Source organism: Equus quagga, chromosome 22 (assembly GCF_021613505.1).
Source record: "Equus quagga isolate Etosha38 chromosome 22, UCLA_HA_Equagga_1.0, whole genome shotgun sequence".
In the NCBI taxonomy this organism is placed as follows: Eukaryota; Metazoa; Chordata; class Mammalia; order Perissodactyla; family Equidae; genus Equus; species Equus quagga.
In genome coordinates, this window is record NC_060288.1 from 29,999,106 (window position 1) to 30,143,284 (window position 144,179).

Below are 144,179 nucleotides of genomic sequence, written 5' to 3' on the forward strand. Positions count from 1 at the left end.
AGCGTCTGAACACATATTCTATGATTTCAATAGAAAGATTCTAAGGACATAGAAAACTTTTTGTGCTTTGTTTCTCAGCTTCTTAAATTATTTTCTTTGGGAGTCATTGCAAAAGTGTCCATCACATTGCATTATTTCCTTATTTATCAGCACAATCCTTTTAAAGTGGCCCCTAATTCAGTAAATGACACCCCCACTTAGCCTTCGCCTGGAGCCTCTGCTTACTCCTCCTTAACTCACCACCTCGAAACTCTAAGTTGTCCCACCTCTACCTTCTCTTGAATTCATCCTCCTGTCTCCATCTTCCCTGCCATCAGTTTAGCGGAGGCCACCATTCTCATTTGCCTGGATGACGGTCACAGCTGCTCTCCTTGCCCCGATCTTGCTTCCTTGCAGTGCGTCTTCCTCAGTGAGGGCAGATTTGCTTAGTAAAATGCATATTGGATCTGGTCATTTTCCTACATAAAACTTTCAGAGGCATCTCTCTGCCCAACAGCGAAGTGCTCCCTGCAGTAAATGACTTACGAGGCCCTCAGTACTGTCCCGATTACACTCCTAACACACCATTTATTCACTCTCTTGCAAGCCCTTGCTGAGCTGCCATTTCTTCTCCAGCAGGTGCGCAGCCACGTCTGCTCATTGCTCACAGCATCTTCAGCACTAAGCACAGTGAACCGTTGATGCTGAATAAATATTTATGGAAGACAATGAATGAACTTTAAAATACACTTCTCAAAGTCATATTTTAAGCGAAAAAGGTGACAAAAAAATTAGTCCTGTATAAGTCGAGCAGAGTAACTTGCACTCATCAAAATTGAATTTTGATAGGAGTTAAGACAGCAGTTTGGCGCGAGTTACGAGTTATTTGATATGAGTGCTGACCCTTGAACCAGGTGGGCTGCTTGAAAATCTTGCTTCTGCCACTTTGCTTGGAAAAGTTATATAACCTCTCTGGGCTTCAGTTTCCTCATCTGGAAAACGGGGATAATAAAATATCAACTTCACAGGGTTATTGTGAAGATTAACGGGATTGAAATATTTAAAATATTTAGAATGGTCCCTGGTATGTGGTAAGTGCTATGTAAGTGTGAATCATTATTATCACCCAAATAAGATAGTTCTTAATGTTCGAAGGTAGTTAAGCAGATCCACAAGTTTTGAAGTCCCTGTATAGTATGTGTTTATATGTCATGTTTTTACTATCTAAATGTATACTTTGTTTAATTAAGCTTGGAAGAACAAATGGAAAGAAGTAGCAGTTTTTAAGGCAGCTCTGACTCACGCATGATTTGGGGAGAATCAGAGTAGTAGCGTCACTTGTAACGTCCTCAATACTGTGGGTCAAGGGGGTAGCACGGGATCTAGAAATATAATTGTTTCCTGCCTATGTTTAAATTGACATGAAATAATAAGACAACAAGCAGGAAGCTATTAAACCCTCTTGCCCAGTGAGGTAAGTACCTAATAAAGAGTGACTGGAAAATATTTTAGGGAAAAATTTTTTTCTAAGGAAATTCAGTCTTTCAGGCAACAAACAGCCCAGAAGATAATTCCTCTTAAAGCCAAGGCAACACCTAAAACCTCTTCTCATCCCAGGAGCAGTAGACTCACAAAGATTCTGGTTCCAAAGTCAATCACAGCAAGTGTTGTGGGAAAGGGAATCAGAACATGTGTTTTAACTTTAGAAGAAAAACATTGGAAAACAAGGACCTTGTCCTAAGCTAATGCAGCAAAGGCAAAATTGAATACTGCTTTTATTTTTAGTTGAAATAAAAAACATTTACTGGAACTGATGAACTAACACTAATGATATTTTGAAGTCCCACTTGTTAAAGTTTATTATATTTTGTCATTAATATACAAATCCCCCCAAAAATGCTACTCAATGTACAAATACAGGATCATAGATCAAGTTTTGTAAGTGAATCTTGAGTTACAGAATAAACCAGGATCCATTAAAACTGTTGACTCTTTAATCATATTTAGTTCTCCAAGAGGATCTAGTATAATTTTTTTCATTTCATTTTTATCTCACCTACAAAATTTATAAGGAGACTGAAGGAGAAAAAAATATATTAAATAAGACATTGGGGAACTGTTTCTTATTTCCTTAGCATTCTTTCTTCTCAAACTCCTCAGCTCCCCAGCAGGCACCAAGTGTAGTCGATTTTTTCCTTGCTGTGCGCCTTATGCCTCTTTACTTTTATTACCATAGTAGCCACTCTAGTTTAGACCCTTATCATCGATCTCGTGACAAATTATTGCATATGCTCCTATTTTTTCCTATTTTAATCTATGCGGTACACTGCTCATAGTTTACCCTTCAGAAGACACAATTCCACTAAACTCTTTAGTAGTTTTTACAGGGTTAGATCTAGTTCCTTTAATGGTTGGATCTCACCCCAAACCTCAGTCTAACATTCAAGATCCCACATTAAGTGCCCTTTGCTATGCAATTTCTCACTGTCCTCCATCTAATCAAGTGGCTTTCCTTCCAGCCCTCTGCATACGTGCCAGTGGAAGCCCAACCCCTGGGCCTTTGCTTGAGTGGTCTCCCTTGCCTAGGACAACTACCTTACCAAGCCAGAGCTGACATTTCTTCAGGTCTCACTAGCATCCTAACTGTGGCATGAAGATTATGTGGAAAATTCAAGCTCATATCAATGCCTTCTTTTCCTGAATTTATGCAGCATTTCTGGTCATATATTATGTTAATATTAAGTAATCCTTTACATTGGTTTCTAGTTGTTTCATTAAAAGAAAATATTCTGAATATTGTGAAATATGGGTAACTCCTCCGGTATCTGAGCAGTGAAAGTGAAAAGATGATTAGTTCAAATAACTGATGAATTTTAACATGTCCTTACAGCCAATCCAGACCTTTTAGAACAAGCCATCTGGGCAAACCAAAGGAGCTTGAGAGTAAAGGAGAAACAGATTGGAAAGCAGTCCCATGTGGACCCAAATCTCTGCAGATGGCTCCCCTGGGGTAATTTTGTTTCTCAGAGATCTTCCGCTGCCATATCCTCCTTTTCCTTCCCCATTTCCAACAATCATGAATGTTCATCAAAGGTACCTTTACTCCAATAATAGTCAAAATAGTTCAGTGATAAAAATTAAGCTTTATGTTTGTTGGGGTCTGTGATCTCAAACTTAGGAATACTTGAATCATTTTTGATTATGGAAGTTTGTATATTTATCTCAGAATGGCATGGTAAGCTTTTTTATCTGAGATGGATTGATTGAAAGAATCAGACAAAGCACACGCAATAATCTCTCGAAGTTGCAAGGGAAATGGGATAGTAAGGGTGACCTCCAGATGGTAAGGAAGATAGCAGGTATTTGTGATATAACTTACCTTCCAGCTATTGCTTCAACATTAATTAAGGAGGGGAATTCTGAAATACAAAGCTACATAATAGAAGGAATTGTAGAATTACAAATGACTAGAAATATAATAATTGTAAAGTCTGAAGGATGTGATCTCCCTACCAGATATAAATGAATCAGAATACCATAAAGGAGACACAGGGCACAGTTGTCATTTGACTGAAAGGATTTTAGTGGCACAGAGAAAGGCACTATGCCACTGGAGAGGCTGATGCTTGATTTTGCTTAATAGATTGAAGAATTAAATCCAAGACTTTTGAATTGTTTTTCTTAAGACAACGTTTAATAAATACAACCAAAATAAATGCAACCAACAGTTTTCAGGCATGCATGGCAAAAGCATTCCGGGAACCTATGTGCTTTATACCAATTAAGGAAAGGTAAACTTCATTCTAAAAAGATTAAATTTAGCTCCCCATAAAGTCAATTAAATATAGCAAAATAATTTTTGAATTAAAAATCCTGGAAACCCGACTTTTAAGAAAATGTAAGATTTAGATTGAGAGGCTCAGTTAAGAGTAATGAGGAAATTTTACAGAGTATTTAAGGAAAATAGGAAGGACTAAATGGTTTATTATATTGGTCAGTTAACTGTGAGAGGACACAGAAAGGTCAAGTCAGGCTGTGCAAATTCTTCAAAACAAATGTTAAAAGTCTTAATAAAAATAAATTGAAGGATGAATAGGATGCATGGCACAGTGAGAGCTGGGATGTAACCTGAATGTCAGGTGCTTGGAAGATGAAAGGGGATACAGAGCATGCAGGTTAGAAAATCTGTAGGAAGGATACAAAAAGTGGAAAGAGGAATAGCTTTGTACTGGGAAAAGCAGAAACCACTATGGTATTGAAATCTTACTGCGTAAAGTATGTACTTTGTATTAGTCCATCTAATATTTTTAAAAATTTGTAATGGAATATATTATAGAAGTTTGACAAGGATAAATTATTCCTAGCTAGAAATATGAGTAGTGACAAGAAGAAATGCAAACTTAAAAACAGTAATTGTTTGTAATATAGGACTTTATCCTAATACTATATTGGTGAAATCTCTCCACTGGGCAAGAATAATTTAGGGAAGCATAAATGACTATAGACTTGGACCTGGGAAGTGAACAGAAATTCTTGATGGAAGTATCTGTGGTTTAAACCACAATACGATAGGAATCAACGTCCTCTTGGAAAGCGAACACTTTAAAAAAATCTACCACTGGGTTACTCAACTTTAGGAAACAAACTATGATAAAATACAGGTATTGTAAAGCAGAGTTAATAATCGCAGGGAATCTTACACTGTATATGAAAACACCCTGGAGGAAACTAAGGGAAAGGGTATGCTATGAATCAGAAAGAATGATTGTGTAATCCTTGCCTCCACCACCCTCCACTCCCATCTTTCTTCCTCCTACCTCTCTGCCTTACTTCGATTATTGCAAGAGCTTTGACGCTTTTAGACTCATCTCCTTCTTTCAACCCATCCTTCACACTAGTTCCAAAATAATTTTCCCAAGCAAAGCTTTCTTATGAGAAACAATTTGTGAAATCTATTGGATCTGTACTTTCAGAAAAATATAAAGGATGGGGAAAGGATCTAAAGGCGGGCAATTAAAGAAATTAAGAGAAAAGAGGACAACAGTGTAATAATAGACTAACTGAATTAGGACTCTGAAAAGTCAAAGCTGAGACAAGATATGACAGATGGCAATCATCTAAGAATGAGGAGAGGGAGTGAACAGATAAAGGCAGGAAGTCAGAAGAATGCCATGAAGGTGAAAGTGATGGGTGGGAGAACATTAAAGGTCTAAAAGGAAGAGTAGGGTGAATAATAAGCTCCTAGGAAATTATACTCTGTAAGATGCTAAGTATAAAAAACTAAATGACTATAAGGTGGGTTGGCTAAGTCTACAGATACAGTAGTCCCCGCCTTATCCATGGTGATACATTCCAAGACCCCCAGTGGATGCCTGCAACCGTGGATAGCACTGAACCCTATATATACTATGTTTTTTCCTCTAGGCATGTACCCATGACAAAGTTTAACTTACAGATTAGGCACAGTAAGAGATTAACAACAATAACTAATAATAAAATAGAACAATTATAACAATATACTATCATAAAAGTTACCATAGATCTTAGCAACCCCAGCATATGATTTTTTTATCCTTCCTTCTTTTTTTTTTAAAGATTTTATTTTTTCCTTTTTCTCACCAAAGCCCCCCGGTACATAGGTGTGTATTCTTCGTTGTGGGTTCTTCTAGTTGTGGCATGTGGGACGCTGCCTCAGCGTGGTCTGACAAGCAGTGCCATGTCCGCGCCCAGGATTCGAACTAACGAAACACTGGGCCGCCTGCAGCGGAGCGCGCGAACTTAACCACTCGGCCACGGGGCCAGCCCCTATCCTTCCTTCTTAAGTCAAGAACTTTCACCTTTTCACTTAAAGGAAGCACTTTAAGGCTTCTCTTTGGCATATCCAAATTGTCAACATCACTACTCTTGTGCTTTGGAGCCGTTTTAAAGTAGAATAAAGGTTACTTGAACACAAGCACTGCAATACTGTGGCAGTCGATCTGATAATGGAGACCACTACTAAGTGACCAATGGGCTCATGGCATCCACAGTGTGGATCTCCTGGACAAAGTGATGATTCATGTCTCTGGCGGGGAGGAGCGGGACAGTTCAAAATTTCCTTATGCTACTTAGAACGGCTGCAATTTAAAACTTATGAATTATTATTTCCGGAATTTTCCATTTAATATTTTTTGGTAACTGAAACTGCAGAAAGTGAAATCACAGATAAGGGAGGGCAACTGTAATAGCCTTGCCAACGACCATTAAGGGATGCTTCTGATATTAGGAATACCTTTTAATTCTTTTGAGGCTAATATCACCAAGAACAGCTATTCTTCCCTTTTTAAAGGACAATCTGTAGCTATGGTTAGAGATAGAATCACAGTCAGAATGGTTAAGAATCTCACTCTATCAGAAAAGGCAGTGTAGCTGAATTCCACCCGTGTCTCCGCCACTTATGAACTTGGTTAGTTCACAAGTTCTTTCTAAACCTGAGGTTCAATATCTGCAAAATGGGGGAAACGGTAATTCCTACCTTAAAGTATGATTGTGAAAATGAAAAAGATATCTATCTATCTATCTATCTATCTATAATCTATTTATTTATAGGATTGGCAGCATGCCTAGGACACAAGAAGTACTGAATAGTGGTTAGAAATCCATGACCCTTCCCTATAATTTTGAGATAAGAAAGAGAACCACAGAGCAGAAAAGGAAGAAGGAAGGACGGAAGGAGAGAGAGGGAGGGGGGAAAGGGATTTTTAAAATGGAATAAGCCAGGATATTTCAAATAAGAAATTTGTAGTGTAAGAAAAGTCAAGTAAACCGAATATCAAAATTGTTCAGTTGACATGAAAAGCGAATGTGAAAAATTAAGTTAGTAGACATGATTGAAATAGAAAGTAACTGGTAGGAGTGCAGACTGGTACAGCCACTATGGAAAACAGTGTGGAGATTCCTCAAAAAATTAAGAATAGAACCACCATACGATCCAGCTATTCCACTGCTGGGTATCTATCCAAAGAATATGAAAACATGAATGTGTAAAGATATATGCACCCTATATTCATTGCAGCATTATTCACAATAGCCAAGACTTGGAAGCAACCTAGGTGCCCATCAAGGGGCAAATGGATAAAGAAGATGTGGTATATGTACACAATGGAGAACTACTCAGCCATAAAAAATGATGAAATTTTGCCATTTGTGATAACACGGATGGACCTTGAGGATATTATGCTAAGTGAAATAAGTCAGAGGGAGAAAGTCAAATATTGTATGATCTGACTCATAAATAGAAGTAAAAACAACAATAAACCAACACATAGAGACAGAGATTGGATTGGTTGTTACCAGAGGGGAGGGGGGTGAAAGGGGTGATCAGGCACCTGTGTATGGAGATGGATGGTAATTAGTCTTTGGGTGGTGAACATGATGTAATCTACACAGAAATCGAATTATAATGAAATACCCCTGAAATTTATGTAATGCTATAAACCAATATTACCTCAATTAAAAAAGAAAGTAACCAAATCATCTGACAAGTTAATGAATCATTAGGTAACCATCTGCAAGGAAGAAAAGACCACAAAAGACAAAATTATGTGCAGATGTAACTTTTCTCCTAAAATATTCCCAAAGCAGTACTCAGCACTGTCACAGATACAAGTGCAATGAGCTCAAGTTTATACCACTTAGCAGTTCCAGCTCAGGGGGCCAGTAGGAAAATAGAGTGCCAGACTGCAATGAAATATAAAGGTGGCCTGTGAAGGCAGGCCCATGACTGGACTTGTTTAATATTACTTCCCTATTCCTTAAAATTTTGATGTACTGATAGTTTAAATAATTTACGTGAAATGATAATTAAAAAAAAGAAAAGCGAAAATAATGATAATAAATAAAAGAAAAGCAGATACTATTAAGTCAGTTAAACCTCAGGCCTGATCTTTTTCTATTTGTCCAAAGGCATCCAGAGAGTTAATTCTACAAATTTTCCTGAAAACTTTGACTGCCTCATGGTCAATAAGGCTGTGAAGCCGTTGCCTGTGGCAGCTCTGAAAGGCGACTGTGTAAGACCAGTAAAGCCTGGAACATTTATTTCCAGCCATGTCCTTTGCCTGCCTGAAATTCCTCTTCATGTCATCAATCTCTTGATATACTCTTAAAAAATCATTATCCTCTTCTTCTGACCTGGAGGAATTCTCTCCGTCTCTTTCAGACTCTGAGGAGCAGTCTCTCTTGGTGTTCTATCAGACAACCAGATGACAGTTCAGAACTACAATCTACATGAAGGGAGAAAAATACTTTTTTCCTCCCAATTCTCATCTTAAGTTCCATGGAGTAAAGTGTTCAAACAATATTTTGCGAATAGTTTTATCATTGGGAATAATTTCATCAACCCTGCCAGAGGGCTGGATCCCTGGATTTTTGACATCAGCTACCTTAGGGTCACTGGTCCTCTGAGACTCTTGGTCTTTTAAATTTTTTAAAAAAGAAAGGAAAGAGTGTGCTCAGATGTGAGAGGGTTAGCATAAAAAAAGACAGGTTATCTTTAAAAGTGTTTTACGTTTTTCATAGGAAAAGATGTCATAAACAGAAAACTCTGTTTTTGTAATACTTACTGTTAACCTTTGCTTATGGCCTAATTTTTATTAGGAAATTCTGTCACTTATAGAGAGCTTGTATGTAATTTATATAAGCAAGCTTAACTCTTTGTCCCCATGATGCCAGACTAGCCTATTCAGTGAAATTTAAAATTGAGCAAAGCACTAAGTATAAGAAGGAATTTAATAAATTGCAACATGATTTTCTTTGCTTATTAGAAAATACAAAAAAATTGTGAATTATTTCCCAAGAACAAGTTCAAGTAGTAGTCAAGAATCATTTTAAAAAGCAAAGCAAAGAACAGAATAAATCCTCAATAAACCAAATGGCTTCAAGATACAGTTTTGTGATGAACTAAGAAGAAAACGTTTTTAAATTTATTCACTGTTAGACGTGTTTTTAAATTGTACTAGAACTTCTCTGATTGGGTACCATATAGAGAGCAACGTGTAATCTTCTTTGTGAGTCAGATACTTTTAGTCTGAGAAAACAGCCTTTTGAGAATAATTCCCATTATGTGGGTAATTACAAGAGATTGAGTGAAATCAATACTGACTCCAAGCTAGTCCCTTGATCTGTTTTTAAAGAAACAAAACTGAGGTAAGCTTTTTATTTTGATGTTTGTCTTTTAATAAAAAGCAATGAAATACAGTAAAAAAAAAAATTACCAGTTCATTGCACAAGCTAGGCAATAGTTCATTAATGCTTTATTTTTATCACCTTCTTTATTTAAAGTCTGAAAAGCTTTGTTACAGAATGTGAGATTGGAATGATTAGAAGAGTGATAGAGGAGTGTTCTTAGCATATCAAAGGATTTAGGAAGAGTCAGAATAATGAAACAAGGAAGAAGGGGCCTAGGTTTGAAAAGAGGTTCAAATGCCATGAAGACCAGATTAAAGTTTCTCAACTTTGCTGATAGGGGAAACACCTGGGAGGCTTTTAAAACATACTGATGCCTGGGGGCCGGCCCGGTGGAGAATGGGTTAAGTTCGCACGTTCTGCTTCGGAGGCCTGGGTTCACTGGTTCGGATCCTGGGTGCAGACATGGCATCGCTTGGGAAGCCATGCTGTGGAGGCCAGGGGCCCGTCTTCCTCAGCAAAAAGAGGAGATTGGCAGCAGATGTTAGCTCAGGGCTAATCTTCCTCAAAGAATAATTTAAAAAATGCTGATGCTGGGTCCACTCTCAATGGTTCTAATTTAATCGGTCTGGCTTGGGGCCTGAGCATAGGTATTTTTTAAGAACTCTTCACATTCTTTTAATATGTCACCAGAGTTGGGAATTCCCTGTAACAGGCCAGCTCGTCAAGTGTGGTGCATGTGCCCTGGGTTCCTGGGACATTTCCACACGGTCCATGAAGCCATCACACTTGTCATAATAATACTAAGGCATCATTTGCCTTTTTCACTGTGTTGACATTCGCATTGATGGTGTAAAAGTGATGATGGGTAAAACAGCTGGCGGATTAGCCTGAATCAAGACAGCGGCACCAAACTACTAATCGTCATCCTGTTTTTCACCATCACACATTTGCAGTTAACAAAAAACACTGGTTTCTTTCAAGAATGCCCTTGATGAAACAGCAAATAATATTAATTTTATTAAATGTCAACCTTTGACTATACGTCTTTTTAATATTCCATGTGACAAAATGGGAATCACACATCCAGTGTGTGTGCTGCTTACTGAAGTATGATGTTGGCGAGGAAAAACACCCCTGTGATTGAGCTGTGAGCTACAATTAGCCAATGTTTTTGTAAAACACCATTTTTATTGGAAAGAATGACTAACAGGCAAACTATGGTTGTACAGATTTGGATATGCGGGAGACATTTTACTGAAAATGAATGAAGAAAGCCTGATACTTCAAAGGAAAACAACTCTCAGTGTGTATTAGCAATGATAAAATTTGGGCTTTCATGTGAAAACTAAATTTTGCAATACTACATCCACAGCTGTGAGACTTAACAGCTTCCCTCTGCGTATAGACTTTTCTTAGGAGATCAGTAGTCATGGCAATAAATATTATCTTTTTCATGTTGTATAATGAAATCATCAACATTTGTAAAAGCTGCATGAATGAGTTACCCAATATCTTCCAAATGACCAGTGCATGCTGTTTCAGTATTATGCAGGGGTAAGAGACACATTCAAGTACAAGACAAACCAATGGATTTCAATGAGACAGAGTAAAAGAAGATCATTGATATGGTTTCAGTTTCCACGTTTCATAGAACCTTTAAGAAATTACCACTTGTCAAGATTTAGTGTCCTTTCAAAGAAGAAAATCCAAAATTATCTGAAAAGGCAATTAAAATACCCTTTCCTTTTCCAACTACATAGCTGTGTGAGGTCAAATTTTCTTTCGGAACTTCCGTTAAAAGAACATATTGCAACACTGAGTGCAGAAGCAGAAATGAAAATCCAGCCCTCTCCCTTTAAAGCCAGGCATTCGAGAGATTTGCAAAACTGTCAAGCAATATCACTCTTCTCACTGAATTCGTTTTTGTTTTGAAAAATGGTTATTTTTCACAAAAATTTTTTGTTAACATGTAAGGCGTTTATTTTTTTAATTAATAAATAGATTTTTATAACGGCTCCACTTTAAGTCTTAATATAGTAAATATTGATGTAACATACATCAACTTGGTGGTTCTCAGTAATTTCTAAGAGTGTATAGGGGTCTTGAAACCAAAACATTTGAGAATTGCTGCACTAAACCAAAGAGGCAGGTACCAGAGCCTGGTTCGATGAATGCTGTAATGCAGCTAAGACTAAACAGAAGGAAACTGAGGGAGCTGAAACGGAATTTGATACGAAAGTCCAAGGGAAGCCGGGAAAGTTTTGAGGAACTTTGTGACATGTGACATGGTCAAGGGGAACTGACAGACCAGAGAAATGGTTCTCACGGTGGAGAAAATGTCAGTAGTCAAGGAATAAGAAAACTGAGATCTGAACTAGACATTTGATTCTGATACGTAGACCAGAAGATGCAAATATTTTGACTGCGCTAGAGGAAATTATTCTGATTTTTAAAGCAAGGAGTCAGAATTTACTCTAAGAGGTTGTATTTGGGTGACTACTACTGAAACACATGTCCATGTTATTTAAGGGGTTGAGAGGACGCTAGGCTTTGAGAAGGAGCATTAGAAATTAAATCCTGCTTTGCTCTGGTAAGGTGGTTTCTTGTCCCCCAATTCTTTGTGATAACCTAGCCAACTGTCCTATTTTTACTATGTGACACACTGTATGCGGCTCTGTGAATACAGCCATTTAATTCTGTTTATCTTCTTGGTCTTGAGTGTGTTATCAACGTACATTTCCAGGTTTGACATTGGGAAGAGTGGGAGAGAGAAACCTACCTGAATCTCTTAGGTGGAGTTTGAGGCTATAAAGGAAGGAACTTGGTGTCTAAGAGCATCAGACCACGCTCAGGAAGGACAAAGAATGAAACGTACGAGCTAAAGGTTGTAGAGAAGAAGCCCGTTTCCATCTCAGGGATATGATCTGCTTTTCAGAGTTGAGATTGTTACTTTATTCTGTGAGACTTCAGTAGGTTTGATGGAATACATTTACAAGAGCTGACTGGCATGCTGCTCTTGCTTAACCATGCTTCCTCTGAAGTGCTGCTTGAAAATCAAATTGCCACGTTACATTTGCATCATATGTTATGCCTGGAGTATCGTCCTTTGAAATAGATTGGTCAGGGTACGCTATTCACAGAAGAGCAATAACCAAGCAGCTTGATAGTGCCACTGAAGTTTTGCTCTCGTGGAGAGCATGCCAAAGTAAGTTATCACAGACTACTCTCGAAAAATAAAACCCTGTTCAGACCAAGGAGAGTATGAAAAAGACCACACACATGAAAAACCTCTCTCCTTGACTAAACACTTCTTTATTCAGCGGTAGTATTCACATTCTCCAGCTACAGCTGAAGAGTTCTCCTATGGTCTCAGAACTAAGGCAACATTTCCCTGACTAATCCTTTATAACTTTGCTAACGACCTCTTTGTGCTCATCAGATTTGTGCACAGTAGTCATGTGTACAGTAATGTGTCATCAGATGTGTACATGCTGCTGTTTGTGGCCACTAGGAAAAGGAAATGCGCTCCATTTCCTGAGGGACAGATATGAAAAGTCAGTTTTCAAGAAATTTACTAAAAGACATGATTTCTTAATATCGAGTTCATTCTGTGATCCCATTCGGGGGGAAGTAATTTCAAATCAGCCTCAGATACATGCATCCTGGAAATCATGTTGGAAATATATCAAGATCAATGAGGTCAATACTGTCTATTAAATACCTTTCTGAGAGAGGCAATGCTGAAGGCAATATCATGGACCCAGAAAGCCACTAACACTCTAACTCTATAATATGGTGTGATGTTTAATTAATTAATTTACCAGTGGTCTTGAATACCTGACTTAATAACATACAAGGTAGAATAATAAAATTATATGAAATGATCAAAATAAAGGTTTCTTTTCAAACTTACTGACTATAAGAGTTTTGCTTATCATCAATTAAGACTTCTCTGCAACACTGAAAAATACCATTTATTAACTGGCACAAAAAGAATTTCTCTGGAGGAGGCATGCTAATAAGATTTAACCTGCTCACTGCTGGTGGGTGGTTCGAAGTGGCAAAGGAAGCTTATGGAAGTTCTCTTCTAAGCGTGGAAGTCTCGCTTCTTTAGTGACCTAGCAAACAAGGTAATTAGATGAAAATGAGGGTGTGGTAGGAGGTGGTTAGAGGTTTGATGTTTGAGGAGAAAAGAGGAGATATAAAATAACATCAAGGAGAGTCGAAAGAGAATGGATTATGACTGCTAGAAGAGCCCGTGTGATGTTAGTAATTATAAATTTAAAGTGGGACCTGAAGTGTGACTGAAATTCAATCACATTTAGATTCAGAAATGCTGACACCTGATGGAGAGATGGACTTAACCAAGATTATGATTTAGCCAAGAAGGCATGATGATTATTAGGATTGACCATGAACTTAAGTCAGATCAGAAGGAAAGCAATATGTGAGCAGGTGGTGAGCGAGATCAAAGGGGAGTATGTTCAATTAATTGTAGCTCTGAGTTGATTAGAAACACTGCTGGAATTGAGAAACTAAAAGGAGTATTAGAATTTTTCTCAAAATACCATTTATCTCTAATCTTTCTTAAGATATACTGTGATAAAGAACAGAAAAATATTACGTCAATTAACCCTTCTTTTTCTTTGTTTGATTATTTATCATGATTACACAGATCTTTCCATGCCAAGTTTATAAAAATGATTGGCGTATTTTAGAAACCTAGTTTGATAGTTCTATTTTCCCCTATTTAAAATCTTTGATCCATCTGGAATTGAATGTGCTATGAGGAGGGAAGAAGAGGGTCAGTGTTTTTTCATCCAAATGGATAATTCTTCCCTTAATGCTCCCTTTTTTCCATTCAAAGATATCCTAACTGTTCTTACAAGAGAATAAAATGACGGATATATTCAGAAAAGGGGAAAAGTGGCCTGACCTTATATTATATGGTCAAAAGCATCCACAGTTAACTTAGCAAATTTTATTACTGACTACTTGTGAACAAAACTACCAAATGCAACTGAAGAAAACAATGTAAATTTGATTAAATAGAGAGACATAATCAACACCAGTTCTTAGAAAGGAACTCTCCAAATTATGTGTTAATTATTTCTAAATTAATCTAGATTGTCAATGTGATACAATCAAAATCCTAAGGGCTTTTTGGAGGAAAAAACTTAAAAAAGTAATTCTATAATTTATCTTGAAGAACTTAAATGTAATTACTTTAAGAGATTTGGATTTTTCAAGAATAAATATTTAATACACTCCCTATAAAAACAAGATTTTTTTAGAACCAGCAAATTTAATCCAAAGTATTATTGAAAAAGTAAAAATATATTGATGTTAAAATAGTTAACATTTTTTATATTAAAGCATAAATAAACATTGAGATCATAGGAATAGAACAAAAAAATCTAGAAACATTCCAAAATATATGGAAATGCATTATGTGGTAAGAGTAACATTTCAGTTAGGGACAAGATGAATAACAAATAAATGATGACCATCAAAATCATTATACCAACTGAGCTACATATGAATAAATTCCAAATTGATAAAATATTGATATAAGTAATAAAATCATAGTAGTATAAATAATCTCAAAGGTCAAGGCTTTTCTAAACAGGACACAAAAACAAAGTCCATAAAATTAAAAACTGCTGTATTTAAGTACATTAAAATTGAAAATCTCTGCATGTGCAAAAGCCTTATGTGCAATGACACAAGACACATAAAAAGTTGAAGAAACTTTTTCCAGCCCATAACAACATTATGGGCTAATTAAGCTGATATAAAAAGTGCCTTTAATTCAAAAGAAAATGACAAAAAAATACAAGTATAGAAAGTGGATATAAAAACTCACTTAAAAGAAAACACAAATTTTAAACATGAAAATATGCTGAGCATTACAGATCATAAGAGAAACACAAATTAAAATTAAACTCTTCTATGCCATTGGCAAAGATAAAAATCTTTGAAAATCTATTATTTTTGTGAGGATACAGAAAAAGTTGTCATTTTAGTTTTGCTGGTACAGGGGTAAACTGATATAACTTTTAAGGAAGGCTATATTGCAACATCTATTTAAATTAAAAATATAAATACCTTAGATCCAACAATTCTATCTAAATTTATACTACATTTATTATCACTTGTACTTCAGTACGAAGTGATTCATCGCGGCCTTCAATTATATTAGTAAGAAATGGACTATATAAATCCCTATCATGGAATGGTATATAGCTGCATAAAAATGGGGATCAGAATAATGTATATTTGCCTGTATATTGTATATATTATGCATCATATACATTGTATACAAAGATACAATGTGCCTTTACAAGGATATACACACAAAGACATACACACACATCCCAAATACACACTAATTGTCTATGGAAGGGGAAATGATTTGCTGGGAAACAGAGAGAATTCTGAATCCACACCCTTTTGTATTGTGGAATTTTGACCCACATGAATGTATTGCATATTTTTTAAAAAATTAGAAATGGAGAAGGGAGGAGGGGAAGAAATACCTTTGATGAAGATCTATGTTGAATACCTCTCTCAAGTTTTATCTGAAAATGACTTTAATTTCATTCTCATTCTTGAAAGTTAATTTTGTTAGGCCCACAATTGTTAAATTGATAGTTATTTCCTCTCAGAACTTAGAATTAATTATACTGTCTTCTGGCTTCAATTGTTACTGTTGAGGGTTAATCTTGTCATCCTGTCTTTGCAGGGAATGTATTTTCTCCAGATATTTTTCAGATCTCTTTATCTTTGGTATCATTAATTGTTCAAATAATTTGGCTATGTGTGGATTTATTTGCTTGAAATTCATTGTGCTTCTAGATCTAATGATTTATATCTTTCATTATATATTTGAAATTCTCATTGCTTTTTCTTTTTTTTGCTGAGGAAGATTTGCCCTGAACTAACATTTGTGCCAATCTTCTTCTATTTTTCAGTATGCGGGCCACCAGCACAGCATGGCTGCTAACAGAGTAGTGGAGGTCCATACCTGGGAACTGAACCTGGGTCGCCAAAACGGAGTGGGCTGAACTTAACCACTTGGCCACCTGCACTGGCCCATAATTGCCTTTTGAAACATTTCTTGTCTCTCATTCTCTCTCTTTACGTACACTACCTTATTTTGTTAATTTTAACTTTTTCATATCTAAACATTTCCAAATTGGATTGCAAATTAGTATAATGGTGTGCTATATATGGTTCATTTGGCAATATTTTTCATGTTTTGTCTACCTTAAGTATCTCAAACTTCATTTCATATTTTCTATGTACCGTGCTGCACATGTGCTTTCTGTGCTGCATTCTGAGGAATTTCTTCCATCTATCTTCCAGTTTATCATCCTCCCTTCAGCTCTACCATGCTGTTGAATTTATCCATTAAATTTTTATTTTCGTTGATTATACCTTTCATTTCTATAAATTCTGTCCCTTGATCAGCCTTTAAATCCAATTTTCCAGGTTAAAAATGTCAAAACGCTCTCAGGCTTTGGTATCTGCTTAATCCTCTGCAATCTACTCATTCCTGGTTTTGGCCAACAAAATTTTCCTGCCTTTTTGTGAACTCAGCTAGGCATTTAAAAAGATGTTCCACCATTTCTAGGTGTTTCTAGGAGGAGGCTGTTTCAACCATCTAATTTGTCAAATTGCTGGAAATGAGAAAAGAAGACTTCTATGACTGCCGGGGAGAAACTAGACGACATGTACATAAGAGACAACACATGATAACAATGAGGAAAGACAGGGACAAACTGTAAAGGAGCTGGAAGTATTCAAGGAGGAAAGAGACATAAAGATGTGGCAGCAGAGAGCAAGGAGGTCAAATCCTTGATCTTGTGTTAGGTGGGAAAGAAAAAAATGAAGGTTTTCATTTGACAGAGCTGCAAGAAACAGTGTTTGAAGTTTCATCAAAGGTCCAGCTAAGACAAAAGGTAAGTGAAATGTTTAGAGCAGAAGTTGCAGATAGAGCAGATTTTGCTGATTATAGCTGTGAGATTCCATGTGTTTTAAAGAGGGAGAAGGGGAGGGAAAGAGAGAGAGGACAGCAGAGTCAGCTTGGAGAGTGAGGCGTAGGAAAATTTCCAAGTAAGAAGGTATTTTACATATTCTCTTAGAGACAACTCCTCTACCTCAGGCACATAGCAACAACATTTTAGAAAAGGAAAAAATGCAAGGTCTCACCAAACTCAACACAAGCTCATCCTTTCCCTGGATCAGACACGACCAGCAATGCAACATGGGAGCTGGAACTGAAGCTAGTAGCAAGAGAAGGAAGACACTACTGAGATTTTTTTACCCCTTCATAGCAACAGGATGGCCCTGCCTGTAAAATGAATACTAGAAAAAACTACCACAGACTGTTGATTTTATATCCTTACATAGGGAGGCAGAGAAACACACAGCCTTGAAGCCAGAATGTGGGCTGTTTGTCTGGATGACTAGAGCTGCAATAATCCAACATCATTTGAAGAGGAGCCCTAAACCATCATGACAACATAAGGAGAACACATTTCAGACCTGCGAGTTAGTGTGGGGAGAGAACTACGTGAAAGCACTTAAGAACTGTTAGTTAGGGAGGAATTAAATGTTTGTGAATGGGAGGCGGGGATGGGTGGGAGGCCAGAGTCGGGGTAGGGAGAGGAGGAGGAGGAGGAGGAGGAGGAGAAGGGAGAGAGAAAGAGATCACGAAAACTAACTTTCAGGTTGAGCACGCAAGTCAAAATTCCCAACATAAGAGAAAAAAAGTAAACCTTGGGAAGATAACCAATAGGATAAAAAACAAAACAATCAGGAGATCAATTTACTCCAGAAAAAATGAAAATAATGAATATTTTGAAAATTGCATTAAAATAAGTATGTTTAGGACTCGGTGAACGGTAGAAACAACAAGAAGTCATGAAACATAACACACAGAAGTTAAATAACAAATGGTTAGGAAAAAAGAAACACTTAAAATTTTTGTAAAAAAACCCACAGACTTTGAAAAAAAACCTAAATATATGTGATAACCTCTAGTCTAGGTAAAATGAAGAGAGGACAAATGAATAAAATATTAATCTAAAAGGAATTCACCTCTAGTGCGGAACATAAAGATAGTCAACATATAAAGCAGCACAGTAACTCGAAAGCCGCTGAATGAAAACAATCCCAACCCAGACACATTACAGCAGAAATGTCTAATGTGACCGACAGCGACAAGATCTTTGAAGTTACCCCAAGCATTAAGAGATGATCTTTTAGGAGATAGTGGAGGCTGGGACTTCAGGAATTAACTTAGGGACCAGGAATATGTCACAAGACGATTAGTCCTGTAGGCTCTTAAAGCGGGCTTCAAACACAAATGTGTTTCCAGGCAGGTGACATAAAGGTGAGAAGTCACATGAATATAAGTTGGTAAGATGTTTGAGGACAACTGATGCTCTCTCAGTGTTTACAGACAATAGGAAACTGGCTGCCTCCATGTGAGCAAGTACCTTATCGAAGAAAGAGGCAGCCCATGTGGGAATATGGATCCATCGTTACGAGATCTGGTTTTTAAAGAGAATCCGTAAATCTGGACTTTAAGGTGACAGCTTCCAATCTAAAATGTTAGCAAATAATCTAAAATATGGAGCGGTACAAAACTGGGTGGGCCAAAAAAAAAACACTTGGCCGCAGGCTGAATTTGTACTGCTCACCTCCAAGAAACGTGCACAAGTAGTTGAAACTTTATAGTCCTGATTGTCTGGATGTGACTCTTGGGTTTCTTTGATCTCTCTTTTCTTTTGTCAATACCATGCTACTTAAGTCAATATCACAACGTAGGTAAGAGGTGGTGCAGATTGTGACCCTAACAAGACTTTTCTTTCTGCCTCGGTTTGGAAACGGGGTTGTTAAGCCTTCCCCCTGTAATCAAGAACTGTGCCTGTTAACATCACAACTCTAAGTTCCAGAACGGTCAGGGGACAGCCCCCTGCAAAATTTGTAGCCGCCCCTGACATAGGAAGGGTTAATAATCACTGGAAAAAGCTTGCCAACAAACTGTGACCCGGAGGTGAGAAGGCCGGTTAGCCAATGACGGGTAAGACCCCCTGGGGGGAGCAACCTAAGCCAGGCGGCGGCTGCCCGGGGGCACAGATGGAGAAACGATATCATATCGGGAGCAAGAGGGACCGTTGCCTAAGAGACCTTGCCTGCTCTGAGATAAAAATATAGGAGCACAGCAACAACATGATAATATCAAAACAGAGGCCAAGGGAGGGCTCCTTGAGAAATCACTAAGAATTCTTGGCATTCGCTAATTACTTCATCCAGAACACCTGTGTATGTTTAACAGATGTAAGCTATGTATATATTGAGACGCTGGTCATAATAAACTCAGAGTGGCCATCAGCCCTCTCCGCATCTATCCTGATGTGTACATTGGATTGCGACACCGACAAAATTATGTCTGGCTTTGTTGTTTTCTTTTAACTAAGGAGAATTACTAGATGAGCTATATTGTCTTTCAAAAAAAAGACAAAATAGAAATGAATTATGAAATGATCTATGCTTTCTCATGCCACAGTCCCTTTCCATTCAAGGGAGTTAATCAGAAACCACAAAGCTATTAATGTGTGGAAGTTACTTGTAATTTAATAACATCTTTTTAGAGGAAAAAGTCATATTTTAAAATGTACTTCTGAGCACTTTAATTTGCTCATTTTTGTTTCTTAGAACAATATTCCACATATACTTCATCTAATAACAAACTTAGGCATCATGAAATAATGGAGAGATGATGAAAGAATGCACTAGATCTGTCTTTCCTAAAGGACTGTGACTAACTCAGGAAGTAATTAGTTTCTGAGTTTTCCTAGCCTTTTTGTATATAGCATTATACAAAGTTGTGCTATTTGTATAACGGAATATGATTAGGATTTACTTTGATGACATTTGTGTGAAGAGGGGAAGGAGAGAAAGCTAGCCTTCTCAATTATAAGTGCTTTGGTTTTATTTAGTCTAAAGACCACTTCTTTTCTTTAAATATTTTACTTGAAATATTTCAAGTTTTCAGTTAATACAAATGTCTCAAGCATTATGCAGCTGTAATAAATCACTTAAATTGCCACGTTATGTTTTACGACTTTAGTTGCTTGAATATTTATTGTAAAGTGCCAAGTACGATGATTTCCATTTTTATAATTAATGAGAAGATCTGAAAAAATAATTCTAATTGGTAAGGCAAGAGTGATTGCAATGCATTCTCAAAATTCTGTCAAAGTCCTCAGGTGTCATTCTCTTTTGTGAACACGCTTTAATTAGAAGATTGGAGGAAGTATTAGAAGCTGAGTTGCAGACATTTTAATGGTGAGGCCACCAAGAATAAGATGCTACATGGGTCACAGGGCGCATATCCTTCTTTTCAAGGCATCCCTATCTTTTTTGGTGCATTTTTCTAAAATTTTGAAAATATTTCTCAGTCTTAGCTAGTAAAATACTTCCTTCATGAGGGCAATTAAGCCTGAATTTGGATCTCCCAGGGTAATTCCAATGACATTTAACAATTATGCTGCTCTCAAACCTGTTCTATCCACCTCTTTTCCTCTTTACTTTCCGTGTGTTATCTTCCTGGACTTTTATGTCAATTCATTCTTCATTCTTTAAAGAAGGCAGTCTACCTTCTACTTATGCTAGACAGTAACTTGGTTTTGCTCTTTTCCCTCCAAAATTTTCGCATTTTTTGTTGCTCCTGAGGCCCCAAATAGTGAAGTTATCCTTGACTTGAACTTCCTTTCCTTCCTCTGCCTTCTCGTCTGTCATCCACTCCCGAACATTTCTAATATCTGCCCTCACCAGTCTTGCCTACGTTGAGATTCTTATTTATATCTTAATCATTTTCTACATCAAATACTACCTCCACCTCATTTATAGCCTGCTTAAATCTTTAATCTGTGAGTTTTGGAAGATCTAGAATTCTGCTGCTACGCTGTGTTACCTCTGCATTTTTCAAAGCTCTATATTCCTGACCTTTTCCTATAATCTTTGATGGCTTCTTCATCCTTTTTTTTTTTTTTTTTTTGAACTCTCAGTTACTAGCTCACTTTCTTTATTCTTGATATCTTTTTAACTTTCTCATACCCTTCTCTTGAAATAGTCCCATAAAAAAAATCACAATATAATGTACCTCATTTCCATTGTGTTTCTATGGAGTTTATTTTCACAGTATCATTCAACATATAGCAGGTGCACTCCTGAGTATGTGCCAGAAAATGTATTGGGCACTGCATATAAAACGTTGTGTTGTAAACAGAGCATCTCTCATTAAATGTTTACTGAATTGATGTCTCAATGTTATCATTATGAACATAAATTACTGCTCTATGCTATAATCAGGGCTGACATTAAAACCGAATGAGATAGGAAGGCCCCTTATATTTTGAATTCTCGATCTCTGCTTTTTGTAGTTTCCTGCATTTCTCTGTGTTTTCTTGCTTTTATCAGTGTGGATACCAATAACCAACCTCTCTCCCTACCTCCTATTTCTGCTTTGCCTCCTGAGGTCTGAAATAACACACAGTTATTGTGAAAATAATACACAAAGAGGAAATAGGCTCAGAATCTGATCCTCATCTTTAAGGTGGTAGGAGTTCATCTCAAAAATAAGTTGTAGAAATTTAGTGCCTGGACTTGGGGACTTATATTTTATCTTCTCAAAAGCACATTTTGCTTACCCCACAGAGTTCTCCTTCTATGTGAGTGTTGGATACACAGTTTCAAAATACAGATGTTACTCAATCTGTGAGTGAGGTAGCTAATGGTATGCTCACATTTTATTCAGCTTCTGAAGTGCATGTAACACAGCCACTCATTTAGACGAAGAGAGTAACTTGAAGCCTTTTGAAAATGATGATGTTCTATATCAGAAAAGTTATTTTGAAATTAAAAAATATACAGAGTTAACTGTAGTTCAGTTTTTCCCTTTCAAGTAAAGTCCTTTAGGTTATGTATCAAGGGATTACATTTCCTGAAGGTTAGGGAAATAGGAAAAAAAGCCAAGATGCATTTTGTATATATTTAACTTTGTGAAATTGCATCTCTCTTTGCCTCTTGAAAACAATTAGACACAGGCCCGGAGACAAAGCATGGGGGTGGACCTGACTGTGCAAATGGAAGAGATTTCAGAAATGCTGGAGAACTAAGACTCTCGTGCTTTTAAATAATTCGACAGCAAACAAGGAATAGAAGGCCAATGCAATCATTATTCCCACACTAAAAGAATTTCAGTCACTAATACTTACATGAAATCCTTCATACTCTATTGAATCTTTTGGAAAAAAAATTGTTTTTAGACAATGCCTAGCTAGACTGTAATATTTCAGGAGGAGCCATCGGGAATCTATGATACTTGGTTTCTATGAATACCAAGAGAAATCTTTCCACTGTTCATCCAAAGGAGAAGGTTCTATAAAGTCAAATATAGTATACTGATACATAAATGAAAAGAAATAGTATATATTGGAGCATATGAGGATGCCATTTGGTTTAAAACTAATTCAGTCTGACCTCGTTTTTCCTAAAGGGGCTGACTTGGCCTGTTGAGCATGCATCGTGCATCTGTTTTAAATATTTACTATGTCCCAAAGACAGGAATGATGCCCTTAAGGATGGGGATGTAACTTCCCCAGACACGGGCATTTCTTTAAGGATAAGTTCTCTTCTCGGGAACTGAAGATTAATAACAGACCTGTTGTGCTCACCTTGTTACCACTGACCTGCTGACCACTGATTGGCTGTGCCAGCTAGGCATCTCGTGACAGTTGTAAAAGGGACATTCCTATCATGTGATGTATGCTCTTCGTTCCAAGATGGTATATAACCACTCCATACACTTCTTTGGTGCCCTTCCTTCCTTGGGGAAGGCAGGCCCCGGGCTATAGTTCTCAAACCTGGCTCATCATAAACTCACCCCAATTTTGAATTATAGAATGATTATGGATTATTTGCTTTGACATTTCGAACAAATGCAACCTACTCCGTTGTTCTGCTGGCCTCCTGAAAGAACAAATGTAGTGAGCCAAATGGCCTTAAACTGTAGTGTTGCTGAGCCGCTCTGTGTCTCTGCTCTCCTGTTGTCACGCCAGGAAAGCTGGATGGAGAGGTATTTGGAATGATCACTGACCCTGAACTCACATGTCAGGGCCTCAGTGAAAAATTCATGAAAAGCTCTCTTACTCTTTCTTAGGAGTTATATATGGGTAAGTCTCTGCTGCCTCTCCTCTGAGATAAAGGAACAGACAGTAGGCAAGGAAAAGAAATAGATGTGGTTTGTCGCCTCTACGAGCCCCAGCAGTTACTTGCCAGGCGTGGTTAGTACTGGAGAGGGCAGGAAAGTCACCCCAGGAGTTTTCGATAAAGTTGTCCTCCAAAAGAAAATCAGGAAGATTCAAAAAGTAATAGATGCAATTAGTTATCTGTAGAAACGGCATACCCTGAGGAATAGCCAAAAAAGATTATGTGGAGAAATTTAGAAACACCCTGAGGAATTTGACAATAGCAGAAGCTTGATTGTATCTGTATATTTCCAGCAACAATCTAATCAAAGTAAATGGATGAAGCTGTAACACAATCAAGCAGTAACTTAATCAGTTAGAGTGAAGAGATTAAGTTCTCTAATCACCATCAATTGTCTTGTAACCCACCTGAAGACAGAATGTGCTAACTGAAGGTGGGGGCGTCTGCAAGGAAATGGGGAGGCCCTGAAGCCAGATTGGTCCAGCTCCCTCTAGCATGGGAAGTGCGGCCTCTGCATCTATTTAGAACCTAGGGCTGTTTCCGTAGTAATTCGGATTTCAAAGGCTTTATTCACATGTAGATTTGCCTACAGGGAGAGAGCAGCTTATCATCAAAGCAGCAGTCCTTATCAGTGTCGAGGCCAAAGGCACGCATTTTTAGCATTATAATAACAGCCAAAGAGCAGTCAGCAAAAATAATAAAGTAATAGAATAATAGTAACTCAATAACCATTTATGGAATGCCTGCTGGATTCAAGCCACTGCCCTAGGAGCCGGGCATTCAGTGTTGACTAGGAGAAAACCCATGCCCGCAGGGAGCATTCATTTTAGAAAGGACGACAGACACGAAACAACTAATTATACAATAAATTATTTTGTTGCAATGGTGATTCTTTCTAGGAAGAAAATATACTGTATTTACTTGAAAAGAACAAAAGTCATAGAGGCCCCAGAACTGACCTGAAGTTTAGAGAAAGCTTTTACTAGGATCTCCTTGGTCGATTCATGTACCTCTTATAAAGGGTAAAGAGATGGAGAAAGACAAAAATTAATATAGGTGGAGGGAGTAAAATGAGGCTAATACTGTGAATAAAGTGGGTGGCAATAAGTAGCTCAAAATGATCTGTGACAAAACAATTATCCACATAGAGACTATTTAGAAAGACTATTGCTAATGTTCCTCTAAGAGTGGCACCAAGAGAGGCTTACATAGTAATCCACATTCCAAAGATGATGTACTCTTCAGAAATGGGCTACTTCCGATATTTTTACAGCAGGTAACCGCTTTGAAGATTTTCCACTCCCAGAGTTAACCATGGATCAAAATTATCTAAATTCGCTCCGGAAAGAAAATGAGAGTGCTGGAAACGCGTCATGGTCGCAGCCCCATTGCAAAGCACTGGACAATCAGCTACAGCAGAGAAGACCAATCTGGGCACACAAGACCGTGAAAAGGCATAAAGGTAGAATGATTGCAAAGTGATGCTGAAATAGAGCATTTCCTGTAATTTCCTATCCGAGGCAAAGAAGGGTTATTGAAAAGTTTTAGCTCAACCCCGCACATGCTCTAAGTGGGTCTCAAGGGCACTCAGGCAGAAGCTGCCTTTCCCAGGAACCTGTGAGGAGTGCAGCGCCACATAAAATACGCAATGCTAAAACACCGCACTGTGTAAGATTTAAGGCAGGTGCCGGCATAGGTGAGCTCCCCAGTCACAGATCCTAACAGAAAGGGAGCAGGAGCAGATGAAGCATCAAATAAGTGAACTGAAAAACTGTACCTCCTTGCAAAAATACAGATAAAATATTTCGGAAAGAAGCTCCAACGATTGTAAAGAAAACCAATTTAATGACTGTGGTCCGGATTATAAGGCGTTAAGCATTGATTTTTTAAAAATGTATTCCTTAAGCTTTTATGGAGAAGTTATTTGTTTGGGGTGTTATGCCAAATGTTGGGGGGGGGTTACCAAATACTGCCTTTGGAAGTTTACAGTTTCACACATGCAAGATTTGGTAGCAAAGCTATTCAGTAGAAAGATCAACACACAAAAACCAGAGAGGATGGAAGGAAGGGAGGGAGGGAGGAAAGGAGGAAGGAGAAAGGGAGGAAGGAGGAAAATTCGAACGTACTGTGTACAAACAAAAGGGTCAAATTCTTTCCCTAGGTCTCCAGCTTCTGAAATCATAACTGAGTGAAACGTTGTTTTCCTCTTAGTTCCCATCCCCTGTGAGTGGTTCAGTTGACATGCAAGACAGGATGTTTCACACGCTGAGATGAGTGCTGCTGGTTTTGTTTTCCTCTGAAAGTCTACTGGGGAGTTTGAATCAAGGAGTCTTCATGAGAGTGAACATGTATGAAAGTAAGAGTATCTCATTTTATTTTACTATTTTTTTTAAGATTGGCACCTGTGCTAATTGCCACTTTTTTTCCTTCTTCTTCTTCCCCCCAAAGCCCCCCAGGACATAGTTGTATATTCTAGTTGTAGGTCCTTCTGGTTGTGCTATGTGGGACACCACCTCAGCATGGCCTGATGAGCGATACCATGTCCACACCCAGGATCCAAACCAGTGAAACCCTGGGCCGTCGATGCTGAGTGCACAAACTTAGCCACTTGGCCATGGGTTGGCCCTAAGAGAATCTCATTTTAAACAATTGTGTAGTGAAGCAACCACTGACCCAAGAGACGGAAGGCAGAATGAAAGCACATTTAAAAGTGATGGAGAGGAAGCATAGCAGCCAGCAAGGGCAGGACGGACTGATTTCAAAAGACACAAGAAGAGAGAACAATGGAAGGTAATCTGCAAAGAGACTGGCATGATTAAATTATTTAATTATGAAAATAATTAGTATTAAAAATCCGTTCAAAATCAAAATATTTTAGACTTGGAAAAGAGTTTTAGAAATCTTTAAGACAACCTCCTTGTTTTATGGCTGCAGACTCAGAGGTCCAAGAGAAGTTCCGTATCTTGGCAGAGTTACACATTATTTAGTGGCAATTATTATTATGATTTAGTGGCAGGGCTGGAATTAGAAACCAGGTCAGCCGCCTCCCAGTCCATTCATTGCTCTTTTCTCAACCGCACATTCGCATTCCATTTCAAATTAATTTACCTAATATCACAACACATTTAAAAAGAAGAGAGAAGTATGGCATGCTCATTCCAGTACAGTAGATTAAAATGTTTTCTAAAACACATGCAAATACTCTGCTCCAGAACGGCGGTTCGCCAACTTGAGCATGCAGAAGGCTCACCTGGAGGCCGTGCTACAACAAAATCGGGGGCCTTAACCCTGGAGGGTCTACCAAGCCCTAAAGTGATGCTGATGTTGCCGGTCCCCATTTTTATGAGCACCTTTCCTAGCACTGCTCTAGGAAACGCAGTTATAGTAAGCTCACTCTTGGAAATTTGAGCGAGAGCAATTAATAATTTGCAGTGAATGAACAACCTGAGAATAATTACCAGTAGAAGAGCTGGTTGATTGGAGCTCCCGTTATCTTTCACAGGCAAAAGCCAATAGCCTCTTTCTATGCCAAATAGTCTTTAACAAACTCTTCTCTTTGCCTACAGCTTCCTCCTAAACTCCAGCCTTACCTCCTAGGTAGGCTTCTAGGTCTCCTTCTGGGTGCCAGGGAACTTCTTTTTCTGGATTTCTCTGTGCACCTGTGCCTCTCCACCATGGCTCTTGTCACATTGAACTGTAACTCCATTGTTGCTCTGAATGCTTATTTCTCCACAAACTTTAAGCTCCTTGGGACACACTGTTCTTCATCTATACTTTCAGCCGAGCACAGCAACAGGCATGTAAATATTTGTTGAGTGAATGCTTATGAAAATGAGGACAACTAGAGAGAAAACAAATATAAAATACGTGTAATAGAACTAATTCTCTGTGAGAGAAATTCATGCTTCTCAACCTTATGTTTATTACCCTTTATCATCTATCTATCTATCTATCTATCTATCTATCTATCTATCTATCTACCTATCTATCTATCTATCCGTTTTATCCTTGGCAAGTCTACAAATAAAATGAAAACTAGCTTCTGTCAAAAAACAATAAACGTGCTAAATGTAATTTCACGTAAAATCTTTAACGCAAGTATTCACAAAGTACCACTCAAAAGCTGAGCACTGTTGATGACAACACATGCATTTGATGCTGAAGCATCTCCTGTAGGGGTTTAGTTCCCAGAATTTTACAATGGGAAGGAAGCTTTGACAGAACTTGAGGTCCCTCGTAACCATATCCACCGTTGAAGGAGGGTGCTCACTGAATTTATTGGATAACATCCCTAAGGCAGGACCTAAGCACCTCACAGTGTACCTAATTCAGTTCTAAGAACTCTAATTTTTGGAGTTTTGTCCTTTTTATTAAACCTATGTTTCTTAATTCTGTTTTTCTGGGCCTGTATGAAATAAACATAATTGTTTTTCATATCAGTCCCTCAGATTTCTAAAGAGAGTTATCAGGTTCTGTCCAGCATATTTTCTTTAGTAAAAAAGGGGATAGAAAAAAAGGAAACTACATTTTTTAAGAAATACATATCAAGTACATTTATTAATTTAAATGCAACTATATAGTTACTGTATATATCACTCAGATATTTGAACATAATCTCGTTCAGAAGGGATATATGGGAATGTGTAAATCAAATTTGAACTAAAAATACAAACAAGTATGAAGGACACATACTCATTAAAAGATTCTTAATAATTGATTTCTGTATTGTCCTATTCAATTTCCAATTTTACAAGAGCTTTTTGGTCACTGGTAATATCCTTGTTTCCATAGTTTTCACTCATGGAACTATACTCATGTGAGCATTAGGAGTATTATCAGAAGAAAATTTAAAATGGCAATATGCCCTCAAACGTTAGAATATGTCCCAAATTTTGTTTCATGATGACATACCCACCCAGTTCAAGACATAGCTGATAAACCTCCCTTCCACTTGAAGTCTCCATGCCTGATAAAAAATGGAATACTTGAGTTTATGCAGCTGTTCATGAGCTAATTATCTGCAATCATTTCTGATTACTTAATAGGCCATGGTAGGATGTGTATTTGCTGCGACGTTGAGTTTACACTTCGACTTTAATGTGCTGATATGGTTAATTGTTGTGCTCACTGCTGCCTGCTAATAGACCATTCCTGAAAATGAGACCATATCTCAACGGAATTTGCTTGTTTATTTTAAATAAGTAATAACTACAAACTCAGATCCTACATCCAGTGCTTACCATTTTAAGAATGCACTTTTTAATACTGTATCATTTCTAATGCATTTAAATTATTCAAGTTTGGAGAAAATGAGTTATTAAACTAATGAGTCAATAACCAACTCAAATACTTAGATTTAACATTTTTCCTGCTCTGTTCAGTTTCCTAAATTGTTTTCTGCCATTGACAGCAAAATAAATTCTTTATAAATGCTGCCAAAGACGCTGAATGTAATAACATAATAATGAGAAAAATGTATGCATATTAAAAGGAGAACACGTATTTATTAATATGTAAACCAAGATGCCAACACTGGCAATTGGGAGTGACACAGAGATATTAACATGGAAGGTGGATATGGAATTGTTGTAATGAGACTGCTAATTCGCTTTGCAGTTTTGCATTTTATGGTAGCATTTAGTCCAAAAAGCTAGTATGTACTTTAAAAAATTTAGAAGACGGTTCTTTCGTTGACTATTCGTATATCTGTGTTTCCAATTGCCAAAAATGGAGGCAAAGTGTCTGGATAGATGTTTTAGGCATTTGTCTTCTTCTTTGTCTTTCTGTTCACAAGGCCTTTTTCTTTTTTCTATCATCACTTTTTCACTTTTCATCTCTTGTAAACTGCCTGTCTTTATCTGCCCTCTCTATTCTTTTACTAGAGAAGCAAGTAGGATTCAAAGAAGAACTAGGAAGTATTTCAACCCCAAACCCCTTGGCTTTCATTCTGCAGCTTCCAAGAACAATAGGGGTCTTCCCCAGGCCTTGCTCTGCCTTTCTGAGCACTGGGCTTAAAACAGATTTCAATGAATGGGACCCGTGGACTGCTTGGGGCCATCACTCTGGGTGAAACTGTGCAAGTCCAAGACCTGCTTTCCCGGAAACACTATGAGTGTTATAACCGCCAGGGACTGTGCTAAGCCCTTTAAAAGGAAATAGTACTTTATCCTCAAGACAGTGCTGTGAGATGGTACCATCATTATCACCATCCAACCGATAAAGTAACTAAGCCTTGGCATCCAGTAGCCAGAGCTGAATAAAACATCGTGTTCAAGGTCTCATGGTCCAGGTCAAGGTAAAGGGAGAGCAGGTCTTTGAACTAGCAGTCTGACTTCAGAACTCAGTCTTATTCCAGAATCTGAGTAATTAAACACTATGCACACTGTCTCCCATAACACTGGCAGAATAGATTCCTTTTCTCATTTGTTCAAAAGCTCCTTTGTTTTCATCATTGATGTAGCACAAGCCCCAGTGAGCATTGGCTTGCTTCTCTGCCCATGGGCTCCTTAAGGTGAGAGAGAAACTTATTTATTTTTATATCCTCAGACAAAGAGCTGGCCCATCTTAGGAACTCCATTTGTAGTAGCGAAATGGGATTAGTTCTTCCTTTACAGAATTTTCTTCCTGTATTTTCCTACACATGCCCTACGATGGAGCCAAACAGGACTATTTGCTATTGCCCACACATTCCCTGGGCTGATGCTCTTAGACACCTTTGCTTACACTGCACCTACTGCCTGAAATGCCCTTCTACATAAGCAGATCTTCAAAAAGGGGAAGTTCCCACTGTGGTCTCTTTCCCGAAGCTCCTCTAGCTCATGAATCAGCTATGAGCTCCCCTTCCCTGTTCCCTTCCACACTTTGCTTATAAGGCTAATATCCCTTCTCATTTTCTACCTCATTTATGTATTGGCAAGATCTTCTTTAAAATACCTATCACTGAATTTTTCACATAGTAGGTGCTGAAGAGAGAGTAATTAAAAACTAAGAAGTTATTTAAAGCCGTTGACTTGGTTTCCTGTAAAATGAAGAGGTTAAACCCGTGGGCATTGTGAAGAGTACTTACATTTTTTTTCTCTCTCTATGTTATGAATTACGGTGTAGCAGTAAGGCAGCATTCTTTTTCCACTGTGTAGCTTGATGAGCAGTGCTAGGTCTGCTCCCAGGATCCGAACCTGCGAACCCTGGGCCGGTGAAGTGGGTGGGTGAACTCAACCACTATGCCACCAGGCTGGCCTCTAAAAAACAAATTTTTTTTAATTGGAAGCTAAATAAATAAAAGCAATGGAAAACAACAGAAATTTAAAATAAATTTATAGAAATTTTAACATGACAAATTTTAGAGAAAAAATTACCATGATCTTATCATCATTTGTATTTATTTTCATTTGTATGTCAGATATTTGTAAATGTTAAAGCTATGTGACTCTGAGGACAGTCACTTTCCTTTAGTACATGGACAGGAGAATGGCTTATGCAAAGTGTGGGCTTTAGTGCTATGCGAACTTCATTCAAACCATAGCCTGTGTACACACACATTTCTTACTTAATCTACATCAAGCCAGGTTTCCTAAACCGAAAAATTAGAAACAGCAACAACAATAATAAAGCCTACTTCATAGGCGGTCAAGAGGATTAAATGAAATAATCTATGAAAAGTGACAGCAGCTGTCACAAAGTAACAGTGGCTTTTAAGATCCTCATCTTTCCCATTTTTTTACCTTCTATCTTATTCTCGGTTTTCCTATCCTCATCATGAAAACCCTTTATATTCATATGCTATTGATTTGAAATACCAGGAAATAGGCAGATAAACTCCACAAAGATGAATAGCAACAGACCACAGAGCATCTTCGAAAAGTTCAGCACAATGATGCACAGATGCAGGCTCTGAAAGTTGATAGTCCTGGTCCTCCTGCTGTGGGAATCAATGTTGTTGATGTGGGACAATAACAATAGCTGCCTCCCTCCAGCCGGTGGCATAAAGAGACACAGGCACAGAGGCTTCTGTCCATACTCACCTGCAAAAGGTGGCCTGGGAGCACCAGGCAGCCCAGGGAATCACCTTCCGTGCCTGCAAGACAGCACCAGAGGGATTGATGAGGACCCCCAGGAAGACCAGAATGAAGCAGACCAGAATGCATTGCAAGGGCTCTGAAAACCAAACTGTCATTGGGACCAAAGCCCACAGTGTAAGTCAGAACCTACACACTCAACCTAAACAGATGACAACATGAGAAGACAGAAGATTTAAATAGGACCTATAGTCTCCTAACATAATAACCACACATCCAGGATACAACCAAAACTCACCTGTCATGCCCAAAGCAGGAAAAGCACAACACGAAGGAGAAAAGACATTCAACTCACAACAATACTGAGATAAATTAGATATTTAGAATTACCGACAAGGATTTTAATGTGGTCATGTTTTCAGAATCGATTCTACATTTTCTGGAAACCAATGAAAAAAATGGCAAATCTCAGCAAAGAAACAGAAGTTATAAAAAAGAATGATGTGGAAACGACAGGGCTAAAAAACACAAGCATCGAAAAAAAAAACTGGCTGGATAGTCTCAATAGCAGAGTGACCATGAAAGAGAATAGAGTCAGTAAACCTGAAGACAGATCAATAACATTTACTCAGTTTGAACAAGAGAGAGAAAAATACACTGGGAAAGATAAACAGAACCCAGGGATTTGTGGAACAATAACAATCTATTATTTGTATCATTGGAATCTCAGGAGAGGGGGAAGAGTGTGCGACTGAGACAATATTCGAAGAAATAGTGGTAGAAAACTTCCCAAATCCGGGAATGGGTATTACACACACATACTGAACCCTCTGCAATTAGAGTTAATATGGTACCACTGCACATAAAACGTAGAAAACTTGCAATCGTATAGCTCCTTCAGCCTCTGTCCTTATGCTGTAGTTATCATGTTGTATTTCCATACATTATACGTCTCCTAAGACAATGTTATAATTTTTTGCTTGAAACAGTCCTATTTTTAAAAACTGAAGTAAAAACAATATTTTATATTTATTTATATACTTGCCATTTCAGATTTTCTGTATTGCTTTTTAAAGATTTGCATTTCCATCTAGTATCGTTTCCCTTTAGCATTTGCCTCAATGAGCATAGTTATGATAGTTAAAATCCAGTTAAAATCCATGTTTGTTAATTCCAACATCTTGGTCACCTTGGAGTCAGTCTTGGTTGTCTTTTCTCTGAACCTCAGCCATATTATTCTGATTCTCTGCATAATTCCGATGGAATCCTGAATATTGTGAATACTACCTGGTGGAGACTCTGGATGTGGTATATTCCTCTAGAGAGTGTTGTTTCTCTAGAGATGTTTTTCTCTCGGGCAACTAATTTGGTTGGATTCAAACTGCAAATTCTCTTGGGCGGCGGATTAAACCTTGGTTCAGTTCTTTCACCTTTGGCTGCTTTGTGTTCACTCTGCCCCATGCGCGTGTGTGTGGTTCAGTGTCAGTCAACGACACAGGCAGGGTTAAACACAGAACTTGGGCTCCCCCTCTTGGAACCTCTCCTGAGATTTTCCCTCTTTCCACTGGCTGTGGTTGTCCAAACTGTGTGCTGGCTCTTCAGGCCACAAAGAATGGATTTTTTCAGCCAGGCTGCCTGACACTTTGTTTTGCCCTCAAGACAAAAAAACTGTAAAAAATAGGAAATCACCTCCAGGTGGTCCCTTCTCCCAAATTTTAAATCCCTTCAGAATCTGCCTGCTTTTGTTCAGTCTCCAGTATTGTTTTTGATTTTGTCCAGAACCTACTTATCCAGTTGTCCAGGATCCAGGTTGGGTTCAGAGTTTACTCCAGAATGGAGGTGGAAACCTCCTAGAGGTTTTACTGGGAAATTATTTAAACTCAAAATTAAGTTTGGAAGAATGCCATTGTTAAACATCCATCCTTTTCAAACAAGATCCTGTTTTCTGTCCATCTGGTTTTTTGATGCGTCAGTAAAATTTTCTTCATATAAATCCTGCACATTTATTAGATAAATATCTGAACTTATCATTGAAATCTGTTGTGTTTAATTGGCCTGTATTTCCTCGTAATTTATTTGCTACTTTTTAGCGATGGGAATTTCTGGAGGCCTGATTTGCAATGGGTCTTTTCCCTACTTCTTGCTCAATTAATTTGCAGTGGCCTTCTGCAGGCACAGCTTGTGTAGTTCACATGGGGTCACTAAGATCATCAATGGTCCAGTCCAGGTCCTGGTCAGCCCGGTAGTCATTGCCCAGTTAAGATCACTGATCTGAAGTTGGTTCTAAGTCTGTCTCTTCAGTGTAGAGTTCCAGCATATCTAAGACTATGAAATAAGCTCTGTCCTTGATGGTAATTTCATATGCTGTTAACTCCCACAGCCCTGCACGGACAATTGAGTGAGAGAATGCAAAGGGGCTCAAGCCATCTTCCAAGCTGTCTTTTGTTTTTTAACAGATTGAACCAGCCCTGCATGGAATTCTCCACAAACATGCAGAAAAACTTTAAGATTGAGGTTTTCTTTTCTTTGGGGAAATAATATAGTTACCTGAACTAAATTTGGGGGGGGGAAAAAAGGGAGTTAAAATAAAACTAGAAATAAAAAAATAATAGTACATTATTATACTTTTAAAATTGCCTTCTTCTAAAAAATTAACAGATATTAGGATCAAGATTAGAAAAATTTAAATCAACTTCTTTAAAGACATGCAAACTTCTTCTGTTCTTAAATGTTACTTTTTATATTCTGAATCCCCATAGCTTTCCATGAAAATACATTTAAAGTTATACAAGTGATTGGCACATCTCTAGCATCCAACAGGAGCTTGATACTTGTTAAACAGAGTTAAAAAAACAAAATATTATTTTCCATAAAGGAGATTTCATTTAAGAAAACAAGTACCTTCAATCATACATTGAATAGCAATACCTGAGAAAATTATTCATTACAGACACAATACATTATTCTATTGTACTGCGTAATCCTCTCCTAAAAACAATCAGTTTCCCCAAAGAAGTTACAAGAGACCAAGAGCATACTAAAAATACTTTATTGTCTTTACTAAATGCATTAAATATACATTCTAAGTGGAATATACTGTCCATTCAATGAAACACATACAGCAGTCATTAAGGGAAAAAAAAAAAACAGCCATAGAATGGAAAGGTGACACAAATAAAAAGTTCTCAAATATTGGAATAACTTTACAATGTACCATAGATGTTCCACAACCTTTCTATTGAAGAAAAGGGGACAAAACATGATCCACAGTCTGAGGAGATTAAATACAGCTATTCTACAAAAGGAGAAAATATCAGCATCCTGGGAGAATTTTTATTCCTGGCCCATTTTCTGCCCACTGGAAAAAACTGCACTGTTTTTCCTTCCCGAGAGGACACACAAAAAAATTCCTTCCATTATTAGGTCCGATCTTCAGCACTGTTCTCATGATGGAGCGTTTGCCGTGGTCGCAGGATGGGAAGGACAAATCTGCCCACTGTGGGGGGAAAACGGGAAGATTGTAAGGTTTAGATGGAGGTTAGAATGACGTGCAGGCTAAACCTGGATGTGTCTGATTGGTGACATATTGTCTTCCCTGCTGTTACTATTAATCTGACATTGTAAATAGACATAAATCATTAGTTGTGGCCCTTATAAAAGGTTATATCCTGTAAGAAGCATCTCTTACAAATTCATTTGAACCACAAAGCAAATCGCCCTAATTCTGAGCTTCTCTTTGTCTAAAGGTGTATTTTCAGAGGTTTCTTCACTTTATTGAGAACAATTGAAAACTATCAAAATCTTGTGTAAAGTGCTCACGAATGTTCCTGCAATAGATCTGTTTTAGTTAAAACTATGAAGATCAAAGATTTGTCATGATTCTAACACTAAACTTCCTTAGTCTCTTAGGAAGAGAAAAAACCCAATATAGAATTACTTGGACTAATTTAGGCAGATTCCACTGTATTATTCTCATTCTTATTAATTTTGTCCTCAAGAGAGGTATAAGGCAGGCTACAACATTATTAACATTGCTAATGATATTTTCTCCATTGCATCTATAAGCTTCTTGAGGAGGAAACATGTCAGTTTAGCAGGATGGAGTCACGTAATGTGCAGAGGTGACAATCTCAACTCATTATCAGTTTCCCTGGTAAATTCCTTAAGAAGTTACCACACTGAAGACAGATGTTTTCTCTCTCAATAAGCCCAAGCACAAAATTTTTGCTCCAGCACTGAAACAGATCAATATTTTCTTTTCTCAGTTACGCATCAGATGAAGCAATTGGAAAAATATGTATCTTTAAATGTTAGAATCACACTCAGCATCGTGAAATGCTCACACTCTGAGGAATGCAGAAAGTGAGACCGACTAAAAAGACCCAGATTCTTGTCTTCTACCTCACATTCATTTTCAGGGACACACTCAGAGACTGGAAAGGAGTGAGAAATCGCCTATATCTAAATTGTTACCAGGCCATCACTTTTTTTTTTGGTCAAGCTGTATCGTAGGATTCACTAAGTTTATCATAAATGCAAGACATGTAAATTATTTTTCTCGTGTCTCTCTAGCCAACACATAAGCCAAAGGTTTTGATGTCACACTGAAGTTAGAAACAGCAAATTTGTATCTTGGATTATTAGCCACCTCGGAAAGTTACTCAAAACCTTTCTATCTTTATAAACCAAGGGCAACGCTTCTACACGTGTGGTTATAAATAGGGCATACTCCAATAATCTGATAGCTATTATAGGATTAATTTTTCCTTTTTTTAATGAACCTCTTTGAATCTAAATTTATTCAACATTCAGGCTTTAGCCTGAATATCAATATGGCCATTTAAAATTTAAAGGTAAACCTGGAAAAGGATTGCTCTGTTACATTTTAATAACTGAAGTAGTCAATTACGCTATGGTAAGCTCGATAAATCTCACACATACTTGGAAAAATCCACATTGTGCTTCTCTAGGTAGCGGACAAGCATAGAACTGCCTGCCTTTGTTTTCGCCATCCTTCCTCACAACTCGGAGCGCGCAGAGGCGGTGGTGTTGACTGCAGCGTGGACTGCTGGCATTCCCTGCACAGGGGCCATCTGTCATCTTAATTTGAAGTTCCCTGTAATGACAGGTTACAAAATAACTACAGCACAATAGTGCTAAAGGAGTCATTTACACTATCTTACCCTCATGTTGGAATTCTGCTTCTACAAAGAAATTGTACCAAAAATATTGCTAATATTGCTAATGATATTTTCTCCATTGCATCTATAAGCTTCTTGAGGAGGAAACGTGTAAGTTTAGTAGGATGGAGTCACATAATGTGCAGAGGTGACAATCTAAACTCATTATCACAGTTTCCCTGGTAAATTCCTTAAGAAGTTACCACACTTCTTAAGTGGACCACGGTCAACTTTAGGTAACTAAACACACAAAGTCTTTTTAACTCTTGCTTTGCCCAGGTAATTCTAATTTACTTCCACAGCTACCTATGTAGTACCTAAACCACGTAATTTAAATTTCTTAAGAATAAAAACACAGCTGAATTGTGCATCCAACACATCCAATTTTCTTAGTTTTTGTCTCTAATATTCAGTTCTTCTTAGTCAACATTACAGTGTGGCCACTTTTATTTCCTCTAAAATATTCTCAAGTCCAGCTGCCCCTCCGGCCCCCAAAGTAACTAGAGTCACAATCTTCTCTAATTATTTTCTCATCAGTAGCAAGCTCGCATCAATGGCTCTGACAAGGCCAAAGAGATCACTCTCTCTACTGTCCACTTTCAAGACAATTTTCTATGCTTTTTTTGATCAAGGCTACTATAATAGTTGCAATCATATTTCAGCCAGGCTGCTGGCAGGGCAGAAATGCGCATTTTTGTAAAGCTGGTAGGGGAGCTTTATTCCCCCCATGATTAGGATCAAGAGTGTCTGGAGGTTATTCCTGCAAACAGGGTATAAAGGTCGGGAGCTGGCCTTCTACTGTGTCTGTAAACGCAGAATTTTCTCTTTGAAAACGGGCTTCATGATTATCTTTAATTTTTATATTTTGCATATTTTTAATAATGCCTTTATAAGAGTTAGTCTTTTTAATAAACCAGTTGAAGAGAAAAAGAACTCAAGTTAATTATAACCAGAAGTCCTTCCCTCTAATATCCTATTTTAAAACTTTTTAATGATAAAAAGTTCATCCTTTCTCATTTTTAAAAATTAATTTCTAAGGGACAAAACATCATTCTTAATTTTTAAAAATACTTAAAAATCAGAGGTAGTTCCCCTTTTCTTTGTTGGTAAACTATATTCTTTACATACTTGTTGCTATAATGATGCTTCAAGGCATCAGATCTAATTGAAATGTTCAGAGTAGGAGATCTTTTTCACTCAGTTTTATTGGTTTTTGTTTTCTTTGTTTTTTGAGGACTATTAGCCCTGAGCCAATCCTCCTCTTTTTTTGCTGAGGAAGACTGGCCCTGAGCTAACATCCATGCCCATTTTTCTCTGCTTTATATGAGGGACCCCTGCCACAGCATGGCTTGACAAGCGGAATGTGTGCACTTAACTGCTGTGCCACTGGGTTTTATGGAGATATAACTGACATATAAGAGATCTTTTATTTGTGATGAAATTTGCTTAAACTCCTTTATAAAAGAGGCTTAAATATATTGCTTTAAATGGACTCAAACATTCTGAGGGTAGTTTCTGAAGCTGTCATCACAGCAGGCATTTGTAAAATGGAAGCAGCTGTAGGCATGGCCAAGGAAATCACTATAATTACATATTTCACCAGCAACTGTTTTGGGGTGGTGGCTTGTATCTTAGAACCATGGTAATACCAGCCAGGAATAGGGGAGCTGAGGGACAACAGGCTTCTCTTTTCCACAACCCCCCTCCATTTCACCAGGCCCAGACCCCACGAAAAGAAACAATACTAAAACTTTAACTTCAAGAGAAGCTAAATATTTTGATGGTTGTAGAAGAGTCAACTGATTTCAAAATGGAAGCAAGTGGGTCATAAACAGTGCTTTTAGAAAAGCTTTTAAAGGAGAAATAATGAGGTTAAGAATATTAACAATGCAATGATGCTTTTTTCTTTTTTTTAAAGATTGGCACCTAAGCTAACATCTATTGCCAATCTTTTTTTTTTCCTTCTTCTTCTCCCCAAAGCCCCCCAGTGCATAGTTGTATATTCTAGTAGTAGGTCCTTCTGGTTGTGCTTTGTGGGACGCCACCTCAGCATGGCTTGATGAGCGGTGCCCTGTTCGAGCCCAGGATCCCAAATGGCAAAGCCCCACGCCGCCAAAGCCGAGCGCATGAACTTGGCCACAGGGCCAGGCCCCAGTGATGCTTTCTTATTAGAAGAAGAACACACATGCCAACAGTTTTATGTCTTATGTATTTTGAAGGTGGCTGTCTTATATAACAATTAGTTAAACATTTTCTAACCCATTGCTTCAACCTAGAAATCTCCAGGGTTCCACATACCCCAGGAGAGGTTTAGACTCTCTGACTGGTAAAGCTTTTCTGGGTAGGAGCATAGGTGGAAAGTAGGATTAAGGAGGAAAGGAAAGGCCCCACATCTTCCCTCTGATTCCTCATCTCTGTCTTGCATTCCATTTCTTCCTTAGTATAAACTTAAAGAAAAAAATAGCCATATGGTATCTTATCCCTGGTACTCAAGAGTGTGGTCCCCTGACCAGAAGCTGGGAGCTGCTCAGAAATACAGAATTATCTGCCCCTCCCCCAGATCACTGGCAGATTGGAATCTGCATGTTAACATGATTCCCAGGCGATTCATATGCACAGTAAGTTGGAAAGCACTGAGCTAATGCGGTGAAGCTACTGATGCCACCTGTGATCGCATCGACCGACTCTAAATACGCACAACTAATCTTAATTTTATGATAAAAAACATTATCCAGGATAATTAAATGTTCTGATTAATGGAGGCCATCTTGATTCCTCTTCGTTTCAATCATTATTTAAAAACTTTCTAAAACGTAGCAGAGTATTTTCTCAAGTAAACGTAGCATACGGGATAGTTTAACTAGGACCATCATTTTGAATATTAATTCCGGATTATAAATGCTCTATTAACATAATAGATCAAGGATTGGCAAATCTTTTCAGATAGCACATATTTTAGGCTAACGGGTCTTATGGTCTCTGTTGCAACTACTCAACTCTGCTGTTGTAGCATGAAAAGCAACCACGGACAATATGTAGACCAATGGGAATGGGATATGTTGCAATAAAACTTTATTTACAAAACATGATGGCTGACTGGATTTGGCCCTGGTGGCTGTAGTTTGCTGAGGCAGAGCTCACTAGAACCAAGAGCAATGCTTGATGCATGATAGGTCCTCAGTAAGTATTTATTAATTAATAAATAAACAAATAACATTGGACAGAGATCAGATTAAAACTATTATCAAGAAGGAGGGCATTACCAAGCACAGGTTTGTAATTTTAAAATGAAATTATTTTTTCAGTGATCAATTTATCATGGTTTCTCTTATTTTAGAGATAGGGTGATTCATTATAATAAAAATATTGTCTAAAATTTTTTTGAACTAATCAGTCTCATTGAAGGTAGATTTTGTAGCTCAGCAGTGTTTTGAGGATTAAAACAAACAAACAAACAGGTTAAATGACTCATCCTAGATGGTCCCAGGTGATTCTGAAGAAGTGAATACCAGGGGTCAGTGCTTCACTGGTGATGAGAGAGAAAACTTTGGTGACCCTGATGGCAGCAGACATGGGAAAATACCAGTGTTTTGTTTTTTTTTAAGGAAGATTAGCCCTGAACTAACACCCACTGCCAATCCTCCTCTCTTTTTGCTGAGGAAGATGGGCCCTGAGCTAACATCTGTGCCCATCTTCCTCTATTTTATATGTGGGACACCTGCCATAGCATGGCTTGATAAGCAGTGCATAGGTCCACACCTGGGAGCTGAACCAGAGAACCCCAGGCCACCGAAGTGGAGTGGGTGAACTTAACCGCTGCGCTGCCAGGCCGGCCGCAAAATGTCAGTGATTTTGTTAGTTTCATTTCATTCATCTACATGAGCTTTTGCAACAGCTCAGGAAAAACTTTAATCTAAAATATACATATTCTTTGAAAATGAATCACTGTGTTTTCCTCTGTATTTGCAATAATTGGATTAAAGACTTAAAACTGTTCCTACCAGTTACTCTTAACTGCTTAAAAACTGGTTCAACCATCGAATTTATAATCCAGTAGCTGGATGAAATTCAAGTATGTCTAAAGACCAATCCAAAAATATGCCTCATTGACACAGCATGTATCATGTGGTGATGAGATCAGTAATTAAGAGAACAAAAGGCGAATTAATTACCATATAATTATTAAAAAAAAATAAACTGCCTATAAATTCTCCGAGTGGACCACCTGCTTTCATTGTATTATGTTGTGGGCTTCTGCTCAGCATCGTGTCCACGAGATGAACACGGTAGCTGCCAGACCAGGAGAAAAATGAAATAAATGACAGTAATTTGCAATTTATTCCTTGTAAAGTAGCTGGGTGCAGAAGGGCTGCTGGGTGAACATATTTCATCACTTGACATTTATTCTGCTGGTTGATCTTGATTGATTTGCGAGTCGCAGTCCTGGGGTTCTTACATTCAACACCTACACAAGCCGCTGAGTTTCTAAGTGATGTTGTGTGTTGTGATTGATCATATGACCCTATTACTAATGGCTTATGAAGAAATCACTTCAAATTAAGGTTACATTAATGTCTTTTTAAATCCCTAATTCATTAGTTAAATCGTCTGAGATTTTTCTACAAAGCACTAAGGAAATGAAAATATGCCTAGATATGTCATCGGGGTGCAGCGAATGCCACAATATTTTAAAACGATCACATCTGCTTCTTTCCACTTAAGCTACAGAACAGAAAAGGCCGTTCAAAAATGATTTTCTTACAGGGTAACCTCCCAATTCAGATGCTCTTAACTAGCTCCTTCATAAAGTTTCATCATAGGCATTTATTAGGGTTAAGGTGTAAAGGTGGTGTGCTGATCCAGTCAGCTAAAAGTTTGGCCCCCATAGCTGAATTCAAATGTCTATTATTTGCATGATAGACAAAAGTTAGACGAGTTATTACAAACGATTATGAACAAATTTTTTTAAAAAATCAGTCAAGGAAATATCATCAAAATGAACTGATGGTAAATTTAGAGATAGGATAGGAAACTTGAGATAAAAGCATCGAATGACCCAAAACCGTCTCAGAATTCTGTTATGAAATAAGCTTTAAGGATTCCCAGAGGTTGGTCTGGGAGTGTCCACCAAGCGATGCTTCATCTTGCTGCCCAAAGGAAGAATCCTTCCCTCAGCAAAGGCACAGCCAATCAGAGGAGAAGCTGGAAATCAGAATCCCTCCTGAGATTACTTCAGATTCCAGAAAGAAAGAGTTACTGTGCTGGTCTCCCATCGGCAAGAAAAGACGCAAGGGAAGAAGACCCTTCACTTTCACTTCTTTTAAAATATTCTTCATTGCATTTAAAAATGCTGGATATACAACACCTGCTTTCTGAAGGAAAGAAAAAAAAACAGGTTGGAAAGAAAATTGTGGAGCAATGGCTCTCCCTGAGGGAGGTATAATATCAGGTTGTGACAGCTGGAAGCCCAGTTAAAGGGACTCAACAACGAGGAGGAAGGAGTGTGGACAGACAGTTTCAGGAGCTGCCAATAATCATTAAGGAACAAGGGATGACACTGTGAATTAAAATTTCTGCATCCCTGGTGATAGCAGATGTCATGTGACTATGTAGCTGGTAGTCTCCTAAATGTGTAGATTCTTCTGAATGTGTAGTTGGTAGTCCCATAAAATATATCTGGTCTGGTAGTGTTTCTGAATTGGAATTACAACTTGTTATTTCAGATACAAAAGGAGCATGCATGCTTCTTGGGCCTTTCTGGTTGAAACAAAGAACACCATCCCACATGGCTGTTTGAGATATGGCCACCTTCTTTAGCAGAAATGTCACCAAGAGTAACCTACATCCCTCTCTTTAGAAGACACTTACTAAACTATTATGAATGATAATTTCCCTTTTAGAAGCATCTTACGTTGGAAGGAAATACAAAAAAATGCCAACAGTGGTGATTGACAACCAGTAAGATTATTCTTTATACTTTCCAATATTTTCCAAATATTCTTTATTGAGCATGTAATATGGTTATAGTGAGAAAAAAAATAATTTTTTATAGCTGTTGGAAATTGTGTTTTTCCTTCCCTTCTCTAACACTATAAGCTAGAGAAGGCAAGGGAAGCAAATTACCATAATAGACTTTCAGGGTTTGGTTTACATGATCAAAATCAATTCAACTTTCTCAGCAATTGATGATTTTTTTGCTGTGTTAAAACTTAACGCAAATACCTTAAAGATTAAGGTTAGAAACAGCATACCTGTTGGGAAATCCACGGTTGTGACTTTTGAGATCTGGTGATGAGGAGGGCGCTCTTTTCAGTTTTTTATATGCTGGACTAAATAATTCGGATGGAGAGCAGACTGCAGGTGTTACGCTGACTTCATTAGATAGCTGAGTTACACAGTTCTTTCTCTCCTTGGAGGGGTGTGGTGTATCACGAAGACAGACGTTGGTAGGAGAAGAGTTTTGAAACTCCCCATCTAGCGTCTGGTTTTGGCTCGTTTTCCTTTCCAAAGCGCTGGATTTATTGCTAAAATCAGTCAAGACAAGGGTTGTAGTTCCAAAGGCAGTTTTCCTGTTGATCTTCACTTCTGTATTTGGCTTTCCGAAGCTATTGCAAGGGTACTTCACTAAGTGGCTATAGGCAATAGAACTGTCTTCATTCTTGAGTATTGAATCTGGAAGGAGAGAGAAGTAAATTCTGCAGTATTCTTAGGAATATAATATATTGACTATTTGAAACATCTTTTTATTTGATTAGAACATTTAGTTCACTTATTACACTGAACTAATACATAGAACTAATGACACAAAGTTAGCTTGGGCCATTCAGCTTGGGAATTAACCACCCTCCAGTTAAAAATGAAGTATTATAGAAAGCGCAAAATTTCAACAACTTATAGGGAACCAGAGGTGGGTTTAACAAAGATTTACATTTGCTTCATAATATGTTTAAGCATTTGAAGCTTATTCAGCTATCAGTTTTGTTATTATTAGGTAAAGTATTAAAGCAGTGGTAATTAAGAGGTAATATTCCATAATGCTTCCGATCAGTAGTCAGAGGCCTATAGCTAGATCATCAGGAATGTTCTATGAATGACAAGACCAAGTGACAGGCTTATTTAAAATAGGTAAAGAAGAATTACAAACACTTGACATTTATTAGCTACATTTCAACCAAGTATCTTAGGATTTTGGAATCTGTACTGGAATATATTCTCAATTGTAGTTAAGATACATGTCTTTCATACGCAGAAAAAATAACAAAAAAATAGTTAATGAGATGTGTGAAGGCATTGCAGAATGTTGCGATAAATGTGGAAACTCAGACTGTGGTTTTCGGAGGGCTCTTTTTTGAATGACACTCAAGAGGGAGAGAGAGAAACAGGAGGTAGAGTCCTTCTGTTACCAGCAAAGCTGTGCAGAGGGCAATGCCTGCTTTTCTGGCCCAGAGAACAAAACACAATATGACAGCGAACACAGTGCGGGGGTCCATAAGTCAAGACTGAACTTTCTCATCTCTAATTGAAGAAAGAAAGAACCCTTTGAGAACACAATAGAAGCCGCATCAATGAGATGGTTCTTAATCACAGGTTTCTTCCGATGTTTTACATTCTCTGAACGCACGAAATTGTGAGCTATAAAGAGTTATTTTGAAGGATTTCAATGAAATCAGTACAATTGTCTGAGTAAGGATTTTAATAACAAGGGGTAGGAAGGATAAAGAAGAGAAAAAGTTCAGCATTTTTCTATTCCACCTGCAAAGATATTCTTACAGAAATCCTCGCTTTCAATTTATGAAACACTTGGACTGAATAACAAACTCAAAAGTTGCTGAAATCTGCATAAAACAAAGCTTTATTGAATAATTCATTAGAAACAGTAGAGAACAGATGTGATCATCTCAGTTTTTTGAGATACAAAGGCACATATTCTTTCAACACAAGTATGCTTCTTCTCCCTATTTAAAAAAGAAGTAGTCACAGTATATTAGCATGGTTTACAGGCAAAGGCTGGCAATTCCTTTAAACCTTTCAGAAAGGAAGTCGTTTTACTTAGTTATAAAATATCAAGATGGAACAAGATATCTACCTGACATTGTAGAATTAACTCTCTTTGAAAAGAAATGGACTCAGAATCAAAATCCAGTCTTACCAACAGGCCTTGAAGTCAGGCAAGCATCACAGGCCTTAGAAGAAGGCTTATTTATTAGCGTACAGACCACACATGTCCACTGCTCTTCAGATTTCCGAGCCACGTGGTCCATAAGATGATCGTCTCTGCTAGATGTCCAGCAGATTGTAGTGTTTCTTGTTGGCAGCTTGCTAGAAAAGGATTTTTAAAGTTAATCATTAACACTGTTATTATTGCCTTGTTCTTACACATTCTGGGTATTTTAGAAACAATTACAGAACAATTAATATCCAAATACTACATGTTTATTATTGCTTGGAAGTTCTATCCCAGAATAAAATGTTTTCACTTGGGCCCTGCTGACTGCTATTAAAGACAGAAGTAACAAATAAAAGTTTTTATTTAGAGTCAAAGAGTTGTTTTTTTTTTCCAAATCAACTAAAAATATTTGACATGACCACTAGGAAGCATTTCTCAAATAATGTTTTAAGTAAGCGGTACTCTTCCCAAAGCAAAACTAAACTGTCTCTGTTCAACCAGATTAGGGGGGAGAAAAGAGTTATGCAGAAATTAGAACACTGAAAGTAAAATGAGAAAAGTTCTATTTACTACATGTGCCCTGAAAACTCCATGTGCTTCCAGAATTTCTCAACAGTTATCTACTAAGCACTAGATCGATTAGTTGATCTACAATAATGAAAAAGATATCTATCCTCGTGTAATTTCCCTTCAGGTAAAACTGTTTCACGTTCGATATCTAATTAATAGATTAGTAAGCAAACAAGAAAACCAAACCCGATTTTTGGCCACGAACGTAAATCATGATTCTCTACCTGGAATTCTTAATTGAATTCTTTATTGTTACACAAAAGGCCTTTATAAAGCTCTGATAAAGTCCTACTCTTTAATGCGCAGCTCTGGTCTGTAGAGTGTATCACGAGGTTAGGCAACTATGTTGATGTCATGAATTCCTTTCATGACTCCAAACATTAACGTTGAAAAAAGCTCTTTAGGTAAAAGGTGGGTAACTCACATTTCAGAACGTGAGTTCTTTGACTTTCAAAGGTAGACTGTCTCTGTAACATTTTGCTCCTTACATATAATTAGACCAGTTTTAAATTCGGGCTTGTCTGGTTAAATAATAAATAGATCAGAAAGTCTGAAAGTGAGACACATCTCATTATGCTTCTCTTATCTTTCCTTACCTTGACTTTTAATGCCACTCAATGCTTCCCATTCCTACGGAACACCAGACATTCTGTAGATTTGTTTAATGGACCTAATTCCTGCCCTCTACTTACTCTAAAAGGCAGCATGATGTGTTTATTCATTATTAAGTAAATACAATTTAAAGGACCTTCAGATTTTCAATGTGCTCCAACTTTTCACTATTTCCATCTTCTATCCTATAGATGTCACTAACCATTAGGGGATACTTATTGTTACATATAGAAGCTTTGGAAATATTTTTTCCTTACTGTCCAATTTCTTAATTACCTACTAATAAATTCTTTCCAATCTCCATTTGGATGTGCAACAGGAATTTCAAACTCAACATGCGGGTAGTGGACTAAATATTGGCCTCCCAAAGATACCAGGTCATAATCCTAGGAACTCATACACATTAATTTATAGAGAAAAAGGATCTCTGCAGATGGAATTAAGGATCTTGACATAGGGAGATTATCCTGGATTTTCTGGATGTTCCCTTAACCCAAACACAAGTGTCCTCACAAGAGAAAGGCAGAGAGAGACTTGATAAACAAGGAAGAAGATAAGGCAATGTGACCACAGAGGCAGAGACTGGAATGATGGGGCCACAAATGAAGGAACACTGGTGGCCACCAGAAGCTGGAAAAGGTAAGGAATGGATTCTCCCTTAGAGCTGCTGGAGGGAGCGCTGCCCGCCCACACCTTAACTGTGGCCCACTCAAACCAATGCTGAGCTTCTGGCATCCAGAACTGCAAGAGAATAAATTTCTGTTACTTTAAGCTATCAGGTTCGAGGTAATTTATTATGGCATCCACAGGAAACTAGTACAAATAATATTATCGCCCTTCCCCCGAATCGGCAACTCTACTAGTTTGTCTTATGTCAGTAAATGGCACCACCATGCACTCCACTGATCAGGTCATAAAACTATGAGGCGTCCTTAACACTCCCTACCCTCACATCCCACATCCAATCCATCAGCAAATCCTGTAGGCTCTGCTGAGGAGGCAAATTTACCAGACACTAATGAAGCTTCCATGGTTTGGTGTGTTCTCCGCTAGGGACCGGGGTGGGGAGGGTGGAAAATAGAAGCAGTAACTCCTGCTGCACGCTGGCGGTTGAGAGCACTGTTGGTAGAGTCAGTCCTGGGGTTCTTTCTAGGCAAGGCTCATGCACCACCAGCATCCCCTTGCATCTACTTAGTGCCCAGGGACAGTGTGCCCTGGTGGGGTTAAGGAGCAGCTGGACTGTCTTCAACTTCCTGGAGAAGGATCTGAATAAGATGCTGCTCGATTCTTTGCTCAGGGGCTATTATGACCCAGGCTGTAAGGCCCTTCAACACGTGCACCCTTTTGTCACCAATCCATGAACAGCGTGGTAGAGATGGAAAGTCAGAGGTGGCTGAGGGAGGTCCAGCAGCGGAGGGAGGGCCAGGGGCTGCGGTTCTCAGAGTAAGGTCCTCAGACCAGCAGCATCAGCACCACGTGGAAACCTGTTAGACATGCAGATTCTCAGCCCCTCCTTAGACCTTTCAATCAGCAACTCTGGGAGTGAGGCCCAGCGATGTGTGTTTTAACAAGCCCTCCAGGAGATTCTGGTGTACTCTGGTGTTTAAGAAGCACTTCTCTGAGGGCTTCCTTACAAAGAAGCAGTGCTTGAGCCAAATACTTTGGGGAAGTGAGAAATGTGCCATTATCAACAGGTAACTGAAGCTAAAAGGCAATTTTCTAATCTATCAGTAATAATATAATAATATTGTTGGTGGCCATATGACAAGGCAAGGAGTATGCAGCCAAAACATGGAAGAAAGCCATTACATAGTTGGGTCAGGTAGTTAACTAATATCTTATTTTTTTCTGATGTCTGTGTATTTAAAAATTATAATTTGTTGTGATTTCTCATTCTAAATATTCACAATGGGACCAAACTTTGTCTTCATAATTTTTTATCCTCTTTCACCAAGAAAGCCCCATAAATTGTATACGTTTCAGTCCTTAGCCCTATCTTAGCTCCTAAAAATATCCTAAAGTCAATCATTTTTTTACCACCTCACTCTCTTTCATGTCACCATCCACACTACTGGCACTACTGTTGAGGGTACCAGATGTCATTCCTTCATTCTGTTACACTACAGTCACTTGCCCGCACTGCAGCCCCAATGATCCTCAGAAAACACAGGTTAGTTTACGTCACTACTCTGCTCCAAACCTTCCGATGGCTTCCCAGCACACTCAACATCAATAAGCCCCACAGTAGCCAGAATGATCTTTTCATATCTAAGTCAGTGATTTCTCTCCTGTTCATAACCCTCCAAAGGCATCCCATCGCACTTGGATAAAATCAAAACTTCTTGTCATGGCCAACCAGGCTCCACCCGTTCTGGTCCCTGCCCAGCTGAGCAGCTCTCTCTGCTCCCTGGTCATTCTGCTCTGGTCACAGTCCCTCTTGCCTTCTTTCTCTTCCTGGAATGCATCAGAGGCGTCATGCTTCCCAGGCTTCGTGTCTTCTCCCCATCCCCAAATCTTTCCAAGTCATCTGATCTTTTCAAAAGTCTCCTCAGGGACTTTATCTGACCCACCTGTTGAAGATGAACTTCCCTGTCACTCTCTGTCCCCCCACTGTGGTTGATGTTTCTTCAGAGCACTGCTTATCAGTGTCCGATACCTTGGACATACATGTACACATAGGTTTTCTTTAAAAAGATCTCCCCCTGGAATAAAGAATTCTACGAATATTCTATAAATATCAATTTAACGAATGAATTTTGCCCCTACTTATCGATTGAAACTGCCTTCTGGAAGATCACCATGATTTCTCAGTTGTCAAATGCAGTGGCCATTCCTCAAGCCCCACCCTGTTTAACTCCCTCAATTTCACTCTCTCACCCACTTCCCACCTCTCTTCCATGGGCTCCATTTCTTCTTTGGTTCACCAAAGTTAAAGTCATCTCCGGGCTCTCTCCTGGACCTTCCTTGCTTCTCTCCATGCACACCCTCAGTGATTGCAAACACCACCAGATTCAAATACAATTGCACAGCACCTCAAGGTGGGTAATGGGAAGCGGCTTTCGGCTCAGAAACCAAAGGTATCAGAACAGGTCGGGGATGGCAGTGTCTCTAAGGAATCTTTGCATTTCTCAATGGAGACCAGTTACTAGCATGAGAAGCGACTGATTTTTCTTTGTCTAAACAAAACAGATTATTTTTTTTAACACACCACTGTAAATGTTAATGAAATGAAATGAAAGTTATGCAAAATAAAGTAGCATTTAAAGGAAGGTTTGAGTAAAAAGAACTTCCCAGCTGCTGTCCAACTTCTATTTCAACTGAATCAACTGCTATCCCGTCTGCTCTGATCCCTTCCTCATTCACGGGGCACCGGCACTTCCCAGAAGCCCTCCAGAAAGTGGTCTTCTATTGACACCAGAAAGAATTTACTACCGTGAGGCTTGAAATGAGAGGCCTAGGCAGGAAGCAGCTTACACCTGCCTTTATTCTTTCCAGTTGGTCTATCCATTGAGAGCCCAGGCAAGGTCGCCTTCATGGCTTTCAGCCCCTGAGACTTGGGTATTTATAGCTTTCCCATTAATTCTGTGAGTTACCCCAATATTCATTTTGGCTAAAGGACCCATAAATTTATATTTTAGTTTAAGATGAGTTGAGTTGGGTTTCTTTCATTGTAGGCAAAAGAATCCCTTTTAAGTGACGCTTTCAAACATGGACAACTACGTAAGCAAACTCTGTTCCCCAAACAAGGCTATCCTATCAGGATTAACCCACCACAGATTTTCCTCGGGTCTCCCAAGTGCCCTGTAATTGATCCAACCCCCCTCAAAAGTCTCCGCCAGGTCAGACCAGCCCTAAGAATTAGTTTGCAAACAACACCAAATTCTCATTAACTAGCAACAAAGTCTCAACACATTTCCAAACTCCAAGGTGTTTAGAGAACCGAATATGTCTTTGTACACATGGGAACCAAACACCCTCCCCTTGGTGCAGTTCCCAAACGCACGAGGCGCTTCCTCCATGCACTTAGTCAGCTGCCATCTTCCCTCCCGGGAAATCCCTGTCCTGCCTCCTATTTCCTTCCACACTAAGCTCAACTGTCATGTCCCTTCAGAAAGACTTCCTTGTTCTTCCCAGGTAGATTTAAGTGCTGCCTCCTTTAGATACACTTCCATTGTCATTAGCACAAACGGACCCATTTACAGCACTTCCATCATGGGGTTTAATGATCTATTTACTCATTTACTCCCCACATTAGACCTTTGAGTGCTGTGAGTGGCTGTATTCTATTTTGCCTTGGTATTCCCAGTACCTGACATACAGTACACTCTAATAAAGAAAGTAAATAACAAATACATTAAAAATTAAAATTCTTTTCATAAAATAAAGACTCTAGTAAAGGAAAAGAAAGAATAATACAAAAGTTTCCCCTCAAGGAAACAATACTCACATACATAAATTATGCTAGCTAGTATATAATGAAGAGCCAACAATAAACGGTATGGTTATTCAAAGTGTGGTGTGATCAATAAAAACAGGCAAATTGGGGCAGGACTTCGTGAAGAAGTTAAGTGCACTTTTAGCAATTGAAGGAACGTGAGGCTTTAGGTCATGGCTAATGGGCTTTTCATTATAACTTAATTTGAAATGACTTTAAATTAAAATGAGAACATTTAGTCAACACAAAAAGTGTTCAAATACTCATGCAGAAAATGAATAGAATATACTTAGTCACAGAAATCTATAAAAATAGGGCAAATTTACTGGTTTTCAAATATTTTATTATACATACATTTATTTTGTGACATATAGTTGTTTTTCCAAAGTCTTAAGCTGAATGCCAACATACAAAACAGAACAAGGTTGGAGGGGAGGAGGGACTCCACGGCCTCCCCAATCATAGGGGACCCCCAAGTCTCCTCCAGGGAGCCATAGTTTCTAAAACCTTAGTTCCCAAAAACCCTTTGGAATTGACTATTATCTTATTTATATGATAAATAACATATTTATTTGAATGATTTGGAAGAATAAGGATTTTTTTTTAGTCTCCAAAACTATCAATTCATAGAAAACAAATATAGAGCATTATTAATCATTTATTCAGTAGACAGTATATATTGAATGTCTTCTATCTGCCAGATACTGTATTATACACATTTGGTCATACAAATGTACACCTATAATATCAAAAATAAGGAAACCATAAATATGTAGAATAAATATAACAAGTTATCCAAACATATTTCAGGTCTCTACAATAGCAAGATGAGGTGAAGAAGCTGAGAGAAGCGGATATGGAGTGGGTTAGAGAAAAGTATTGAGAACAAGATGAGTGATGAAGGAAATGAAACACAAGGGGCAGGGAGGGAAAAAGAGACAGCTGCAGATACATTTATGGAGACATAAATAGGGATCCTCACCGCACATCATCTTCATCCCACGGTCCTGACCGCTCCACAGACAAAACGGCGCCTCCCTTCTCCCAAGATCCCACACAGCCAGGTACTTCCCTGCTTGTCCTCCACTTCCAACCATATTTTTTTTTTTTTTGAGGAAGTTTAGCCCTGAGCTAACATCTGCTTCCAATCCTCCTCTTTTTGCTGAGGAAGACTGGCCCTGAGCTAACATCTGTGCCCATCTTCCTCTACTTTATATGTGAGACGCCTCCTACAGCATGGCTTGATAAGCGGTGCATAGGTCCACACCCCGGATCCGAACCAGGGAACCCCAGGCCGCCGAAGCAGGAACGTGCACACTTAACTGCTGCACCACCGGGCTGGCCCCTCATTTTGTTTCCTTTGTTTACTCTTCCTCCTCCTCTGTAGGAATGGATATTCCCTGAAGCTCCTTTCTCAACAACCTGATCTTGTTTTAATACTTCAACAAACAACACTGTGCTGATAAACCTCAAGCCACTATCTCCCACCACGTAATGTGGCCCAAAAGACATCTCTTCCAGATACCCGATTTTACTTCACCTATCAAAATTCTACTTATCTTTTCCACTCTATCCCAACTTTCCCAGATCCATAAAGGGAAAATTTCTATTATTTGAGTCTGAAACTTTTTGCATTGTCCTACATACGAAACCTGCCACAATTCTTGTTGACTGTTTAGAATTTTTAATTAAAGTACCTAGGTCCTTCTCCATTTCCAGTGTCCTGCCCACAGGCCTGGTAACCATCTCTCACCCATCCCACTGCACTACCTTCTTCACATGTGTTGTTAAGTCTCTTCATTTTCCATCCTAACTATGCTACAAGCAACTAAAAGTCCCTAAGCCACTGATTTAGGCAGGACATTAACCATTCCTGGAAGAACTAACGATTCCTACTAGTTTATCCCATCCCATGTGTAAAACTAGCTTTTACTGTTCAACAGCTTGCCTTGCCCAGTGTTCCCATCATCCCTCCAGCACGCCATGTTTATCAACGACTCAAGGTTTGTGGCCATGCTCCTTCCTTCTGGTTAAATAAGGTCTGTTTTATCATTTACTTAACCAAAAGTCTATCTTTTTAAAGTAAACTTCAGATCACACTTTTTCTATGAGATCTTCCCATCCTTTTGTGTACATATAAACCTCTAACATTGCTGAACTCTTGTAGCATTCAACGTGCTTCTTCTGTCTGTACTGGTTATTTGGCTTCTAACACAGCTCCTTTATATTGTTAATATTTCTCCCAGGCTTCCCCAAAGGGACCCGTGGCCTTTTACCAGGGTAAGTGTACACTGGGGAAAAGGAAATAATCAAGCCTTTCGGGGACTATTGGTCACTGGTTCCGAACTGACACTAATCCCAGCAGACCCAAAACATCCCTGTGCTCCCCCAGAGTAGGGGCTTAGGGAGGTCACGTGATCCATGGAGGTTTAGCTCAAGTTGATCTCACAGTGGGTCCAGTGGGTCCCTGAACCCATGCTGTGGTTGTGTCCCCAATTCTGGAATGCACAATTGGAACAGACATATTCAGTCACTAGCAGAATCACCACATATGCGTTTAAGGCAGTCAGTTGTTTTACTAACAAGACATAAATTCTATAAAGAGACCTTGCTCGTGTTTTATAATATTATTTCTAGATGAAGGAAAAACTTATGAAGATAGTTGCATTTTTCTAATTATTGACATACCTACACCTCCTGGTAATCACTTGACAAACAAGATTAAAGCCAAAGGCTGGATATTCACACCTGAGCTACAGATTTTCTCCTGAATTCAGAACTGGGTCATAAATCATCTTTGGCTCATTCTGGTTCTTTGATGATGTTATTTACTATTTCCTTCCAAGGGTTCAAATACTTTTGAGTTATGTCCTCCCTTTAATAGCCTGATAATTATTCAGTTATGTCCTCTTATTAATAGGCTTTTAGTTAGAGAATTAGGGCAAATAGTATACCTTTGAATTAGATATCTCACCATATGTCAACATGTTGAGGATTTTCTTTTTGACAGTGAGGACAGAAATATGTCATTCTGTGATTCTCCCCTAAGCGACACACTGTTATTTTGCAGCAGCACTGACCACAATTAGGACGCTTGTAAACCTTATAGTGTCTAGAGATGGCACATCCTGCTTTACGGCACTAAAAACAAAGAAACAAACAAAGAGCGTTATAATGTTATCTATAAAACAGTGTTGCTAAGGAGCCAGACAAATTCTTAAAAGTCATTTCTGAAAATAATTTGCTAAAAATTTATGTTTGTACATATGTCCATATAATCTTTTCTTTCATCTGAGAAAAGGGTATTGACAAGATTCAGCAATATTTGTCAAGTAAGATTTGTGTGAAATAATTCTCATTATTTATTAACTTATTAGTATTTAAAATTGTTCTTTGCATAGCTTTACCCTCTTATCTAAATGGGATATAAAAGTTCTATAATTTAAAATGTCTTTCATGCTTTTAAGTTTTTTTAAATTAACATAATTATGTGCTTATAAGAAAATGACTAGATTAGCTTTAAATTTGATTATTTTTAGAACACTGAAGCTGCCTGCTTTGTTTCAACAGCCAAGAAATTTATTTCTGGGGGAAAAATTTAACAAGATCATTTTCTTTGTTGACCTGACAAAGGACAGTTTTTTCTTTTTAATCTTAGAGATTCACTAAAAAAGAAAATAAAAATTCAAATGCCATCCTAAGAGAGAACATGTTCCATTTTTGCTATAAAAGTTCTATTTCAAAAGACATTTTGATATTCTCTGTCACAGTTTTATTCTACTCATATACATTTAAAGCACATACATTTAAAGCTCACATACATTTAAAGAAAGAGAATATCTTGGGTTTATATCAGCAGTGTGAAAATTTAAAAGCCCAGAAATATGGCTCACCATATATAAGTTGAAAATCACACAAACAATTTATATTAATTTAAGTAAAGTATTGAAATACCCAACTTAATCTGGGCAGAAAATGGGTAGCTGTTTATAACCATCTTTCCCTGGAAGAATAGTGAGCATATGTAATATTGAAATGCCACAGATACTCTGGGCATATATAAAGCAAGAGGTCCATTAACACTTTGCACCCATTAATGAAGAATTCTACAATATCTGCCTTTATGAACATAGTAAAAATAAACATTTTAAATAAAGAAAATGGACTGCAGAGAAAAAAACAGACATATTTATGATGCCTTGTTTAAAAGATAAAATGTGCTTACTGAACTCTATTTATGCATATATATGTATATGCATATATACAACTTTCGAAACTTACAGTTTAGCAAGTACTTATTTCATTCTCAAAACAGTCTTTGTGGTAGATAGAGAAATATTATTATCCCATTTTACAGCTGAAGAAAGTAAATTAAGTTTTCTAAATAATCTAAACCACGAGGATAGTAAGTGGCAAAATCTGATTGAATCCAGTCTATCCCAAAGTATTGAGTCTCTCTCCAGGCTTTCCATATTTTACCTTTATATGTCCAAAAATAGGACAATAGTTTAAGCAAAACGTTAACATAGTTGTTCCCCAACTTAGTATAAAGATAATTTAATGTAATTATAGTCAGACAAGTTTGGTTCGATCTACGACCTACAACTTCAAGATGTTCATTATGCCCATGACATGTCGCTCTCTCATTGTACCTCTACACTCTCACCACTAGATGGCCATATACAGCCTTAATATTTCTGGTGCAATGGAAAGGGAAACAAGTGACAATTTTACATAGCTGAAAAATTTTTGCTCTTACCTTGTAAAAAAGAATGCTGAAATCACGTATCATTTTCACAAGGTGATGGGTCTGTTCATTTGTTAACTGGCAAACCTTAAAATAGAAAAACAACTGAGGACAGTCTGATAATTTGTTCATTACTGTAGAAAAATAATACCACTTGCCAGTTATAAGAAAACTGTAAATAGATTTAAATAATGCCAATCTTCTAGAACTCAATTTCTCATACACCTATTCAGTGTCATTAAACGGTGGTTTTATTTTATTTTATTTTTTTGAGGAAGATTGGTCCTAAGCTAACATCTGTGCCCATCTTCCTCTACTTCCTATGTGGGACGCCTGCCACAGCATGGCTCGATAAGCGGTGTGTAGGTCCGCGCCTGGGATCTGAACCAGTGAATCCCAGGCCACTGAAGTGCAGCATGCAACTTTAACTGCTAAGCCACCGGGTCCACCCCAACAGTGGTTTTATTTTTAAGAGATAGTACTACACATAAAAAATACCATTCTTATTTATAAATTTTAATTCTAAGTTCAAGCATTTATTGAATATCTATTCTTTATCAGACATTTTCAAAGTCCCAGCGTTGTTTATCAGCCACCTAGAAAAGTCTTGCTGGATTTGTAAAAAAAGAAAAGGAAAGAAAGAAAAAAAAAAAAACAGAAAGAAGGAAGGGAGGAAAAAGTGGGCAGAGAAGTAGATGACTATCAAGGTCACTATCACACTTTAAAAAGATGTGCATTTATATACATGTATTAATATCAAAGTACTTGTTAAGACATGGAAGAAGAAAGAAACAGACCTTACTGAAAGAATTTTTCTGTGACACAGCCTGGCATAAATCTCGTAATTCTACCCTTACAGAATTAATTATCATTTGGTGCATGTGGTTTCCATGGTAATTCCAGAAGAAATTCTGTCTGATGAATTAAGTTTTGTTGCATGTATATATCTATATACAATAGAAACTAATTTATCAGTGACCGTAAAATCTAAAATCACTTAATCAACATAATCTTTATAAAAGTATTATATATTTTTTCAATTATTTAAAGTTTAAAACATGTGCACTTCTAAAACTCATTTATTTCTTACCACATCTTATATCAAGTCACACCTTGAAATGTTAAACTGTACTTTTTCAATAACTGTACATGTGCTTTTAGGGGGTTCATAGCTAAGCTTCAGAAATGTCTTTATTTAAACCCCAGATACTATGGGCAAACGATCTTTTACTAGATGAGTGGCTGGCTGGATGTACAGATACAAAGTAAATTCTCAGCTTATCACAGATAACGGTAACCATACTCTGGGTAACAATTCTCTGAGTTCTTTCTGTCAAGTTTTCTTTAAAAAACCTGTTCCATGGAGGTTTAGGTGATTTTAAAAAGCTCATTCTCGTTAAAATTCTGTTTCAATATTCCCATATTACAGAAATTTGACTAACTTGTTCCAAGAGTCAAAAAGCCCAACCTAATCTAGCACTGCTATTAACTGTTTTCTTTTAAAACTTCTTTCCCACTGATTTGGATTTTATGAAAAGTAGCTAGGAAATAACTACACAAAATAAAAAAGTATCTTTGGATTCATGGAAAAAACAATGTAGTTCACAGAGAATATCTGGGCCTAGATAAAAGCCCTAATGTAGATTTCTTCCCTGGAAACTAAAATCTATGTATCCTTCTACCTGGGTTTGACCTTCTCACAACTTTGTCCTATTAATCACCATTCTCTTTTCTACAATTTTAACTTCTCCCTCATCACGAGTTTTTTTTTTTTCCTCAATATATAAATGAGTTTGTGTCTCTCCAGTAGAAGAACAAGAAAACAACAACAAAACTGAGTCCTTGTCCTGATATCTCCCTCTAGCCGCCAAATATTTTCCCTTTGCCCCATCTAAGCTCTTTTAACAAGCACTCTAAACTTTGTTTCCATTTCCTCACTGATCACTTCTTCCTTAGTCCCCACTCCCTGACTTCTATGCTTATCATTCTACTGAAACAGCCTTTTCTAACGTCACAAAGAGCTATAAATAGGAATATATGAGTGTGTGTCGAGTGTGAATTTAATATGCCAGCTACAAAAAGAGAGTTGTGAACTTCATTCATTCATACATTCAACAAATATTTCTTTGATGCCTACCATGTGCCAGACACTGTATTCTAGACGCTTGCCTACAGCAACGACCAAAACAGACACCATCCTCATAAGAGGTCACAATCTAGCAGGAGGAGACAGACTTGAAAAGTAAATATTAGGTATATTTGAAAGTGATCGGTGGTATGGAGAAAATAAAAAGCAAAGGAAGTTGTGGAAAACTGGGAGTGTGAAGTGGGGGGAGGGGACGCACACAGCAATTTTAAGCGGTCAGGGTTGGCCTCGTTGCAAAGTTGACGTGAGCAAAGACCCCTGAAGTTTGTTTCGGGAGACTGCGTTACTGTAATGCAGACTTAAGTACTCCATGTTGGTCCCATAACAGTATTTAAAAATACAGAAATCATTTTGAAAATATCTATGACCTACTTTAACAGCTGGGTGGAGACCACTGTCAAAGAGAGCTTCATTTTTGATGATGTTCCCTACCCCCGGCAACACTTTCTGGTCCATTAACACATCACAGAGCATCCGTCCTTTCTGCTTTTTAACTTCACTTTCTGCTCTTGAGAAACTAAATTTAGGTGAACATATATCTAATTCTCCCATGATTCTTATTCTCTGTTGGCTTTCCGTTGAGTTTCTATAGAAAGGAATACAAAACACATTAATCGTGAATCTAGTTACAATTTCACCAAGTGTCATTTAACATGAGCTTTGCTAAATATAAACACTTTAGGTTAATCAGAGTATAAGAGTTATAAAGCCGAACAATGAACAACCTAACAAACTATATTATTTGAAGCCTCCTTTAAAATGAGGTTTTATCAATTATAAACCACTTTTAAAAATTTTACTTATTATTTACTTCCACATGTGACATCCCAAACCAAATTTTAGCTCCAACTCCACAGTTTTGCACCTAAAGTACTTTTATTTTTATCTTTTACCTGAGTTCCACCGATGAGTCAAAGAAACGAATCAGATCTTTGGTGAGCTGCACTTCAAAAACAGGAGAAACTCCATCTTTCTTTTTATCCTCAGGTGGATTAATTATGATGGAGCCTTTCATTCCAAAATGAATCCTGAAACAAAATCAAACCCATTTTTGCGTGGCAAAAAGTATATCACGTATCAAATTTGTATTCCTTCACTTTCTGGATTACATGCAAACAAATATTAGTCAGAATAGGCACTTTTAAAGGGCAAAAAATGGTAGCTAATATTATATGTTTTTCTGTTATGGCTTTGTCTCCTTATAAAACCAGAAGATGCAAGAATCAGTTTTCAACCCACAAATAAAATAAATTCCTAGAGAAATAATAAGGCCCCAACAAAAAGCCCAAGAAAACATCCTGCCGCACTTCTTTTCTTGTGAGATGAAGTATCTTTTATTTACAGAACAGTCTAGCATCTCTCGGCTTTTTCTCAGATTCAAAGGCTTGGGATGAGATAACGCTAAATTTAAATTGCCTATAGTGTGTTTGTATAAGCTCTACAAAGCTCCTAACGTTCAAATTCCCTATTTCTAGCCACGATGGATTGGAAACGTTTACTTATTCCAAAATGACATCTACAGTTTAAGGCACTTACTCTTCTTCTCCCCTGCTCTGGGATACACTATGAAACAAGTTTTTTGCAAAACCTTACATATCAAAAGAAAAGAGAACAAGTCAAAATGCTATTGTCTTCAATTCTTTTTGTTTTCTTCTACCTCTAAATGTATTGGGAAGGGAAATTTATAAATATTTACAGTTAACTTGAAAGCCACAATGCGGTGATGAAAAATTCATAACCTTTCAGTTTTTATAGGATTGATTAGTATGTCCAGTAAAAAAAAAAACAAAAAAAGTGGTTTTGTGAGACCTCTGATGATGAAGATCAAAAATGATTCTCAAGATGAAATACTGTGTTCTGCCTTTCAAATCCTTCTCCTTATAGCTTTGTTGAGTTAATAAATATGGCTTTTTTGGCAGCAAATGTTACTGCTCTGTGCTTCTAATTCCAGAGCACCATGTTACAGTATTGTACAAGGTTAACCAGTCTAACTTTAAAAATGTGGGTTTTAAACTCTGTGTGCCCTAATATCAATCATAAATGCATTTTACATGCCCCACACTTCTTGACAGGAAAAATGTGTGCCTGTAAGTACTCCATAATTTAGCTTATGGAGGTTCAACCCCAGTGAAAGGTGCACAACTGTCATGCCCAGAAGCCATCATATCTAAAATCTTTTCAGCTGCATGGCTCATAAAGCAGATTCTAAATCACTTTCTATAATGAAACTGCATCCACATAAAAAATCTCAAAGGTTAAGACCTGATTCAAATGCAGGAGTAGCCCCAATAAGAACCTTGAATCAAATAAGTATGACTTTTTTTGGTCTTAAAAATCTGTTCAATTTAGGGTAAAATGTACATAAAAATAACTTTTTAATTTTATTTTCATTTATTTTATTTTTACTAAATAGCAAAATGTTATGACAACTGAGCCTCAACAAACCAACCAATTTTGTGTTTATTAAGTATACCCTTTATCTTAAACTAAGAAAAATATATCAGTATCATGAACATTTCTGAGGCACAGTAAAACCTTGTATTTATAACAATTGCCACGTTGATCTTTTATAGACCAGGACACAGGCCCATATTACACTGACATTCAAGAGTTAGATTTACTTTTCAAGATTCCTCATTATAATCAACCTAGTTCAGGGAAATTTTATTAGACCCTTATTGTTACCTCTTGATCCTCTCAAGCTCCCTCCTCCCTCAACCCAATTGGTTATCTGAGATCATTCACTCTGCAAAATATGACTCTGCCTGCCAATAGTGGGCATCAGACCCAACCTGGAGTGGTCGATGTCCCTTCCTTAGATCCTGTGCCTTTGACACACTTAATGGAGGAATGGACACCTGAATCAAGCAGGATCCATCAGTATCCAAGCTGGATTCATCAGAGTTCTCCTGATGAATTTACAGATTTGGGACACAGAGAGTCAGTTTCCTGTTAGTGTTGGGAGGTTACTATGGGAACCGTCTATGGGAACGTTTCCCAACACAGGCACCAGGGAAGCTGAGAGGCCTCTCTGAAGAGAGGAAGACTATGGCAGTTTCAGTGAGGAGCAGCGTTAAGAAGTGCAGAGTCCTCATAGCTTTTAGTCTTTGCTTCCAGGTGCCCCAGAAGCCCAACTGCATTATCTTCAGGGATGACAAGACACCTTGTATTCTTAGAATAATAAATAATTATTGAACTCATTTGAGTTGAGCTTCTGTCACTTGTAACCAAAGTTCTAATATAAAAATTATGTCCAAACATCTTAAGAAAATTCCTCTCGTTAGACAGAACTTCCTAAAACAAATCGATAAATAAGATCTGATACTATTTTAAACAGCCACATTCTTCTAGGCTATCAGAATAATCCGAACGTCCTTAAGCAAGCTTAAATAGCGTAAACACTGATATTGTCACAGGTTCACGTTAATGACAATTACACATTGCTAAGGAGGCAATTGCTTATGACAACTGCCAAGTGGTCAACAGTGTCCTAAGGATAATAAAGAGTAGAAAACAGTTGAATATAATGACTGTAAAACTGATGCTAGGAATTCAAAGAAAGAGATTATAAAAAGATATGGTTTTAAAAGGAAGTTCTGCTCCTACTTAGGATATAGAACTTAAAAGTGAACATAACTCCCACCCTAACGAGGGGGGAAAAATCACAGTATTTACAAAATCACAAATCTTCTTGAGCCCATCAGAGACATGAGGCTGCAGGACACCAGGTGAGCTAAGTTCCAAAGAGTGACAAGCCCTTCCATGGAAAGACAGACATGCCAATTGTTCCACCTGTGGCAGAGCATGGGAGGACGAGACGGCTACCACAAAAATGGGTAAGAGAAAACAGCTATAATTTTCAACAAGCTTTAAATACTGCGTGTTGCCGGTATGACAGCTTAGAATTCCTGGAGCCCCAGACACGAGGAGAGGAGTCTTGTCAGCTCTTTTCCACGGGTGTCCACCAGTTAGGTGCACACGAGAAACATGAGAGTCATGGCAGGGGACCTGCAAGAGCCACACGTGGTGGCAGGGCACTCGTCTGCATGAAACCGTGTGCTTCTCGAACACTTCTCTCACATGAAGCATAAGTCTTAAAAAATCTTAAGCTGCTGGAGCCAAGGGAGAGGCACAAATGAAAAGCCATCTCTGCCTGAAGGAGCAACAGGAAACCTCCTGCCTGCACAGTAAGTCTTGCACACAGCAGTCTGCCACTGGGGAGGGCAGGAAACCCTTTGCCACCAGGCCCAGGCCAAGGGCACTGCTGTTGAGGATAAGCAGAAGCAAATACCACCTGTCCCTGGGGGGGAGGCAGGGACTTAGGTTTGGCACAGAATCCTGCAGTGATATGAGGAGCACCCGTTCCCACTGGGAGAGAGGAAGGAAACTCTGACCTGAGACCACCCACACATCGAAGGAAGAGTTTGACTGCCTTGGCAAAGAGAAGGACAGTAGCTCTAAGAAAAATGCAGCCCTGAGGTCCACACACAAAGGGCCTGCCTAAGATACAGCCTGGTCCAGAAGAAACAAGAACCTCCATTTTCCCTGTCATGAACCTCTCAGTGAGTAACAGGCCAACAGCAGTAGAGCAATCTACCACAGAGTGGGGAGAGGTGGGCAAGAGTGTGGAGAGACTCCCTTATGACATGAATATGCAAGGTCTGCTGAAAGCTGAGAGTGGAGCAGAAATATAGAGAAACCAACCCCAGCCACTGCAGGCCACACTCAAGGCGTAAAGTAGCAGAGAGGCTGGACTTTCTGAAGTCATTGGTGCAATGAAGGTGCCACAACACAGCAAAACCCAAACCAAGCTCAACTACCAACTAGACTTACTCAATCTGCCACACTAATAACCTGATAGAAGGGGCATTACTATTTCTGGGCTTAAATATTATTTAGCTCAGTCTTTATTGTTCTTCTAAACACAATATCTGGGATTAAAAAAAAATTATGACACATGAAAAAATAAGATAAAGATAAAACAAAAATACCCAATGCCAAGAGATAGAGCAGTCAACAGAGCCAGACCCAAAGATGTCCCAGGTGTTAGAACTATGAGGCAGGTAATTTAAAATGAATTCAAAAATTAAAATTAAAAGGATTAATTGAGAAGACCATGCCAGGTGAGTCTGCTGTGATAAGGTCCCCAACCTTCCACAGGTATTACAGTGTTGCACATGGGTTTTCTGTTAACATGTTTCTAGGGTTTTTATAACCTTGCATAGAGGTTGGATAAATGCTACATAATCACAGTCAAGGCAGGCCACGCACAGCTCATTCTCTATTGTGCAACCAGTTGCAGATGCCTTTGCTTTCTATGCATAATAGACTTTCTATATGCCTTTGAAATGGATATAAAAAAGCACCAGCAACCAAGATCCAGCAAATCCACATCTAGGAATTTATCTTAAGAAAACATCAAAACAGTAAAAGATATGTGCTCAAGGATGTTAACTGCAGGGTTATTTGTTAGAGTGAAAAATGGGGGAAGATGCTAATCGGTAGGTGGTTGATTAAAAAATGATGATACATATAGTGGAACACTCTGCACACATTATAAACAATCATGTATATGTATATTTTGACATTGACCAATGCAATATGCATATTATGTTAAAAGGCCAAATATAAATTAAAATTCCCATTTACACAAAAATTATATATCATTATAATTCACGCACATGTAATATAAACTATGTATGAATATATGGTATACATACAATTTTTATTTTATTTATGATATTTAAAACATTGTTACGAGTGCTTTTTTTCTGGTAACAGTAATTATGGGTGGCATTTACTTGTTCCTTTAGACTTTCTGGAACTATCTTAATGTTTTACAATTGGCTCAAATATTACTTTTAAAATAAGGAAAAAATTGCAATAAAATGACATGTATTATGCAAAGAAACAAGAAAGGGAAAGCGGCAGAGCTAGAGGTCCTGCCGGCTGTCAGGTGCAGGAGGGAAAGCAAACGAATGAGGTACATTCCCGTATTTTCTCCAGTTATACAAGAAAGCACTACGGCAACTGAAACGGAAAATAAAAGTTATCATTTTGAAAACTGAAAATGTTTAATTTTCTGCCTGTTTATTACTTTAACGGCCAGTATTCTTAAATTGCAAGTGACAGAGATCCACCTCAACAAGGCAAAGTAATCTGAGTAGCTCGTGGAATCTTAGGAAGGGTTGAATATCAAAGCAGCAATGCGGCTGGACCTCAGGAACGGATGGAATAAGGGACTAAAACATCTCTGGGATTCTCTCTCTGCTTTCGGTAGGTTGGATTTATTTTCCATCACCTCACACTGTCTTTCCTGACAAGCCAAGTAACATGGCCACCTGCATGTTCGAAGGCCTCACATCTCCAGCCTCCCTCCATGACACGGGGCCCAACCCTCCTCAGCTCTGGGTGAGAAAGTCCCACTGAAGAACTCAGACTGACCCAGTGGACTGTGTATGAGAGAGAAGGTTAAGTAAGATGATATTAAATTCAACAACCCTGTGATTATTGTGGCCAGGTGGCCAGTTTCCAGAAGAAATGCTGTCCCCAAAAGACAAGGGGGCATGTCTGACAGACAAGCAGTAGGTATTTGCTACTCTTAAAGTATATAATTTAGTTTAGAATGTTTCTCAGACTCCAGCTTTTCCTAACATATGTGATAGATTACAAAAACCATGTCTAAGCTGTAAAATCCTTTTATAAGTAGCATATAATAGTTTCCATAAAGAATTTTTAGCAAACTGAAAAGAACTGTCGCATTATCTCTTGCATATCTGTTTAGAGGATCATATCACTTAACTCCAATAAATTACACAATCGATAATGTAGAAAGCTTCTCTCAAATGGCAAAGCATCCGAAATAGCCCAGATATAGTTTCTGGTCTCTTAGAGATCATAATGTATGTATGTATGATAATTGCAAACAGAGTCATATAAATGACAAATTGGATATAGCCAAGTGTTTTGGAAAGAGATATTCATTAAAAAAAAATATGTCTTTTAAATGTTAGTCCAAGAAGTAACAGCTGTGTTCCTTTTGATTGAAAATGGCCTCTCGTAGGGTAGGTGTGTCTGGGTGAAGACACTTACAGACGTGTGCACACACAGTCCTGGCAATACATGCATCCAGTCAATACGGATGATATTTGGTAGGGGATTGTGAGCGCATAAATTTAGTCTTGTTTGTTCATTATTTCTCAGTTGGCTCAAATGAGTATTTGTTACAGACACAACAAAAAAATTAAAAATGATTTTGGTTTTGTTATAGATGTTGAGCTTCTGTAAAGTGTTCAGAAGTAGAATACATGTATTAATCACACATAATACCACAACTGTGCTCCTAAAATAGCATCAAATAATTGTTAGTCTTCTATGGTATTATTCTAAGCACTCGCGCACTTCAATACGTCTTTTTGTAACAGAAATAGTCGCTGTCTAATTTGCATCTTTCTGATTTTTGGATTCATGGATTTTTACATGGTGGAGTTTCTGACAGGGGGCTATGCTTATATTCTACTTTCATAACAAGTGAATCCCAGAAGATCCGTGGCCCGCCCCATAAGATGCACTAAACTCCATGGGCAATTCTAGCTGTGAAAAGCTGTGTATTAAGGGAAAATTGTAAGTGATCTTTAAGCATGTTTCCTGCTATATGGTCTCTAAAATGCAGACCAGCCTGGTGGGAAGAAAACAGATGTCTAAAATGAAGACTACATTTCAACCTCATGCTCCCAGACCTGTAGCCTAACACAGGGATCCCCTTTCTTTGACAAACTCACCCATTCTTCTAAGAAGCATAGGTTGGAAGTGCATTTTTTTAACTTATGTTAAACTGTGAAAGGGGATACAGCTGATCTTAGGTTGCTCAGCTCATTTTCAAACAGCTGATCAGCCTCTGACCTTGAATTGTTATATCAAATCGTCCTTAAGGCTGTAGGAATTGAAAGGAAGTGAGCCACTGCACATATCCCCATTCCTACACCGAGATACGTACTCCCCAGGGATGGCACTAGTTCACTGAGTCTGAAGAAGCGATTGTCCTTGTTTAGAACTTCATGGAACATTTACTGACAGCCCTGCACTGAGAAATGATTCCCCTCTTATCAGTCTGGTGGAGAACACTTGATAAAAACCTCTCTCATCCTACAGAAATAAATCTGCACTTCACACCAGAGAGTCAATAACATATCAACGTGCTCAACTCTCTCACGTGGATTCCATTGTGTCCTACTCTGTTCAGAGCGAAGAGTTTTCAATCACATCAATCTACTATGACAATAACGTGACCTGCAGTAGATCATTACTCCATGAACCGGTAGGCATATGCTGATGTTATCAATTTCAGACTCAGAACAACCGTGAAGTGACAATGCTGCCCAAGGACAGCAGCTGCTGACAATGGAGAGAACACCTCAAAGAAAAAGCCATTACAGAAACTCTAAAGTACTCTAAACATGCAGTAGATGAGATGCAATACATAACAATCATAGAGGCATATTATTTCTTTGGGACCATTATTCACCTTGGGTTAGAAGCACAGGGTCCAGTAACAGGCCTTTTCTTTTAAGAAGGTGAAACTGTTCCACATTTTAAAGAGATTCAAGGAAGCAGACCCAGTCTTTACAGTTTGCAATAGCTTAGGCTGAACTCAGAGAAGACAGAGATTTGATAGACGTATTAATCTATAGGAATTTTTCATTTTTCTGCGAAAATTAACCAGATGATCATGCTCTGGCAGCTACATACATCACAACATTTTTATCATTAAGGAGATTGTGTGTCCTTCTTTGTCAACGTATTAGCAATGAATTTCTGTAAGTAACTGTGAAAGAATGGAGAGCCCGTTACTTCTGCGGACAGCTTTTGAATGTTATAAATAAGTTTCCAATTCTGTGCAAAGCTTCAGAGAAAGAAAAGCAATAAACATTTGGTGAAAACAAGACAGAAGGACAGCAGCGTAGGAGTTCGGGGAAGAGCAAAACTGAGCTGTGTTGCTCTAATATGTCTTGGGAAGTACCGCTGGCCTATCAACATTTTAAAAGAAATAAACTGACCAGCCCTCCAAGTAATGACGACATCACAATTTATTCTTCTGAATATTGCTTTTGATAGACTCTCAACCTCTTCTATTAGAGCTCTCTTAAAAACAGAGTACTTTCTACATGATTAAGTGTGACACGAGAAACTGTACGAAGAGCCTTCTACACATCTTTAAACATAAGAGAGAGAAGATGTATCGTACAGCTTTATCTTACCGTAGAGCTTTTGGCCCAAAGTACATAAAGAGCTCCTTCCCCAAAGTTTCCACGCCACTGTAAACATATCCATCAAACAGTCTCAAGACACTCTGGCTGGAATCTTCCTTATTATTCAGTGCAGCAGCCTAGTAGAAAATACATACACACATGTAAGCACACAGGCAAACTCTAAACAAATTATAATTTAATTCTTAAACGTATTTATAGTACTTCATGCCCAGGTGCATTCCAATGAGAAGAATAATCTCCAGCAAGTCAAGTAACGTAATCAGCTGTTTACATACATTTTGTCAAATTACTATGCAGTCATTTAGAAAGAGAGAGGCCAAAAAAATTAAGCGAAAAAAAGTAATTGGCACACCATCAAAATGAGTTTCTTCCAGGACCATATAGCTCGACACATTGAAAAGAAAGCACAGCAAGACGATGAGAATGTTTTAAAACTAAAAACTAGGCTACAGTCCTCCATTTCCAGACGTACAGCCAAGGTCCCCGAAAGAGCATTCAGATCAAAACAGCTAAAAACGGTGGGTATAACATGAAAATGACACATTCAGACCTGCAGTGATGAACGCGTAACCAGTAAGGAATAACAAGAGGTCAGAGACCTGTGCCATTTGTGACAACATGGATGGATCCTGGGGGTATTATGCTCAGTGAAACAAGCCAGACAGAGAAAGACAAATACTGTATAATTTCACTTACATGTGAATCTAAAAAATAAAAAAATGAAACAAAACAAAACCAGACTCAGATACAGAGAATAGGCTGGTAGTTGCCAGAAGAGAGCGGAGTTGGGGGGGTGGGCGAAACAGCCGAAGTGGATCAAGAGGCACAAACTTCCAGTTTTAAAATAAGTCATGGGGAGGTAATGGACCGCATGGGGACTACGGTCAATAATACTGTATTAACTTTGTATGACGACTGAGGGCCGCCAGACTCATCGGGGGGACTCTTGCACAATGTATATAAACGTCAAATCTTGAAGTTGTACACATGAAACCACTATAATATTGTATGTCAATTATACTTCAATTAAAAAAATAACAGAACAAGCAAAAGAGGGAGGGAACTCCCAAGATAAGCAGCACCCTGAAGCCAGCTTTTATCAGAAAGACATTTCCTGGCCCTAAAGAATGAGGGCTTCAGTTTTCATGGTCCTGTGGGGAGTCGGGGATCAGAGATAAAGCCTGGGGTCCCCTGAGTAGGAGAATCTATTACAAGGCTTGCTCCTCCCTTTCTCCCCAACGACACTGTTAACAATAAAGGAAAAAGAAACCCACTACTCCTTGCCCATCACCACGTAAAACCAAACAATATATTGTTAGGATTACAATAAAGGCACTGAACGCTGTAAAGAAGATCAAGGAAATTATAAAGACAGAACATCCGTCCTTCTGTGCATGAGGGAAAGGAATGGGGTTGGGTTCAGACATTGGTAACACTCTTTCTCAAGCTGGGCATTTTGTATACAGGTGTTCTTTGTATCATAATTATTATTTTTTTTTTGAGGAAGATTAGCCCTGAGCTAACATCTGCCTCCAATCCTCCCCTTTTTTTCACTGAGGAAGACTGGCCCTGAGCTCACATCTGTGCCCATTTTCCTCCACTTTATATGTGGGATGCCTGCCACAGCATGGCTTGATAAGTGGTATATAGGTCCACACCCGGGATCCGAACCTAGTGAACCCCGGGCGACCAAAGCAGAAGGTGAGAACTTAACCGCCGTGCCACCAGGCCGGCCCCTGTAACATTACTTTTTATTCTTCAGATATGTTTTATAAACATTATTTAATTTGCACTCAAAATGTAATAAATGTAAAACTATTACAAATGCATAACTATTATATAAGACACACAGTACCTATAATTCTATTTCCACATGAACTCTTCATCTAAGGTAACACCCTCACATACTTCCAACTTTTCTTTCCTGTTTCTCAAATGGACCTAAGGATTTTCAAGAAGATGAAGGATGAAATCTTGCTGGGGGATGGGGTGGTGAAGGAGGGAGTTGTCTGGAGATGATTATAAAACCGCTTTAGATATAGTCCAGGAGCAAATCACAACTTCCCCTCCACTCACAGGAGAACGATACTGTTAAGTGACTCTCAAACTTTTGGTTTACTGACATCTGTCATTCTCAATATTTCAGATGATATGCTCACTCTATTCTTTATTTTACTAAATTGGCCCTTGTTGAAAAAGACACAACTGAGGAAATTAAGGTTTAATGAGGTCATAAGGGTAGGGCCCTGATCCAAAAGGATTAGTAACCTTATAGGAAGAGACACCAAGGGACAGCTGGCTCTCTCCCTCCCGTATGCTCAGAGGAAAGGCCACTTGAGAAGAAAGCGGACTTCTGCAAGCCAGGAAAAGAGCTCTCACCAGAACCCAAATTGGCTGGAACCTGGATCTTGGACTTCCAGCCTCCAGAACTGCGCGAAAATAAATTTCTGTTGTTTACGGCATTTTTGTTATGGCAGTCCGAGCAGACGAAGAACAGATACTATTCTTCCACTAAACCCAGTCACCGTTGTGGCCTCAGCCAAGGCTAGAACCTCCCAAGGGCCTGAAGTTCAGGAAACTGCCTTTACATCCCTCCTTTGCATAATAAGAACTGGGGAATCAACCCCAGGCTTAAAGTGACCAAGCAACAAATGCACAGGAGTCATTAAACGTGACGGCTTTCCAGTTCTGCACAAATCACAGACAGAACCTGTGGGAGATGCCAGCATCAGGAATCACGGATACACATGCCCTCAGAACATCTGCCTCGGCTTTTCCCTTCTCTCTCTCGGCTGAACTCGAGGGCCGATCAGTGATTACAACCACTGGCCCCGCAGGCTCGAGGACTTAGTGAGGGTAAACACACTTTCAATTGGCCTTGTTTCTACAGCGGAGTCTGTTAGAGCCCTGAAATGAGAAGCACCAAGAATCTTGATGTTTTTCTGCCTAAAGACTTTATGTTGCCACTTACATACACTTCAGGCCAAGTGTAGATTAAGATAGTAGGTTTCCATGACAACCAATCAGTAGGCAAAAAATTCTTACAAACTCGCCAGGACACTTTTAAGATAATGATATACGGAGCAGATACAGATCTGTTATGAGTAACCTTTGCCTCAACATAGATTAGGTTTTACATTTTTAGGATCTTGGATTTAACATCTTAGTGATGTTATGAATCTTCATTCCTAAATTAATAGTTCAAAGCCTGTTTCACCACCACTCCAAAGTCAACAATCTCTTATCCTCTCCCAATATTCTTTACTAGCAATGGCTTTTAAACCTGCCATCTGAAGTCCTCTGGCTTCTGTTAGGGTTCCCGGCAGAGGCTGGGTGATGATTCCGACCCTGTCACACATCTACAGCCCTGGACACCATAACAGCTTTCCCTGCTACTTGGTTAGGAGGGAATTTGCTGCCATCGCCAGCCTAGGAAATCTACAACTCAACATTTACCCACTATATCGGGAAAGGTACACACGCACAGTCCCCTCTATCCTGTTGGCTGCATAAGAATAGGACTTGGGCCTGGAACATTTCTTTTCTGGGAAATAAAGAGCCCTTGCAGCCTGCACTGGGTTTATTGCCTTGGGAGGGAATATCTGTCCCTGTTCCAGGCTTGCTGTATATTCCTATTGTGATTAAGCACCCATGTTCATCAATGGCCCTGAGGCACACTGCAGCTTTCTGTATTTCAGATCCCAGAGGGAGGGTTTGGGGTCCTTTCAGTGCAGCACAAAGTGGGGTGGGTGTCACATGACACATCAGATCCACCGGTCACTGGAGAAGGATGCACTGCAAGGGGCTAGACCTTGTGCACACTCTCTCCTCTTGCTGTAAGTAGATGCTATACCACTTGAACATGCTGTGCATGCTGTCTTTTCTCAGCAACTTGGAGCCAGGCGCTGGTTTCTTCCAGTGGCACTTATCTGCCTTTTACCCTTGGCCACTCATGTTATATTCTACCCTTTGGCACAGCCTGAGCACCCAGTGAATGCTGAAACACAGTATCTGATCAGTCAACTGAAAAATTCTTCTCTCTGCTGCCCCCTCACCGTTTCTCACTGCACTGCCCCAAATCTAATTGCCCTAATTTGTTACTTTCCAAAATGGGAAACCACATGACTGAGTTGCTCTCACTCAGCTACTCCTGTTCTCTGACCAGCCCTCCTTTCCTCTACTTAATTCTGACTTTTCCATGTTTTATAATGGCTCCTGGCAAAGAGGCAGACAAGGTAACCTTGAAATAGACAGTGTTGTCACAACACCTAATAAAACAGTAAATGAGTCCCAATTGTCTCATGTGCAGTCTGCTCACATTGCTAAATTAACAGCTTTGACAAGAACTTACACCATTCAGTTGAAAACTCTCATACTCAACAGCTAGCACAGTTCATGTTATTCACTTGGCTGTGTCTAAAACTTTGACATCCTCTGATGACAAAGGTGGTATGTGACATGTGGAAAGACAGTCCTCTCCATTAAAAATGCACCATTCATGGCTGTCTACTTGGATTCATTCATTTTAGAGAAGTTTATTGACCTTCCACTATGTATTAGGCCTTGATCTAGATGCTGGGGATTTATCAGTGAAAAAAATAATTAAAACCCTCCTGTCTTCATGGAGTTTATATTCTACTGGGGGAAGAGAGTAAACAATAAACAGAATAACAGTATATTAGAAAATTTTGAAAGGAAATTGAGATGAGAAAGAGATCAAGATTAGGCGAGGGAGCCACAGGTTGCAATTTTAAATGGCGCCGTCATAATCTCATTGGGAAAATGATAGGAGCAAGTCTTAAAGGAACTGCAAGTGAGCCAGGATCCAGGCAAAAGAAACAGCAGTGCAAAGGCCCTATGGACAAGTGTTCTGGTACATGGAGGGACAGTTGACAAACAGGGTGACTAGAGCACAAAGAACAGGGGAAGATGGTAGAAAGATGAAGTCTGACAAGATAAGAATCAGATCATGTGGCCCACAAGGTCCACTCTCAGGACTGGTCTTTTCTCTGACAGAAATGAGGTAGAGGAAAGATAGGATCTACATCACTTTTTAAAATGCTCTCTCTGGCTGCTATTCTGGCTAAGGGGAGTAGGGGTGGAAGGAGGGAAAGTACTCAGAAAAGTACTGCAAGGATCCATATGAGATGAAGGAGTTCTGGGCCAGAATCATAGCAGGAGAGGTGATGAGAAGTGGTCAGATTTTGGGACGTGTTCTGAAAGTGGAACAAAGGGGATTTGCTGGTGCATTGGAGGGTTTTAGCCTGAACAGTTGGAAAGAGAGTCGTGCTGTCAACTGAGATGAAAAAGGTCTGGATAGAACAGGATGGAGAGGAACATCGGGGGTTTTGTCTTAAACAAGTCAAGGTTGAGATGTCTATTAGACATGTAAAGGGAGATGTCGACTAGGCAGTTGGATATGAGTCTGGAGTTCAGGACAGAGGTCTGGGCTGGAGATATGAATTTGTTTAGTGATCAGCATTCAAATGACTTCTAAAGCTTTGAAACTGGATGAGATCAGCAAGAGAGTGAGTACAGATAAAGAGCAGGGACCCAAGAATTGAGGTCTAGGAGCCTCTAATGTTATGATGTCGGGGGTAAGAGGAGGAACCAGCAAAGGGACGGTATGATGTCAGGGAGAAGAGGGGGAGGAATCAGCAAAGGAGAATGAGGTAAGCCAGCAATGTAGGAGCAAAACCACGTGTGGGCGGAGTCCCAGAAGCCAAGGGAAAAACATATTTCAAGGAAGAGACATGTCAAGTACTGCTAACGAATCAAGGAAGATGAAGACTGAGACCCGACCAATGGATGTAGCAATGGAGAAGTGATTAGTGACAAGAGGTTTGGAGAAGTGATATGAGGCAAAAGCCTGGCTGGAGTGGGTTAAGAGGCCACAAGAGGAGAGGAATTAGAAGCAGTGAGGTGATATGAACATACAACGCTGCAAAGGGCAACACAGAAATGGGGTGAGAGCTGAGGGGAAGTAGTGTCAAGAGTGTTTTCATTTGTTTTAAGATGGGATATGTTTGTTCGATGGGAAAGATTCAGTGGAGAGGAAAACAGTAATCACCCAGGAGACAGAACAGCTGAAGCAATGACTTTAATAGGCAAGAAGAGATGGATACAGGACGCCTGTGGTCTGTTGGTCTTGGTAGGAACATGGATGGCTCATCTATAGTATCAGGAAGGAAGGGAGATCACACAGGTACAGTCACTAGTAGGTAGGTAGATACGGTTGTGTAAAGTCTCTTGTGGTTGATTACATTTTCTCACTAAAATAGGAATCAAGGTCATCAACTGAGAGAAAGGTAGGCCTAGATCGCATGACCCTGGGTCCTCTAAGATTACATGTAGCATATAATAATATCATTCAATTTTGCCAGATTTTAACATGAAATCTCCAATCTCATCATTCAAAAGTAGAAGTCTATGGCCTGATGCAAATGGTGTCACTGGTTCCATCCTAGAGATATCTAGCAAAAAATTTCATGAAATCTCACTGCATGGGACCACACTAGGTATCCTTAATTACTTACATCAACTAAATGCTCATCAGCTGATGGTGTTAATCTTATTGAAAGGAAGTTCCCCTCTTTGTATCTGCCTATATGATCTTGTGCTTACTAGGATCATAATTTTCCCTGATTTTTTACTTTATTCTAAGTGTTCTGAAAAGCCAGATCATTTTCTGGGGAAGTTTTCCACTCAGTAAGGGCTAGCGCTCACTGTTCAAGCTGCCCCATTATCAAAACACCCAAATTGAATTCAGCAGTAATACATTATTGGGTTTTGTTGTAATTGGCTAAATAAAACATTCACGAGCACAATTCATAACAAATTTTGTGTGCCACTCATTTTTAAACCACTCTATGACGTACATTTCAGAAAAGATCACTTGAAAGAAACAGTAAAAACCTAGTAAAAAATATGGGTTCTTAATGAAAACCTCTACCTTTTTGCCCAAATAGTTAACTGTCCAGGGCTCCAAACAATGTCTATTAGGAAGAAACTCGAACCTAGCTTATCCTGATTTCTAGCCTAGATTTTCCCCCAGGGAATTCCTAACTATGTACTAAATGGGTCTCTAGGTCCTGCCTCAGGACTGTGTAGAATCCACACCGAGGGGATCTGGTTCCATAGACAGCTTATGGACAGCTGAGCTGAAAAGGCCTCTCTAACCAATGCTGAGGGGCTAGGTTAAAAAAAAGTTGTTATATCCAAGATTAATCCCTCAAGACATCCAAGGTTGTCCTGGAGAAGACACCTGTATGCTCTCCAAATTATAGTCACCTATCAGAGATTTTAGAAAGTGGAATAGATCTAACCATGGGAAATTTGGCTATTTAGCAAAGTCTCAGTGGATGGCCCTCTTAAACTTTATGGTTTCTGGACCACTTACTAACGAGACAAAGAGGAGTGCGTGTCCTTGTAAATAAATTCTGTGCACGGGAGCATGGGAGGATGAATTCAGAAATATAAAGGCCAAGATACTTAAAATGCATGAGACCCTTAAATCTCTTCACACAGCTGTCAATGAAAAGTGAAATATATTGTCCTGGCCGAGAGAACCACAAACCCAACCCATAAAGGTGTAATAGGTCTCACTTATTTTATTGATGTTTTACCCTATTCTCCATAATTAAAAATAACACACAATATGACACCAAAAAAAGAAATGTTGAAACAATCATGACATTAAAGGCTCTGCAAATATTGTAAAAAGATGTTTATGGCCTGACGAAGGTGAATATTACAACATGGATGTCGGCAGAAGGGCAAGTGGAGAATGACCGTAGGCAGAGAAACAGCCACTGTGGAAACCTACAGACCTGACACTGTTCAATGACTTCAGGGCTAGAGAAACCGTTCCAGCTTCAGATGCCGTGTGACCTTGGCTGGAATATGTTTAAGAATTGGTTTTTTAATACTTGACGAGGTGTTTGGGAATTAAAATGAAACGGACGTATAACCTCTTCCTTGCTCACATAGATGGTCTGTAATTCTTTCTGGTACTAGAACTTCCCCACCTGGGAAACAGAACAATAGTGAGGCTCTCTACCTGCCAAGGCATAGTCAAAGTCACAGTACAGCCACTGTCAGGGTACGTACCTTACTGATGGTCGTCTGTGACTTGTGTTTGTCCCTATTTGTTTATAAGCTCCTTGGGGACAGTGCCCAGGGTGTTTAACTAACACCCCTGAGAGCCTCCCATAATGCCTGGAGTTCAGTAACACCTGTGGGATTAATCACTGAGTGGCTTTAAGCTACAGGCGCACTGTCTCCCACCCACCATCTCCATCTTGCTTTACCTTTCTCAAGATGTCCTCGCAAAAACTTCCACCCTACCATCTGTTTCAACTCCTTTTAAAATTATTAACTCCCAGTCTCTTATTAGCTATTATCTGCAATGGAGTGAGGTTTAAATCTAAGAGGACCACATTCTCATGAGGACCAAAAGCTACATGGAGGGAAATACTGTGTTTACTCCCCAGAGACTTTCCCAGAAAGGAAAAAAAACATTCTGGGAAGGTTTAGGAAGGGATCTGGGAAGGGACTGTAAATTTTCAGTAACCAGTGCTAGCGTGCCCTGGTTTTTATCTGAGTTGTTTACTTAGCCATTTAAAAATTGGTTGCTTTAAAAACATCTACCCCAACACTTCAATTGGGTTTTGAGGGAAACGATACATAAAGATCTTTTATTCAGTTGTCTATCATGCGGGCACTTGACCCAAGTCACCTGATTCCTAATACACGATCATTTCTAAAATAATCAGCTCTGGATAATATACTCAAGACAAAATGAAATTTTCAACTTATGATTGACCACCTCAAGCACTTGCATATATTTTCAACTGTTGCATTTTTTTTTTTTTTTTGAGGAAGCTTAGCCCTGAGCTAACATCGGCTGCCAATCTTCCTCTTTTTGCTGAGGAAGACTGGCCCTGAGCTAATATCCGTGCCCATCTTCCTCTACTTTCTATGTGGGACACCTACCACAGCATGGCGTGCCAAGAGGTGCCATGTCTGCACCCCGGATCCAAACCAGCGAACCCTGGGCCACCGAAGCCAAACGTGCAAACTTGACCACTGCACCACTGGGCTGGCCCCTCAACTGTTTTTTAAAACTCCATTTCAGGGGGAAATTCTGGTATACCAAAGATGGTTTGTTCCACTTATTTTGAGAGCTATTGTGTACCAACTGGGCAAGGCTTTTGCAGTAAACCTAAGATTTACAAGATATTCATTTGTCCTACAGTAGAATGTGGGGTCATCACCTCTTGATATAAGCTTCAAGTGCCTGGACAAATTCAAAAGTTAATTCCACAAGCCTATTATCTTTGCTATAACTATACACAGTTGCCTGATAGATACTTGACTTTCTCCTGTTGACCCTTATAATCCTGTTACTTTATGATTTGAACATTTCATTCTTTTTTTCCCTGAAATAGAGACGAAAATCTCCTTTGCCACAATTTTAAGTATGATTGAGAAGGGTTCACCTTCCCATTTTCAAGTGGCTTAATAATATGAAATCATCAAAACAACATATATCTTCAGAGACAGCTCATGATTTATTGTGCCGATTACCATTTATTCCGCCTCTCCATGGGTGAACAGGAAGATGAACTTTTCAGAACAGAATAAGACTTTTCCATAGATAAATATTTCAACTCTAGTGCAATTACATATTTCCCTACAAAGAAAGAAAATACCATACTTGCTTTCACAGTCTCTCCTCTTTTGTTCCCACATTTTTTGCCCCCAATACAATATTTTTCTTAATCAGAGGTCACTTATCTACCAACTTAAACCATCAAAGAACCTAATTTTAAAATGGTCTCTAAGCACCAAAATAGAGATCTTTAGGTCCATACATCAAAACATATTCTACGATTTTGTAAGAGCAGAGCCTTCAAGCACTTACCCAGAGACTAAATGTTTTGTATATAATTTGAGGGCCCCAAATGATGACACACCTTTCATGAGGGAATGGGGCATTCCTCAGAAAAATTGGTGTGGTGAGAAACCTCTGATCTGGGAGAAAAAGGAACAATTACCAGGAGTTTTACTTTGCTAGGCATGAAGCTAAGAGTTTTATGTCCTCTCTGTACTGTCCTCTATTCTAATCCTGACCTAATAAGCACAGACGTTAAGTACAAGCATCTCCAGATGAGGAAGTAACAAAGGAGCTTGAACTCAAAATCAAGATGATCAGATGTTCTTTTCTCTACATCACACCAAATACTTCAGTGTTGGATTAAAAGCTACAATTGAAACCAGGTACCTGGGGGTTACCGTAAATATTCCATAAGAACATAGTTACCCTTTGACCTTGTTCCCAACACAGCCACGGAGGTAAAGAAGTTACTACCCATGTAAACTCTAGATAAATAACCTCAATCCCCATAAGACGTATTTGTTGAGCCCAGATGCTTCCTTCACAGCCCAGGCATAATTATAGCTTGCTAATTTGCTATCTTCTTGTCTAACCAGAGGGGTGACTCAATGGTCACAAGGATTTACGAGGTTGTTTTGTAGAAGAATGCCTTTAAGGAAGTTACGACCACTGGATGACCCCACCCAAGCTGCCACTGACCCCAACAAGTCTACTTGCTCAAGGTCTTATCTGAAGTGAAAGAAACATAGATTTCCCCTTCATTTCCCTGAAACTCCATGTCCCAAGGCCCTCAGCCCTATAAAGATCCCCTGTTTTCTCCTTTTGTTAAGGCAGATCTGAGAGAACCTGTTCTCCCGCCTTCTCATTTTGGCCAATTTGAATAAAACTTTATCTACCTCCAAGCATTGGTGTCTCAGTGATTGGTTCCTAGTGTGCTTGGGGCACAGACCTGAAATAAAGAGGCTCAGTATCACAACAGCCATGGAAAATCATCTCCCTTAGTTTCCTCATCTGTAAGACTGTTACCTGTTCTGTCATCCCTTGGTCCATGATTCCGCATAATGCTGAATGCTGATAACAATGATCCTGGGTCATTAAGGGGAAACCATTATCAGTATCCATTTAAGAAGGTGAGGATGTATATAACGCATGTTCTATACAATTTTAAAGCCCCTTTGGATTTAAATGAATATTACACTTAGCTGGAAAATGAATCTCTGGAGATAGCCCATTCCACCATATAATGGCAACAAAATGAGTTCTGGTTCCCTCTCACCCCCTTGCCCCCACTATGAAGAAGGGGAAGGAAGGAGGAAACTTACTTTGTGGCTTCATTATTTTCTAGAGGTAGGAATTTCCATATAACATACATAACAAAATACACATACTTGTAATGAAAGATTCTGAACTGAATTCTTTTTTAAATCCTTAATAATTCTGCACTATTTCAAAACTTTGCTCTTCTCCATCCATTCAAACGTTTATTAAATGCCTATTCTGTTCATGACCCTGTGAAGGACGTATGAAGATGAATAAGAGTAGCTAGGAAATTAAACACATGTATCAAATCTTAAGGAGTGATGGAATAACCAGAGGATCATGTTTCAAGTGAAATGAATGCTTATAAATAAACTGTTTCATATCTTGTTTTGTGAAAGGAGATTGAAAACAGATGCAGATTACATATCGATTTCACTAAAATATTGTATCCACCCAACAATTAAAATCAGAGGATTGACTCTTCACAGCTCATTAACCAGACTTGTTCATTTATATTCCAATATTGTTTCTTACCATAAGGTTCCACAAGCTCCTGCAGTTTTATGCAATGTGCTTACACAGTTGCATAATTTTATGCTGACAAGACAGTGGATCAAAACTCAGAGAAATAATATAAGTGCATACATGACTAGCAGATGCTGGAATCTTCTATGGCTAGGCTTTCTTCTTCAAAATGAGGGTCAGTTGTCATAAGAAGACATTAAGGTATGTTCTCAATGAACTTCAAACTGGAGCAAAGAGGAACACCGTATGACAGAGTAACTGGTTCATTAGGGCAATACTACATAGGTGAGGGTTTTTTGGTTGGTTTTTCATACAATGATTATCTGAATTTTAAGTCATTTATTTAATGCCCAATTAAGATTTCCTTAACTCATCTTTGTATTTCTTCATGTTTACTGCAGTGTAAAAAATATAGTATGAAGTTATTACATTATTTTTAAAGGCTGCCTTGTGCAAACTAATGATTTCAAGCCAGTAGCAGAACCATTTAAATAGCTTTAACTCTCTGGCATAAACGCCGAGGAAACATGGGAACATCTGTTACAGTGATGATCATGCCAGAGGTCTGTGACAACCTACCATGTTTTGATGAAATTTACTACGGATCCAACAACCCTCTAAAATGCAAAAGACCCTTCATGTTTACCAAGATTTTTTTTTTTTTTTAGATCAAAGGCCCAGAAAGTGAAATCATGGCAAAAATATTTAGAACTTCCCCAATAACCAGAAAGAGATAATTAATTCCATATTGATTTTCAAACCCAGTTCCCATAGAACCAGATTCCTGATCCTAATCACAAAGACCTATTCCAATTTTTAATACCTCTTTCTGTCCAGGTATCAAACATAATAACTTTAATGCAAGCCTTTTTATTGAAAGAGTATAGCTTGTTTAGTATCGCTTCCAGGTGATGGGAATAATAACTCCCTAGCCATGAATAAAGCATTTGTATTATATTATCAGGCTGCACTCTTTTGAGCAATCTGAATTTGGGAATGGAAGCCATTAGTAAAGAATTATCAGAGTAGGTAAGAGAATTGACTAAATTGAACTAAACTAATAATGGTGGCAAACAGCCAAAAACCCAAGGTCTCAGTTCTCTAGTTAATAAATAATCACTACTACATTCTGAGTAATATGGTGTTCCTGCCATTGAATGAGCCACTTTCCTACCGAACCTTTTATAACTGAGAGGAGGTATGGTTAGGAGTGACGGCTCTGGAGTCTGACAGAAGGGAGATTCAACCCCTTACTAGTCATGGGATCTTGGGCAACTTATTGAAACTTGCTCTGAGCCTCACATTCCCCATTTGCAGAATCAGGTTAATCCTTTATCATGGCGTGATTATTTCTTATAACTAAATGAAATGTAAAGCTTCTTCACAGGTATTTTATGCTTTGCCACTAGAGATAATCGCCACAAACTTAAAGGAAATGTTCATGCTATTTTGGCCTCAATACCAGTGAGGTGTATCTATTTAAAACATTAAGTTGGATTCTCACAGCAAGAACTTTATCTTATTCATCTTGGTATCCCCAGGAGCTGACATAAAACCTAACACAGAATACATTATTGTTGACTGATGTAAATTGTGATGTCCATAAACATATTCATGTCATATCCATTGCCAAGTCCTGGTGCCTTTACTTCCAAAATAGCAATTCTGTTCTCCTCTCTTCGTCTCCACCACCAGCACTGTGGTCCAAGCTCCAGACACACTCACTATAGTCCTCTCCTAACTGAGGGAACAGTGTCTACTCTGGCTTTCCTCCAGTCTTTTATTTTTCCTTTTCAAGGTCGACTGATCTTTTCCAAGCGTAAACAGATCTTAGCACACTTCAAACACCCCCACCTCTCCTACAATAAATACAAAGTCCCTAACCAGGCCTACAAAGATGTCCATGGTCTGCCTCCTACCCGCCAAGCCCAATCCCGTCTTATTTCAACCCGCCTTCCTTCTATCTCATTCTTCGTTTTCCAGGCACACTGATTTTCTTTCAACCCCTCATATATTCGAATCTCTCTTCCTTTGCTATCTTTCTGCCTAAAGTGTTCTGACTGCTAACCTTCTCCCCAGGTGCTGCATACTTCCTCATCCTTAACATCTCAGCTTAATTTTTGCTTTCCCAGCAAGGCCTTCCCTGACCTTCCTACAAGTCCTTCTAGAACCATGTGTCTCACCTTCAAAGAACTTACCATTTCTTTATGTTCTTATTTAATGAATGTCTGTGTATCTTCCCAACTTAAGTATATGCTCCACAAGGGGAAGCATTAGTTTTTGTTCCCCAGGTGTCTTGAGTACTCAAAATTTTGTTGAATGAGTGATTCTTATAAACATTAATATTCTTTAGAGATCACTCAAGATCCGTCTCTGCGGTACCCTGAACCAATTTTGAGAAACACTATAACAAAAGAATAGGTGCAGAGTACTTATTGGCATATAAAGTCAAAATAAATAAAATACAAGGGCAATTGGAAGGAGATGCAAAACTTATTCTTTTTCCAAGTTTGAAAATGTATTTTCTCAGACTTAGAACCTCATTTCTTTCAAGCTGTATGCATATGCTAATTTCATAGCAGGCAACAATTTCTTCCAGGACCAAAGGCTATGAGGAAGCTTTGCAGGAGAAATTAAAGCACAGCACAATATCGCACGCACCCATGAAATACAATCATTCATACTTCTAAAGGGCTTTTAAAGCATGATAGCTTAATCAGAATATTTTTAGTACAAGTTCTAAATTCTTACCAAATGAATTATCACACCATCTGCAATGAATGCCTGAGTGGCAAGAAGCTGTGCTACAACTTACTTTAAAAAGAAATAAATTCATTTAAGGAAACCAGAAGTGGGTTTCACGGCCCCTTCATTAGACGGCAACATTAAGTTGAGTGGGAAGGTTAGCGCTACATTTTCTACGTGCAATTTAAGAATTATACATTAGTTGTGATACACTTATCAATTGCAGAATATCAAGCACGCGAGAAGCTAGAATTCTATGCTAAAAGCTTAATGCTTTAAAAATGTGAAGGAAAAAAGTCAGAGGTTGCAGAGATCTGGTAATATTAACAGCAGAAAATGCAGCTACAGACATAAGGAAACCATCTTTTGCTGGGTTGTAAAGAAGTTAAGCAAGGTGACATGGAATAAAACACCTCCGATCAATTCCTGCCTGGGCATCTCTCCGGCACCCTTAGCCCAGCGCTCCAGCAGTTTACCACGCAGGCGCGCTAGCACGGCCTTCTCCCTTCAGCCAAGTCAAGATAAACCTTACGAAACGCGGGGTCCCCGGGATAGTGGCCAGGGCATCCGGATGGGGTCTTTATTCCATTTTCCCTTGCTGGCCCCATAAAAAATGAAAGGAACGGCTCACCTGGGCAGGGACCACAGCTCCCGCAGCTGCCCCCCAGGCAGGGCCCCCCAGGCTCTGCAGAGCGCTCCCCCGCACGGCCGTCACCGCCTGGCCCGGGCGCACGCGCGCCCGAATTTTCTCTCCATTGAGAGTACAGCCTGGTCCTTCCACCATCTCCGGAGCCGGCACTGTGGCCCACTACTTCTGCGCCATCTCACCGCGCAGGGACGGAACTCCGCGCGCAGGACTTTCAAATCTCCCGCGCGTCCTGCCCCGCCCACTCCCCGCCCACTCTCCGCCCACGCCCCGCCCAGTCGGCCCCCCTCGCTGGTGCGGGCCAGGCCCCCGCGGCGCAAGCGCAGTGACTCACACCTCAGGGTCCGGATGCGGAGTAGTAATGGACTCAATGCCAGCGCGGGGCGAGCGGAGCCCCTCAACCGGGCTCGTCTGTAAGACCAGAGGCAACTGGGACCTGAGAAGCTCCAACCTTCTCTCCTTGGCTTTCAGGTTTTGCACTTGTCCTTGACCTACTCAGTACATCTTGTGACCTTGTCCTCTTATTCTGTCCTAAAATCCCAGGTTGTCGCAGGCAGTCTGGCTGGCCCCTGGTTTCTGTATGTCCTATTTGGACAGGGGTGAGAGGAGAGGGACCGAGGAGAGTTTTTAGAAGAAGCAGCTTTTATTTTTTCTCTCATAGGTTTAGCATGTCAGAAAATGTGGCTTGAGATGCCAAATATATTTTAGAGTCTATATTAAAAACCCCTTTATTTTTAGATAGCTGAACTAAGTGGGCCCCACCCGAGTTCCTGCATCCGTTCTGTTATGGGATGCCCTGAGATGAATGCTGTTTGAAATTGCTTTGTAGAAGGCAGGGAGCTACGTAAATTTGAGGGCAATGCCTAGCTTTTCAAATTTACACAAAGATGCATATTGTTGACGAAAATAATCCATAACCAATCTATAAATGAAAATTTGGGAGAGTTTATTCTGGGCAAAAATCTGAGGACCATGGCCTGGGGCCTTTCTTCCTGAAGGAAGAAAGGGCACCAAAGAAGTGAGGTTATATAGCCCCAAACAGGATGTTTCACATGCGATTGAAATGTCCCTTTTACAATAGACTGCTCTGTCGGCACAGGGATTGATGGAAACAGCAGGTAGGTCTGCTGTCTCGGTGGACACAGCAGGGTGGCAGGTCTGTTGTCTGGAGCTGGGTGGTCACAGGTGAGCTGGGTGGTCAAAGGCGAGTGCAGCAATCAGTTCCTAGCCTAAGGAAAGATGCTTATCCCTAAGGAAATGCCAATATGGGGGGAAGTTGCACCTTTATCTTAAGGCCATTTGTTCTTGCCATGGGAAATGTTTTAAAGCAGATATACAGTGCGTGCTCAACGGCCACAGTCAGGCCCTTTTGGAAAAAGCAAAGTCAGGCCAAATTAGGTTTACACCAAATGGCTTCCTCATATACTCCAATATATCCTATTGTTTGCCATTTCAATTTGTCAATATATATAAATATATGAAGCTAGTGATTCCATATAATTTTGTAAATAATGAAAAATCTATTCCTTTTTGAAAAAATATAGCACATTAAAAATACGTCAATTTATAAGTGATTTAATAAGCTTAACTACACTGTGCTGTAGTCAAATCAGAAGAATATATATACTGGAGACAAATTAGAATATAGTAAAGACATGAATTCAAAGATTTGAAAAGTATGAAATCTTTCTCTTTGTGGGGAGAGATTAGTGGTCAAAAGTTAGCTGGATCAGATTCAGGATTCTTTCTACTTAACAAAGTACTTTGTACTTTTCTTGTTTAATTGTTGTTTACTCTTCTGGGTCGAGTTACTACATGTTCAAGAAAGAATCCTGTCCCAGATAACCCAAATTCAGTCATAATCTCTGCCCTTTGATGGAAGAAGGGTCTATACACCTTATTCACTTCTACCTTTTTATTAATTATTTATTGCTACCTAACAAGGTATGCCATTTGTTATTTCAAAGTTTCTGCAGGTCACACATTTGGCAGTGGTCCAGCTGGGTGCTTGTTGGTCAGCATTTCTCCAGCGGTTGCAGTCAGGATGTTGGCCAGGGCTGCAGTCTCAGCTAAAGGCTGATTATAGCTAGAGGATCCGCTTCTGAGATGGCTTACTTGCATAGCTGTTGGCAGGAGGGCTCGGGTTCTTATCTTATGGGTCTCTCCATAGAGTTGCTTGGCTGTTGTCATGACATGGCAGAAGGCTTCCCCCAGAGTTGGTAATCCAAGAGAGAAGGCAAGGAGAAAGCTATAATGCCATTTATTACCTAGTCTCTGAAGTGACACACCCACACCTTCACTATGTGGATTCGTCAGAATCCATAAGTACAGGCCATAAGAGAGTAGGGGTGGGGAGTTAAGCTTTATCCCTTGAAGGGAGGCATATCAAATAATTTGTGAACATATTTTATAACCATCACAGTCCTCATTAATCTGAGACATCATGGATTTCTCGTTTCTCATTAGGTGTTGTGTGCTGGTGCACAACTGGACCAAAGATAATCTTTGATTAGAATTAGATTTACCATTCCCCAGAGAGCTGGGGAAGAGTTGGGGAGTAATACTGAAGACATTAAGTGACTTCATTGATGTGTCCGGAAAGGCCAAGCCAGATTTTGTTTATATATGACTAGCCTCTTAGTCTTTTGATCCTTCAAATTGGATTTGAACATCCAGTTAAGAGCAAAATCACATGCATTGTACATCTTCAGTATCTATAAAAAGAGTTGCCTCACCATTGCAAGCAAACCCACTCTGGTGCAGACTCTTGGTACTTTTCATCTAAACTACGTTGGTAACCTCCTAAAGTGCCATCTTCCCTGCACTGTCCCCTTCACACTGTTGTCAGAATAATCTTCTTAAGCATAATTTATTCTTAAGTGCTATTGATTAATTGATGACTTTATAAAAATCATCCATAAAATAAAGTATGCCTTTCCTATAGAACTACACATGATTGCTCTAATTCCCAAATAATGTAACATATGTGAAAGCACTTTGAAAGCTATAAAACACGCTACAAATTCAGAATTAAGATAAATTCTATTTGCTATCCCAGAATATACCCTTTCTTTTTGTGTCTAAGCTCATGCTGCTATTCTCACCTTTTTTTAACCTCCTCTTCATCCTATTTATTGAAATTCTCCCAACTTTTAAGTCCTAATTGAATGCATAGCCTCTAAGAAACCTTCCAGATACAGTCTCAATTAATCTCTGATCTTCTGAAGTTGTTTCTTCCATAAATTTACCAAACCTCCCTCGTATTAGAATTAATTGGGTACATCCCGGTCTCCCGCTAGACTTGACTCTCATTCCTTGAAGACAGAAGACTGACTATCCTGCTCATCTTTATACTTTCCATAGCACCTAGGATGCTATTTTGCACATAATAGACATTCAACAAATATTTTTTGAATTGAATTATGATTATTAAGATTGAAAAAACTGGATCTTTTTGTCCCCAAATACCTTATCTCATCTTTTTAGTGTCATTCTCATAAGTCGAGATTTTATGTTTTCTCAAGTCCCTTCTAAAATAAATGTTAAAAATAGGTCATGCAGTAAGTTGCAATGTGGCATACTTCTTTATTAGATCAATAAGCCAGTCGCCTTGATGTGTTCTTGAGGAAATCAGACCAACTACATGTGCGGTCATTTGTGTCCATTAGTCTATATGTGTTTATCCTCACAATAAGTCAGGAGAGAAAATATCATCACTATTTTGTAGATGATGAAATTCAGTTTCAGACCAGTTGGTATTTTCCATGATTACATGTAGGGACCAACAAAGACAAAGAAAAGGACCAGTATTTTTTTCACTAACAACACAAGTAAGTGTGGATGAAATAAAGGTGTCTCAAACATTGGAAAAGATGGCTTTTCTCAGGACCTCAGGTAGCCAATATATAGCATATAGGTACATAGCAGTAGCAGAAAGTGTTGAAAGGGGTAAGAAATTGCCAAAAGGAGCTGAATGGGAGCTAAAAATAAACGTGAATTTTACTTCTGAAGATTTTCATTAATAAAAACATGCTTAATGCTTGCTCTGTGTGAGGCAGAGAGCCAAGCTCTGGGGTACAAAGGGACATAGAGGAGCCTTTGCACACAAAAAATTACAATGTAGTTAAAGAGACTGGCATTAAAAAAATGTAGTAGAAGTAAAAAAGATTGCATACTATGCAGGAAAAAAGGATATAGATACTACGGGAATTCATTGAAGGAACATGTCGCTCAGAATCAGTAGAGTCTAGGGCATGCTCGGAGAAAAGATGGGAACTGAGCCGATCCTTTAAGAAGTGGGGGCCCTAAGCAATAGGAAGGTCACTTAAGGGAATTGTAAGCAAGATGAATGCAGGAAAATATCTGATGTATTTGAGACACAGTGGTTAAAGCAGAAGTGTCAGGCAGGAGGGTAGTGGTAGCTGTAGCTAACATTGGAGCGATTCCTAGGGACCATATTGTGGAGAACCCAGGATAAGGAAGGTTAGAATTTATTTTTCTAGGATAATAGGCAGCCAATGACATTTTTGAGCAGGTATGGGGACCCCAAGTCCACAAATTCATGATACTTACTAAAACTGAAATCCGGAACTGCATTCAAACTATGGAGAGGAATCTGCTCTGCAATCTGGATCCCTTATTTGCTTATTATTTGTTAATAAATAGATGGATCCCAGTTGCTAATAGGAGGTGGATAGAGTTTCTTACACAAGGCTGAGTTCATAATATTTTGAAGAGTCCTTAGTTCAAAATTCCTCTGTTTTCACTAAAATAATCGCAGATACTTATTTAGTGCTTGTGTTTGCCAGGCAATGTTCAAAGTGTTTTGCAAATACAGACTCTTAATCCTCACAACAACCCCCTGAGGTTAGTACTATTCTTATCTTCATTTTACAAATGAAGGAACTGGGGCACAGAGCAGTTAGGTAACATGCTCAAGGTCACAGAGTTGGGATTCAACCAGGCAAGTCGTGGTCTTAGCCAAATATTTTCAGCAACATCAATTATATTACACTGGCCCTCAACCAAATATTTTTAGCAACAGCTTAAGAAATGGTGGTTTAGAGGAAAAGCAACCTTTTCCTCAGCCTTATATGGGAATTAAAGGCAGTTTCAAAAGCTTCTTTTGGCATATTAAGTTTTGACATATTTTGGATAATGAAGCTTTGTTTTTACTCTTTTCCTTACAAGGCCTGTGGGCAGAATTTTTGGCTGGAGTGATAAGAATGTGGCATGGGGGAAATTTCTTTAATTTCTGTGTTTTACATAAATTAACTGAATATACTTAACAAGTAGGGAAATAACATCCATCCTCTCTCAACATCCTCTTAATTTGAGCTCTGGATAGAAAAAACAGTCATTAGTGAACATTATGTGCAGGTGTTTTTGCTGGTATTTACTAAACAGTCTCCAGTTTCTACCCATTAAGAGAAACTTTTAACATGAGACTACCAGAAGAATAATAAAATGCACAGCAACAGAAACCATGTCGGTACTTTTATTGTTTGAAGCCTGTACCAAATGTTGGGACTTCGCAAAGTGGTGGATTTAGTTCCACTGCGAAGGCTGGAAGTGCCAGGTAACAGTTTTCTGCCTCAAAGTCACAATCTAGATTGCAGAATCAACTGTGGCCTCCTAGGTGACATGTGAAACTGCTCTGACATACCTGGGCTTTTCATAGTGTTGGAAAATCTAACATTGTAATGCTTCAATTTTAGCTTTGTATTGCCAGTTTCTCTGTGGAAGGAATTTTGCTAATTTATTTTTTAATTTTTGCATGTTAAGTAAGCAAAGGTAGTTTCTGAGCATGAACTTAATTTTGGAGACAATAATAACTAAATAGTTACTAAAGACTCACAAAAGAGCCAAAATAATCTCTTTGTGAGGGCTGCTCTTCATGAGAGAGGATGGGAGAATTAGTTTCTTTTCTATTTTGAAATAGAAAAGCAAGTTATTTTGTGTTAATATTTTGGAGCAATACTTTTCATTAGTTTCATTCAGGTTGAGGCATGAAATCCACCATTTACTCATTCATTCCAAAAACAGTTATTGGGGGGGCAGCCCAGTGGCACAGCGATTAAGTTCATGTGATTCGCTTTGGTGGCTGGGGTTCACTGGTTCGGATCCTGGGTGCGGATGTACACACTGCTTATCAAGCCATGCTGTGGCAGGCTTCTCACATAAAATAGAAGAAGAGAGACACAGATGGTAGCTCAGGGCCAATCTTCCTCAAAAAAAAAAAATTATTGAGCAGCTGATATATTGTAGGAAGAGTGCTAGATTCATGGATATAGATAAAAGTTGGAGATCTAAGCAGCTCACAGACTAGTGCTGAAATAAATAAACCCCAGCACTCTGACAGAGGTACCTCTCCATGTGCTAGGAGCAGATGCCGGGAGGAGACCTGGATTCCCAGACATCTGAGCTAAATTTTGAAAAGGAATAAGTAAAAGTTCATCAGATGAAGAATAGGAGAAGCAGGTTTCCAGGCAGATGGAGGAAAAAATATTGATAAAGCCAGGAGGTTTGAGAGAAGTTCACATTCTGGGGAACTACAAGGATATCTGGAGGGCAAGGGGATAGGAAGTAAGGGCAGATGGGGCCAAGAGAAGTCAGCAAAGCCACAACATGAAAAATCTGAGATGATATGCTAAGAAGTATGGATATTGTGTTGAAAGTAATGGGGCAACAAATAATGAAGTCTATGCAGGAGAGTGACATGATTAGATTTGCTTTATTAAATGGTCCCTAGAACGATGTGAAGCAGTGGTTCTCAACCAGGGCAATGTTGCCCTTCTAGTGACATTTGCTCACAAACAGGGGGAAGGGGTGATACTGGTATCTAACGGGCAGAGGGCAGGGATGCTACTAAATATCTTATAATGCCTAGGACAAGCCACCACAACAAAGAATTGCCCTGCCAAAAGTATCAATAGTGCAAATGTTAGAAACCCTGGTGCGGTAGGCTGAATAATGGCCCCGCAATGTGTTCACCTCTGATCCCTGGAACTCGTGAATACGTCACCTTACACGGGAAAGAGACTTTGCAGGTGATTAAATTAAGGATTGTGAGATGAGGGGATCATACCTGGATTATCTGGGTGAGCCCAATGTAATCACAATGGTCTTGACAAGAGGGAGGGAGGAGGGTCAGAGACAGAAAAGATAACGTGAGGAGAGGAGCACAGTCAATGAAGGAGATGGGATGATGCTGCACTGATGCCTTTGAAGATGACGGAAGAAGGAGCCAGGAGCCAAGGAATGTAGGCAGCCTCCAAAAGCTAGAAGGGACAAGGAAAGGGATTCTCACCTAGAGCCAGCTCTGCTGACAGCTTGACTTCAGGCCAGTAGGACTGATTTTGGACTCTAGACCTTCAGAACAGTTAGAGAATAATTTTGTGTTATTTTACTCCACTAAGTGTGTGGTAATTTGTTACAGCAGCAATGGGAAATTAATGTCTGTTTTGGAGGATGGCATAGATGGAAAGCAAACCTTGATGCAGATTAAACAGTAAGGGGGTATCAATATGGAGAGGCACTTACCAGAGCACTGGAGATATCGCAGTCATCCAGGCAGAAAATTCCTGCTCTCTTGAAGCTTATAATGCAGTGATTTGTATGATTACAAATCTTGTTATATTCCAGAAAATAACCCCCATATGATGCTAATTTCCTTTCCCAATCCGTCATACATCAGCTAGCTTTTTCTACCTTGAATAGGAAGTTTTACTTTTCATTTATTCAAATTTAAAAGTACATTATGATTTGTACTTTCCCCCCAAATCCAAGGTCATCTCGAGTTCATAAAATATCTCCCTACGTTTTTTTCTATTAGCTTTGTTTATAGTTTTATTGTGATAGATTGATTGTTATTCCCAATTATTCACTCTCTTCCTCACAGCAGTATCATTAACCCCAGCCTTGCCATGTGTTCCCGTAGAGGAATAGATGCCGCCACACCGTAGTCAGCACTGGTCATTGGACCACCTTTGCTCAATTGAATGTGAGTTCTCTCATCTGATCATAAACTTGTGAGGGAGAAATAAATTGTTTGTTGTTGGATACCACTGAGACTTTGGGGTGGTTTTTTATGCAGCCTAACCTGGGGAAATTGGACTAAAACATTTGTGTTTACATTTAGGACTTTTATCTATGATGCCATCATTGTTATATGCTATATGCAAAGTTATCCTTTATATATAAATCTGATTGGTCTCTGTATGCTGTTTCATTGATCTACTTGTTCCTGCACCAATTCTATACTATTTTTATGACTGATATTATAATGTGTCTTATATCTTGTGAGCTCCCACTTGTCGTCTTCCTTCTCAAAATTATATTAGCTTTGTATGAAGGTTCACACTTTCCAGTTATATTTAGGATAAACATTTCATGTTCTCTCCCAAATTCTGCTGAGATATTGATTATAAAGCCACTGAATTTATAGATAAACTTGGGAAACCATTAATAGCTTTACAATGTTCACATACCTTCTTTTATTAAGGTCTTATTTGATTAGCTTTAGAAATTTTATACGTTTCTCTATGAAGATGTTGTGCTTTCTTTATTGGTTTAATTCCTAGTTATTTCATAGTTTGGGTTAATATTTTGAGTGGCATATTGTCTTCTATCATATTTTTAGTTGGTTTTTACTGTGTAAGGTGTCGGATTCCAATGTGAAATGTGTACACCCAAATGGGGAAGAGAAGAAAATATTAATACTTCTATATATGTTTATTTTTAATTTTATTTAAACATTTTTATTTTTTAGGCAAATAATACCTAATGTATGAATATGTTAGTTCTATAATAAGAAGAATAGCTAAATTTTCTGAGACATCAACTTTGTGGTAGGTATTATTCAAGTGTTTTCCAAGTCTTAAGTCACTTAATCCTCACAATATCCTAAATGGTGTTGTCATCATCATCATCATTATTATTCTCATTTTATAGACAAGAAAAATGAGGCAGAAAGTGGTTATGTAACTTGCCTAAGTTCACATACGTAGTAAGTGACAGAGCCAAGATTTGAACCCAAGGCAATCTTGCTCTTAGTCTCTACGCTGTGACATATGTGAAGTACGTAACTGGAATTGACAAGTAAATATTGGGGTCATACTAGGCTCATAAAATGAGTTTGCCTGCTTTTTAAAGATAAGGATTATATCTGTTTTAAAGCTTTATTTATCGACTTTTAGAGGAACCAATATGTTGAGACTAGTGGTAGCAAAATGCTATTAATCTTTAAAGTTTACCTTCTACCTGGCAATTTCACATAATGCTTTTATTAGATACTCTCATTTGTTCATTCTCTTGGGTATTCTACGTAGATAATCTTATCATTTATAAATAATGACAGTTTTTCTCTCTTCTTTTCCAATTCTTATCATTGCTAATTATTTTCTTTGTCTTATTGTGTTGGCCAGGACTTTCACTTCTATATTGAATAGTAGTAGTCATAAAATTTTATCAAGTTAAAGACTTCATATTTGCTTCATGTTCATTAAATAAGTGTAAAATTTATTAAATGCTTTTTCTATATCTACTGAGATGATTATTTATCTTTCTTTTTTCATCCACTATTGTGATGAATTACATTGATAGAGTTTTGATCAGTAAACCATTGTGGGCTTCCTGAGACAGTCTCTGCCAGTTCACACTGTATTATTCTTAATAGAGTTTTGAATTTATTTGGCTAATATTTTGTTTAGTATTTTCTCATTTGTATTCAGAAGTGGACTAAGACTATATTTCTTTTTCTTTTATATTGTTCGTACTCAATTTTAATATCAAGATATTAAGCTCATAAACTAACTTGTGCAGTTTTTGTTTTTTTCTGGAAAAGCTTTTATAAGATAAAATTATCTACTTTTTAAAGTTTCACTTATCAACCTCTAAAGGACCCTATTTCATCTAACTCCGAGGTAGTTAGCAAGCAAGAAAGGCAGGGATACTAAAGCTGTGTAATAACATTTTCTAGAGGAAGCTGATTTAGTCAGTTAAGTATTTTCTATAATTCATCATAAGATGAGTGAGCTTTAAACCTTCACAGCAGAATTTTGAAATTCGTAGTATTTGGCAATTTTGGAAAGGATTGAGAACATTAGCGCTTTTGTATATTTGCTTCATGTAGCATTGTCATCTTGGTTGCCAACCATTTTTGAAGATAGTTTCCTCCACAATTCCTGTATGATTATTAATGCAAAGAATTAAAACAACTTTGTCAACATAAATTATGTTTTACTGGGCAAATTGAAAGACAAAAAGGAATCAGATCTCAGAAGGCAATTACTATAAACATGAGACTTCTGGTGGGGACCACATTGGTTCCAGCGAGCAGATAATCAGGGTAATCGTTCTTCAAAAATGCAGAATTCCTACTTGAGGCAAAGAGGCAACTGTTATCTGTCTCAATTGGTTCAGAATGTGGATGAAGGGTTCAGTGAGGAGCTCCTCTTAAGACATAAAAGCTGAGAGCAGAAATCTTCCTATCTTTCAGCCAGCATCTCAGGGAGGGACTTAGACATTTTATTGATTGATTGATTGATTGATTACAGGGAAAGTTTCGCCCTGAGCTAACATCTGTTGGCAATCTTCCTTTTTTTCCCCTCCCCAAAGCCCCAGTACGTGGTTGTACATCATACTGTAAGTCTTTCTGTTCTTCTATGTGAGCTGCCACCACAGCATGGCAACTGACAGACAGGTAGTATGGTTCTGTGTCCGTGAAAGGAAACTGGGCCTCCGAAGCAGAGCACACTGAACTTTAACCACTAGGCCATCAGGGCTGGCTCAGGACTTAGTCGTTTTAGACCACAGACCAAGAGTGTAAGAGATTTGAAATCTTTCACTTGCAGATTCATTGTTGTTGTTTTTAATGATTGCTGGTTTCACATAATGTGTAACTGCAAAACTCTGAAGACATTAACAACCCGTGTGCTTGTTTTAAGGGACAACAAGGCATTTGGAGAAGTGGAAGCAATGGACAGAGTGGGAGATCTCAGCTGATAACAAGAGCAGAGACTAAGCCAACTCTTTCTGGCCGCTACAAAGAAGAAAAAGAGCCCACAGGAAAGGTCTTGAACTGAGAATGGACCCGGAGTTTAAAACAGAAATGCTTGAATTATCTCGTTATGCCATGTTATCTACTTTGCGGACATTCCAAGCTCAGCTGGATTGTGTTGAGGCATGATTTGAAGTAAGGCAACACTGAAATTGATAGCTGTGAAATGACAGCAGCAGATGGACCTGGCTAGCATGAAGCCATCAAAGGTGTGCAAAGTTTAAGGAAAAATACTCAATCCTGAGCTTGACAGACCATATAAAGCAGGTTATATCATTAACTAAAGGTCACATATAAATACAGTAAGCTTGTTTAAGACAGGTGGGCATGTCCTAGAATTCTCAATCACATTTATACGGCTGGAAGATAACTTGTCAGCTCTATGTATATCCATCTCTACCTGCGTAATAGGACAAATAGGAATCTCAGGAGGTGATTGAGCCCAGTCTATTGTATTTGATGTCTTAATGAGAACATAATGGTTATAATATAGTAAAATGGATACGTATTCCTAACAGAACAGAAGGGTCCATTTCAGTAGCCAAATGTAAGATCATTTCTTGCCCAAAGTTCCAGCATATAATTTTAATCAGTTACCTAAGTGAACAGAAAAATTCTGTCTTATGTAATTTGTAGATGTCTTGAAACCCGTTAAAAAAAAAAACAAGAACAATATTTTGATGTTCATTTTATGCAGGCAGGGTTCAGAGTTTATCTGTTAAGCCTCAAGAAGGATTCTTTGGCATTTCTGACCTAATGATTATGGGTTTGGACCCAATTTGAACTAGCAGTTAAGCCACAATAGGCTCTATTTTCCATTATTAATTTCTTGGACTTGAAAAGTTTGTCAGACTCAATGCTATTAGATGTTTAAAGCTCTGGACTTTTTGCTTACTTGCTAAATACTGACACCTGGGTTTTTCTGTTCCACTGTGTTCATTTGTGAAGAAATTGGAAGATGCTAAGGAGTGTGTGTGTGTGTGTGTGTGTGTGTGTGTGTGTGTGTGTGTGTGCCCATGCACTCGTACCCTCACGTGCATACACATGTTTTACAATCTTTCAGGGATGAGCGCTCACCTTTACAAAATATTTTAGGTTAGATTAGCAAAGCTGAGAAACGCTGCATTCTATTCGTGTATTAACTCTTGACTAGGGCCTATCCTAAATGCCGACTGGAATTACTGTCGATTTTAGCTGTGGAAATTTGCTTCAGTAGACATTGATGTGACAGCATGATTATAAGTGGTTTTGATTAATTCCTCGGCACATGCATGTTAGAACTTGCTTCTGAGGTGACTGCTAATGCAAAAGGGATTAGGCCTACACATTGGGAATTTGAAACTCCCCAAAAGAAACGAGTTAAGCACAACATCAGCTCAGACAGAAAAGGCAGTTACAGAAACACATTCGCAGAGATGCCAGATAGGAAAATAATTTTGTACAAATTTCACCTTGCAATGTCTTTCAAACTGTGTAGGAATTTGAATTGTTTTACTGAAGGGCAATCAACAGTCTTCTTGGTACAACCTGGGCTTAATGTTTCATTTTAGAAAAAGTAGGGCTATTTCAAAGGGAGGAAAACACTGCTTGGAGGACTTTCGATTACCAAAATGATGCATAATGGGGCAAAGTCCACACTGAGTTCTTTGCATGATAACATAGAAAGTTTTCAAGTTTATTCTCTATAGAAACTACTCTAGAAGAGTAGAAAATGGGAAAGTGTAACTCTCAGGTAGAAGTTTGCCTTTGGCTTCTGATATAGTCATGAATTTCTTAGGACTTTGTCTTGTGGTATTAATTAGGGATTACATTCAGCTGCAGATAACAGAAACACAATTATGGTAGCTTAACCAAATAGGGGTTTTTTCTTCTCACATATTATGTCTCCTGGACATAGGAAAGTGAGGTTGGTGGAGTGGCATCATGATATCATCAACATCTTGGACTTATTTTGTATTTTTGTTCCTTTATCCTCACAGGTACTTCACGGTGCAAGATAGTGTTCTCCACCTCTACCTCCCTTTGTATTCCAGGCAGGAAGAATAAGAAAGCTTTGAGGAGGAAGGGCTGGCACCTATGCAAGGAAAGCAAAACTACATAGGAATTCCTGGTAGGTTTCAGCTAATCTCATTGACCAAACCATGTTATATGGTCAGCCATTGCTATAATAGAGTCTGGGAAGTGGTAGGGGGATTTTTTTGGCTGTATTGCCAATAAAAATTAAATGAGGGTTCTTTTGGTAAAAACAAAAGAGAGAATGGATATTGGCTAGGCAAGCAGCATGTTCTACCACGTATTGCTTCAAGATATTTACCATTGTCCATTCTGATTGGGCAATGCCTGTGACATTCTATTATTTTGTACACCATGCCTTCTTGTCCTGATTTTGCTTGATTAGAAGTAGATTTTGTTCAACATAGCATTAGTGCACAGAGTTGATGTTCTCAGGGAATAATGGCATCCTGAGAGCTTGTTGTTCAAGAATTCATCCACAGTGCTCTGAAACAACAACCTCCCCACACAATTATTCATACATGCAGAAAGACTAGGAAGGTATGATCGATTGGCAGCATTGGATACAAAATCAAAAGCAAATCTGACATCCTTCATATGGTGACCCTGGGAGTTGAAACCTAAAGGATAAACTATGCTGATGTCAAAAAACCCAAAGCAAACACTGGTAGAATTAATAGGAGAAATAGACAAATCCAACCGAGATTTTAACATCCCTTATGAAGTGCATATAGTGAAATCTCCAAGATAAAACATATGTTGGGAAATGAAGCGTATTCAATAAATTTAAAAAAGGCTTGAGGTTTTAAATCATGTTAACTGATAATGACACTTAAATTAGAAATCAAAAATGTAAGATATCTTGAAAAGCCCAGACATTTGAAAATTAAATAACTCTCAGAGGGGTCAAGGAAAAAAAATCACAAAGAAAAGGAAAACTTAATTTGAGTAAAATTATAACAAAAATATAGCCTATGAAAATTTGTGGAATGTTGTAGAGCAGTACTTAAAGGAAAATTCTTAAATTAGGAGAGAAAAAAAGATTTAAGATCACTCTAAATTTCCACCCTAAGAAGCTAGAAAAAGACAAACAGTATAAACCCAACTATATAAAAGGACTAAAGTAATAAATATAAGAGTGGAAATCAAGAAATATAAAACAAACAATGGAGAAAATCAATAAAGTCAAAAGTAAGTTCTCTGAAAAGATTAATAAAATTGATCAAACTATAGCTAGATTGATAAGGACCAAAAAAGTTAAAAAGAAAACCAAAACTACTACTTTCAGGAATAAATGAGAGTTTTGCTTTTTTTCATATGTTATGGATATTAAAGGGATAATAAAGGAATTTTATGAATATCTGTGTGCCAATGTATATGACAATTTAGATGAAATGAACAAATGCCTTGAAAAGCACATTATCAAAGCTGATGTAATGGAAAATCTGAGTAGCTCCATAATAATGGAGTTGAATTTATTGTCAAAATCCCCCGCAAGTAAACCTTGAGTCTCAAATGGCTTTATTGGTGAAGTCTATCAAACATTTAAGAAAGAAAGAATGCAAATCCTACAGTTAGCTTCCCATAAAATAGAATAGGAAGTAATAATTCCCAACTTTTCTATGAGGCTTATCACAGGCCTGGCATTTGATTTTATTCTACTTACAAGCTAATAAATTAGCCTATTACTGTTTCATAGATTTTGGCAGAAGACATGAGACTCTTGGATCAGAGACAAATGACTTTATTACTCACAGAGGGCAAGCAACATGAGCATCATCATGTTTGTGTCTGTTCCCCTTTTTCTCAAGTCTCACAGAAGTGACTCAAAGGGCCAAATGGATGGCTCCACATGCAGTGAACTGCATTGTAGGAGAGGAATCCTGAGTCTGGAGATCCACCAACTTGTGTTCATCTGCTGACACAGAGCCCTGATTGAAAATCAGGAAAAATAGTTTTGGTTTTAGCTCAGCTATTGACATATTCCCAGCACGAGTTAGATCACCTGTGTTTTGGGATCTTAGCTTCATTATCCATAAAATCAGAGGATCTGGACATGGTGATTTCTCAGGTCCCTTCCAACTCTATGATTTCAAGTGTCTATGTCCATGAATTAAACAGGTTTGAAAAATGTAGCCCTAAATAATTTTATGTAATGGAATTAAGAGCATAAAGTTAAAGACATGGTGAACTCCTTTGGTCAAATATTAGCTTGAAAATAGCAATTCTCTCACCCTATGATTCATACATTATCTAGGGATCTATAACTTCCTGACATTTGTATTTAACACTTCTGACTTGTACTGCTCGTAATATAGTATTCTTTTCATATCCATTTTAACTATCTCTTGATGGTGAGAACAAATCAAATAAATATACCTAGGTGTTGATATGTGTATGAACTGCATATCAAACATCTAGATATAGAGTACATACATATATGTATGTGGGAACACATATATAAATGTGCATATCTCTGTACACATTAATAAATAATACTGGTGCAATAATATAACTTTTTTTATAGTCATAAAGCATAGCTTCAGTCCTTAAAAAGCTAACATTTTCTTTCTATCTACTTTTGCTGCTTTGAGAAAAGTATCACAAGTTTACAGAGGAACATTGGTCATATGCACCAAACTACTAGTCACTGTTTGTGTTTCTTCTAAAATTCAAATTTTTAACCATGAGATTTTCTAAACTTTGAAAATAAAAAGTGATATCAAACTACCTAGGATTCAATGGCATCAAACACATACTTTGTGTTGAAACCAAGTTTTAGAGTAAAGTTCAAGGAAACAAATGCTTATTGTCAAACTCAAGATCTTTCTTACTAGTTTTGAACTTGTTTGGTCTAGTACTTAAGACATTATTTATGGGGCCGTCCCCGTGGCTGAGAGGTTAAGTTTACGTGCTCTACTTCGGCAGCCCAGGGTTCGCCAGTTGGGATCCTGGGTGCGGACATGGCACCACTCATCAGGCCATGCTGTGGTGGTGTCTCACATAGAGGAACTAGAATGACTTACAACCAGGATATGCAACTATGTACTGGGACTTTGGGAAGAAAAAAAAAAGAGGAAGCTCGGCAACAGATGTTAGCTCAGGGCCAATCTTCCTCACCAAAAAGCATACCTTAAAAAAAAGAAAATAAAAGACATTATTTATTGAATATACTGTGAAGTTAAGTTGTCTTGTCTCCTGCCTGAAGTCAACAGATGTTCTCCCTCTCACTTATTTTAAAAATTTGACTTCATGCTCTAGGTTAGCCTTTCCCAAATTCTGTTCCATGGGCTGTTATTTGAAAAAAGTGTTTCAAGAAAAATGGAGTTTGGGGAAGCATTGGATTAAAAAAAAGAAGGTAAAGATGGTTTCTTTTGTGTGGACTTCTACAGGTCTTAATTGTTCATTGTGGATCTCTGAACGGGAAGTATGGAACACTCTTTTCCCAAATCCGTTTGACCTTGAAAAGCATCCTAAGAAATACACCTTGGAAGTGCTATTTGGGATTCTTCAGCACTAAGCCTTGTGATTATTTTACAGAGTTTGCAAAAAGTCCGCCTCATTAAAAGAAGCTCTTAATTTGCCCTTTTCCCATATTTTTCGGCTAAGAGATCTGGTTGCCTTCTCATTCAGCTAAATAAGAGAGGGAGAAATTAAGGATATGGGAAAGAGGAGCCTGGACCTACTTAACGGGGACTTGAACAGAATACAAGGTGTGGTGCACAGCCAGGTTGAAGGGCTTCAGGAGGCAGGCATGTAGACAGGACAAGAAACTGGCAGGATCGAGGCTGGCAGTGAAGCTAGCAGTCGGTGCAGACTCTTCCAGGAACAAAGTCAAGGCAAGATGAGGAGATGAGGCAGCACGGGGGCTTGGTTAAATAGGATCGGAATTGCAGATAATATAGTCTCGTGGAGCATCGGGTCTCAGGACCCCAACCCTAGGGAGGAACTGAGTCTTAACCCTCTGTCTGGCACCTGAAATAAATGCCTCTTCATTTTCTGTCTCTGGCGTCTCAGATTGTTTTTCCCTAGTTACAGCGGCCAGTCTCTTCTTGGCTTTAAAGGACAAAGGTTTTCAAGGCAATTTGCATGAGAGGGCAACACTCTATCCTTTAGGTGAATTTTGGACTCAGAGTCACCCGTAGGATGGATAAGGGCTGATTGCTCAGATCCATGAACTTTTCTTCATCTTTTTCCTCCTGGACAGGCTCCTTCTACCAGAACCTTGACAAAGAAAAGCCCCCGTTAGAGCTTATCCAGTCCCATTAGGTTTCCAAGCCTCATATGTTTTAGAGTTAAAAACAATTTTGCTGGGGCCAGCCTGGCGGCATAGTGGTTAAGTTCCCACGCTCTGCTTTGGCGGCCCGGGGTTTGCTGGTTTGAATCCCAGGCATGGAACTATGTACACAGCATGGCTTATCAAGCCATGCTGTGGCAGGCATCCCACATATAAAATAGAGGAAAATGAGCACAGATGTTAGCTAACAGCCAATCTTCCTCAGCAGAAAGAGGAGGATTGGCAGTGGCTGTTAGCTCAGGGCTAATCTTCCTCAAAAAAAAAAAAATTGTGCCAACAGCACATGCTCTACATAACATCATGTTCAGCTCTGAGCTATAGAAAACCTGAAAAACAGTGCCTTAAACACAGAAAGGGATTATTTTTCTCTCATACAAGGTGGTGTGGAGACAGGTAGTCCAGGGCTGCTGTAGCTGAAGCACCGCAAGGTCATCAAGGATTCAAACTCCTGCTTCCCCGCTCTGCCCTCCTCAGTGTGTATGGCCTTTGCACTCATATCTCAAGAGGGCTGCTGCCCCTCCAGGCATCACATTCCTTTTCCAGGCAAGAAAGGGAAAGGTCCAGAAGCCTTTCCCATCCGGCTTTGTCTTGTGTTCAGAAGGGATGCTTTCCCCAGATATGTCTGCCTCTATCTTACTGGCCAGAATTGGGTAATGTGGCTTTTCCTAGCTGCAAAGTTATTTGGAGAAGTGAAGATATTTATATATTACTGAGGACATTGATGATCATCTCCAATAAAATTGGAGTTCTGTTAGCAAGGAGGAAGGGGAAGATAGATAGTGGCAAGTGACAAGCAGTTTCTGCCACGTGCCTACTGTAGAAAAATTAGAAAAAACAGAAAAGCATTTCTCAATTCTTTTCGTTCTATATATTTATTCATTTATTTAGGCTTTCTCCTGATCATCGCCTTATTTGAAAATAGAGATTTTCTTGGCTTTACGTTGGACAGTTAAAGCAACTTCAAAGCTATAGCCTTAAGTTGATAGCTTTCGGATACAAATAACTTGCAGGAAATATTTTTTCCTAGAAGAATTTAGTATCCCTAAGATAGAACGTTTAAGAAAAAATGTAAATAAGGTTTCAGGGCAGAAATGGAAAATGGTTTCATGACAGGCAGTCAGCATTTTATTTGGGTCACAAAACAGACCATTTCCTGTCTTCTCAAAGCCCCGTGCTGCTTACATCACTGCCCTGTAACCCAGTGGGTGAAAACGGACTCAGTCAAGGCCACAGAGGAGGCAACCGCTCCCTCATAAGTGCGCGGCTTTTCGCTAATGGCTCTTGAAACTGATTGTGGGGTCTGGTCCTCTTCATCATTGTCATAATCACCATGGATTATATTTTGAGTGCCCACAGGGGGCATGGCACTGTACTGTGCATAATGTTTGCTGTCCTATTTCTGCTTCCGAATGGTTAGACATTTTGTTCATGCTGAGCTTATCTCTGATTCCAAGCAAAACTGTCCACTGCTGTCAGCTACCTAAAGCTACAGCTTTTTATATGGTGGACATTCCCTGAAGGAATCTGATGAAAAAGTGACAGTACCACTTTTCAGCCAAGTTTTTTCATCATTAATGGATTTCCTCTTCATGCCTATTCATAGGTACTATTTTCTTCATTAGTGAGCTCAGCCGTGACATCGCAGAATTCAAGGTTTGCCAGAACCTTCAGGATTTGGAGGAAGAAGAGAGTTAATATTGATCACTCCTGGGAACAGTATTAGGTGCTTGATATTTCCTTCTTAAGTGATCCCTCTGAAGGAGTAATTAGTACACACATTTTGTAGATGAAGCAGCTGATGCTGGAAGAGTTTAGCTTTGCTGTCCAATGTCACATAACTGAACTGGAACCTGGGTCCTGATTTAATTATCTTTCAACTACAATCTGTTGTCCTTTAAGGAGTGTCATAATGTTTCACCGAGAGGTCACAAAACCCAACCCTCATTAGTGAATTCAGTTTAACCACCCCTCTTGTTGACATCGGTGGTTACTGTGCATAAGGAAGAAAAGCTGCTTTGACAAGGTAAGTGAAGGTATTTAAGAAGTCTAACAGAATTCAGGAATAGGGTATATTATTGTTTTCAAGAGATATTATGAACTATGCTCTTATAATGCACTGGAACTAAAATTGCACTATATGCTTGCTTAATGTGGTTTATTTCCGCTATACATATTTACATCTTTCTTCTGCTTGCTTACTTTACAAGTAAGTCCATCATAATGATGGTTTTTCTAATAGTTTATCCTTGCTCTTAACTCTGCTTTGTTTTAGTAGCAATTTCTAGTGCAACGCTATGTTTGACACATGCTTTCTTACTTCCGTTCAAGGACTTTCATAATTTTCCTACTCATTCACATCAGCCTCATTCTCCTCTTGCATTATTTCTGAGTGGTACTAACTGCACATTTATTTCCCGAGTATGTTTTAGAATCCTTCATCTCCCCTCTGTCTTTTACAATTGCAGATGGCTTTTCTGTAGCATGCTGATTTTCTCAAAGTCTATACTTGTTACAGCTTGATGTTCGTGCTCACTTAAATAACGATTCAGCGAGAGCCTGAACGTTTGTAGATTGTCATTGCTGTTGAATCTAATTGTGCCTTCCATTTCATAGGTGCCACCATTTTCCTTATTTCTAATAATTCCGTCTGTAATGATTTTAAACCTTAAAAAGGAATCTTGGAGATTTGCTTTGCATGTTCCCTTCTTTACAGAATTTAGCTTAAAGGGGCTGCTCTTGAACTATTCTCAGTAATGGAAAGCGTTTAGATTAGAAACTAAAACCCAAAGATGTGACAATCATCTCTCCTGTTTCTTATCCATCTTTCTCTGGCCTTTAACCCACATTTCCCACCTGGTAACATGAGATACACCACATGTTTATGGGTTTTCAAAGCATTTTTCATTAACCTCATACCGTCTTGATATTCAGGCATTGACTTTGGCAAAGACGATTATTTAATAATGGAATATTTTGGCACATGCACTTCCCTAGAATTATATGGTTAGTAGAAAAAATAATAATCTGTTCTGTAATATAATCTGATAGAGACTAAAATAAAATATAAAAGCAAATCTAACCCTACTTTTGAAATAAATGGACCAAGTGAAGGCTTGCATGGAAAGAAAAGAGAAAAGAAAACATGGAACTAAATGTCAAGGAATAGTAAAATAGCAATAGCTGTCTATAAAACACATGGAAATTAAATGTCAGGTTCTTTGCATATTTTTTATCACGGAATTGTGATATGATTTTTACCCATTTGAAAGAGCATCAGCACGCATTAGAATTATCCACAATAAAGGACTGAGTAGCTACTGAGCAAGGTGGCCTAAGGTGTTCAACCTGCCCAAGTCAGAATGACAGGTAAGACAGGGATCCAGATGTGCAAGTCTGGGTTAGACCTGGAAGAAGGCAGCATTGGTGGCCTTGCCCGGGTGAGGAAACCTTTTGAGTGAAAAGAGGACACAATGAAGGGCTTAGCTTGGGAATAAATATGTAAATTGAGCACGGCTGTTTAAGATAGTCCGGGCTAAAGCAGACCTGTTCTATTTACCATTGATTCTCATCATGGGAATGTAATTAATAAAGTACGTCATTGGAAACTACATTATATCTCATGCTGTTATTATCAGTCGACATATGTGTAATTCATACACTAATGGTGGGTTGCAAAGAAGATAGTTTACGAATCAAAGCAGGAAAGTAAAGACAATCTATATTACTTCACAATTTTGGAAATCCTTGCCCTGGCATTTGGAATGTGTATTTTTCTATGTCATGTCAATTTCTTCGGGGATTTAAGCTCGTTTATTTTTGTACTATTTCTCCATTAACACGAACATCTAGTCACTTTTCATTCTACTACATTTAAACACTTAATGGCAATTACATTTCCGGCTCCTTTCATATTTTCTTTCCCTAAGTCCCCTTTTAGTATCTTCTAAAAAAAAAAAAAAAGGAAAGTCTCTCCATAGACAAGGATTTTACATGTCAAATAATAGCTGTGTGAAGTGCTCCCCACACTCTAAGTATGAAATACTCAAGTGAGTAGAACACCGGTTCAGAATTATATCCCTCACATAGGTTACCAATTAGAAAGCCATTTGTGCACTAATATTTCCCTTTTAAAAAGAAAATAACTCCAGAAAGATTAGATTAGTTTTGCATGTGGTGTAAATTCCTTTTATGAGAATATTACTGGTTCTGCCTTCTCCCACCATTTTCTTCCTGTTATTCTCCTGGTCGTGACACCGGGTGACCTGCAGGGATAAAGATCCTCTGAAGCTAGCCTGAGTAAAATCATTTCAGAAGTCATTCTGAGCGAAATAGCCTCAGTACTCTCCATTCTCCTGGGGACCCCATTGCTGGGTTTAAACAGCTTGCCTTGGTTATTGGTGTTGGAATGTGTTTTGTTGATCCTTTTCATAATCTTTGCCTTATATGTTGCCTCCATCGAAGGCCTCCTCTCCTCAAAACTTGGGAACTAGTTCTTCATGGGTCTTGAACAACTCGTGAATAGTTGTTTCTTAGATCTTGAAGAAAATGTGGTATGATATCAGTGGGTTCACTCACGTAGGCTGAGAGCTTCCTTTAGAGAACAGAATAGTTAGGGGGAGCCAGGACCCTCACTCCCTGGGGATCCAAAACCCTGCCCACACCAAATGGTGTAGACTTGAGGACAGCTAAGCATTCAAAGCTAAGAAATGTGACAGAGTCAGGAAAAGAGAAGCAAAAATTTGGAGTCCAAGGAAAGCCTTTGGTGATGAGGAGGAGAATGATTAATGAGTAGGGAGCATGAAAATACTACCTGTATCTGTAGAGGTGACGTGGGGCAGGGGATGGAAGGGGACTGGTCAGCAACAGGCAGGGGTTTTAGAAGGAGACAGAAAGTCTATGAAAACAAAATCTTTTACACCTTGCAATTTTTACCTAAATCTTTTGGAGACAACTGAAGTGACACTGGGAATTGCTGTTTAGGTAAAGCTATTTAGCAGACAACTTTGGAAGAGAAATTTCATGAAACCAGCTCTTGTTTGCATTGGAATAGGGGCCTGCAAACTTTTCCTGTAAAGGATCAGATAGTAAACATTTTAGGCTTTGCAGGCCATGAGGTGAAAATTGAGGATATTATGTAGGTATTTATATGAAAGAAAAATTTCCACAAATTTTTTATTGATGAAATTCAAAATATAATGATGATAATTAAGTTCATTTTTAAAAATACAGGGCTACTAATGAGAAGAATGGAATTTTCTTTTGGGGGGGCAAGAATTTGTTTAATTGAGATTCAAACTTAGTTTTCACTATCATCAAAATCGAGTTCAAATTCATCTGATGTTGATCCATAATGAGATTTTAAGTATTTCATCTTTGAAAATATTTTTTCACACAGTATTGCCAAACACTGATGTCAATATGGGAACATATAATTTTAATTGAGCATATTTATTGGTTGGAAGGCATATAGAATTCTGTTCTATTTTTCTCTTTATATTTGATTTTAGCATGTCATTACATTGCATATTAGTAACTTCCAAAGGAAGATTAGACAAAAGCGCCTCAATTGCACGGTTAATTGAATTTTGAAATATGGAGGGTTTTTTCTCCCTTGCATTTTGATTAAGGTCTGAAAAATGCTGTTGGAAAATATTGTCTCCTGTACATTTGTGTGGGAATGGAGATTTGTTTTATGTTTTAACTTTTAATAGTACACAACATGTATAAAGGAGCTTTACATTACTTTGTTTTAAACAGCATTAATTGTCATAGTAATGACTTTACTGCAATATAAATTTTGCCTATAAGCACTCTTTTATCTTGTAATTTTATGTTGAATTCGTTAAGAAACATTATCAAGTCGACACTACAAGCTAATTTCCAACCATTCAGCGTTTGATGACAGTGGAGTGCAGTACTTCCAACCACTTAAAAATGTAAAAGCCGTTCTTGGCTGTGGGCTGCACAGAAACAGGCAGCGGGCAGGATGGGTCTGTGGGCTTCGGTTTGCCAACCTCTTAATTAGACTGACAGAGCCTCAGGAGTCAGACGCCCTAGCTTCGAATTCTGGCCTCACTCACTTCTGTGCCTTGTGACTTTGAGCGAATTACTTACCCTCTCTAAACTCTCTAAGAGAGGATAAGAGTTCTCTTCCTCCTCGAGTTGTAAGAATTAAATGAAAGGAGTGCATGGAATAATATAAACAATTAGTAGGGGCCGGGCCCGTGGCCCAGTGGTTGGGTTCCTGCGCTCTGCTTCAGAGGCCCAGGGTTTCGCCAGTTCGAATCCTGGGCGCGTACATGGCACTGCTCGTCAAGCCATGCTGGCGCGGCATCCCACATGCCACAACTAGAGGGACCCACAACTAAAAATGCACAACTATGTACCAGGGGACTTTGGGAGAAAAAGGAAAAATAAAATCTTAAAAAAAAAAAAAATTAGTAAATAGTTTTTAGTGGTACATTAAAAATCCAGCATTATGCTACAAATGGATCAAAAAATTCAACCATGTAAAATGAGGCAGGGAGGCGAGGAGTGGAGTTGTTCTTATCACAGAAAAGCTAATGAGATGACCTTGGGTATGCCTGCCATGGAGGGTATGTGCCAATCACCAGTCGCCTTCTGTCTGAATTATTCTTGTTGAGGGATTTGACTATTAGATTTTCTATAAGTGTTTTATTAATATTGTCATCATGACACTCCCTTTTTTATTCTTGATAACCACCTATGAGACAAGCATTAATGCCAAGTCATCGACAAGGAAAGCAAGGCTGCCAGACTCGAATTGACCCTGTCCGTCTTCTCCTACACCCACGCTAAACTAACCCACCTTCTCCACTTGTGTGCAGTGGTTCCCCGGCTACCCCCAGACCTTCCTTTCTACAGAATATCTACTGGCAGACGGCAGAGCCTGATTCATGGGTTTTGCTCTTCCTCAGACCTTGAAACTTCCTTTAAAGGTAGTGAAATCCTTCTTTATGACCTTTCATATGACCTGATTGTGAGCCTCTCTCTTTCCGCACTGGGTGATCCCAAAGAGTCAGGGCTGTGTCTTATTAATTTTTGCATGTACAGAAATGACTACTGAGTAGTTATTAAGAAAAAAGTCTTGTCAAGTAATGAATGAGTGAAGATTGTTATATAAATGAAATAGTGTTTTATTATTATTCCTCACTAATGACAGTGCTCTTCAGTCATTTATTTCATTGCAATCACTATTTTCGTATTCTTTTTTTGTATTATATTATTAATTTATGAAGTAAAAGGAAGCTTTTATAGAGGGAACGCCTAGATTAACATGTGTTCATGTTCATATCCCTAGTTTGCCATTAAAAGGCTTTGTGAACTTATGTAAAATTTTTACTTCTCGTTATTTTATTTCCTTATCTGAAAGTTATCTTTAAGATCAAATTCAATGCTGAAGTTCTGATATTTTTTAAAGCATAAAGTTTAGTTTTGATAATAGATTCTGTTATTTAAATTTTTCAAAAAATTGTTTATAAGATTTAAATTAGGACTTAAAAATATCTTGACACTACATTGCTTTACAAGATGAACAGTGTCCTTTTATTTTTTGATAGGAATACTTAAAAAACATATTTGGCATATAATTACTAAGTTTTGTTGAACTGTTTCCTTGAGGTTTTTTTTTTTTATGTATCCCATCAATAATTAACTTGATGCATAAGTGAAATTCAGCATTGGGCTTTTTGAACCATATTCAAATCTCACTGCCAATAAGACTAGCGTCTTATCTGTGGCTTTACACTGATTGGACTCTGGCTGGAGGAACCAGGTTAATTTCTCTATCACCTCCTAGAAATTTGTTTTATCTGAGGGACCTGATATAATAGAGAAAAACTTAATCTGGCATGCGTATGTGTTTTTCTTTTAATCAGCTCAGTGTTGAATAATGATTTTTGTTATTTATTACCAGAAACGGAATTGGTTATTGATGCGGGGTCGGTGAGCCAAGGAGTCGAAAGAAAGATTTCTTAGACTCTTAAGATCTGGCAGTAGTGCTCTTTTATTTAGAGAATAGTATAGAATAGCATGAGGACAGGGCCTATGGGCAGGCAGAGCTGCTGCTGCTGCCCCCGCTGGCATGGGGACAGGACCCATGGGCAGGCAGAGCTGGTGCGTGGGGACAGGACCCACGGGCAGTCAGAGCTCCTGCTGCTGCTGCTTCTGCTGCAAAGTTGGGTGGAGAGTAAGGCTAAATTTAAGGCATGGGTATTTGAGTCATCTCTTTATGAGATAAAGAAAAAAAAGTTAAAATGGTACTAGTGCCGGTAGGGTCCGACCATTGGGTGCTCCCACAACTTTTAGATAAGAATCAAACCGGATTGAGTAAATGGCAGAAGTCACCGCTCAAATATTATCTTCAACTAAAGACAAAGGAGGATTTTGGGGTGGGGGGTCAATTACATGAGGTTGCCAGACAGTAAACAACTTAAGTTCTTGCCTTCCCCATTAAGAGTTTCCAGAGATAAGGCTATCCCCCCTTCCTCCTGGCGCAGAGAGGGAGGCATGGAGATTTCCTTCACAAATGCAACTGTCTCTGATCAAAGGGCAAGCAAATTCCACTCCTCGGAGCCTGCTTCTCATCTGAAGTTTTAAAATTAACCAGCCTAAAATCCTCATCAGTTATCGCTATCCACCTCCAGCACATTTCATCCTTCTTCTTACACAGTAACCAGCGTGCGTAGATTGCTTCACAGTTTCCTAAGCATGTCTACTTTCATAAGGCAGGACTGTGACTGCCTCCTTCCTATTGTGTTCCCAGCCTTTGCTTAGAGCCTGACGTATAATGCCTGGCTCAAAAAAAATGCCCACCGAATCAGAGAATGAAAGAAAGCATTATCATGTGTGGTGCTCATGACATTATCCCCATTAGACAGATGAGGAAGGAAAGGATCCAGCAGGTTAACTAAGGAATATCTTACAAGGTCACAGAGATGATAAATGATAGCGCTAAGACTTAAACCAGATCTTCTGACTCTGAGAGGCGTTATCTTTTCAGTGACTCCAGGCTGCTTCTCCTGGCAAATCATTAAAGCTGCACAAGTTTTTAGAGCCCACCTATCAATTCACATTATTATCAGAAGATTGCGTTGTGAATACTTCACACTTTGTCTCTAACACTTATAATGTTTAGAATCATCAAACCGCCTTGAACTTCCTCAGCACAAAAGCACCAGGAAGGCCAATTGGGAAACTTGCCATGAACTTCTAATGTGCGCCTGTCTCTGTGTTAGGGTTCCCCGAAACATTCCAGGGTGCTCCCCAAGGAGTTTTGTGGGATACTGTCTCCCAAAGCTGCTCAGAAGCCCCACGAAGTTAGGAACACTTTTGTGCTGCTTCTGCAAGGATGGGACCGCAGGCTCTAATTTCTGAGGTCCAGGAAAAGACAATGTTGGTGATGGAAACTCTCTGGGGGCCCCGTCTACAGACAGCAAGCTCACTTATCCCAAACAAACCCTTTCTAAGAGAGCAGCAATTTTGTTGACTACATTTAAAGCCAGAACACACGGTTCCCAAATGCAATTTCAGTTTTCCAGAGGACAGTTTCATTCCTTTTCAGAAATGCCGTGGTGATTATTTTTCCTTGTTTTGTTTTGTTTTGCTTAGAAGAGCTGCTTAGAGTGCCTCTTTAGTCAACATGAAAAAGAAAGAAAAGAACAGGAATGACCCTCTGATGGCCTCAGGCAGTGGCTCGAGGATGGCTCTTAAATACAAACAGGTACTTTAGGTGAGGCTGGTAAAGACTTTTTAAATCAGGCTAAAATACTTTTCAAACACTGACTCAGTCAGGTTGATTTAGATTAAATGTTTTCTTTTTCTTCTTAGAGAATGTGTATTTTCCATAGTGTTTTTAAGAAATCCCTTTGAAAGAGATCCTGAGGTCCCATTAGTAAGATATTAACTTCTTACATTAAGAGTTGGATTACATTTACTTGCCATGGCCAATTTGGGTTCTGTTACCTTTAGCATATGTATTTTTTTCTTTTGACAACTGCTGTTAAGATTACTGACTACGCTTTCTTTTTGTTTTGTGTTTTTGAGAAAGACTAGCCCTGAGCTAACATCTGCCGCCAATCCTCCTCTTTTTGCTGAGGGAGACTGTCCCTGATCTAACATCCATGCCCATCTTCCTCTACTTTCTATGTGGGACGCCTGCCACAGCATGGCATGCCAGGCGGTGCCACATCCGCACCCGGGATCCGAACCAGTGAGCCCCGGGCCACTGAAGTGGAATGTGCACATTTAACCACTGCGCCACTGGGCCGGCCCCTGACTATGCTTTCTAAATTTGTGCTATTAGGCATTAGTATATATACATATGTGTGTGTGTCTGTGGGTATTTATTTATTTTTTAAGAGAGAACACTAATAGGAATTTAGCTCCAGGACCAGCAATTGCATTAATATTTTAGGATATTTGCATACTATTTTGACTACATAGGGAAGAAAAAATAATTTGTCCTCTACCCTTCTGAGTTCTTAGCTGAGACTCCTGTAATAAAAGACAGATTAACAAGAGTAAAACAAACAGACATTTGATTAACATGTGCACCTCATGAATACGTGGGAGATGCCCAGGGAAAAATGACCAACTCCCTGAAGTGGCTCAGAATTCAGGTGTAAATACCATCTTAATAGGGAAAGGGGGATGTAGGTGTGGGGAGGAAGACATTTCCTCTACCCGCTGTGGGTTCTTCTGGGTGGAGAACGAATTAAATTCACATGAGATAGAATAACAGGAGAAAATTAAACAAAGCTTTATAACATGTATACATGGGAGAGGCTCAGGCAACCTGAGCAACTTGCCAAAATGGCTGAAGCCACCACCTTAAATATCCTCAGCTAAAGACAAAGGAGGATGTTGGGGGTGGGAGGAGTCAGTTATGGGAGATTACCACACAAGTACAGTAAACAAGATGCAGATTTAAGTCCTTGCCTTTGGCATTGATTAAGAGTTTCTAGAGATAAGGTCATCCCCCTTCCTGGTTCAGAGAGGGAGACACCTTTACAGATGGAGATTTCCTTTACAATGTAAATGTTTCTTAACAAAGGGTAAGTATACTCTGTTTTTCAGAGTTTCTTTCCTGTCTGCGGTTTTCAAAAGTAACCAGCCCAAAATAATCCTCATGCCAAAGACACATATCTTGGGGTGGCCAATTCCAGTTCACCACAGAGGCCTCTTGGTAGAGAGGAAATGATTTTTAGGAAAGACGAATGGGACATTAGAAGAATAGAGGGGAGGTATGAGTGTTTGAGAAAGTGTGTCTGGGAGTGTCATTGATTTCTAGTCTCTTCTCATGTGACAAGAGTCAATCTTCCCTGGTTGATGAAACCAATGGGAAGTAGATTTATGACAATTGGTTCCTTTTTGTGGTTGTCTTGTGACAGATAAGGGGAGTTCAGAGAAGGCTCTCCCTGCATTTGCTGTTTTTCAAGTGTCTACAGCTCAAAATAATCAATAAACCAAAGTGACATATTTTGGAGGGCATATTCTGCTATCCTTTACTTGCTTTGCATCTTTCATATAGTCCTTGTAGGTAGGACATAAATGCTTCCAATGTGTGTCATTCCTTAGAAACTGTATGATTTACTTTAATATAAATATATATTATAGATAAATATAAATTTATAATTAACTTTATGACTATTTTTATGTACATTGGTAAAATTTATATTCTAAAATTGCAAAACATCTTTTCAGGTTATTACTTAGGGAAAATGAAGGGTGGGCTTGAATTTGAGATTTGTTTATTTTTGAGCATCCTGCTAGATTATGAGCTTTTCCAGGGAATATGCTCTATATCACTCATGGCTGTGTCCCCAACACTTAGTTGGATTGATTAGGATTTTTAGGCTGCTTAATTTTAAAATGGTTTATGATGAGGATTTTAGGCTGGTTACTTTTAAAACTACAGATGAGAAGCAGGCTCCAAGGACTGGAATTTTGCTTGCCCTTTTGAGAGACATTTGCACTTGTGAAGGAAGGGGGGATGACCTTGTAGGGACCTGAAATTGGCCACCCCAGGATATGTCTCTTTGGCATCGGGATTGTTTGGGGCTGATTGCTTTTGATAAACTGGGACAGGCAAGGAGGCTCTGGGGAGTGGAACTTGCCCTCGTTGGGACACATTTACATTTGTAAGGTAAATCTCTATCTGTAAAAGGTGCCTCCCTCTCTGTACCAGGAAGAAGAGGAGAGATGACCTTGTCCCTAGAGGCTCTTAATGGGGAAGGCAAGAACTTAAGTTGGTTGCTGTCTGGCAATCTCATGTAACTGATTTAGGGTGGTGGCTTCTGACCTTTACTTAATCCGATTTGATTCTTGTCTACAAGTCATGGGATCACCCAATGACCAGACCCCACCTGCACTGATACCATTTTAACTTTTTTTCATGTTCTTTCCTTTGTCTTCGTAAAGAGATGACTCACATACCTATGCCTTAAATTTAGCCCTAACCCTCAACTCGGGGCAGCAGCAGGAGCTCTGACTGCCTGTGGGTCCTGTCCCCACGCACCAGCTCTGCCTGCCCATGGGTCCTGTCCCCATGCCAGCGGGGGCAGCAGCAGCGGCTCTGCCTGCCCATGGGCTCTGTCCCCATGCCAGTGGGGGCAGCAGAAGCAGCGGCAGCAGAAGCTCTGACTGCCCATGGGTCCTGTCCCCATGCTATTCTATACTATTCTCTAAATAAAAGAGCACTACTGCCAGATCTTGAGAGTCTAAGAAATCTTTCTTTCGACTCCTCGGCTCACCGACCCCGCATCAGGATGACTGACCATATTTAACATTTAGTAAAGTTTTGTTAACCAACTGAATGAGAGACAATTAAATGATACATATCATGTGTCTATCCAGAGGTTGGCACACTGGGGTCAAACCTGGCCCACAGCCTGTTTTTGTATGCCTTGCAAGCTAAGAACATTTTTTTACATTTTTAAAGGGTGGTGAAAATAACAAAGAAGAATATATGGCAGAGACTAGATGGCCCACAAATCCTAAAATATTTCCTATCTGGCCCTTCACAGAAAAATGTTGGCAGAACCATCTTTATTCTTAAATATGTGCCTAATTTTTATACCTACTTTAGTGAGAACTGGGACCAGTTTGTGGAGTGAGGTCATCCAGGGTGGTAGACCCTAGTAATTGCCTATTCAAAGTCCTTCTCCCCCTATTAACAGAACTCCTATGTTGTTTGGTTTTTAGTGTACCTACCTCCAGGGATGAAATGTGGTGGGTCAAAGCCAGTCTTGGCCATCCCTTTGGTCTTGATAAGTGATTTGTCTGGGATAGACATGTGACTCGGTCCTGGAAGATGAAACAGAAAGGGAAGTGTCTGGGCAGCTATCTGGGAAGGATTTTACTCTTCTTTTAAAAGCAAACATATAGAACGGAACATACATGCTTGCTCTACTCCATTCTTTTTTCCTTGAGACTTAGTTAAGTGCTGACATGTTTTAGATCTTCAGCAGTTGTCTTTTGATCATGAAGGAAAGACTGAACAATTCACAATGATGCTGGCCTAACATTCTCTCACTGTTGGGATGCTGGACTGACTTTAGAACCACCTCCTCCAGTCTTCCTCTTAGATGGTAAAACATCATAGCTTTATGGTTTAGCCCTTGTTAAGTGTGTATTCTGGTACTTGCTGCCAAAGTATCCTAACTGATTTATTTAGGTTTTAAATCTGTTCTACTAATGAGCTAGATTACGTTGTCAAAACTTTGTTTGGAATAAGGAGCTTTCTCAAATGACTTAGAGTCACGAGTGAAATTATAGTATTATCCAGACAAGGATTAATGTAACCTGACATTGCATAATCTTGGAAAAAACCATTTGGGCTTAAATTTCTATGAGGAAGGTAACCACTTGGAGAGAAGAGTGGATTCAACCAAGAAAAATCAATTGAATTTTCCTATCTGTATAAGAGATAATTGTGTGTGTGTGTTTATGTACATGTCCAGTATGAATACAGAATGCATGCACTACACTTAACTAGATATTGTTCAGAATATAAGAGATTAGGAATTAAAGGGGAAATGCCTTTGACCTCTCAATAAAGATGTTATAAATCCACACTCTACACCTCATGCTTTTGAATTTCATTAAGAATCCCCAAGTTCCTCCCTCAATGCTTGTTTCAGAATGGATAAAAACGCAACATTATTGGAGCTGGCCCGATGGCATTGTGGTTAAGTTCATGCACTCCACTTTAGAGGGCCCAGGGTTTGCAGGTTTGGATCCCAGGTGTGGACCTAGCATCACTTGTCAAGCCACACTGTGGTGGCATCCCACATAAAATAGAGGGAGATTGGCACAGATGTTAGCTTAGTGACAATCTTCCTCAAGCAAAAAGTGGAAGATTGGCAACAGATGTTAGCTCAGGGCCAATCTCCCTCACACACACAGACACACACACACACACATGCCCACACACACACACAGAAAAAGCAGTATTATTGTGATACTATTTTACCCTATTTCTTTATCTTAACATCCCAATTTGGTAAATTACATTTTCACTGCCACCTAGGAAACTTCCCAGAGCTCACAAGTGCAGAATAACACTCTTCAGACTTCTATTGACTCTACATTAGCTTTGTTAACTATTGCAACTTGCTACAAACTATGATTTGTTTAGCTTGATTGCATATTTTCTGGAACTTTTCACATCATTTTATGATTGAGATGATATTTTTCTCAGTTGTGTGCATATCTCACTTATCAACGTATGGCATAAGTAATACCTCAGATGGAAATTCCATACGCTCATCCATCTCTGACTTGTATTACCTCCTATTATTGGTTAGATGGCCAATGAAGTTTCATGCATTATCCTATTTCTGTCCATTATTGCAAACTTTTAACTACCTGGCAGCGGTTCATACTTCCTGAATTTGTGAAGAGACAACGCCTAAGCTACTTTCACATAACAAATTCAGAATGGAAAACTTCTATATCTAAAGGAAAAAGAGGGTACATTTCCTATAATGAAATTCTAACATGTACTTGGTGCTTTACAGTATAAAGTGCATTCACATTTCTTATTTTATCTTCATAAAAACTCCATAATGTCAACAAGGTTTTGCTTTTTGTATCCATTCCATATTTAAAAAACAGAGGCTCAGAAAGTTTAAGAGACTTGCTCAAGACACTCTCCTTTGAAGAAACAGATTCTGGCTCTAGACTCGAGTCTCTGAATTCTAATTTCTACCAGAAGTAGGCCATTTGAACTGTTTAGTTTTACTTTTTGGTATTGCCATCATCTTTTTGAATGACTTTTGGAAATAATTAATTATTGAAATAGAATTTTTTTCAAATGTGGCCAATGAATTAGCTGCTGCCATCTGACATTTTCACTGAAATTACTGAGCCTATTTAAAAATGTTTCCATCAATTTCTCTTTCAAAAACGTATAGGAAAAGTCTTCACAACATATTAGGAATACATAGAAATCTTTTGGAAATGCCTGAATACTGTGTATAAAATCAGTGTAGTATACAACCACAAATTCTATTGGCATGATGTGTCAGATGTCAATATCAACTGAAGATTGTAATAAAGTCTAAACATGAAGGTCCCAGCTGATTCACGATGCTATCTTTCTTTGCTTGTATTCTCAGCAGATGACAGAATTCTGTGTAGCTGTCTTTCAGGTTTCATTGGTGGTCCACGAATGTGTAGCATTTGTTCCATTTTAATTAACCTCAAGACTCTAGTTTATGTGGCAGAGCTGGGCTCCCCAATTATGTTCATGAAACTAGAGATCTGCCTAGAAACGAAGGGTGAGAGAAGATGTAAGCCATCAGAGCCATTGCAAAATCTCGTACAAATAAGCATGGGTATCAGAAAATATAACTACTGTTTTTTTAAAAAAAAGACTCTCTTCCATATTATTTAATTTTTGTTGAAGGGTGTTTCAGTTAACTCTAGAAATGACTCAGGGGCTAATTCTTTTTCTTTTTGTACATCTGTCTATCAATATATATATTTTAGAGTACATTAAAGAAAATATGCCCTAAGGTAATATTTTTCATCTTCACAGGGTATGTGAAAAATTACTCTTGTTTTATCCTCCAAGGATAGCAAGTACTGGGAATTGCATTCAGTGTTACTTGCATGCTGGCTTTGACAGAGAAAGGCGAGGATTATCTTAAAAATCAAGGCTTCATTATTGAGATAAAATGAAAGAGACTTTACCACTCTTCGTGTAATTAAATGCAATCATTATTATGAAAATTTTTCTGCACAGCTGTTAGGTTGAAAATAATTTTGTATTATCAGTAATCCATTTATATCTTTGACATGATTCATAGTGGCTCATATATTCCCTGGTCTAAAAATGAAATAGAATTTGAAAACTTCCATAGGTAAAGGTTGCTTAGTTGTTGCCTTAATATCAATTCTGTTGTTTGTTTTTTAATTCACTGAACTATTCAAATGTTTAATGTTCCATGTCTTGACAATTTATCCGCTCAGTGATTCCTAGACAAAGGGTCCAATGGCCAAGGAGGTCAAAAAATAGTCAATTCAGTTTAGTCTCAAACTTTTAGACAATGGAAGTACAATAGCCTCCAATGAGGCTCTTAATTAGACCACTGTAATGTCATGACCTATGTGTTAGAGTGGAGGTTAGGTTGTACTCCAAAATAGGGAACTGATTAGGTCCGTGGTTAGGGACCTGAGGTGACTGACGTATTACCAAATCTATGTGATCATATCTGACAAAAATTCTCCAATATATTTATCAGTATTAAAAATATATTTTAATCTCCTTTGTTTAAATCTCAAATGATTCTGAACCCAGCTAGGGAAGATAGAGGTGCAGGATGTTGGTGTCCTTAAAACCCCATATGTTAGTCCAAGCTCAGTAATTACTCTAAACTCAGACTTGAAAGGTCTGGGAATTTCCTATTTCAGTCCCACAGTAAGTGGCCCTATGTCCTTTTGGGAAAGACTGGAAAGAAGATTTAGCAGTGTCACAGGGTCCTTTCTTAAGGGGGTCTGTCTAACTCTTTATTTAAGACACTCTTGGTCTTGAGAAGCGATTTATATCTGAGAATTAGATGAGCTGGTCTTCTACTCCTTTATGATGTCAAAGTCAGGCTTCTGCTTACAACACTAGAATTTTGTTTGTTTGTTTATTCAGATCATGTTGGACCCTAGTAGTCTGCCCAAGTATTTTAGTCTAAGAGATGCCATGGTTAATTAGCAACTATGAGAGAGCCCTATGGGGTAAATTATCCTGATTATCTTTCCGTCACTGCTGCCTACTTTTGCAGTCATGAGCACCTTGTTTCTAGCAGTTAAGTGCTGCTACTTAGTCTTTTCCACCCTGGGATCCAGTCATGCTCACTGACATCAGTGAGCCTATGTCAACGGCAGCATTTTCCGCCTTCCTACTTGGCCTACCAGGGAACTTTCAAGGTGTTGTATCTTTTTTCAAAAATGAATTAAAAAAATTTTTAAATTTGGAAATAATTTCAAACTTACAGCAAAGTTGCAAAAATAAGCATCTACAAAGAACAACAATACACCCTTTACCTAGGTTCATTTATTCTTAATAGTTTGCTCCATTTCCTTTATCATTTGGACTCTCTTTCAATATTTGGGTGTAAGTTGCATACCTCTTGGTCCTTTACCACTAAATACTTATTTCCTAAGAAAAAAGATATATTCTCATGTAACAGCTGTGCAGTTATCATATTCTGTAAATTTAACAGTAATTCAACACCTTTGTTTTTTACCTATCGTCTATATTCCAATTTTTTCAATTGACCCAGTAATGTCCTTTGTTGAATTTATTCATCCTCCAGTATAAAGTGCAGTCTAGGGTTAGGCATTGCACTTAGTTGTCATGTGTTTCTAGACTCATTTAATTTGGAATACTTCTAAAGCTTTTCTTTGTCTTTTATTACATTAGCCTTTACGCAGAATACAATCCCCGCCTTCCACACAATAGGATAGAATGTTCCTCATTTTAAATTTGTTTGTTGTTTGCTCATGATTAGGTTAGGTTATGAATTCCCAGCCAGAACACTGCATAAAGGATACTGTGATTTTGTATCCCTCTCAGGGTATCAAATCAAGAGGCACACGGTGCCCATCTACATCTTTATCACCCTGGAAAGGTGTTGTCTGATTTCTCCACCGTGTAATTACTAATTTTTGCCTTGCAATTAATAAACTGTCTATAGAAGGACAAGTTAAGATCATACAAATATTTGCTCTTTATCAAAATTTATCCCCCTAGTTTTAGCATCAGTTGATGATTCTTGCCTGTACCAATGTTTACTATAATGATTGCAAAATGATAATTTTTTCCAACTCTGGTACTCCTCTTGCATTTACCAGTCAACACTTGGCATTCTCCTAAAGCAAGAGCCCCTGTCCTCTTCTTTCTGTATTTTGTATATATAAGTACATGATATATATATATATACACATAACTATATATATTTTCTAAGTAAGTATAAATCCATAGTAAAAAAAATAAGTATATATATACATATATATATATGAAGGTGAATATATATATACAATTTATTTATATATTTTATGGTGGACTCACAGTTTCCCTTTTCTTTCCCCCGGTGGTTTGTAACATGTTTCTGGTTTAATTATTTTGTTTCCAACTTATGTCTAGATGCCTAGGTAAACTGAACATCCTCTAAAACCCCTCAGGAGAAATTCTTATAAATTGAGTGACTTAAGGGCTCATCAAATAAATCCTTTCCGTTCTTATCTTTCTAAGTTTTAAAATTCTTTCTTCCATATTAAATGAATAATTTTAGGCATCTCACCTTCATCCATTGTAGGCCACCCACTAAGTCTGGATTCTAGTCAACTAATCAAGCCAACATTGAATAAAACACGGGGAAGCTGGAGTTGGCACACTGAGTACATACTCTCTGGTAGGGACACCCATACTGATATATTGGGTCTGATGTATAGCGATATTTCTTTTTCCCTTGTTTAGCCCTTTTAGAACCCATTCTCACACATATTCCTCAGCTTTCTCCTACCATATATTGGCCAAATCACGGCTCTATTTTGATATATAATATAACTCCTTCCATGTTCGACTCTGTGTTTGTCTCCCTGGGACTAGCTGTGATCCAGCTCTTGCCACAGGTGTAGTGTCTGAGGTGCAGTAGAGGCAGAGTTGGCGAGGGGTATTGTCATCCCCCTGAAAGGTGAAGCCATGATAAGGTCTCCAAACAAGTCAGGGCTTGTTTCATCAGAGAGGGCAGGAAGAACTATTTCCACCGGCAAAAGGATATGACCAGTCTTCAGGGATGCAGAGTGGTGAGGTTCATCCGAATCCACCAAAAGGTCCTCCATCAGGATTCGACTTTCTCTTAATAATTCTCAAGCTTTGACATAAGAGGCGTGGCTAGGTTTTGCATTCAATTTATGTTATGACTTAGCAAATTATAGGAACTGACTCTGTGTCTGATTTCTGCTGTTAGTTTTGTGGCTGCAAGAGATCATGATAGATGTTCCTTGAGCTTCTAACCATGTCTTGAGCTGAGAATTTAAAACCCAGAGCTTGTTTTATTTTTTCCTTCTTTAAACTCTCCAGTGTGATGAGAAATAGCTAGACTTCTGTATTCCTCATTCCCTCTGTAAGTGTCTATCACAGCAGTCATCTACCTGGTCTACCAAAATGTTCCCTTCAGTAGGCATTCTATTTCAGGTGACTGAATGTGGCCATAGGAGTAACTGCATGCTATGGCTGTGTGTTTTCCATTTTTTTATGGTATTGGGAATCATCCTTGCTTCACACCCAAACAAGTCTCACCATTACCCCCAAATTTCCATTGTTGAGGATGTTTGCTGTCAACTACTTCTAGTACTAGATACTGTATCAGTCAGAACTCACTGTAAAAGCAGGATCTACTCTACATATTTTAAAGAGAAAAGATTAAACATAGAGAATTATAGCCTTACACTGAGGTAGACTGGAAGGATGGATTCTAGTTGAGCCACCAGAAATGGCTTCCACAATCAAGAACAGATCTGCAGGGGACCTATGTACTGAGACAACTACTGGAACTCAGAGTGGCTATGGTGTAGGAATCAGGGATCCCGTATCAGGAGGCTAATGCCACTACTGCCTCTGATACAACTGCCTATCAAACAAAAGAAGCAGGAAAAAGGACAATTAACGAGGCAGAAAATTTTCACATTTCCATGATCTTGTTAGCCAGGAAGACATCAAAAGGGACAAGAGCGTGGTTTCAGGCTCATTTTCACTTTCCAAATGTCATTCAAGTGCCTTTAATCTGAGGGACCTGTTTTGTATCAAGAACCCTAGTTGCAGTGGATAAATGTTGTTTTCAGTTTTCCTAAATCTCAGAGATAGGGGAGAATCTAGGTTGAAACAAGCCATTCGCAATATTTAACATGGTCCACCAGTGAGAATTGCCATACCTAGACTCAGAGTCTATCAAACCTATTTATCTGTTTTTACTGAGAGTTGTAAGCAGTAAATACTTGACTCAATTCTCATGGTGCGTATTTATAAACCATACTTTATCACCTCATAAAATGAATGATTCCGACTTCCCAAGACTGAAGTCTATGACTAGTCTACTTTTCCCTTTTGTTTAGTATTCTTAAATCATGAAATAAATGGCATCCAGTATGACTAAAGTGATTCTTATGTTTAGTTTAATACTTAAAGGTAATTCATCTTTCTTTTGTAATAAAGCCTTGATGTATTAAAGTCAGTTAGCCAATAATTGCATATTATGCATTAATATGTTTGCATTTCAGACACAGCAAGACCAAGCTGATCTTTTAATAATATGGTGGAACACCCAATCCACCCTAGAATAAGGAAGAGTCTTATCTTTTCACTGAGGCAATTGGGCGAAACTGAGCGTGCTGACCATGTGACTTACTCTCGAACGCTAACTAATAGGATGGCTAATTGATATATTTGTTGATATAGGTCTAATGTAAGCATATCTTTTATGTTGTTGATGTTGTTTTTATGGTAACTGTGTTTTTAACTGAAGTAGAAATTCATAGGAAAAAATGAAAAATATAACTGTAGGCTAATTGGCTTTGAAACTTTGGGGAATTTATTTTATTATGGAAGATTCAACTGAAAGATAAATGCGCATACACAGCATGAAAGGTATTGACCACATGGAAACCACAGGAGAAAGCTCAATTGGCTCACAATGCTGTCTGATGCAGAGGTGCACGTACATAAAATAACTTCCATTGTGTTTGTTTTATTTATACTTGTTTCTCTCTTCTAAGCAAGGACTTACTCATTATTTGAAAAGAGTTCAAAGAAAGGGAGACAAGACTAAGACAAGAGAAGAAACTCTTTTTAAAAAGTATCTTTCTGATATCTTATTTGAAAGTTTTTATTTCGTGGTAAATTATTTTATGGCATTTTACATTTTAACTTATACCTGCAAACTTTTACTAGTTAATACATTAACCTTTGTAATTCTTGCCTAAGAATATTTATTCCCTAAGCTTTGATGAAAGAAGAATCTCCTCTATTAGGATAATAAAGAAAATAAGGTGGCTACCTATTAGAGTCAAGTTTTCAATTATTTTCCAGCCTTTTGTACAGCAGTAATTGACACTTAAGAACACCTTTCGAAGGCAAGTCCCTCTGACTGCTTTTAAACAATCAGTCCACATTGGTTGCGAATACCAATGGTATCACAGGGAAAAACATCTTTACTTCTGATTGAACGTCTAGAAGATTCACTCCATTCTCCAAATCTCTCTGCATGCTATAGATTAACCTTTGGAAGAAATAACCTTAATAGATATATGGTAAAAAATTTTAAACATTATTTCACATGCATTTTCTAATTTACTGAAAGTATTTTGAGCAAGATCCCCCAAATCAGAATAAGACATATACAAAACACCATTATAATGAACCAGAAGAGGTATCTAGTTTCTGTCGTGGTAGAATTTAGATCTACAGAGTACACACTATAAATTGCATTTCTAGTGTGAAAGAGCTGGAGGACTAACAGAACTAAAATCATATCTGACTCCTGAAATTAGCAATGAAAAGAAACCCATCAGCTAAGTTATGCAATGATCATGTCAGGTTGCATATTTGAAAGGACGACAAGTATCCAGAGGATATACTCATATACGGCTTTAATAAACGTAGAGGGTGTGGCAGAGCAGGAGAGAGAAATCACAGGCAACCATCAATCATAGAGACTCCGAACATTTCCAGACACAGTCCTTTGTTGTCCTTCCTCAGTCACATAGGATGTACTTCATCTTTGGATAGGAACTACCAAGATAGGTATGAGGTATGTCAGTGTCAGGGGAGTCCAAACTCAAGTTTACCAGGGGACTTTTATAATCCCACTTCCTACAGGTAAAGCCAGGCTGGAAAACCAGTTAAACCAGGTACAAACTATGAATCTGTGCCAGCTTTGCAAACTCTATAAACATACATAACCAAGTGCCCACCTGGCCATTTTTGAATTCTTACTTGTCTTGATTCCCCAAATATCTGTCTTTTTCCTCATCTGACTTCTATTCTCAAATTCATTTACTCCCTTGACTTTTTTCTATAAGTGCTGGCTATCAGCTTAGTGTGATGATTTGGTAGAGATGATAAGAAGGTGAAAGACATAAAACTTTACATAGTTTCTGTCTGCAAGATTGTTTTTATACTATGATATTTGGTGGTTCATTTGGAGGATTTTCCTGTCACTGTCGAGGCCCTCGCATTTCCCTTGTAACGTAGATGGCTGATTCTGATCTATTTGCCTGTCTTTTTTTTTGGTGAGGAAGATTGTCCCTGAGCTAACATCTGTTGCCAATCTTCCTCTTTTTTGCTTGAGGAAGATTGTCGCTGAGCTAACATCTGTGCCAATTTTCCTCTATCTTGTATGTGGGATGCTGCCACAGAAAGGCTTGATGAGCTGTGTGTAGGTCTGCACCCGGGATCCGAACCTGTGAACCCCGGGCTGCCAAAGCAGAGCGTGTGAACTTAACCACTACACCACCAGGCAGGCCCCCCTACTTGCCTTCCTTACAAAAGCTGATTGACTGTGCCTGTTGACCCGGGGCTTCTTTAAAAGTTGCTGGAATGAACTTAATTGGCATTTTCAGCGTGTTTAATGTCCTGATGAAGTTCAGTATCTCCCAAATGTGTTCTATAGAAATCAATTCCCATAATAAAGACTTTGTTGGTTCATCAGGAGGCATATAATAAGAATAACTATAATAAAATTAACATTAATTGAGTACTCCCCATGTGTCAAGTTCTGAACTATACAATTACATGTATTGACCTGTTTAATCCTAATTTTATGAGGCCATAACTGTTATTTTCCCCATTTTACAGATTTGGAAACTGAAGCACAGAAAGGTTTAGTAATTTGCCCAGTGAGCACAGTAGGAAAAGTCTAAACTGGTATTTAAATGGATATGTTAGTGAGAAAGTCCCAGAGTTGACATAAGATGAAACAGAACAAAGCAAGAAAAGCCACAGTCGTGATAATTAAAAAAGACTTTTTTAAACCATTGTTCTTCATACACATTTGTCTGTGGATTGTGCATTTTGAGTAACGTCTGTTACTGCAGTGTACACGTTGGGAAATGCTTCATTCATTTAGTTACATTCTCTTTGGCTGTACTTCCAGACCCCAGATCAGCCGTGAAGTTCCAGACTTGCTTAGGGAACCTTGAGCAAATAGGTCTGAAATTTTCTGGCATGAGGCGTGGGAAATTCAAGAGATTTCATCGCATGTACTTTAGAAATCCACAGAGTTGAAACTCAGCCAAAGGTTTCCCGATGAGACTGAGGGCATGTTCCAGAAAGGCAGGAATTTTTGTTTGTGTTGTTCTCACCAACATCCCTGGCAGTTAGAATAATGCCTAGAACATAGTAGGTGCTCACAACATACTTGATGAATAAATGAATTAAATAGCTGTCATGGATAGTAACCTTAATATATCCCATATTTCTGCTAAACTCTAGAGTACAGGAGAAGAGACTGGTAAAGTAGAATGGAAAGTGATTTCAGAGATCTGTCATATGTGTCCCCTGTCCCTCTTATTTCTCATCCTCGTTCTTATTCCATAACACTCAAGAAAATTAAGATCCATGTCCCAATGACTGGAAGAGTTCCTTCATTTGGTATCCAGTTTTCTGTGAAGACAAGGAAAAGATTTTCATTCATTAATTCAGATGGTGAATACTTTTTTAGGGCTTATTGTGTGGCAGCCATTGGATATATAGTAATGAAGAAAATACTGTATAAGCATTTATACAGTAATTACTATGGGCCTTTTACAAGGCTGCATATATATACTTATTGGATCTTCACCACATTTTACATATGAGAAAACAAAGGCCACAAAGCCAGTAATTGGCAGAACTGGGATCATAAAGGTAATTAGCCATTTTTTAGAAGCCATGTTATTAATCAATAAGCTATGTTTCCTACTCCAACTTTAGTGGAAATGAAAGACACATAATCACACAAAGTCTATCAAAAATTACAAATGTGATGAATGCTGTGAAGAACAGCAGAGGGTGTTATGAGAGAGTATAACGGAGGGAGAGTCAGGGTAGGACTCTGAGGAAATGACATTTAAGCTGATATCTGGGAGGAGAGTAGCAGGGAGCCAGGCACAGAGTAGGGAGGTGTCTAGCTAAGGGGAACTGCGTGCGAGGGCCCAGGCAGGGCAGCACGTTGTTTCCTGTTTAAAGAGCTGAGAGAAGGGCCTTGCCATGTGAGTTTAGGAGCTGGGAGCAGGGGAGGGAAAAAGAAGGTAGGACATATGAAGAACAGGCTGGAGAGGAAGGCGCCAGATCACATTGGGCCTTGCAGACTCTACAAAGTTCTGCACACCAGTTTTATTTCAGTGGGAAGGCATTGTAAGATTTTAGCAGGGGTGTGACACGATCCTATTTGTGTTTTATAAATATCACTCATTCTGCTTTTTATACTTCTAGAGCAATAAAGAGTCATGATGATTAATAGCACATTTTCAATGGAATATTCCTTTTAACATGTTTTTCTTCACTATTTCAGCTAGTTCACTTGTATATTGTATATTCACATATATTCTATACAGCTACCATGTGTGGAAAATGCTTTTGAATACAGACGTCATATTTAAAACTATTTTCGAATTAAGATGTTTTTATGTAAATAATTATGATATGTATAAAAAGCAAATTTGGAAGACCTGCACGTTACTATGAATTAAATAAAGGAGAAGATATGTAGCAGAGATACTAAGTGCATCTAACTAACTTTTCCAAAGCTATATAATGCTCATTGTAGTTTATGTACATGTTAAATAACATTAGTGTATTTGGATATTTAGATAATATTTGCTGTAAAGAGTACTGATGCAGCAATATACAATTATAATGCAATTATAATAATATAGTTATAAATATAATGTAAACTATTATAATTATTAATATATAATTCTAAATAGAATTAACAAAACTGGTTTGGGTTTACTATTTCATTCGTATTTTAAATATAATGAATTAAAAGGCAAAAAATGCCAGCATTTTAGTGAAAGTCAGTAAAAACAATGCTTCTACTGGCCTGTGTTGTGAAGAACTACTAAGATTAACAGGTTTGCACTGATAGTGCATATTCTTTGCAAACACACCACCTAGAAGAAAATCTTGGCTACCTTTAGGGTGCTGGATGTTTGTATCTCATTCATGCAAACAAGCGTCTTCTGGAATCAGGAGTAAAAACCATGGTCTGTAGCCCTGGTTAAAAGCAGGCGCTGCTGCTCTAACAAAGAATGTTTCTCTTCCCGGGCTGGAGATTGGCCGGAACCCAGCTCTGAACATCCAGAGCAGGCGCACGGTCCAGCAGCGCTCCCTGGAGGGCGATGGCAAAATAGCAGCCTGTCAGGCCGCAGGAGGAAAGCCGGGGACCAGCTATAAGGAAACGTGTTTCTGAGGCGTCGCACAGGCAAGGAAAGACTGCGGAGCGCGTGGAGGTGACAGGTTAGACAGCAAGAGAAATGGCGTAATGCAGAGTCGGTTAATGATTCTAGCAGCTTTCAGCCGCTGAGAATGTTACAATTGGTAAGGGAAGGTGGCATGTGTGAATTATCTCTTGATAACAGGGAAATCCTTCAAAGATTTGAATGTTCTTGCCTATCAGGACTCTCGGAAATATTTAGATTGTGAGAATAAAGCAGTGATGCAGTTTTTTTAAAGCTATGTTATTGAATCTGCCACCTGTCAAATGTGAGAATGCAAATATAAAGAAGCCTATGACTAGAGCCTAGAATACTTGCTAGTGTTTCCATTGTTATGGCGAAAGACTGTCCTTTGGTTAATTTACAATGGATAAGTTTTTCTTTTTATTTTCTTTTCATTTTTTTTATTGCAGTATCATTGGTTTATAACATTATGTGAATTTCAGGTTTACATCATTATATTTTGATTTCTGTTTAGATTACGTCATGTTCACCACCCAAAACTAATCACAATCCATCACCACACACAGGTGCCTAATCACCCTTTTCACCGCCCCCACTTCCCCTCTGGTAACCACCAATCCAATTTCTGTCTCTATGTGATTGTTTGTTGTTCTTTTTGTCTTCTATTTATGAGTCAGATCATGCGGTATTTGACTTTCTCCCTCTGACTTATTTCGCTTGGCATAATACCCTCAAGATCCATCCATGTTGTCACCACTGGCCAGATTTCATCTTTTTTTAGGGCTGAGTAGTATTCCATTGTGTATATATACCACATCTTTATCCATTTGTCCCTTGATGGGCACCTAGGTTGTTTCCAAGTCATGGCTAATGTGAATAATGCTACAATGAATATAGGGTGCATATATCTTTATGCATTTCTGTTTTCATGTTCTTTGGAATAGCCGGATCGTATGGTGGTTCTATTCTTAATTTTGGGGGTAATCTCCGTGCTGTTTTCCATAGTGACTGCACCAGTTTGCACTCTCACCAGCAGTGTTTGAGAGTTCCTTTTCTCCACATCCTCTCCAACACTTATTATTTCTTGTCTTGTTAATTATAGCCATTCTGATGGGTGTGAGGTGATATCTCATTGTAGTTTTGATTTGCATTTCCCTAATGGTGATGTTGAACATCTTTTCATATACTGGTTGGTCATCTGTATATCTTTGGAGAAATGTCTGTTCAGATCTTTTGCCCATCTTTTAATTGGGTTGTTAGTTTTTTTTGTTGTTGAGATGAATGAATTCCTTATATATTTTGGATATTAACCCCTTATCAGATATATGGTTTGCAAATGTCTTCACTCAATTGTCAGGTTGTATTTTTGGGGTTTTTTTCCCCCTCCTCAAAACCCCAGTACGTAATTGTATATCCTAGTTGTAGGTCATTCTAGTTCTTCTGTGCAGAACGCTGCCACAGCATTACTTGATGAGCAGTGCATAGGTCTGTGCCCAGGATCCAAACTGGCAAACCCCAGGCCGCCAAAGTAGAGCATGTGAACTTAACCACTCAGCCATGGGGCTAGCCCCTTGTCTTTTGGTTTTGTTGATGGTTTCCTTTGCTGTGCAGAAGCTTTTTAGTTTGATGTAGTCCCATTTGCTTGTTTTTTCTATTGTTTCCCTTGCTTACTCAGACATGGTGCTTGAAAATATACTGCTAAAACTGATGTTGAAGAGGTTGCTGCCTATGTTTTATTCTAGAAGTTTCATGGTTTCAGGTCTAATTCATTTGGGTTAATTTTTGTGTATGGTGTAAGATAATGATATACTTTCATTCTTTTGCGTGTGACTGTCCAGTTTTTCCAACACCATTTATTGAAAAGGCTTTCCTTTCTGCATTGTATGTTCTTGGCTCCTATGTTGAAAATTAGATGTCCATAGATGTGTGGGTTTATTTCTGGCCTCATCAGTTCTGTTCCATTGATCTGTGTGTCTGTTTTTGTGCCAGGACCATGCTGTTTTGATTAATATAGTAGTATATTTTGAAGTAAGGGAGTGTAATACCTCCAGCTTTGTTCTTTTTTCTCAGGATTCCTTTGGCTATTCGGGGTCTTTTGTTGTTCCATATAAATTTTAAGATTCTTTGTTCTATTTCTGTGAAAAATGTTGTTGGAACTTTGATAGGGATTGCATTGAATCTGTAGACTGCTTTAGGGAGTATGGGCATTTTAATTATGTTAATTCTTCAAATCCAAGAGCACAGAATATTTTTCTATTTCTTTGTGTCTTCTATTTCTTTTGACAATGTTTCATAGGTTTCAGTATACAGGTCTTTCACCTCTTTGGTCAAGTTTATTCCTAGGTAGTTCATTCTTTTTGTTGCAATTGTAAATGGGGTTATATTCTTACTTTCTCTTTCTGCTGCCTTGTTGTTAGTGGATATAAACACAACTGATTATTGCATGTTGATTTTGTATCTTGCAAATTTACTGTATTTATTTATTATTTCTAAAAGTTTTTTTGGTGGATTCTTTAGGGCTTTCTATATATAAAATCATGTCATCTGCAAATAGTGACAGTTTCATTTCTTTTTCTTTCCTGATTGCTTTGGCTAGGACTTCCAATACTATGTTAAATAAATATGGTGAAAGTGGGCATCCTTGTCTGCTTCCTGTTCTTAGAGGGATAGCTTTCAGTTTTTCTTCACTGAGTGTGATATTAGCTGAGGATTTGTCAAAAATGGCCTTTATTGTGTGGAGGTACTTTCCTTCTATACCCATTTTATTCAGAGTTTTTATCATAAATGGATGCTGTATCTTGTCAAATGCTTTTTCTTCATCTATTGAGATGATCGTGTGATTTTTATTCTTCGTTTTGTTAATGTGTTGTATCACATTGATTGATTTGCAGATGTTGAACTGTCCCTGCATCCCTAGAATAAATCCCACTTGATCATGGTGACTGATCTTTCCAATGTATTGTTATATTTGACTTGCTAGTATTTTGTTGAGGATTTTTGTATTGATATTCATCAGTGATATTGGCCTGTAATTTTCTTATTTTGTGTTGTCCATGTCTGGTTTTGGTATCAGGGTAATGTTGCCTTCATAGAATGAGTTAGGAAGCCTCCCTTCCTTTTCAATTTTTTGGAAGAGTTTGAGAAGGATGGGTATTAAGTTTTCTTTGAATGTTTGGAGGACTTCACCAGGGAAGCTGTCTGGTCCTGGACTTTTATTTTTTGGGAGGTTTTTGATTATTGTTTCAATCTCCTTACTGGTGATTGGTCTATTCAAATTCTTTATTTCTTCTTGATTCAGTTTTGGAAGGTTGCATGATTCTAAGAATGTATCCATTTCTTCTAGATTATCTAATTTGTGGGCATATAGCTTTTTGTAGTATTCTTTTACAATCTTTTGTATTTCTGAGGTGTCTGTTGTAATTTCTGCTCTTTCATTTCTGATTTTATTTATTTGAGCCTTCTCTCTTTTTTCTCGGTTAGTCTAGCTAAAGGTTTGTCAATTTTGTTTATCTTTTCAAAGAACCAGCTCTTCATTTCACTGATTTTTTCTATTGTCTTTTTAGTCTCTATTTCTTTTATTTCTGCTCTGATCTTTATTATTTCCTTCCTTCTACTGATTTTGGGCTTTATTTGTTCTTCTTTTTCCAGTTCCTTTAGATGCATTGTTAGATTGTTTATTTGAGATTTTTCTTCTTTGTTGAGGTAGGCCTATATTACTATCAACTTCCCTCCTAGAACTGCTTTTGCTGTATTCCATAAATTTTGGCATGTCAGATTTTCACTTTCATTTGTCTCCAGGTATTTTTTGCTTTCCCCTTTGATTTCTTCATTGACCCAATCATTGTTCAGTAGCATTTTGTTTAAACTCCACGTATTTGTGCCTTTTCTGATTTTATTCCTGGAGTTGATTTGTAGTTTCATACCATTGTGGTCAGAAAAGGTGCTTGGTATTATTTCAGTTTTCTTAAATTTATTGAGACTTGTTTTGTGGCCTAATATGTCATCTATCCTGGAGAATGTTCCATGTGCATTGGAAAAGAATGTGTATTCTGCAGTCTTTGGATGAAATGTTCTGTATATAACTACTGAGTCCGACATGTCTAATGTGTCATTTAAGGCCAGTGTTTCCTTATTGATCTTCTGTTTGGATGGTCTATCCATTGGCATAAGTGGAGTGTTAAAGTCCTCTATTGTTATTGTGTTGTGGTCTATTTCTCCTCCTATGTCTGTTAATAATTGCTTTATATATTTAGGTGCTCCTGTGTTGGGTGCATAGATATTTACAACTGCTATATGCTCTTGTTGGATTGGTCCCTTTATCAGTATGTAGTGCCCTTCTTTGTCTCTTGTTACAGCTTTTGTTCTAAAATCTACTATGTCCGATATAAGTATTGCTACTCAAGCTTTATTTTCATTGCCGTTTGCATGGAGTATCTTTTTCCATTCCTTCACTTTCAGTTTGTGAGTGTCTTTAGGTCTGAAGTGTGTCTCTTGTATGCCACATATGTATGGGTCTTGTTTTTGAATCCAATAAGCCATCCACTGACATTTAAAGTAGCTATTGATGTACTTTTTGCTATTTTGTTACTTTTTTCCTGGGTGTTTTAGTAGTTCTCTGTTCCTTTTCTTCTCTTGCTCTCTTCCCTTGTGGCTTGACAACTGTCTTTAGTATTATGTTTGGGTTCCTTACTCTTAGTTTTTGTATATTTATTGTAGGTTTCTGGTTTGTGATTACCATGACGTTCATATATAATAACCTCCATATATAGCAATCTATATTAAGTTGATGGTCTCTTTAGTTTGACCTCTTGCTAAAAGATTTACTCTTTTACCCCCCTCCTCCCGCATTTTATGTTTTTGATATCATATCTAACCTCTTTTTTTGTGCAGGTGTATCTGTTACCCTCTTACCATGGAAATAGATAATTTTAGTACTTTTTTGTCTTTTGACCTTCATATTAGCTTCATAAGTGGTTGATTTCCTACCTTTATTGTATCTTTGCCCTTAATAGTGATTTTATTCCTTTTTTTTTTTGGATGGTTTTCTTTTTCCTATTTGTGGTCTTCTCTTTTCCACTTAAGTAAAAGTCCTTTTAGCATTTCTTGTAAAGCTGGTTTCTTGGTGATAAACTCCTTTAGCTTTTGCTTGTCTGGGAAACTCTTTATCTTTCCTTCCATTCTGAATGATAACCTTGCTGGATAGAGTATTCTTGACTGTAGCTTTTTTCCTTTCAGCACTTTAAATATATTGTGCCACTCCCTTATAGCCTGTAAGGTTTATGTTGAGAAGTCAGCTGATAGCCCTATGGGGTTTCCTTGGCAAGTAGCTTGTTGCCTTTCTCTTGTGACTTTTAGGATTCTCGCTCGATCTTTAATTCTTGATATTTTAATTACAATGTGTCTTGGCATGGGCCTCTTTAGGTTTATCTTGTTTGGTGCTCTCTGTGCCTCCTGTACATAGATGTCTGTTTCCTTTCTTAGGTTAGGAAAGTTCTCAGCTATTATTTCTTCAAATAGATTCTCTGCCCCTTTGTCTCTCTCTTCTTCTTCTGGGACACCTATAACACAACTGTTAGTGTGCTTGGTGTTGTTAGACTGTCCTCATTCCTTTTAATTCTTTTTTCTTTTATCTGTTCAGCTTGGGTGATTTGCTCTAGTCTTTCATCCAGTTCACTGATCCATCCTTCTGTATCATCTACTCTGCTATTGAATCCCTCTAGTGAATTTTTCATTTCCAGTATTGTATTCTTCATTTCTATTGGTTCTTTTTTATGTTTTCCAAGTCTTTGTTGAAGTTCTCACTGGATTCATGCATTCTTCTCCCAAGATCAGTGAACATCCTTGTGATATTTAATTTGAACTCTTTGTCAGGCAGATTCTTTTATTTCTCTTTTGTTTAGTTCTTTTTCTGGGGTTTTGTCCTGTTCCCTTACTTGGAATGTATTCCTTTGTCTCCTCATTTTCTGTGTTTATGTCTATGTATTAGGTAAGTCAACTACATCTCCCAATCTTGGAGAGCTGGTCTTATGTAAGAGATACCTTATGAGGCCCAGCAGTGTGGTTCCCTTCTCGTCACCAATTCCAAATGTTCCAGGAGTGTCTCCTGTGTGAGCTATGTGCGTCCTTCTGTTATGGCAGGGTTGCTCTTACTGTAGGTGCCCAGGGAGTCTAGGCTTTTACCCTGGCAAGCTGGTTCTAATACTCAGCTGCATGTGGTTGCTATGGACCCTTCAGTCATTTTATCTGGCAGGGGGTAGCCCCAGTACAGTTGGCTGCAAGGTCTAATAGCACATTCCTGTTGCAGTTTTTCTGTTAAAGGAGCAAGTCCCGAGCACGGCTGGTTGCTAGGCTCAGGGGCTTACAATTACTGTTGGCCTCTTGCCTGCAAAGCTGTTGCCAGCTTTCTCAGGGTTACAGCTGAGTGGGGCCATCCCTAGGCATGGGAGTACCCAATTGTTTCAGGCTTTGGAAGGTGGGGCTGATCCCCTGTGTGGCTGTTTGAGAAGTACAAGTCTCCTGAAGCTGACAGGTCCCACTACCTGCAGGGCCACACACCCTATCAACACAGTCCTGCCCCATGCATGTGCCCTGACCCACTGAAGTGGACCCAGTCACCCCACTGCAGAGGCCCCACATGCTCCAGTGATGCAGGCCCCACTGAGGCAGACCCACTTGCCTGGTTGCAGAGGTTCCAGGCACCCCACCTATGTGGGTTCACAAGTTGCCTGAGGGCTTGCTGTTGGGTGGGGCCTGTCTCTAGGTGGACTGCCTGTCCTGGTTGAGCTGCTCTATCAGTGCTCTAGTAGGTGGGGCAGACCCCTTGGCTAACAGCCCAGGGGAAGAACTCCAATGGTGTGTGCCAGTGTCTGTGTCAGCACACCTGTACTAGGTCACAATAATGGCTACCACTAATGTCTCATTCCCTGGAGTTGCCTCACCTTTCACTGAGATGCACCCAGAGCCTATCAGGGGAGTCTCTTCACCAAAGGACTATACGCATTTCTTTCTGGTGGTTTTAGATTGCTTTCCAAAACAGATGAATTTGTTCATGGGTCCTTTAAGGGCATGTTTTTTCCCCCTTATGTCTGATAGCTTTTCTGGAGATATTCCCTGTTGTAGTTAATAGCCAGCAAAGCCAGATATTATGACACTTGTCTCAGTTGTGCTGAGTCCAAATGCTGCTTATTCTGATAATGCTCCCCTGCCCAGATCTTCTGCTCTTCCAGAGATGGCTTCATACCTTAAGGTTGCTCCCAGCTGGCCGTGAGGTGTCACAGCTCAAAGATGGCTTTTTTCTCCTCTCCAAAAAGGAATTTCTGCTTCTTCCACCTCAGTCAGCACTGTCCCTTATTGTGGAGGTCCTTTTCATCTAGTTTTCAGTTCTCTCTTGGGGTAATTGTTCAAAGAGTAGCTGTAAGTTCATTGTGTCTGTGAGAGGAGGTGAGTTCTCAGTCTGTCTCTGCCATCATCTTGACACCCTCTTCTCCTACCATTGATAAATTTTTGACACAGCCAAATTGTCACTGGGCTTTCACCAAATTGTACAGGAGGTTGTTCATTCATATTTTAAGATCACCTGAAAATATGTAATAGTCAAAAAATAAGTGGGAAATATTATTAGTCAGATACCTCATCTTTCTAGTTATGCACAGATGCAATTATTCTTTTAGATGGAGTTGGATAACAGATGCTCTTGAACTACTGGAAATTCTGGAAATGTAAATTAGGAGTGTTGGGGACAATTGTGCTTTATCAATAAGAGGCATTGAATAGTAATTAATATTTTCAGGCCGTGGCAAGGAGATGTAAAGGGGTGTGCTGAACTCTTCCTTGCTTCCTCAGGATTTCTGTGGGTTTTTGGTTCCTGGCCACTTGCTGTGTTGGGCAACTTGCTTAGTGTACCTTGAGAGCAACATGGCATGTTTTCTGGTTTTAGCTTAAAACCTCTTGTTGGAAGTGAGAGTTAATATTAGTTCTAATACCAAATTCCTGTAAAAACTGTTGAAAGAGCAAGTTAGTCTTTTTCACTTACCAACCATATCAGAAATTGAATTCACAGCCTCAAAAATGAATTATTTTCACTTAAGTAGTTGTGTAACTGCACATAGTATCACGACTTTTTAATAGCTCTAAAGACTGATATTTTATGGAGCATGTGCTTGTATGCCAGGAATGAGACACTATGTTAATAAAGTGGATGTGGACTTTCCCCTTCATGGAGCCTAGAGGATAATTTATTAATCTTAAGACAGCCATTGATTTGGTTAATTTGTTTCTTGTGTTCAAAGGAAAAAAAAAAGTTTAGAATGTTTAAAAAGCATTGTCTTTGAGTAGAAAGTTAAATCTTTGTAGTTTACTTCAGGCAACTGCAGAATGAGGGAGCCTGTGGTAACAACTAGATGGCGCCATGCTAAGTAAGGGTGGAGATGATGTGTGTGTGTTTAACACTGGCATAGAGTATCCAGTTGGATCCTCACAAAGACTGTTGAAGTAAATATTCTTATTATCCACATTCAGTACTCAAGGATTGGAGGTTGAGGTGTAATTAAATCAATTTCCCAAGGTCACACAACTAGTAAGCGCATGTTTTGATATTCCTCACCCAATAAAATAACTAGAAAATAGAAGATTTTTTAGAAAGAAATAATTAAAATAAGTAGGGTTTTAACACACAAATAAATATTAGCAAACCACAGAGATGCCAGTGATAGGCAGCATAATGGCCCTCAATAACTGTGACCCTCGCTGCTCTCTGTAGATTGTATAATTGCTGCTATAGACCACCAACTTTTTCCTGCTAACACTTATTCCAGAAAGAAGTCTTCAGAATATTATAATGATTAGACACGAACCTGAAAGGTTGAACTGTCTGTCCGGAACAATCTCCTGGTTTTCCAAAAAAGCTCTTTTAAACTGTTTGTACACAAATCATACAGCCAAGAGCAAGACATCAGAAATTCTTGGTGGGAGGCAAATGGGAGGTCAGAGCAGATTATTGCAGCCGGTGGGCACTCAACTGAAGGAAGCTTATAAAATGAAAGAAACAAAACAACACAAAGGCTTTGCCTCCTTTCGTTCATAATAAAATGCTGACACAACCTCAATTATAGTGTTATAAACAGTGCTGTTGGACCACTGCTTCACCATATGGGACTGAGTACCATAAATATGTTCTCTATTGGTTCTTAAGAGAGGAAAATTTAGAATATACTCTTTGTAAGAATCGTATTTTTATGAGCCTGCTGAAGAGTAACTGAAAGTTGAATCAAATCACGAATTCTCCAGACCATCATAATCAGAGCAGGCAAAGTATATATTTGCTCAGGGAAACATCTGTTAAGGAATTTCTCCTGAGTCTCATCAGCAGTTGGCAGGCTTTGCTGCTTTGACTGTGTTTTCATTATTGGCCCGTCTGCACAGTCGTTTACCCTGGTTGTCCTTCTATCATTAATTCACTAGTAAAGACATAACCTTCTTGATGGGCTGCCTTTGTTGATAATGCTCACAACAAAATTTAAATTAAAAAATCACTCCATGATTTGTACCTTATTCAATTGTATTCTCAAGTTTTATATATGTGCGAAGAGCTCTAAAAAGGATATAAGTAGCAAGTTATGAAATGAGTGGGAAGGAACTATGGTGTTTACAGTTATAGCTCAGCTACTTGTGGAGGACTAAAGAAGCTGTGTCTTTACCTTATAATGCTTTGTTCATAGTAATCAAGCCCTCATTTCTAATACGTCTTGGCGAAATTATCGAAATTGGCTAAAGTATATAAATAGAAAAATCTTTTTTAGTCCAAATGAAGGCACCTTCCACCAAAATATACTTTCATCAAACTATCAAATATATAATAGGAAATAAAGCACTTTCTGGGGAAAAGAAACAAATAAAACCAGAAAATCATCTTCTTTGACACATTTGTCTCATTGATATATATTGCTGGTGGCATAAATAAAATATATCATGAATGTTTTGGGATATGTTTGACATTAGATACATATATAACCAGGATCATGTTATTTTCTTTCTATATTTCCACTTGGTGCTTCCCATGTGTCGTATAGCCAATAAAATAGTATCTTGATAAGCACATTTATATATTGTTGCATAATGTTTTACAATTGATTTGCAAGTGAATTAATTTTTTCAATTGTGGTAAGAACACTTAACATGAGATCTATCCTCTTAACGAATTTTTAAGTGCACAACACAGTATTGTTAACTATAGGCAACATGTTGTACAGCAGATCTCTAGAACTTATTTATCTTACATAAATGAAACTTCATACTTGTTGCACAGCAGCTCTCCACTTCCTCCTCCCGCCAGCCCCTGGCAACCACCATAATACTCTCTGCTTCTATGAGTTTGACTCTTTTAGATATCTCTTACAATTAGAATCATACAGTATTTGTCCCTCTGTGACTGGCTTAATTCACTTAGCATAATATCCCCCAGGTTCATGCATGTTGTTGCATGAATGCATATGGCAGGATTTCCTTCTTTTAAAGACTGAATAATATTCTAGTATGCATTTATACCACATTTTCTTTATCCATTTATCTGTCAATGGACATTTAGATTGTTTACATATCCTGGCTATTGTTAAAGCTGCAATGAACGTGGGAGTGCAGATATTGCTTCCAGATCCTGATTTCAATTTGAGGATGTAGAGAAATTGGAACCCTTGTGCACTGTTGGTGGGAATGTAAAATGCTGCAGCTGCTATGAAAAACAGTATGGAGGTTCCTCAAAAATTTAAAATATAACTATCATACAATCCAGCCATCCCACTTCTGGGTATATATGCAAGTGAATTATTTTGATATGGTACTTGCTCATACCATACCAAAATACCATAATACTAATATAAAAAATATAAGATTGCAATTTTCTCTAACATTTCCTCTGGTCAAAACATTGGTACAACTTGGTCAACAATAAGCATGGACAAGGGTGAAAGTAATATTTCTGTTGTGTGCAATATCGACCTGCAGATGTGGATGCTATTATTAAGTTTCAGTAATTGTTTAGGTCATCAATCTCTGGCAAGGACCTTTCAGAGTGCTTGATGATAGCACAAGCACCAAGCTGTGATGCATTAAAAAATGATGAATCTCTGGCCAGGTAAGCTCTGCCCTTTGGCTATCCTAATCTATCTCCATTTTGTTTACAAATGGGTATTCACTATGCTAAATGGCAACAGGGTACATGAGATTTTATAAATAGATAAAATGTTGGCACTAGCTAATGTCAGAACTTATCTAGTTGAAAATGTAATTGGAAGTCTAGGGAAAATAATCACAGTTACCTGTAAAATAATTGACTTGAGTAAATTAAAATCATTGTGATTAGCTATTTAGAGGACTCAAGATTATTTACTTAAAATATCATGGTCCTTATAGTAACTCATTTTTAACTTTCAATTTTCACTCAAAAAATAAGGGCTATGTTTCCTACCTAAATGTAACTTTACATCATCATACATAAATTTGGTAATTTATAAATTTCGAAGGAAGGTGTGTCTCATCTTTGCTGTTAGATTCATTAAGTCATCAGCCATATTATGCCCATGTTATTTTAATTTGGGACAAGAGGCTTTTATTTTTTATAGGAAAGTTCTTTCCTGATCACACAACGGAAACGACTTTCTTTATCTGATTCTTGATAAAGCAGCTGTACGTCATTCCTATGTATCTTTCCTTATTAATCAAAGGTGGCATTTTACAGATATATAGGAGGAAAGTTGTGCAGTGCTTGCTGTAACTCCTTTTATTTGATTTCTTTGACAAGTATTTTGTCCTTACTATCATAGTTACGTTAGCTCTGCTTCTATTATCATTCTTTATTCAACAAACATGGTGAAACCTCCATTTTTATCAGCATATTTTTTCAAGCCTACAGAAAAGTATGGAAACAATATAATCATGACACAGGAAAACACTACTAAGCATTATCAAATCTTTAACAGTTTGGTAGATTCAGATTTTTTTTAAAAGAATACAGAAAGAATTGCAATACTGAGCTTCTCTTGCCAGACTGCCCCCTCCCCCCCATTCATGTCCTGTTCATTAGAACGCTTATAAGTTTCAGGGATGCATTCATGGATTTATCCATAAACACCATGCAGTGTTTTGTATATATTCAGTCTTTATGCAAATAGTCTAAACTATGAATATCATTATTTAACTTGCCTTTATTTATCAGTATTCTGTTTTTGAGTTTTGACCATTTTAATGCATATCTGTCTGGTTGATTCATTTTTAGTACTCTATATGATGCTATTGATGGAGCACACCACAATTTACTCAATGAGGAGTTAGGCTTGTGTCTAATTTTTCACTATAATAAACATGAATGTCCCACCATATGTCTGCTTGCCACGTGCTAGAGTTTCTCTAGAAGATCATATACTTAAAAGTTCAATGTTGAGCATTTCTACAACTTTGCCAGGATAGTACCAATTGCCCTCCAGGGTATTTGCATAACCTTACACTTTTGGCATTTTATAAAAGTTCCCTATTTTTCCACAACCTTATCAATGGTTCATATAAAATATTTTCAATATTGTCAATCTGATGGATATGAAATAGTATTTTACTATTTTTTTCACTATTTAGAAATGAGCTTGAGTATCATTTCATACATTTATTGGACATTGGTTTGGCATTGGATTACCTATTAATATCCTTGTCTCACTTTTTGTTTATTTTCTTATTAATTAGTAGGAGCTCTTTATATATTCTTATAACTATTCCTTTGTCAGTTACATGAATTGCAAATAGCCTTTCCCAATTGATAGCTGGTCTTTTCACTTGTGCATGGTCTCTAGTTGAAGAGTTAAAAATTTAATATATTCAAATTCATCAATCTTCTCTTTTATGTTTTGAGCTTTTAAATCACATTTAAGAAATGTTTCTCTACCTTGTAGCCGTAAAGATATTCTACTATGTTTTCTTTCTTTCTTTGCAGATTAGGTCTTTCATTCACTTAGAATGGATTGTAAGGTGTATTTCTAATTTTATTTTTTTTGGGTATAACAAAATCTGTTCTCACAGTAATGTTTATTGAAAAACACATGCTTCACTTATTTTTAATGCCCTTCTGTTATGTATCACATTTCTAAATGTTCATAGCTCTGTTTTTGTCCTCTCAATTCTATTGCACTGACCTAATTTATATCTTTATACTGAGGCTTGGTATTCGTTAGGACAAGCCATGGCAAACTCATGAAGCACCATTGTTCAAATTAGAAATGGTTCCTCTTCCTCAAGATGGCCATGGAGACTCCCCACCTTATTCTTTCTTCTTCCTTTTTTTTCTTTTTTTTTAAGATTGGCACCTGAGCTAATGTCTGTTGCCAATCTTCTTCTTCTTTTTCCCTTCTTCTCCCCAAAGCCCCCAGTACATAGTTGTACATTCTAGTTGTAGGTCCTTCTAGTTGGGCTATGTGGGACACAGCCTCAGCACGGCTTTATGAGTAGTGCCATGTCTGTGCCCAGGATCCAAACCAGAGAAACCCTGGGCCACTGAAGTGGAGCAGGCGAACCTAACCACCCAGCCATGGGGCCAGCCCCTCTTATTTCTTTTTAACTTATTTCGTCTCGCTCTCCCATGTGAGTTTTAGGATAAGATTGTCAAGTTCTATGAAAAGCCCCACTGGAATTTTGCTTGGAATTGAGTTGAAATTAATAATTAATTTGGAGAGAATTATTTTTTTATGGTATTGTGACTTTTCAACCATGAGCATGATTTATTTCCATTTATGCAAGTCCTTATTCATATTATTCAACACGGTATTATAATTTCTGTTAGATGTATTCATAATTATTAGAGCTGCATGGAGATTTTGTTTGGCTTTGATATTTGGCCAAAACCAGCTATTCAGTGTGGCTTCAATCTTGGTATTTACAAGACGAAATGGCTGCAAGCCAACTTCAATATAATTTCTGGCATTCCTGAACTTGAGTGTGATCAATAATTCTGTGATCTCAAAGGTTTATTTCATATTTAAACAGTTACAACATCAGTATTACAAACAAGACGTTATTTGGATTTATTGTGAATATTTGAATGTTCATTTAAAAATACATGTAAATATATTAGATATTACTCAGAGCGAAAATTCTCCTTGTGTTGTTTTTGTGGTGAAAAGCTGTTATTTTGAAATAAAAATGTTTGTTATTGCAAAGCCACAATGTCGTAGTAACTAACAATGACTGTAAAATGTTAACATTATGAAAAAATTATTATAAACTTTCAAATAGTTAAATATGTGGGACAACAATTTTGAGGATTAAATTTGAATTTGAGAATGAAATTAGAATATTAACAAATGCATTAGCTACTTAAGAAAAAATACTCAGTACTCTTTGAAACAATAAACGTTTATACAATTTAAATAATAGAAGGCAGTATATTAGAGCTTATGTGATAATTCTGATCTTTGTGAAATTGTTCAGTGTATGGTATCCAAAGATTCAAATAAAAGAAACTAAGAACGCTAATTTTTAGATATTTAACTTCCTTTAAGAAGTTTGTCTCCTTAAACAACCATAATTGAAAATGAATGCCCATTTAATGGTATGAACATCCTGTGCAGGGTCTGTGCAAACAGCCTAGCAGCTGAAATTATGCAGAAATAATATTTTCTGTATCATGAAATTTAAAAAATAATTTTGACAACAAATCTTTAAAATAATAGAATTTATATTTTTTTATGAAGTTTCAAATTTATTCTTGTATTCTAGAAGTTCATTTATGGTAGTCATATCTGGCTTTATCTCATCTGGGGTCATATATTGATATTAACATTAAAGCACTTGGTCTTTAACCAAAATATGCATTTAATGAGCCTCTGCAACATCCTAGAAATAGTGTGTAGCAGTAGCTGCTAGATACTAGATGTATGGACTGGAATGGTTAATATAATCTTATTTCTCTCAATTTCATTTCTAATAGTTTATTATTAGGCTATTACGGAGTCATTTGATCTTTTATCTAGAAAATTTGCAGAACTTATTAATTGAAATAGTATAAAGATTCTCTTGATTTTTCTGTGTGAAAAATAACATTGCCTACAATTGAAGACTGATTTGTGTCTTTCTTTTTAGGTCTTATATACGTGGCTTATTTTCCATATCTAATTGTAGAAATGGCAGTAGAGGACATCTTCACCTTGTTCCTATCCTTATGAGAATTTAAAATTTTTTTGCCCACAAAATAGGATGTTTACTGTGCAGTTTTGAGATAATGCCTTTTATCAGCTTAGGTAGACTATTCTTCTATTCCTAGTTTGCTAAATTTTTGTTTGTATTTGTCACGAATGAGTGTTGATTTTAGTGAATGCTTTTTGAGTATCCACTGAAGCAGATAGATCTCTCCTTTAATTGATTAAGATGGTTTATTCAATTAACTTATTGTTTTATGTTGAAATTTTTAGAAATAGCTTATTAGTGATCATGTGTTAAAAATACATACTGTACTGAATTCAGTTGAATAATATTTTATTTAGAATTTCTCCATCTATGTTCATGAAGGGGCTTTGTCTAAAACATTCCCTATTTTTGTATTGGCTTTGTCCACTTTGAATATCAAGTTAATATTGGCCTAACTGCATTTGTAGAAGATCTTTCACTTTTTTGATTCCCTGAAGCAGTAGGTGTAATTACAAGTTATTCGTCTTTTGAAGGCCTGGGAAAAGTTTCCTGTAAAATTGTCTAGATTTTTTCTTTTGCTTGTGTTTTTTATGGGGGACAAAGCAAAATTTTTGGTTACTTTCAGTGTTGTTAGTGACTATTGTTCATTCACCTCTTCAATTTCATATAGAAAAAAATGATCAATATATAAGAAAATTATTGCTATTATTTGTTTTCAAATCTATTCCCATAAAGCTCCTAGTATTTCCTTACGATTAAAAAAATCCTAATGTATCTGTAGTTATATTTCCTTTTATTCCTAATAATAATTCAGTTTCTCTCTCCTTCTGTAATAAGTGGTGCTAGAAAAAACTTTTTAATCTTTCAAAAGTCCTGATATTGGCTTTATTGATTGTCATCAGAGAAAATTTTCTCTTTGACATTGATTCTTTGAAATCTGTTGAGACTTTTTTGTGACCTTATGAGATCAAACATTACATGTATACTTGGAAAGAATTTTCTTAAAACCATTCTCAGGGTCTCTTGGAGAAGTGGTTGATTCCAGAGCTGGAGCAGGGATAAAAGATGAGCCTGGAGCATAGTTTGTAGTCAAAAGGTAGGGAAGTTTTCAAGAAAAAGATAGGGCATGTTGAAAGGGCAAAGGACACAACCTGAAGAGGTCCCAATGACCAAAGGTGTAGCAATTTGAGAAACAAAATAAATAATGATCGTGTTGCAATTTAACCTACAGAATAAAGAAATATCCATGAGTCCATACTAATACAAACAAATAGATAAATAGGTGTGTGGGGGAGAAAGAACGGGTCTCTCTTACAGAAAAATTCCAATTAATAAATACATAAGAGAAGGAAATAGCAGATCACCATTAGGAGATTCACCAGTGCATGCTTAAATTACTAGGCAAAAAATTTGAGGAGAAACAGGATATTTGCCTAGTCTCAAAATATCTCCCTGAAGATATTTGACTAAAAAGGAGAAAATTAAAACTTTATAGTGAAAAAACCTGGCAAACACCAGCTTAAGCAAGTAGTTAGAGTTAACATCCCCAGTAATAAGACATATGAGTATTATGTACTCCATGATAGGATGTACTGAAAGGGACACAGAATAACTGGTATTCTTGCCAAAAATGCATATCTAAGCATGAGAAAACATAAGACAAACCCCAATTGAGAGACATTCTACGAAGTAACTAAGCAGTACTCTCCAAGAAACTGTCACAGATAGGAAAAGACTAAGGAGACACGATGACTGGAATGCAGTGTGGAATCCTGGATTCGATCCTGAAGCAGAAAAAAGGACATTAGTAGGAAAACTGGTGAAACCCAAATAAAGTCTTTAATTGCGTTGTACCAATGCCACTTCCTTAGTGTAATAATTATAATTACGTATAGTTGTAATACTACTAGGTTTACGTAAGATGTTAACATAAAAGGAAGCTGGGTGGAGGGTATATGGAAATTTTTGTGCTATTTCTGCAATATTTCTGTAAGTTTAAAGTTATTTGAAGATGAAAATTTAGCAAAAAGAACACATGGTTTATGTTCCTTGTATGCAGAATTTCCATATATGTACTAGGACATTTATTTTTGAATATTAAATCTTTAATTATTTGGTTTAGTCAGTTTCTGTTACAGTCATATTAAAATTTTCCACTATGATTGTGGAGTTATTCAGTTTCTATTAATAATTCTTTCTGTTTTTGCTTTATATATTTTGAAGCTGTGTGGTTAGGTGCATACAAGCTCATTGTTTTTCTATTTCTTGGAGGATTCCTTTTATCCCTATTAAAGCCTTTTGCTTTTAAGGTTATTTTGTCTAACTTTAGAATTACCATAATATCTTTCTTTTAATTATTATTTGCACAGTGTACCTATTCCATTCTTTTGTTTTCTCCCCTTCTGTATGTTTTTGTTTTACATGTATTTCTTGCAAGGATCGTAAAGATGGAATAGAAAATACAGTCATGATTTTTATCTTTTCATGTAAAAGTTTAATCCATTAATATTTATTATAATTACTGATACATCTTAGCTTTTTCAAAAATATTTTATCTAGTTTTTATTACCTACAGCAGTATTCTTTAATATATATTTTCCCTTTCTTCTGAATGAACAGACTTCTTAGCTGGGCACATAGCCTACTGCAATAACTATTACATGTCCCACCCATCCTGTAGTTCAGTGTGAGTATGTGACTAAATTTTGGTTAATGGGATATAATACCAGCCTTCCAGGGGCTTCATTAGGAGACAATGTGGGATGCCATTTCTTCCTTCTTCTTTCTCTCTTCCAGCATTATTGTGCCTGGTCTATGGATGCTTCCTTAGACTATGAGGACAAGGACCACACCCCAGGGATGGCTGAATGATGAGTTGGATAGTGTCTCAGGATAGCATTGAACTGAGTGACCATATCAGCTCTGGACTTCTTAGCTTAACCTGTATGTGATTAATGTGAGCACAAAGCAAACACCTTCTTTATTTAAAGCAATATGTGTGTGTGTTTCTTGTAGCTGAATCTAGTCTTAACAAATACACCTTTCCCCCCATAACTTTTCCTCTGTGACTTCTGTTGCATTGATAATTTTCTATCCTCCCTTCTTTTTCTCTGCAGGCATGGAGAAAAATATAGATCTTATTCTTATTTGTTCAGCAAACATAATTATATATTTTAAACTAAAGTCTAAAGTTATTTCTCTCTTCTCTTAAGCAAGATATAGACTATATTATAGTCAAATAGGCATTTAATTCCCTTGTCCTCAATTTTTTATTATTATCTAGACTCATTACTGACCAATAACACTTTCTATTATGATAGAAATGTTCTGTATCCAGTGTGGTAGCCACATATGGCTACTGAGCACTTGAAATGTGTTTAGTGCAACTGAGGAAATTAATTTTTAATTTAATTTAATTTAAATTAATTTAAAATTAAATTTTAATAGCCACATTTGGTTAGTAGCTAAAATACAGGACTGTGCAGGTAGAGTTTTAATTTTCATTTTCTATCATTTAAACAAGAGGTGAGTCAGAATATATTTAAGCTGTACTTTCTGCCTGGGAGTCCTGTCTCTCTCTTCTCCTATGACAATCCTACATGTTTTAGGGTCTACCTTAAACCCTATTATCATTCATTAATTGCCCTCCTTTCTTCATGGAGTCACAAAATATTCTATCTCAAATAATCTAATCTAAGCCCTTTATTTGACAGATGGGGAAAAAGAGACTAAGAGCTAAGTCAGGATTATTAAATTTAATTAGTTTTATGTGACATTTCATATTCTGTCCTGGTTACTGACTTTTAAAAAGTTAATTTCAACATACTTGTATAATACGGCTACATTAAATATTGCTTGTAATAACTGGCTGTTGATTAAGGATTAGAAATATTCTCTTTGGTATTGAGAATTTTTTTATAGGATGCTATTCTGTAAAACTGAAAGGAAGTGCTGAAATGTACCATATATTAATGGTAGTAATATGTTAATCCTTATTTAAGAATATTAAAATAGACTGGATATCATTCTTAAACTAAGTTTAAAGTG

The 144,179-nt window shown here is 38.2% G+C and overlaps 1 protein-coding gene and 1 long non-coding RNA gene across 2 annotated transcripts; one reads left to right on the plus strand and one right to left on the minus strand.

Moving 5' to 3' along the window:
- Nucleotides 1-34,537: 34,537 nt before the first annotated feature.
- Nucleotides 34,538-81,783, minus strand: NEIL3 (nei like DNA glycosylase 3). The gene is made up of 10 exons (XM_046648677.1): nucleotides 81,631-81,783; nucleotides 66,560-66,687; nucleotides 58,196-58,330; nucleotides 57,675-57,888; nucleotides 55,169-55,243; nucleotides 53,384-53,550; nucleotides 44,775-44,944; nucleotides 42,877-43,297; nucleotides 36,387-36,561; nucleotides 34,538-34,941 (listed from the first exon to the last, which is right to left on the minus strand). Exons 1-10 carry the CDS (start codon nucleotides 81,781-81,783, stop codon nucleotides 34,759-34,761), a joined length of 1,821 nt encoding a protein of 606 aa, XP_046504633.1. The 3' UTR covers nucleotides 34,538-34,758.
- Nucleotides 81,784-81,996: 213 nt separating this feature from the next.
- Nucleotides 81,997-98,762, plus strand: LOC124231617 (uncharacterized). Its single transcript, XR_006886619.1, has 6 exons — nucleotides 81,997-82,116; nucleotides 89,546-89,647; nucleotides 90,416-90,494; nucleotides 92,592-92,913; nucleotides 94,684-94,814; nucleotides 98,110-98,762. It is a non-coding gene; the product is annotated as an uncharacterized LOC124231617 (long non-coding RNA).
- The last annotated feature ends 45,417 nt before the right edge of the window (nucleotides 98,763-144,179 follow it).

Coding starts and splice junctions, on each gene's coding strand:
- NEIL3 (XM_046648677.1), bottom strand. CDS start 81,783: ATGGTGGAAGGACCAGGCTGTACTCTCAATGGAGAGAAAATTCGGGCG. Junction 57,889..58,195: donor GACTCATCGGTGGAACTCAG/GTAAAAGATAAA, acceptor TCCTTTCTATAG/AAACTCAACGGAAAGCCAAC. Junction 43,298..44,774: donor CCTGACTTCAAGGCCTGTTG/GTAAGACTGGAT, acceptor CTCTCCTTCCAG/ATTCAATACTCAAGAATGAA.